At 42.8% G+C, this 110383-nt stretch overlaps 28 non-coding genes across 28 annotated transcripts; 7 read left to right on the forward strand and 21 right to left on the reverse strand.

Annotated features, from left to right (window-relative positions):
- Nucleotides 1–19645: 19645 nt before the first annotated feature.
- Nucleotides 19646–19727, reverse strand: trnas-uga (transfer RNA serine (anticodon UGA)). Its single transcript has one exon. It is a non-coding gene; the product is annotated as a tRNA-Ser (tRNA).
- Nucleotides 19728–20031: 304 nt separating this feature from the next.
- Nucleotides 20032–20113, reverse strand: trnas-aga (transfer RNA serine (anticodon AGA)). Its single transcript has one exon. It is a non-coding gene; the product is annotated as a tRNA-Ser (tRNA).
- A 1060-nt stretch (nt 20114–21173) lies between these two features.
- Nucleotides 21174–21255, reverse strand: trnas-aga (transfer RNA serine (anticodon AGA)). The gene has a single exon. It is a non-coding gene; the product is annotated as a tRNA-Ser (tRNA).
- A 678-nt stretch (nt 21256–21933) lies between these two features.
- Nucleotides 21934–22015, reverse strand: trnas-aga (transfer RNA serine (anticodon AGA)). The gene has a single exon. It is a non-coding gene; the product is annotated as a tRNA-Ser (tRNA).
- Nucleotides 22016–22312: 297 nt separating this feature from the next.
- trnas-aga (transfer RNA serine (anticodon AGA)) lies at nt 22313–22394 on the reverse strand. Its single transcript has one exon. It is a non-coding gene; the product is annotated as a tRNA-Ser (tRNA).
- Nucleotides 22395–22697: 303 nt separating this feature from the next.
- trnas-aga (transfer RNA serine (anticodon AGA)) lies at nt 22698–22779 on the reverse strand. The gene has a single exon. It is a non-coding gene; the product is annotated as a tRNA-Ser (tRNA).
- Nucleotides 22780–23076: 297 nt separating this feature from the next.
- Nucleotides 23077–23158, reverse strand: trnas-aga (transfer RNA serine (anticodon AGA)). The gene has a single exon. It is a non-coding gene; the product is annotated as a tRNA-Ser (tRNA).
- Nucleotides 23159–23461: 303 nt separating this feature from the next.
- Nucleotides 23462–23543, reverse strand: trnas-aga (transfer RNA serine (anticodon AGA)). The gene has a single exon. It is a non-coding gene; the product is annotated as a tRNA-Ser (tRNA).
- Nucleotides 23544–23840: 297 nt separating this feature from the next.
- trnas-gga (transfer RNA serine (anticodon GGA)) lies at nt 23841–23922 on the reverse strand. The gene has a single exon. It is a non-coding gene; the product is annotated as a tRNA-Ser (tRNA).
- A 299-nt stretch (nt 23923–24221) lies between these two features.
- On the reverse strand, nt 24222–24303 carry trnas-aga (transfer RNA serine (anticodon AGA)). The gene has a single exon. It is a non-coding gene; the product is annotated as a tRNA-Ser (tRNA).
- A 685-nt stretch (nt 24304–24988) lies between these two features.
- trnas-aga (transfer RNA serine (anticodon AGA)) lies at nt 24989–25070 on the reverse strand. Its single transcript has one exon. It is a non-coding gene; the product is annotated as a tRNA-Ser (tRNA).
- A 676-nt stretch (nt 25071–25746) lies between these two features.
- Nucleotides 25747–25828, reverse strand: trnas-aga (transfer RNA serine (anticodon AGA)). Its single transcript has one exon. It is a non-coding gene; the product is annotated as a tRNA-Ser (tRNA).
- A 1187-nt stretch (nt 25829–27015) lies between these two features.
- Nucleotides 27016–27097, reverse strand: trnas-aga (transfer RNA serine (anticodon AGA)). Its single transcript has one exon. It is a non-coding gene; the product is annotated as a tRNA-Ser (tRNA).
- Nucleotides 27098–31599: 4502 nt separating this feature from the next.
- On the reverse strand, nt 31600–31672 carry trnak-uuu (transfer RNA lysine (anticodon UUU)). Its single transcript has one exon. It is a non-coding gene; the product is annotated as a tRNA-Lys (tRNA).
- A 14000-nt stretch (nt 31673–45672) lies between these two features.
- trnat-ugu (transfer RNA threonine (anticodon UGU)) lies at nt 45673–45746 on the forward strand. Its single transcript has one exon. It is a non-coding gene; the product is annotated as a tRNA-Thr (tRNA).
- A 304-nt stretch (nt 45747–46050) lies between these two features.
- On the forward strand, nt 46051–46124 carry trnat-ugu (transfer RNA threonine (anticodon UGU)). The gene has a single exon. It is a non-coding gene; the product is annotated as a tRNA-Thr (tRNA).
- A 3799-nt stretch (nt 46125–49923) lies between these two features.
- trnat-agu (transfer RNA threonine (anticodon AGU)) lies at nt 49924–49997 on the forward strand. The gene has a single exon. It is a non-coding gene; the product is annotated as a tRNA-Thr (tRNA).
- A 304-nt stretch (nt 49998–50301) lies between these two features.
- On the forward strand, nt 50302–50375 carry trnat-ugu (transfer RNA threonine (anticodon UGU)). The gene has a single exon. It is a non-coding gene; the product is annotated as a tRNA-Thr (tRNA).
- A 5783-nt stretch (nt 50376–56158) lies between these two features.
- On the reverse strand, nt 56159–56246 carry trnas-gcu (transfer RNA serine (anticodon GCU)). The gene has a single exon. It is a non-coding gene; the product is annotated as a tRNA-Ser (tRNA).
- Nucleotides 56247–62011: 5765 nt separating this feature from the next.
- On the reverse strand, nt 62012–62093 carry trnas-aga (transfer RNA serine (anticodon AGA)). Its single transcript has one exon. It is a non-coding gene; the product is annotated as a tRNA-Ser (tRNA).
- A 194-nt stretch (nt 62094–62287) lies between these two features.
- trnas-acu (transfer RNA serine (anticodon ACU)) lies at nt 62288–62361 on the reverse strand. The gene has a single exon. It is a non-coding gene; the product is annotated as a tRNA-Ser (tRNA).
- A 619-nt stretch (nt 62362–62980) lies between these two features.
- Nucleotides 62981–63054, reverse strand: trnat-agu (transfer RNA threonine (anticodon AGU)). The gene has a single exon. It is a non-coding gene; the product is annotated as a tRNA-Thr (tRNA).
- Nucleotides 63055–63276: 222 nt separating this feature from the next.
- On the reverse strand, nt 63277–63350 carry trnat-agu (transfer RNA threonine (anticodon AGU)). The gene has a single exon. It is a non-coding gene; the product is annotated as a tRNA-Thr (tRNA).
- Nucleotides 63351–63654: 304 nt separating this feature from the next.
- trnat-agu (transfer RNA threonine (anticodon AGU)) lies at nt 63655–63728 on the reverse strand. The gene has a single exon. It is a non-coding gene; the product is annotated as a tRNA-Thr (tRNA).
- Nucleotides 63729–64348: 620 nt separating this feature from the next.
- Nucleotides 64349–64422, reverse strand: trnat-ugu (transfer RNA threonine (anticodon UGU)). The gene has a single exon. It is a non-coding gene; the product is annotated as a tRNA-Thr (tRNA).
- Nucleotides 64423–91592: 27170 nt separating this feature from the next.
- On the forward strand, nt 91593–91666 carry trnat-ugu (transfer RNA threonine (anticodon UGU)). Its single transcript has one exon. It is a non-coding gene; the product is annotated as a tRNA-Thr (tRNA).
- A 619-nt stretch (nt 91667–92285) lies between these two features.
- Nucleotides 92286–92359, forward strand: trnat-agu (transfer RNA threonine (anticodon AGU)). Its single transcript has one exon. It is a non-coding gene; the product is annotated as a tRNA-Thr (tRNA).
- Nucleotides 92360–97157: 4798 nt separating this feature from the next.
- On the forward strand, nt 97158–97239 carry trnas-aga (transfer RNA serine (anticodon AGA)). The gene has a single exon. It is a non-coding gene; the product is annotated as a tRNA-Ser (tRNA).
- Nucleotides 97240–110383: the final 13144 nt, after the last annotated feature.

The following is a 110383-nucleotide window of genomic DNA, read 5'->3' on the forward strand; positions in this document are numbered from 1 at the left end:
CCTCTGCTGTCGTGGAGCGCACTGAGCAGCTGCAGGTGGGTGTGTCTCGATACCTCGTTTATGGCGCAATATTGCCATGAACGAGGGTCTCCACCTGAACCAGCCCAGGCAGACCAGAAGGCGTGATGCCAGAGGACCCCCCTCATGGACCACCCCATCAAAGTGCCATCATGATGAGGCAATAACTGATTGCACGGCTTTAGTTGCAGTCATCGATCGCCTGCCCAGGGCGAGATGCTTTTTTTTAAGCCATTTTCATAAGAAACCTTTTTTTTTATTATTTCGCTGACATGGTATTAACAGCACTCGTAATTGCTTCCCATTTCTTCGTTTTAGCAGTTCCCGTCCACTGCTTCCACTGCTAAAATGACAGATTTTCCTTTTTGGATCTCTGAAAGCAGAACTTCAGTCTCAGAGCCCGTAAAGTTGTTCTTTTTGCGCCTTGATGCCATTCTCATGACTCAACACTCAACACTTCCTGGCACAGAAGCGAGAAAGCACTGCCTTATATGGTATCATTTTGGGCGTGGAGTATGCAAATCTACTATCCTCGTGCACGTGAACTTAAGATACGCACAAGTGTGATTCATCATTTACGCAGGTCGTTTACACACTTTTTCCGAAGTTAAGAGCGCTTGTTGAATCTGACGTGGCGTGTTCGTACGAGACCTTCTTACGGAAAAAGTGAGAGAAATTTAGAATAAAAATACGAAAATGTTCTTGCATAAGGCCCAATTCTTTTGTCGCAATATTTCTATTTGCCTACACTAAGTTCATTTGGGCGATTTAATCTATCATGAAGAATTTTGAGTGTGACTTCAGGCTAATATGAAAGAGCTGTATTTCTTTCAGTTTACACCCACCTTTGCCACATCCAGCTGTTAATCATTTACTCCACAGAGCACAAGAACAAATGAAAGACCACTGGAGAATGCGGGCGTCGATCCCGCTACCTCTCACATGCTAAGCGAGCGCTCTACCATTTGAGCTACTTCCCCTTCGATTGATGTGTTCTTAGCGCTTCCAAATTAACGAACCATTTCTGACCAAACGATCCATTCCTTGATACATCAAAAAGAATAGATCTAACAACTGAAGCTTGTTGTTTTTTCTCAGAGTGTCTTTCAGAGTGATTGAATGTATCAAGTAGAGTCTTGCGTTCGATCAGTGAGACATGGAAAATCCGTAGTGTTTCATGGTGTTGTAGAATCTTTTTTTTTTCCGTTTTTAAACAAATTTGAATTTGCACATTAGTTGGTTTGTCTTCATAAAATGACCATTAAGGCCTCTCACCAGAAGAGCACCTAAAATATTTCTGAGGAGTGTGGACATAAATCGCGCCACATTTCACATGGAAAGAAAGCCCTTTATAATTTGACCTAATTTGCCTTCCACATTTGGGTATATACTGAAGAGATTGTAATAACCCAAACCCTAACTTTGACTTGTCCTAAGTTCAATTGCTTTTGTTTCGCCCAATTTTAAATCAAACATCCCTACATGAAACCACATTTAGATAATATAGATTCTATTTTTGTGAAAGGAGGATGAATTCATACCCTCTGCACGCAAGGCCATTGTACCTAATGAGGCTTCACTTTGAGATCAAAAGTATACCAGCTGTAGTTTAAGACGGAAATTTTTATGGTCAAACCTACAAGAGAGAGGACGAGGTGGCCGAGCTGTTAAGGCGGTGGACTGCTAATCCATTGTGCTTTACACGCATGGCTTCGAATCCCATTCTTGTCGGTTCTGGTGTGTTGTTTGTTAATATTTCTGATTCCACTTACTAAAAGCAGGCTTTTCAAACAATGCTTTTGTCGCAATATTTTTATTTGCTTACACTAGGTTCATTTGGGCGATTGAATCTATCGTGAAGAATTTTGAGTGTGACTTCAGGCTAATGTGAAAGAGCTGTCTTTCTTTCAGTTTGCATCCACCTTTGCCACATCCAGCTGTTAATCATTTCCTCCACAGAGGACAAGAACAAAGGAAAGACAACTGGAGAATGCGGGCGTCGATCCCGCTACCTCTCACATGCGAAGCAAGCGCTCTACCATTTGAGCTAATTCCCCTTCGGTTGATGTATTCTTAGCGCTTCCAAATTAACGAACCATTTCTGACCAAACGATCCATTCCTTGATATATCAAAAGGAATAGATTTCACAACTGAAGCTTGTTGGTTTTTCTCAGTGTTTTTCAGAGTGGTTGAATGTATCAAGTAGAGTCTTGCGTTCGATCAGTGAGACATGGAAAATCCGTAGTGTTTCATGGTTTGGCAGATTCTTTTTTCTTTCCGTTTTTAAACAAATTTGAATTAGCACATTAGTTGGTTTGTCTTTATAAGATGATCATTAAGGCCTCTCACCAGAAGAGCACCTAAATTATTTCTGAGGAGTTTGGACATAAATCGCGCCACATTTCACATGGAAAGAAAGCCCTTTATAATTTGACCTAATTTGCCTTCCACATTTGGGTATATACTGAAGAGATTGTAATAACACAAACCCTAACTTTGACTTGTCCTAAGTTCAATTGCTTTCGTTTCGCCCAATTTTAAATCAAACATCCTTACATGAAACCACATTTAGATAATAATGATTCTATTTTTGTGAAAGGAGGATGAATTCATACCCTCTGCACGCAAGGCCATTGTACCTAATGAGGCCAAACCTACAAAAGAGAGGACAAGGTGGCCGAGCGGTTAAGGCGATGGACTGCTAATCCATTGTGCAGCCTGCACTTCCTCTGCACCTCCACCTGCAGCCTCCACCTCCTCTGCACCTCCACCTGCAGCCTCCACTTCCTCTGCACCTCCACCTGCAGCCTCCATCTCCTCTGCACCTCCACCTGCAGCCTCCACCTCCCCTGCACCTCCACCTGCAGCCTCCACCTCCTCTGGAAGCCAAACTGGCCCATGGAAAACTGCCACTGTGAAAGCGCTGCTGGCACGGAGCAAACATTTGTCTCCCTCACAGCTGGCAAAAAAGCTGACATCACCAGCCAAACCCTGCGAGTAGCAGTTTGAATTTTCCCTCCATCAGTTCTACATGTGTAGCTTTACCATTTTACAGACTTGTAAAACGCAGAGCCTCCACCTTTTTGCAGCTCCAGCACCACAGTGCCCCTTACCACCACCTTCAAAACCCCTGACGGAACACTTGGCCCAACGGCAGCTTTTCCCCTCTGGTAAGTACGCACCATCCTGTGTACATTTGTCTCTGTGCGTTGTTAGCAGCAGGCCTGATGGTTTAAACATTTGTTCTCCAGGCACTTCTGAGGTTGATGATGAGGAACTGGTATCTGCTGCAGAGCAATGTGAAGCACAGCTAAATACAGGTGTGGCATATGACACACATATTGGGAGAATGTTTAGTGACAACACTAAAAAGTATTATTTTGTGGAAAACTTCTGTGTTTTAATATATTTTTCTTCACAATACAGAATTATATCAACCGGGATGCATTCTTTGAGTGCACTTCTTCCAAACCTTAAGGATGTACAAAGGTGTCTGGTTATTGTTTTGTGATTTTGCTTCCCTCAGCTCACTTCCACTTAACTCTGCACACCCATGTGCTCTAATACAATCACCTGAATTTGAATGCCATTTTTTGCAGTTACACTGCATGCTCCTCTCATTCACGCTTCAGCTCCTCTGAGCCCACAGACGGTGGCCATTCCTTGTTCTAACCATTAGAATCGATTAGTAATCGTAGTCTCTTTACTGTGTCTGTGTGCATGTTTCATATCTGTGGGCATCATTAATACTACTGAATTCATTTTGCATCATTTTTCTTGCTCTATTCCATTTAATTGTTACTTTTTTTAACATCATTTCTTGTATTCACAGCTTCATATTTCTTGCATCAGAAAGTGTACACTGGGTTCTTTGCTTCTTAAAACTAATCCTTCAGTTTCTTTCTGTAGTATTTCTGCACTGCGCCTGTTTGTGAGCTGCATTTATGGCATCTTACTATCAAACGCAACAGTCAATCTAATATTGTTTTGCTGCCTGCTTGCCTCGTTTCTCCTTCATCAGCTCTTGCAGCCACTGTGCATCTGGAGGCCGGTGCCGATCCTCCACCAGCAGCGATACCGGGTCTGGTTCTTCATCAGCCACCGGCTGAGCTTCCCAGTCACTGGAAGAGTCAGCTTCCACCTTTCCAGCAGGAGTGGATTCGGCGCACATTGTTCAAGGCCAACCCACGAACCGGCAAGCTGGAGCTGGTGGCTCCGCTGAAGCTTTGGTGGCATCCTCCTCAGCCCCCCCTCATCCACAGCCAGCCTCCCGCCTCACCCGACCAGTTCTTCTGTCGGCCAGTCTTCCTGTGGATGCCCCAGAAGATGTGGCTGTTTCCTCTCGTCTGTGTCCGTCCAGCCTGTGGCAAGCGCAGACTAACAGCAGCAGGGCTGTACCAAACGGTGCGCAAGGTGTTGGACATTGACGGGTGGTCTTTCTTAAGGACATCACTTTCAGATCCTGTTCATCTGCAGTAGATAGTTCTTTAGGCCTGACACTTCTTCTTTTGTCCTCCACTTGTCCAGTTTCCTCAAATGTTTTAAGGACACACTGCACACCATGCTGAGATATGCCAAGTTTTCAGCTAACAGCTCTTTGGGAATCACCTTGTTGCTGCAGAAATCCTATTTTGCTGTTTTTCACAGATGCAACTAAAGAAATGGGAACAAATGATGTGTCTTTGTAAAAACACCAAATTGCTATTTAAAATGGTTCTTTGCTAAGTTGTCTGTTATGTGTAGATGCTGGTTCTTCAAAGGACCGGAGAACTATTGTTCAGGACCACTTTGGCATGTTGTTAGAAATATATATATATATATATTCACACAACACTACCACACAGATGTTCAAAGCCACTCTGAAGCCACTAGCACCTGCTCTGAGGAGGAGTGAGTGGGGTGGGGGCGGGGTGGGCCGTCGGGGGCGAGGCCAGCGCCAGACCAGCGATTTCTTCTCCTGCCTGGGGTTGAACGGAGGTTGATTTTACTCTATATCGCCACCTCCTGGCCAGAAAAACTGCCGGTCCGGCGCTATCAGTTTAGCCTGCTAATTCTGCAGTAAAAGTCAGCTATGCTGCGTATAAACTTTGGTTAGGACATGCCAGTAGGATTATTTCTGCACACTCTTATGGTATGTATAGGTGTTTTTTGTATGCAATACACTTCAAAATGACATAAAAATCGCACATTGTGCCTTTAACAGTCCTGGTAGAGCTCTGAGGTCAACAGATCAGTTTCTGCTGGAAGTGCCCAGTTCAAAATACAAAGCCTGGGGTGACCGAGCCTTTTCCGTCGCTGCCCCCAGGCTCTGGAATAAGCTCCCTGTCCAGCTGCGTCTTCTTTCTGACCTGGGCCTCTTCAGATCTAGGCTAAAAACCTACTTATTTAGGATTGCTTTTAATACCCAGTAGTATGAGGACACTTTTATCTTCTTTCATCTTATTCGATTTTGTTGTATTTTATTGCTTTCATTGTTCTTTTAGTGTTTTTATTTGTTTTCACTTATTCTTCTCTTTATTTATTACCTGCTGTAAAGCACTTTGGTACATCGTAAGGATTGTCTGTACAGGGCTATATAAATAAAGTACATTTACATTTACATGTTCCCACAGCCATAAGGCTTTTTAACAGTGACTGCTGACATGTTCTTCTCAAATTGATTGATTGATTTTTTTATTTGTTTATTTAGTCATTTATTATTATTATTAGTTAGTAGTAGTATTTTTACTAGAATTGGTATTATTATTGTTGTTGTTAATACAATCATTGTAAATATTTTAAAAAAAAATTGAGCTACTTGACTAATTTGAATTTCCCCCATTGGGGGATGAATAAAGTATTTTTCTATTCTATTTTCTGTTCTATTCATCTATATGTGGAGCTATAACTGATGAGTTAGATGTAAAGGTTAAATTTGAATAAACATTTTGAGCCGTGCTTCTGAATCACATTTAAAGTTGTCATTATCGTAACAGGGAGACTGTTCGTTTGGTTATTGATTAATCGACTGGTTATTAACACACAACAGGCTGAGTGAAAAATAAAACTCCTGTCAACGGTCAAGGGATTGTTGTTTTCCTCCGACCCTGAAACGCCGAATTGTGTCTTTTAAAAAGCGGGCATCACGTTGCCATGGAAACGGTTCGCTTCGATGTTTGAAAACTAACGTTAACCAAGAAAGACGGGAGGAAGTGTAAAACTGAAAGACTGTGTGTCGTTAATTTGGTCAAAAATAACAGATAGTCATGTTTTCGAAGCCCGCAACTCCCGTGAGTCCGCCTGCTGGGTAAGTTTTTCTTCACGTTTGTGATTCCCAGCCTGAGCGGCCTCTAACTATCTGCCACCCCCTGTGTGTGTGTTAGCAGCAGGACGGCGAGCCGAACGAAACCTTCGACGTCAGAGTTACGTATATTCCTGGACTGAATTTCAGGTGAAAGAAAGGGAGTTACGCCGGTAATACGTGCAAGCGTGTGACGCGGGCGAGGCGGGGCGTTCCATTATTTTCCGTTGGGAAGCGGTAGCGAGGCGGAAGGTGGTGACGTAGGGAAGCGAGGCAGGCGGGCGGTTTGCGAGCGGGGCGAAAAAGTTGAGCTTGGTTGAAAAAAATGTAATGAGGAGCGAAGTTCGCGAAGCGGTAACCAATGGGATAGGTTTCAAATGACGTTAACGTCATGGCGTCAGGTGCGTCACAAGCACTACGTGAATCCAAATCCATCGCGGGACATTTAAAAATGGAGGAGGTTTTAATAGCGGCGGTATCGAATAGCCCGATATTATTTGATAAGTCCCTATACGTGTATAGGGACGCTTTGAAAAAGAATGCAGCCTGGGTGAAGGTGGCCAGCATTGTTGGTATTCCTGGTGAGTTTTTATCTACTTGTACAATTTGTAATTGAACAGAGATGATTGTATGACCACAACATTAGCTAAGCTATGCTAGTATGACCAGAAAAGAAGTCATGTGTAGATGGTAGCAATGTTAGTATGACAAAAATGATAATATAATTGTCCATTATGTAATTTAACTGTGTAGGCTATATATATATATATTGTATATGTAGGCTATATATGTGCTATATATGTGAATGCATGTTGTGTGTACTAGTTTAAAAAGTGCTATACATTAAAAGTACCTTAATGCATTTCTGTCATGGACTGAGTAGGCCTACATGGGAAGATTGGGTCATTATTGAAATGAACACACACACACACACACATAAGCATCACAGACTGCTTATAATTTACTGTAATACTATTATGTAGGTGTAGTAACAATATTATGCAGGTGTATGTATAATACTTTTCTGTAATGTGTGTCTGTATAATCCATTAGTGTGTGTCTCAACATGTGTCTCAACATTTGTTTGTGTTTGTTTCCTTATGATTTATGAATAATTAGAGGAAGAATGTAGGAGGAAGTGGAAGGCGCTGCGGGACCAATTCCGAAAGGAAAAAAACAGAGAGAAGTCCCTGCAGAGGAGTGGTGCGGCGGCAGTCCACAACGTGAGGTGGAAATATATGGGCTCCATGGAGTTTCTAACTCCATTTATGGAGTTTAGGGAGACTGTCTCCAATTATCCCCCAACCTACCCCCGAACCTCCACTGCTCCTGCCTCCATTTTACACACAGCCTCCTCTGCTATCTCCTCCGCCACCACCTCTACCATCTCCTCTGCCATCGTCTCTGCCATCTCCTCCGCCACCACCTCTACCATCTCCTCTGCCATCGTCTCTGCTATCTCCTCCGCCACCACCTCTACCATCTCCTCTGCCATCGTCTCTGCCATCTCCTCTGCCACCACATTTGCACCCCCCTCCTCGCCACCCACCTCTTCCTCTATCTTGGCCACCACCTCTCCACCCACAGCATCCACCTCCTCTGCAGCCACCGCCTCCTCTCCACCACACTCCTTTGCAGCCACCACCTCTACTGCTGTCACCCCGACCAGCAGGCCTCCAGCTGGCGTGACAGACAGGCCTGTGCCAGGAAGGCGAAGGCCTCGCCAGCAGACCGCCAACGAGCGCCTGTTGGACATTCTTGAGCGGCGCCAGGCCCAACCTGCCCAACCTGCCCCTCTGGAGGAAGATGAGGACATCTTGGTCTTCAAAAGCCTCCTCCCTGCTCTCCAGAGGCTGCCTCAACGCAAAAAAGAGGAGCTCAAGATCCAATTCTACGCAAAGGTCTTGGATGCTGGAAGTTTGATGAATGATAGTGAGTGACTGAGTGTGCATGCTGTGGCTGTGTAGGTCTTCTGTTATGTTTACATGGTATATTGTGTGTTCTGTTTATATACTACATTGTATGTTATATAGGCCTAGCTGTGTTATATAGTTTATGTTATATGTTTATATAAATACACATATATATATATATATATATATATATATATAATCTATATCTATGTATATACATATATATATTATCTATATAATCTATTATCTATATCCATTATCTATTATCTATATCTATGTAGTATCTATATCTATGTATATATCTATATCTATATATAAATGTCATGTGGGGGGAGGGTGGGGGGCAAGTTTTTATAATAAAATGTATGACTTCTTTGAATTGAATTGAATTACTGTTGTATGAGGTTTATTTAAATGTCTTTAAAATTACTTGTAATTAACTTCAGTCTAGAAGTTCAGTCTTCACAATTAATTATTTTTTAATACCATTAATACATCTAATTATTTATGAATGCTATAAAATACTAGCCTGGAAAACCAGCGCCAACTGCAGAACGGCAAAATGTTTCGCCTGCGGTTGGGTCTGGCCTCGATCCACTTGTCATTTTGAAAATACTGCCCTGCATCTGGCAGATGGCAACTAAACCAATCACAACGCAGAGATGTGTTTTGAATCAACGCGGGCGGGCCAGAGGGTTCTGGTGCGGGGTTTTGAGGGAGTGACGACAGAGCAGTGCGACGTTGGGCAGTGGAAGCGAACATAGACAAGCGAAAGCACAACAAGAAAGATGGCGGCGGCAATGGAATAGTGCTCGTTTGATTCAGCCTTGGCACACAGCCATTATAACGAACAGCCTTGCCACTCTGTATTAAGCCCCATTGTACCGGCTTTTTGGCTGCAGTTCCACCAGAATTCCACTGGGAGCGTCGGTGGAGACCAGAATGAATGGGGCCCTATGGAGCTAGATGCTACAAATGGTCAGTTTCACCTAAGTCTCCTCAAGAGCGCTCAGATTTGAATGTAGTTTCTGAGAGCTCAACATGGGTTTCAAGTAAAAAATCTACTGAACGAGTACATATATCGCTTTGATTTCTTACTGGTTGGCTTCTTGTTGTCCACAACGCGCTAGCATTGTGCTAATGACAGCTGGTCGACCCGCTATGTATGACGTCATATACACTTCAAATCCTTTTTTTAAGCAAATGAGTGGCTCTAAAAATCTAAAACTCAGCCATGGGTATTTTCTAAACACCCTTTTTCGAAAACAACATTCGAATTACTAGAGAAAAAATTATATCTTGAGATAAGGGCACGAAAGGGCGTATAGCTCCATAGGACTCCATTCATTCTGGTCTCCAAAATTGGGCGCCCCACGTGGACAGAGGGTGGAACTGCAACCAAAATCGCCTCGTTGGAAACCGGAAATGCACCGTGAGTGGCGTATCTGTCCTATTATAGAATCTGTGCTTGGCATCAGTTTTGGAAGAGTCCCCTCCCACCAAAGCTTTCTGTCGCGCTTACTACGTCACAGTCAGTTGCGCTGATTGGTCAGAGCATTGGCCTATAGGCACAGACGCGGTTTGAAAGACAACGGGTTGTGCTCATCAACAATGTTCCGTTGTATCCATGGATCGGTGCCAGACTAAATTAGACATCCAATCCATTTAGGCTGGTTTATCAGGCTAATAAAATACTTGTTTTACTGTAACAGTTAATACTTGATACTTGGTTGCTTTTCAATGACACATATGGGTGGCTCTGAAAAGAGCCTTTGGGTGGCTCTTATAAGAGCCTTTTAAAAACAGGTGTTTCAAACATTATGCTGCCATGGCACAGCACCCTCGTTGTTGAAGTAGGCCATGTACCTCCCTGTTGTGGATGGCCTCTCGCGTAGCGTTGTTCGAACCTGTTCGAGGTGCGTCGACAAGCCCATCCACCGCGCCGTCGTCGTCCTCCTGGGATGGACCAACCCGGCGATGTCTGCTCCCTCCTTCCATCCTCATGAAGTTGTGAAGGATGCAGGTGGCCCTCACACACCACTCTGCCCTCTCCGGTTCGATGGTCAGCGCCCGGCGATACATGCGCCACTGACTTGCCAAAATACCAAATGCGCATTCCACAGTCAGCCTGGCACGGCTGAGCCGGTAGTTGAAAATGCGCTTCTCTGGTTCCAGGTGCTTACCGAGGAAAGGGCGCAACAGGTTCCTGCGCAGGGGAAAGGCTTCGTCCCCCACTAACGCATAGGGTAGGGTACCGTAGCCCTCTGCTCCCGCGATGGCGCTGTCCTGAGGGAGATCCAGTTTCCCATCTCGCAGTCTCTGCCCAAACTCCGAGTTGGCCAGGGTTCCTCCATCGCTGTTGCAGCCGTAGCTGCCCACGTCGATCATCCTGAACCTGTAGTGCACATCCATAACGGCAAGCAGGACAATGGAGTAAGTCCCGTGGTAGTTGTGAAAGAGGGAGCCGGAATTTGGAGGGGCCAGCACGAGTACATGCTTGCCATCAATGGCACCTAAACAGTTTGGGAAGTTCCACCGTACATGGAAATCCTGAGCGATGCACTTCCAATCCTGTTTGGTTGGCACAGGCATGTAGTCGTTCAACAGACCCTCCCAAATAGCACGGCACACCTCCTCCACGATGATGCCCACCGTACACACACCTACACGGTAGCTGAAGCTGATGGTCGTGAAGGAATCTCCGGTGACAAGGTAAAGCAGGCAGATGGCAAGTCGTCGGCTGGTCCGATGGGCTCCCTGCACACCCACCGGTGAGTGAAAGCCGGTCCAACTTTAGACAGCAGAGTGTCAAACTCATCCCTCGTTAAGCGAAAGTACTGCTGAAAAAGACCGGGATCCAGCCGCAGCTCCTGCACCAGCCGGTGAAATTCGCCCAACTCCGTCCGAGCCTGGCGGATAGGATGGACCCAAAAGCGCCTTTGACTCCCTCTCAATTGCAATAAAAAATACAAAATGACGAGACTCTCAAAATCGAAATCCATGGTAGTAGCAAACGTATGCAATGCACAATGAAAAATATAATTTTGGAACGGTATTTATAGAATACAAAAAAGGTGGGAAGCTACGAGATTGGTGGAAAAGATCATTTTATGCATGTCTTGAACTGAGAAAATGCGGGAGATGGTTTTATTGGCCAAAACGTAGTTGTAGCGTAGCTATTGGCCAAAAAAAAACAGTTATGTCAAGTTCAATATTGTAATGATGGATAAACACTCCAACGCAGTGTAATGTAGATGTATATAACTGTATATAATAACTGTATATAAGATCTGTGCACGAGTATTCATACGGCCCTTTTCGCGAACTATTTCTACACGTCCCTGTGGCCCTTTAACAAAAACAAACCTTGGTTGCGATGGCAACGTTCTTCGACACGCCTAGGCGAGGCGGGCGGGCGGGTTGAGAGCGGGGGGAAATCGCTCACATGTATAAGCAGCGTTAAAGGAGCTAAGAAAGAAATACAAGGAGCGCAAACAGGTGAGTACGGAAGCCGAGAGCGGCCGTGGTACATATAAACTTTTTTTTGATCATTTTCTCGAGATAACGAGTTAATTTACCGATGGTTTTCAAGGCCACTTTTTCTCCCCAGTCCGCCCCTGTTTATATGTGTTTTATGTGTTCGCAATGTGTTTGTCTTGTAGAGATAACTTTCATATCAGCCCGTGTCATTTAAGGTTCGACTGCAGCTCAATAGGCATTTACACCTAAGTGATCCTGTTGATATAGTCGACTTCATCACTGACCAGCTGAGGGGACCAGGCCGTCTCCATGGTTACCGAATGATGCACGAGAGGTGCCGTTATCGTTATCTCCATAGACATATTATACGCAGACGCCTCATGGCGTGCTGGAACGTAACAGCGTCGCCGCCATATTGGCTGGGTCTCCTCACTCTGGGCCAACACCAGAATCAATTGGAGTCGACGGAGAGTGAGCTACTATGTTCATATTTAGTGCAGTTTATGTTTGCAATAACCAGTGCAGTATTGATACCAGATCGCGTGGGATTACCTTTCACAAGTAAGACTGTCCGGTGTGAAAAAGCCAAGTAGAACACACCGCCTGATAACCGGCGTTAAGACTGCCGTCGTCTCGCTGCCGCCACGCCACGCTCTAGTCTGAAATCGGCCTAAGACGGGAGGGTTTTGTTGGGACTGAGCCGTCAAAGCTCTGTAGTGAGCACTTCAAGCCTGGTGATTTTGACAAGACGGGTGAGATTGTCTTAGAGATGATGCTTGTGTCATTTGTGTTGTCTGTATTTCACAAAGTAAGGGGCACTTTACACGGAAACGAAAACGGGTTAAAGACGCAAAACCTTTTTGCGGATGCACTATATCGTTTAGATGGTAACGGCGTTTTGGGGGCATGAAAATGCAAAAAAGTGAAACCGCCCTCCAGAGTGGAATTCTTGAAAACGCTCCACTGTCGCGCCACCGTGTAACAGTGTTGTTTTCGTCAACGATGACGATGACGAAATCATTTCGTTGACGGCACTTTTTTTCATGACGATAACGAGACGATGACGAGATAAACATAGCTCTCTGATGACGAAAACATGACGAGACGTGTGTGAGTTTTCGTTGACGAGACAAGAATGGACGAAAATGTTAGTGGGTGATCTGTCAGACGTTTAAAATGCATGACATTTCTGCTTATTGTGTGTGTCAATTAAAACCTAAAAAGCATCTGCTGCGGCACCTTAAGGCTCGCCATAGGGATATTTTTTCAAAGGTAAGTTACAAATGCTGTTAACATAATCGATAAATTTCATAGTAAGCTAATACATTAGTACGTTTTCCACATACTCCTGGCGCAAATGGGCTGCTAACTTCAGGCTAAAGTTAGCTTTTGTTACGCTAACGTCAATTCATGATGTGTGTGTTACTTTAGCAGCATGTTTAGCCATGTTTACATTCAGTGACGGTGTGGTTATCTCTTTGTGTGTACGTTCTGTCAACACGTAACTTGATATGTTAAACAGGTCGAGTTACTGTTATACGTAGAGTCTGCCAGCTTTAGCCTAAAAGCCACAAGTGACGTTGTACAGCCCTAACCAGGACCTGTGCGTTTAGTGCGCTTACAGTAAAGTTGGGACACACGCACAGTACAGAATGAAAAATCAGAAAGCTTTAGTACAGGGTCAGTTAATAAGCTATGTATTTTCGTTCTGCTTGTTTGATAGTTAAGACCATACTATTTTCTTAACACGGTAAACTATACTTATTTTTTTCTTTTTTTTGACTAAAACTAGACTAAAACCTTTTTGACTTTTCGTCGACTAAAACTAGACTAAAACCCTTTTGAGTTTTCGTTGACTAAAACTGGACTAAACCTATCACATATAGAAGTAACTAAAATGTGACTAAAACTAATAAGCATTTTAGTCCAAAAGACTAAGACTAAGACTAAATCTAAGATGGTTGTCAAAAACAACACTGCCGTGTAAAGGATGAAAACGCAAAACTGCGTTTTTCGTCACATAGAAAGTAGAAAGACTTGGTCTTGGTAGTGTTGCCACCTAGCCATCTGGCGTGTTTACTGTATCGATAAATATGAAACGTCACACACTTTTGCGTTTCCGTATGCACGCAGATTTTCACCCTAAAACGCTCGTCTAAATGCAGATTTAAAAGTGAAAACGAAACGCCACTTTTGCGTTTTGGTTTCAGATCGTTTCCGTGTAAAGGTAGCCTAAGGCTGCACCGCATCGCAAAATTAACTACCCTGAAGTTACAGAGTGCCAGCATACGCGAAAAGCTGTGCAAAACAGTTATTTTTCAAGGGTTTTAGCTCCCCAGCCCCATTTGCAAGCCTAACAGGGTAGTGTAACGGTGGAATGACCTGGAATTATAACGCTTATTTTTCTAGGCCTTGAAAAAAAATGTACTGAGCTGGTACAGTATATATGTGCAATATTATATTAGATAGATAGCTAGATAGATACTTTATTGATCCCAAAGGAAATTCAAGCATCCAGTAGCAGACATAATAAAGCAATAAAAATGTTTATACAATTATAAACAGTGAAATATAAAGTGATCAGTGAAATTCAGAAGCGCCATCTCTGAGAGTTACATATGCTCAGGGGTGCAAACAGAGGTATGGTCAAAAAGGAGTGAGATTATCGAAGCCCACGCCCCCGCAGGAATTATCATATAATTACATTTTGCCACCACCTCTGCCATCCAGGGCTCACCCTATTCACACAAAAATGTTCTTTATATGAAAATACACTGTCCCAGTTCCTTGGAAATTCTTAAAAGTAAAGAATACTGAGACAACGCTGGAAACATTTGGCATGTCCCCTTTTTTTCAATTTTTTTGAAAAAGTCTGACATTTTGAATATGACTCAATACACACAAGTTCCAAAATATCACACCATTAACAACCTCAGTTCACTCTCATAGACTTTTATATCACCACAACTTTCTTTAGCACACCGAGAAACAACAGAAAAATAGCCTCAGAGCAGCTAAAAAGACAAGTTTCTCACCGTTGCTCTCTGTATTTCAAATTACGCCGATATCGGAGCTAGCAACGGCTCTACAGGTGACAGGTGAGTGTTAAGCTGGGCATACACTGTGCGATTTTTTCAATCGCTGTATTCAGCTGCTGCTACTGTACGAGTGAATCGCAAGGGATAAAACGTCACAGCTCACGATTCCTGTTCTCACACTGTACGACCCGATGGTCTGATGCGATCTGGCTGCTCACACTACACGACACGTCGGACTCGGTCGCTGCCATGCTGTTCTGTTGTCTTTTTCTTCTTCTGTTGACATTTTTCTCTTCCGTACCTATGTGCGCGCATGCGTAGTGTGACAGGATGAGGTCAATCGGCTGGTCCAGCTGCTTCAACTGTGCGAGAGCCTCACGAGGGGCGACCAGGATTTCAAACAAGTTTGATTTTCATCCGATCGATCGGGAGGTGGTCGGGAGGGCTTAATCGTTTGTCGTTACCCCATGTATACTAGACGATGCGAGACGCACGATTGAGATCAAAACTCGGCCTGATCTCCAAAATAGTCGCACGAGTGAAAATCTTGTCCACATCGGGCCAAAAATCACACAGTGTATGCCCAGCTTTAGCCTGTTAGGCACAGAACTAGCATTAGCATGGACGACGGTAAGCGTTAACAAGCCTTTATTTTGATAACTGACTCGTCTTACCGACGTACTTGTCTCCGGACTTCCAATCGGTATGTGCTCTGACTTTCTTTCAGTGTAACTCGGGATTTTTCTCCTTTTTCTGTCCTTTTCACAAGTAGCTGCGCTTTACTTCTCTGGTTAAAGCTGCAGTCTGCAACTCTTTTTCAAGCATAATGCCTGGAACTGTCCGGGGATTCTGAAAGTAGTACATTAAATACCCCAATACAAAAAAAAAATTGTTCTCTAGGTCCCCTATATGTCCCGCTAGGTCCCTCCAAAGCCAGCAGGTTTGTTTACAAAATTGCAGACCGGACCGGTAAAAGGTAACCAATCAGGTTTACGAGCTGGGCTCTGCTGCCTGTCAATCACCGATTGTGCACGCGCGATACAAGGTAGGCTCGTCCCCACGCTTATTTATCTGGACTATTGAACTTCATTATGGGCTAGTCTACTTACTGTGTCTTCCATGATCGCAAATGACAGGTGAGTTGATGAATGAGGAGTCGTGTAGGCGCATCTGGCGTGCACGTAGACGTGCACGAGTTCTCATGTGTTTTGAAGGGGCGGGACAGGAAGTTGAATAACTTTTTATTTTTCGGTTAAAAAATAAGCATTTCTTGCATTTTGCGACTACGGAGGTCACCGTTTTCAACTTCAAGCGTTCTGATAGATCATGTAAACTCTTAAAATGCCAAAAAGTAGGACTTTACGTATGACAACAACAAATCTTGCAGACTGCAGCTTTAAGGTCAGAAAATAACGTAAAAATCGTGCGCCTGCAGTTCACCTGGCTGTTGAGGCACTCCCCACGTGGGGTCATACGAACTGTGCGGTGCATTCAAATGCAACAGGAACATTAAACTTTACAGATGCAAACATAAAATAAATACTCTCCCGCTTCTTTTATTGGTCTCTATGTCAGTCCAGAGAGATTCGGGGCTGAACTTTGATGTAATTATAATCAGACATTACAACAACACCCCCCCCAACCCCTTAAAAAAAAAACTCATCGGATCTGCACGATTCACACAAGTCCCCCAGACAGCTGTGAAAAAGGCGGCATCCGCCAAAAGGCGCGCCGTTTGCACCCCTGATATGCTGCTTCAATAAATGAGTAATAAGTCATGTTGATGAATAATGAATAAATTATTTTTCTATTCTATTTTATTCAATGTTTACTTCCATCATATTTATAATTCCATCATTTTTAGAACTGTATATATCTTTTTCTAATATATTTATAACTGTTTTTATTACTCAACACTTTTTTTTATTCACGACACTTCATCTTCCTCATTGTTGTTGTTTTGTCTTTTGTTTTGTTTTGTCTTTTGTTTGCCAACAAAATTTTGCTGTAGGAATACAAATAAAAAAAATCCTTGAATCCTATATGGGAGCTTGTATGTAATATGTGTTACAGAAGGTTCCTGTGTGTGTGTGTGTGAGAGAGAGAAATAAATTCCATCCATCCATCCATTTTCTGTACCGCTGAATCCGACGGTCGGGTCGCGGGGGGGCTGGAGCCTATCCAAGCGGTCAATGGGCAAGAGGCAGGGTACACCCTGGACAGGCCGCCAGTGAGAAATAAATTCAAATGAAAAATCAAACTTGTCTCTTTGATAAAATATAAAATTTATATTTAAATTAATTTATACATTTATCAATATGCCATAGCCTACCATATGTCTTCGTTAAAGAGCATAATACAAAGTTTTTCAGCATGAAAGCATGTATTCGTAATGTGTGACAGCGTCCAGTATCATAACTAAATCTCTGTCGTTTGTAACAAAGCAAACCGTGTGAAAATCCGGTATATATTCGGAGTTATGGTCATTGTAGTTGGGGATATACACTGTGTGTGTGCTTTCATGCAGTATTTGGAGAATTTGAAGCAGTGCAAGGAGGAGTTGAGGCCCCATCCACACGTAGCCGGGTATCTGCTAAAACGAATATATTTTTCTACGTTTGGACCTGTCATCCACATGAAAACGCATAAAAACGCATCGTAAAGGCATGTTTTTAAAAACTCCGGGCAAAGTGAAGATTTTTGAAAACTCCGTATATGCATTTGCGTGTAGACAGAGATAACCGGAGTTTTGCGTTTTCGAACGTCACAATATGCGCCAAAACAACAACAAATCTGCTTTAAAGTCTAAAGTGCGACCTTTGTTTACTGAAGAAGCATGGATGCCTTGAGAACTGTGGTGGTTATCATTGTGCAGGCGCTGTTTGCTGCCTTGATTTTACACGCCCAAGTCGTACTCCCAGAGGAATGGCGTGACAATTTTGCATGTCCCGGTCCTCACTCCTGTCGCTGTCGGAATTATTACGTCCTCATATCATGGGGCAGTCCACTGTAGTGCGATCACCTGTCAGTGTGCTCAAAAAAGTTGCATGCACACTTTATTATTTAGCTGACGAGGGCAGATTGCACAAAACAGCAAATGCATTTTGGTTGTCAAGACAGGTGGTAGAGTGCTCGCTTAGCATGTGAGAGGTAGCGGGATCGATGCCCGTATTCTCCAGTCGTTATTCATTTCTTCTTGTCCTCTTTGGAGGAAATGATTAACAGCTGGATGTGGCAAAGGTGGGTGCAAACTGAAAGAAAGACAGCTCTTTCACATTAGCCTGAAGTCACACTCAAAATTCTTCATGATAGATTCAATCACCCAAATGAACCTAGTGCAAGCAAATAAAAATATTGCGACAAAAGCATTATTTGAAAATCCTGCTTTTAAGAAGTGGAATCAGAAATATTAACATTAAGTAAAGACAGCTCTTTCACATTAGCCTGAAGTCACACTCAAAATTCTTCATCATAGATTCAGTCGCTCAAATGATCTTAGTGTAAGCAAATAAAACTAGAAAGCTGCAAGCAGCTGTATGCGGGACCGAGATGTGCGTACGTTGGGGCATGCGCTGGACGCTGTAGTAGCACAGCTCTGCCCACATGCACGATACCCTCTGCGTACGTACGAGCACATAATAACCCAAATGTGCAGGGGTTTTTGAAAATTTCTAGGGAGCGCCACTGAGCTATTTTGCTCTGCCCAAACACGATACCCTTTACATACGTACGAGGTCGACAGGGTAGACGTGTGTGCCAAGTTTCATAATCTTGCGATGATGATGATAAGGCTTTCAAATCACAAACGCCATCACACAATTTTCACCGCCTGGCCAGGCCCACACCGTTCAGGGTTAGGAAAAGTTTCTCCATCATTCTTTCTCCACATGGCTTAAGAGTAATCTGGCCAAGTTTGGATCAGTTACCATTAAATCTGTAGGAGGAGTTCGATGAAATACGAGGTGTGGAAAAAAAAAAGACGTTTCACACCAGCAGGTGGCGCTATAGGTGGATGTCACTATGATATGTACGCGTTCAGGCTGGGTCCAGCATTCACCGTATGAAGTTTGGGACAGATTGGATAATGAATGTGGGAGTTATAATCGAGGTAATTTTTTGTGGCAAGTGATGGCGAGTCATCAAACTTTGAGGCGTTGCCACGGCCACGCCCTTTGAGTTTTGAAAAAGTTTCCCCATGAATTTTTCCCCCCATGTCTTAAGAGTAAACTGGCCAAGTTTTAAGTCTGTAACATTAAATCTGTCGGGGGAGTTCGATCTGTTGCAAGGTGTGGAATCCGTCAAAAATACGTTCAAGTATTTAAAACATTACAACAATATTGTTGTAATGTTTTAAATACTTGAACGCAGTTTTTCTAGAGGAGATAATTGTTTTGTATATGGGATTATCGTCCATTGACTCTTTTGGGCTTTCACATGAGCGCGCCTACCGACAAGAGGTAAGTGACATGCTGTTTATAAAGTTGTTTTGTAACGTCCCCATGCCAGTAATGTGAGAACCATGCATATGGTTTTGATGGTAAGGCTTGTGACTTTATTGTCGGATGGTTTATAAAGTGGTGTGACGTTTCTGCAGTGTGCAAGTTGTTGTTTTACGTGGAAGGTTTATTATTGCCCATTGGCCACCACGTATTTGGCTAGCATGACAGGCTGCGCAAACAGCGCAATCGCCACACAGGGAGCGCCAATTTGCACCAGTCTGTGTCCTACTGTCAGTATTTGACAACCTCTAGCAATGGTCAGTCTTCAAAATGGGTCAGAGGAAGGAGTTGTGTCTTCAGAGATAATTCATACGATCAACGACACGTCTGACCTTTGTTTTATTTCATCAAATGGTCTAAGGAACGTGTTCTTCTTTCCAGGTTAACTTTTCGCAACCCTGAGTCAATAGTGTTATCGTTGTCGGCAGGACTCCAACCTGCGCGGGGAGACCCCAATGGATTTCAAATCCATCACCTTAACCTCTCGGCCACGACAACCACATACACATGTGCGTTTACCCTTAATATTCAATGGTTACAACTCATCATCTTCATGATGGACTTCAACTCTTAAGACAGACCTAAGTTATGGCGATCAAGAAAAAGCTTATCTTTTGTTTGTTAGAAATGGTCAGTCTTCGAAATGGGTCAGAGGAAGGAGTTGTGTCCTCAGAGATCAATCTGTGCAGAAGTTCATGTGATCAACGACATGTCTGGCCATTGTTTTATTTCATCAAATGGTCCAATGAACTTGTGCTTCTTTCCAGATTAACTTTTTGCAACCCTGAGTCAGTAAAGTTATCGTTGTCAGCAGGACTCGAACCTGCGCTGGGAGACCCCAATGGATTTCTAATCCATCGCCTTAACCTCTCGGCCACGACAACAACATACACTTTTGTTCACCTTTGACATGCAACGGTTACAAATCATCATCTTCATGAAGTACTTCAACTCCTGAGACAGATCTAAGTTATGGCGATCAAGAAAAAGCTTTTTTTTTGTTTGTTAGAAATGGTTAGTCTTCGAAATGGGTCAGAGGAAAGAGTTGTTTCTTCAGAGATCAATCTGTGCAGAAGTTCATGTGATCAACGACACGTCTGGCCTTTGTTTAATCAAACGGTCCAAGGAACTTGTGCTTCTTTCCAGGTTAACTTTTTGCAACCCTGAGTCAGTAAAGTTATCGTTGTCAGCAGAATTTGAACCTACGCGGGGAGACCCCAATGTATTTCTAATCCATCGCCTTAACCTCTCGGCCACGACAACGATATACACGCTTGTTCACCTTTGACATGCAACGGTTACAAATCATCATTTTCATGAAGGACTTCAACTCTTGAAACAGATCTAAGTTATGGCGATCAAGAAAAAGCTTTTTTTTTGTTTGTTAGAAATGGTCACTCTTCGAAATGGGTCAGAGGAAAGAGTTGTGTCTTCAGAGATCAATCTCTGCAGAAGTTCATGTGATCAACAACACATCTGGCCTTTGTTTTATTTCATCAAATGGTCTAAGGAACTTGTGATTCTTTATAGGTTAACTTCTCACAACCCTGGGTCACTAATGTTATCGTTGTCAGCAGAACTCGAACCTGCGCAGGGAGACCCCAATGGATTTCTAATCCATCGCCTTAACCTCTCGGCCACGACAACAACATACATGCTATTCACCTTTGACATGCAACGGTTACAACTCATCATCTTCATGAAGGACTTCAACTCCTGAGACAGATCTAAGTTATGGCGATCAAGAAAAAGCTTTTTTTTTTGTTTGTTAGAAATGGTTAGTCTTCGAAATGGGTCAGAGGAAGGAGTTGTGTCTTCAGAGATCAATCTGTGCAGAAGTTCATGTGATCAACGACACGTCTGGCCTTTGTTTAATCAAACGGTCCAAATAACTTGTGCTTCTTTCCAGATTAACTTTTTGCAACCCTGAGTCAGTAAAGTTATCGTTGTCGGCAGGATTTGAACCTACGCAGGGAGACCCCAATGGATTTCTAATCCATCGCCTTAACCTCTCGGCCACGACAACGACATACACGCTTGTTCACCTTTGACATGCAACGGTTAAAAATCATCATTTTCCTGAAGGACTTGAACTCCTGCGACAGTTCTAAGTTATGGCGATCAAGAAAAAGCTTTTTTTTGTTTGAAATGGTCACTCTTCGAAATGGGTCAGAGGAAAGAGTTGTGTCTTCAGAGATCAATCTGTGCAGAAGTTCATGTGATCAACAACACATCTGGCCTTTGTTTTATTTAATCAAATGGTCTAAGGAACTTGTGCTTCTTTATAGGTTAACTTCTCACAACCCTGGGTCACTAATGTTATCGTTGTCAGCAGGACTCAAACCTGCTCGGGGAGACCCCAATGGATTTCTAATCCATCGCCCTAACCTCTCGGCTACGACAATGCCGTACACGTTTGTTCACCTTTGACATGCAACGGTTAAGACTCATCATCTTCATTAAGGACTTCAACTCCTGAGACAGACCTAAGTTATGGCGATCAAGAAAAAGCTTTTTTGTTTGTTAGAAATGGTCAGTCTTCGAAATGGGTCAGAGGAAGGAGCTGTCTCTTCAGAGATCAATCTGTGCAGAAGTTCATGTGATCAACGACACGTCTGGCCTTTGTTTTATTTAATCAAATGGTCCAAGGAACTTGTGCTTCTTTCCAGGTTAACTTTTTGCAACCCTGGGTCAATAATGTTATCGTTGTCGGCAGGACTCGAACCTGCGCGGGGAGACCCCAATGGATTTCTAACCCATCGCCTTAACCTCTCGGCCACGACAACGACATACACACTTGTTCACCTTTGACATGCAACGGTTACAACTCATCATTTTCATGAAGGACTTCAACTCCTGAGACAGACCTAAGTTATGGCGATCAAGAAAAAGCTTATCTTTTGTTTGTTAGAAATGGTCAGTCTTCGAAATGGGTCAGAGGATAGAGGTGTCTCTTCAGAGCTCAAGCTGTGCAGAAGTTCATGTGATCAACGACACGTCTGGCCTTTTTTTAATCAAACGGTCCAAGGAACTTGTGCTTCTTTCCAGGTTAACTTTTCGCAACCCTGAGTCAGTAAAGTTATCGTTATCGGCAGGATTTGAACCTACGCGGGGAGACCCCAATGGATTTCTAATCCATCGCCTTAACCTCTCGGCCACGACAACGACATACACATTTGTTCACCTTTGACATGCAACGGTTACAACTCATCATCTTCATGAAGGACTTCAACTCCTGAGACAGACCTAAGTTATGGCGATCAAGAAAAAGCTTTTTTTTTTGTTTGTTAGAAATGGTCAGTCTTCGAAATGGGTCAGAAGAAGGAGTTGTGTCTTCAGAGATCAATCTGTGCAGAAGTTCATGTGATCAACGACACGTCTGGCCTTTGTTTTATTTAATTAAATGGTCTAAGGAACTTGCGCTTCTTTCCAGATTAACTTTTTGCAACCCTGGGTCAATAATGTTATGGTTGTCGGCAGGACTCAAACCTGCGCGGGGAGACCCCAATGGATTTCTAATCCATCGCCTTAACCTCTCGGCCACGACAACGACATACACGTTTGTTCATCTTTGACATGCAACGGTTACAACTCATCATCTTCATGAAGGACTTCAACTCCTGAGACAGACCTAAGTTATGGCGATCAAGAAAAAGCTTTTTTTTTGTTTGTTAGAAATGGTTAGTCTTCGAAATGGGTCAGAGGAAGGAGTTGTGTCTTCAGAGATCAATCTGTGCAGAAGTTCATGTGATCAACGACACGTCTGGCCTTTGTTTAATCAAACGGTCCAAGGAACTTGTGCTTCTTTCCAGAATAACTTTTTGCAACCCTGAGTCAGTAAAGTTATCGTTGTCGGCAGGATTTGAACCTACGCGGTGAGACCCCAATGGATTTCTAATCCATCGCCTTAACCTCTCGGCCACGACAACGACATACACGTTTGTTCACCTTTGACATGCAACGGTTACAACTCATCATCTTCATGATGGACTTCAACTCCTGAGACAGACCTAAGTTATGGCGATCAAGAAAAAGCTTTTTTTTTTGTTTGTTAGAAATGGTCACTCTTCAAAATGGGTCAGAGGATAGAGGTGTCTCTTCAGAGCTCAAGCTGTGCAGAAGTTCCTGTGATCAACGACACATCTGGCCTTTGTTTTATTTAATTAAATGGTCCAAGGAACTTGTGCTTCTTTCCAGATTAACTTTTCGCAACCCTGAGTCAGTAAAGTTATCGTTGTCGGCAGGATTTGAACCTACGCGGGGAGACCCCAATGGATTTCTAATCCATCGCCTTAACCTCTCGGCCACGACAACGACATACACGCTTGTTCACCTTTGACATGCAACGGTTACAAATCATCATTTTCCTGAAGGACTTGAACTCCTGCGACAGTTCTAAGTTATGGCGATCAAGAAAAAGCTTTTTTTTGTTTGAAATGGTCACTCTTCGAAATGGGTCAGAGGAAAGAGTTGTGTCTTCAGAGATCAATCTGTGCAGAAGTTCATGTGATCAACAACACATCTGGCCTTTGTTTTATTTAATCAAATGGTCTAAGGAACTTGTGCTTCTTTATAGGTTAACTTCTCACAACCCTGGGTCACTAATGTTATCGTTGTCAGCAGGACTCTAACCTGCGCGGGGAGAGCCCAATGGATTTCCAATCCATCGCCTTAACCTCTCGGCCACGACAACGACATACACGTTTGTTCACCTTTGACATGCAACGGTTACAACTCATCATCTTCATGAAGGACTTCAACTCCTGAGACAGACCTAAGTTATGGCGATCAAGAAAAAGCTTTTTTTTTTGTTTGAAATGGTCAGTCTTCGAAATGGGTCAGAAGAAGGAGTTGTGTCTTCAGAGATCAATCTGTGCAGAAGTTCATGTGATCAACGACATGTCTGGCCATTGTTTTATTTAATTAAATGGTCTAAGGAACTTGTGCTTCTTTCCAGATTAACTTTTTGCAACCCTGGGTCAATAATGTTATCGTTGTCGGCAGGACTCGAACCTGCGTGGGGAGACCCCAATGGATTTCTAATCCATCGCCTTAACCTCTCGGCCACGACAACGACATACACACTTGTTCACCTTTGACATGCAACGGTTACAACTCATCATTTTCATGAAGGACTTCAACACCTGAGACAGACCTAAGTTATGGCGATCAAGAAAAAGCTTGTCTTTTGTTTGTTAGAAATGGTCAGTCTTCGAAATGGGTCAGAGGATAGAGGTGTCTCTTCAGAGCTCAAGCTGTGCAGAAGTTCATGTGATCAACGACACGTCTGGCCTTTGTTTTATTTAATTAAATGGTCCAAGGAACTTGTGCTTCTTTCCAGACTAACTTTTCGCAACCCTGAGTCAGTAAAGTTATCGTTGTCGGCAGGATTTGAACATACGCAGGGAGACCCCAATGGATTTCTAATCCATCGCCTTAACCTCTCGGCCACGACAACGACATACACGCTTGTTCATCTTTGACATGCAACGGTTACAAATCATCATTTTCTTGAAGTACTTCAACTCCTGAGACAGACCTAAGTCATGGCGATCAAGAAAAAGCGTTTTTTTTTTTGTTAGAAATGGTCACTCTTCGAAATGTGTCAGAAGAAGGAGTTGTGTCTTCAGAGATCAATCTGTGCAGAAGTTCATGTGATCAACGACACGCCTGGCATTTGTTTTATTTAATTCAATGGTCTAAGAAACTTGTGCTTCTTTCCAGATTAACTTTTCGCAACCCTGGGTCAATAATGTTATCGTTGTCGGCAGGACTCAAACCTGCGCGGGGAGACCCCAATGGATTTCTAATCCATCGCCTTAACCTCTCGGCCACGACAACGACATACACGCTTGTTCACCTTTGACATGCAATGGTTACAAATCATCATCTTCATGAAGGACTTCAACTCCTGAGACAGATCTAAGTTATGGCGATCAAGAAAAAGCTTTTTTTTTGTTTGTTAGAAATGGTCAATCTTTGAAATGGGTCAGAGGATAGAGGTGTCTCTTCAGAGATCAATCTGTGCAGAAGTTCATGTGATCAACGACATGTCTGGCCTTTGTTTAATCAAACGGTCCAAGGAACTTGTGCTTCTTTCCAGATTAACTTTTCGCAACCCTGGGTCAATAATATTATCGTTGTCAGCAGGACTCCAATCTGCGCGGGGAGACCCCAATGGATTTCTAATCCATCGCCTTAACCTCTCTTTCACGACAACGACATACACACTTGTTCACCTTTGACATGCAACGGTTACAAATCATCATTTTCATGAAGGACTTCAACTCCTGAGACAGACCTAAGTTATGGCGATCAAGAAAAAGCTTTTTTTTTGCTTAAATGGTCACTCTTCGAAATGTGTCAGAAGAAGGAGTTGTGTCTTCAGAGATCAATCTGTGCAGAAGTTCATGTGATCAACAACATGTCTGGCCTTTGTTTTATTTCATCAAATGGTCTAAGGAACTTGTGCTTCTTTACAGGTTAACTTCTCACAACCCTGGGTCACTAATGTTATCGTTGTCAGCAGGACTTGAACCTGCGCAGGGATACCCCAATGGATTTCTAATCCATCGCCTTAACCTCTCGGCCACGACAACGACATACACGCTTGTTCACCTTTGACATGCAACGGTTAGAAATCATCATTTTCATGAAGGACTTCAACTCCTGAGACAGACCTAAGTTATGGCGATCAAGAAAAAGCTTTTTTTTTGCTTAAATGGTCACTCTTCGAAATGTGTCAGAAGAAGGAGTTGTGTCTTCAGAGATCAATCTGTGCAGAAGTTCATGTGATCAACGACACGTCTGGCCTTTGTTTTATTTAATTAAATGGTCTATGGAACTTGTGCTTCTTTCCAGATTAACTTTTCGCAACCCTGGGTCAATAATGTTATCATTGTCGGAAGTTCATGTGATCAACATGTGATCTGGCATTTGTTTTGTTTAATCAAATGGTCCAAGGAACTTGTGCTTCTTTCCAGGTTAACTTTTCACAACCCTGAGTCAATAATGTTATCGTTGTCGCCAGGATTTGAACCTACGCGGGGAGACCCCAATGGATTTCTAATCCAACCCCTTAACCTCTCGGCCACGACAACGACATACACTCGTGTTCACCTTTGACATTCAACGGTTACAAATCATAATTTTCATGAAGGACTTCAACTCCTGAGACAAATCTAAGTTATGGCGATCAAGAAAAAGCTTTTTTGTTTGTTTGTTAGAAAGGGTCAGTCTTCGAAATGGGTCAGAGGAAGGAGCTGTGTCTTCAGAGATCAATCTGTGCAGAAGTTCATGTGACCAACGACACGTCTGCCCTCTGTTTTGTTTCATCAAATGGTCAAAGAACTTGTACTTCTTTCCAGGTTAACTTTTCGCAACCCTGAGTCAATAATGTTGTCGTTGTCGGCAGGACTCAAACCTGCGCGGGGAGACCCCAATGGATTTCTAATCCATCCCCTTAACCTCTTGGCGACGACAACGACATACATGTATGTTCATCTTTGACATTCAACGGTTACAAATCATCATTTTTATGAAGTACTTCAACTCCTAAGACAAACCTAAGTTATGGCAAACAAGAAAAAGCTTCTTTTTTGTTTGTTAGAAAGGGTCAGTCTTCGAAATGGGTCAGAGGAAGGAGCTGTGTCTTCAGAGATCAATCTGTGCAGAAGTTCATGTGATCAAAGACACGTCTGTCCTCTGTTTTGTTTCATCAAATGGTCCAAGGAACTTGTGCTTCTTTCATGGTTAACTTTTCGCAACCCTGAGTCAATAAAGGTATCGTTGTCGGCAGGATTTGAACCTACGCGGGGAGACCCCAATGGATTTCTAATCCATCGCCTTAACCTCTCGGCCACGACAACGACATACACTCGTGTTCACCTTTAACATGCATCAGTTACAAATCATCATTTTCATGAAGGACTTCAACTCCTGAGACAAATCTAAGTTATGGGGATCAAGAAAAAGCTTTTTTGTTTGTTTGTTAGAAATGGTCAATCTTTCAAAATGGGTCAGAGGAAGGAGCTGTGTCTTCAGAAATCAATCTGTGCAGTTCATGTGATCAACATGTGATCTGGCATTTGTTTTGTTTAATCAAATGGTCCAAGGAACTCGTGCTTCTTTCCAGGTTAACTTTTTGCAACCCTGAGTCAATAATGTTATCGTTGTCGGCAGGATTTGAACCTACGCGGGGAGACCCCAATGGATTTCTAATCCATCGCCTTAACCTCTCGGCCAGGACAACGACATGAATGTATTTTCACCTTTGACATTCAACGGTTAAAAATCATCATTTTCATGAAGGACTTCAACTCCTAAGACAGACCTAAGTTATGGCGATCAAGAAAAAGCTTTTTTGTTTGTTTGTTAGAAATGGTCAATCTTTCAAAATATGTCAGAGGAAGGAGCTGTGTCTTCAGAGATCAATCTGTGCAGAAGTTCATGTGATCAACAACACATCTGCCCTCTGTTTTGTTTCATCAAATTGTAAAAATTGGCTTTGTTCTTAGACATTATGAACAAAGCCAAGTACTTTTCCATGATGACCTAAAGTGATCAATGAGTAGAAAGACAAAACAATTGGGAATGCCTGGGAAAGCAAGGACAGATTCAACACACACACATTGTTTTGGGCTGATCCAGAGAATATGACGAAGCATGTTGAACCTTCTCATGTCGAGTGTGAGTCCAACCTATGAGGCTATAAATACAAATTACAACCGGAAATCACGGCTCTGTCTTACGTATTCCTGCGAGAGTTCTGTCATACCGAGAACAGCGCTGAGATACTTCACTTGTTGCCATTGTTGTGGAAATTTTGTCTTAACTCCCTATTAAGATTTTGCTTACCTTCCTATTGCATCTGATGAGAAGTGAAATAGAGACTTTCAGTGTTTCTGCTCGCCGGCCACATGTTTATTTTCTTCTGCAAAAGAGATCAGTCCTCACCAGTCAGCGTTCATGGTGACGAAAGACCCAGCACAAAGGGAATCAAAAGCATTTATACAGGAGGAAGGGGCTTTGTTCTTTCAGGTGTGTATTTCTTCAACTGTCTCCTTGCCACACCCCCTGGGGGAAAGTCTCGCACTTTGGGGAGATGCAGAATCCGGAGACAATGGTCATTTAAATGATTATTGTCTATGTGTTAATCAAGAGACGAATGGTCTGCAGATATTGGATTTACAACAAGGTGTCATCTAAGAGACAAAAGGTTAGCAGACATCGAATTTACCATAACACTTGTCCCTTTTGATTATTAATTAATCACTAATAGGAGACAACCATAAAAAAAATGAAAAAAGAATAAAATGTAATAATGTAAAACAATATTGAAATAGAATTTTAAAAAGATAAAAATTAGAAATCAACCACTTTCTTTCAATTGAGTAGACCGAATCACTAATAGAAAACAAAACAATCTTAAAGAAAAAAAAAAAGAATAAAAAAAAAATGAACATCGAATTTACCATAACACTCCCCTCTTGTGATTAAATTAATCATTTGCACTCGTGTGCTGTTTGCAGACCCTGAACAACACGCCTCCTGCTGTCTTAAGAGACTCAAAGAATCGATGACTTCTTGTTTAACTGAATTACAAAGTTTAAAGTCTGATTTTGGAGTGATGACAACATTTTCACAAACTTTGAAGAACATCATACTTACCGACAGTCCACAGTGACTTGGAGACCTCCTGTAAGGCTGTTTGAGTACAGTGTTTTCTTTGGACAAACAACAAAAGCTTTTTAGAAGTGCTTTTAGTTACCAGCTGGATTTTCCTTTGGGTGTGCACATAGATATCACTTTTTCTCTTTTTTTTTTGTGTCTTGTACCACTGCAGTGTAGGTGAGAAACATAAACCAGATTGATCAGATTTTCTTGCTACTCGGCTGCACGCTTACATGATTTCATAACGGGGCTTAAATCTTCCCAACTATCTGATGTGTGTTCTTCTACTGGGATGTGTGGGCCTGAATGAGACTAGTGCAGCACATTTATGTTGTGTCCAATAAATGTGTTTCAATGCGAGTTTGTCAAACCTCTCCTTTAACCAGCCTTCCTCATATGATTCCTCAGGTGGCACATAAGGAATGCATTCCCGGTCCTCTGGTGTCTTAAAGTCGTTTGCTTTTCTTGGCTGAAATAAAACTCAGAAGCATGTTAAAGTTTGCAATTTCCATTGGTTAGCAAAAGTCATGTTCAGGGTGTGGTAGACGAGGTGTGTGAAGGAGTTGGTGCGTTGAGATTAGAATCCAGCCGCCATTGGTTTCAACTCCTTCGCATGTAAATGGAATCGGTATCTGTGTATATCTCTCACCTCGTGTCTCTGCCCTCCACCTTTGTAAACAATCTCTTTGAATTTTGTTCTGTCTTATTATTTCCCGTTCCCTTTTCTTCAGTTTTTCTTCTAACTTTGATATGTCTTTTAAACTAAGGGACCTCCTATTGGGAACCCAAACATTTAGATATTTTAACCTTTTTCCCCCACATTTCTTTCTCATAACGTCAACAAGTGGCCCTCCCCGGAGGCCGCGCTCCCTCAACGGGGACCCTGCCCCCCATTCCAAATAGGAAGCGTCGTACGACTGACCCGCCTGCTTCGTTTTTCTTAAAGTTTACAAGCAGCAAAAAACTACAAACAAACACATTCACCCTTCTGCTTACAAACACATTCACCCTTCTGCTTCGTTTTTCTTAAGTTCCCAAGCAGTAAAAAACTTTGCCACCTGCTAAGATCATGAGAAATGGAAATGCTAAAACCCAAATTTGAAATAATAATTTAGAAGTCAATATTTCAGTACTCACCAGATGGTTTTTCGCTGAACTATATTCGTGCAATCTCAGCGGCAAGGATTTAGGACACTACACGGTTAGCCCTCCCGTCTTAAAAACTAAACAGACGTTCGGAGGCTGAATTATATAATCCAGGACAGCCAATCGCTTCCCGTGTCTTGCCCCGAACGATTGCGCGTGAGTCCTGCCGTGACGACGCCAAAACTGTCGTGGAAATATTGTCTTAACTCCCTATTAAGATTTTGCTTACCTTCCTATTGCATCTGATGAGAAGTGAAATAGAGACTTTCAATGTTTCTGCTGGCCGGCCACGTGTTTATTTTATTCTGCAAAAGAGATCAGTCCTCACCAGTCAGCATTCATGGTGAAGAAAGACCCAGCACAAAGGGAATCAAAAGCATTTATACAGGAGGAAGGGGCTTTGTTCTTTCAGGTGTGTATTATTCAAACTGTCTCCTTGCCACACCCCCTGGGGGAAAGTCTCGCACTTTGGGGAGATGCAGAATCTGGAGACAATGGTCATTTAAATGATTATTGTCTATGTGTTAATCAAAAGACGAATGGTCTGCAGATATTGGATTTACAACAAGGTGTCATCTAAGAGACAAAAGGTTAGCAGACATCGAATTTACCATAACAGGTGTTACTGTAAGTTTATCACACCAGCTGGTGAAATGATATGAGTCCCTCTACAGTTGTTGGAGATATCAGCTGAGATTCAAACTAAAAGACACATTTTGTGTCTGAAACTGTGAGAGACTGTTCAGGTGGGACTGAAGGCAGATTCAGAGGGTTGTGATGTATGTTTTTCCACCCAAATGATCTGATAACTGTCAGAGATGCAGCAGTGCTATGAAATCCACTTTAGAAGCTGCAGTTATTGGACACAATGAAAGCTGAGCATCTCTGTGGCTCAGAGGAAAACTGAGCAACAAATGTTGCCAGTCTAAAGCTGAAATACTAAAGAATACTGCTCCTTATGTGGAACACACCAAACTCCAGAGAAGCTGGAAGCACCACTGCGACTGAACTTGTGACATCATCACAGTTTACGCAACTTCCTCCAACATCTATGTCTCTTGAGGCCTTTACAAAATATATTTCTGACACTGATTTTTCTGATGAAGTGCTTTGTTTTATTGCCACTTAAATGAAGCAAACAATGCCCTTGTTGTTTAAACTGCACCAACGTTGATTTATCTCTGTAATGTCTTGTGTTCTGTTCTGGGTGTTCATTCATTACAGATTGTCCAAATAGTGAAATCTAAGTGAAAAGAAGCCCTGATATAAAGCAGAACTATTCATGATAAATGCTCTTAACCTGTTGTAGTTTCAATGAATGTGATCAACACTCTGCAGCTGGTGTATTTAAGGTGATTTCTATAGTTTATATAGAAATATTCTATAGTTTATATAACTTACAAATGAGGATATAATGATGCAGCTAACAGCAAAGCTAACAATAAGCTACATAGAAGGAAAAGCATCAGCCAGGCTCTGTCAGAGGTGACAGTGTAGAAACAGAGTGCAGGCATAGAGGGAAGTACGGGTTAAGTGGTAGATTACATTTCTACACCTGAACAGGGACTTGAACCCTGGACCCTCAGATTAAAAGTCTGATGCTCTACCAACTGAGCTATCCAGGCCCTATGAGAGTGTGTCTGAGTGACAGCTGACATCTGAAACACTTCCTGAGTCCAAAGCTGTGACCTCATCTGAATACAAACAAAAGAGATGATTGTGGATTTTAGGAGGAGCAGCAGTCAGCTGAACACCGTCTCCATCCTCGGTGAAGAGGTGGTTGAGGATTACAGATACCTGAGGGTTCACCTGGACAGCAGACTGGACTGGAAATGCAACACTGAGGCTGTCTACAAGATGGGACATTCAGTAAACTATTCCTATAACTGTATATATGCTAACTGAGTTGGCATGGGTTGGTGCACTAAACACATGTTACAGAGTTTAATATTTCTGCATCTTTTAGTAAAAACAGGAAAGAATGAGTGTATATTTCCAGCCAAATTCCCAATAAAGCTGCTCTCATCCACATATTTTTCTGTTTCTTTTGTCAGACGGCTAAACTGAAAATCAGCCCATTAAGACTACGTGTCAACTCGTGGTCACTTAAAGCATGTCCAGACTGTCGCTCTGCTTTAATAAAATCCTGATTTTGTAACCGCAGCCTCATGTGAGAAAATCCCCCTTCAGGTGACTTAAAGACAACATGTTGGCAGCGATTTCAGCTGCACTTACATGCAGCGTGATGTCCCACAGAGAAAGTTAGAGGCAGCAGAATGTCATGAAGGTTTCCTACACAGTCTATCCCGTGCATGTACGCTGGGACAACATGGTGGTCCAGTTAAATGGACGAGTACACCTGGAACTGAAGCTGGACTTACCTGTGCATGCAAGCGTTCTGAATGTCCTGATCAAGATAAAAATATGTAACATACAGAACAAAAAGCATCCATCTCCAGCTGAAAACATGAAACCTGCAGACTACAAATAAAATGTTCCACTGGGGACACCGACCCAAGTTGGTTATTAGGAGGAAATTTCATAAATATCCTCAAAACCAGTTTTTCTCAGTGTGCAGACTTCAGGTTTTTGTTTTAAGTTTTGTACAAAGAAAATAGACTCAAATGTAACCTCTCTTCTATGCATATTCAGAACTTATTTAAATCTCTTCCAGAAAAACTCTTGTTTTGATCGTTTTCTTTGAAATAAAGATTTTTAAAAAGCTAATATGTTTTACATATAACATCAGTTATAGAGGTAAACACGCAAAGTTAGCATATTGACAGGTTTCAAATATATTTTTCAGTGGCGGCCGTGCTTTGGCTCACTGGGCCTTCAGTGTGGGTTTACCGTCCATTCAGAGTCGCTATTTAAATCCGTCCTGAGTGCCCACATGGATCTGGATCTCACTAACCGTGCTGTATGCCAATAAACACAGAGAGACAGCTGTTAGAAGACTTTCTTCTGCAGGTTTCCTTCTGATTTATTTATCTTTTAAACACATATTCAGCAGCAGGATGTTTATTTATCAATTAGCCGACTAATAATGAACTATGAGAGAGATTTCACGTGTTGAGAGCAGCTTCCATTGTTATTGTTATTATTATCACGTATATCAGCAGTTCAGAATATTTGATTATTTTTATTTATAATTTAATATTTATATATGTAAATAAAATACATAACACTCACAAGAGTTCCTGATTATTATCTATTTATTGACATAACACTGAGATGCTCCATATGTTAGTCCATTGTTGCCAGTTAACTGCAGCCTTGCACCTTTCAGCAGCAGCTGTTACCGCTGAGCAATCAGTTCCCTCTGCACTGAGGATCATATGAAAGCAGCTCCTGCAGCTTCAGGTTAGTGTCACAGGGCTCTGAACTTTGTGTTAGTGCAGTTTGGCAGGAGCAGGTCCCAGGCAAGCTTTAATTATATAGCACCAGAATGAGGTGAGTAACTTCTAGTCTATCCCAGTGCTTCTAAGTGGTGGCACTGAACCTCTGCTGCCTTAAATGTCTGAGGCAAGCAGAACCTCATTTGGTGGCAGCATTACACTATGAATATGCAGTTAAGCTCAACAGGACTGGGCATGTTAAGGGGAGGTGGTGGTTGGACCCCACTGGTCTCTAAATGTACTCAGAACTTCATATGAGATGTCCCTGTTTCTGCAGGGTTTTGTGGATTTCTTGTGTGCTGATTGGAAGCATCACCTGCATTCCTGCACAAAGCGGTAAGCTGATCCCAATCAAAGCTCAGCAACTAAAAGCAGTTTAAATTGACTCAGGGTGTAAATGGAAGGCTGATCTTAATTCTCCGTTTCTTCACCCATGTATTCAGTTTATGGACAAGCTCTATCTAAGCCAACGTATCAGAAAGCAGCTGGAACCAGTGGTTCTGCAGCACAGCAGCATGGTGCTCAGGGAGGTCAGTCTGGAGCTCCTGGCAGCAATTACCAGTTTGAAGATGGGAGCTGGAGCCTTTCATCTGACACCAGCGGCGAGGACGAGCCAGTCTTCACTCCTGTGACCGACGAGGATCAAGTCTACGCTTACAAATCTCGGTCCCGCTACAACAAGAAGCGTGTGCTGTTCAGCCAGTTCCGCTACAGCCCAACAGAATCTGAGCCAGACCACGGCAAAACATCTCAGCACAAGGTTCAAGTTCAGAGCGGCTTCTGAGGATCTTTCTGGTGAGGCTCATTTTACTCTGCATGTGTGCTCTCTGTAGCTGCTGGTAGGTGACTGACTTTCTTTGTCTTGCAGATCTGCATATTCTAGAGGCATCGCTGCTGCTGCCGCTTGAATAAATGGCTTTAACTTGAATACCTTGTTGCTCCATCAAATGGCTCCTAGCTGTCTCTGGATCATCCAGTTGTGGGTTGGAGGGGATAGTTGAGGGCCTGACAGGTTGAGATGACTTAATCCTATAAATAAGGTGTTGGCATTAACTTAAGGACAGTTTCTGCTCAAAGGTGAGCTTGTGACGGTCTTGACGGCTTCAGCTTGGAATGTATTCTCAACTAAAAATGGCTGAAAAGCCAACTGCAGCTCTCTGACAGCAGTGGGTAAAGGTGTGGCCTTGAGCTCTATCAGAAGATTCCACTGCTGCATATTGTGCTGAGGGGGAAACCTTTCCACTCTGTAGCAATCCTCACCCTACAGCTCTGGGTAAGGGCAGACCCATCAGATGCTGGGGCCATGTGAAACCTGGACAGTAGTTTCTGCAAGTCCATGACCGAGGATGGCTTCATAACTATCTTCTGTGGCTGCAAAGGTTTGTTACTTTGAATACTTGTAATGAAGTTTGTGCTACACAAATCAAAAGATGTGGCAGCTTCTTTAAGTGAAGTGGCTTGGGAACAAAATTTATTGGCTCAATGTTGTCACTTACTCACTACCTGGAAGTAAGTTGGATCAGGTGGTTGGGGGCAAACATCTAGTGGAGGACCCTGTTCATGACATCTGAAACCCAAAGCAGAGTATTTTTGTTAAATCTATACATTACCAATGAGGTTGGGTCACGGAAACTGAAAGGAGCCTCACTAGCAGAGGTGTGGCCAGAAGGTCCTCATTGCCTATCAGGACAGTAGCATAGGACCTGCTTGTGAATATTAGCATGTAGGGAAACATTCAAGCTGAAGAAAAAGGCCTTTTGTGTTGGGTTGTTCAGGAGGTTGACCTGAAGCAGGTACCAGGTGGCCAAAAGGGCTGCATCATCAGTAGCTGCTCAAGCTAAAATTCAGGGATGGGAAGAATTTGTCATCTGTTCCCATTTCTTTGGTTGCATCTATAAAATAACAGTTTGACATGCATGAAATGGCATTTTTGCAGAAAACAGGTGATTCCCTGAGATGCATCTGGACCTTAAGCTGTTCAATGAAGCCTTCTTCAGAAATGGTCTCCATGGAAGGGTGGCTGTCAAGAGGCCGTTCATAAGGAGGGGAAACGGGGAGAAAAGGCTGAGCTGTGCTAAATGACACAAGAAGTGGACTGAAAATCAGTGGCAACAGGTCTGATGGAGGGATGAATCCTCCCCAGAGCCCGGGGAGGGTTGGAATAAATGTATTAAATAAATCCAACAACTCTCATGGATTCTGTTCATTACATCAGATTTTACAGATCAAACATCAATTTTGTTCTACATTTGGATGCAGGAAGGCGAGCCAGGTGTTGGAATATATTCAGTTAAGTCGTGAGCTGTACAACCACACAGTGGACTGTGCACAAAAGCATTCACTATCCTGTCTGGAACATGAACAAACATGTGTGATTAATACTGGGCATAATGCAACATCAAATGTTCCATCTATATGTGAGAATCAGATGTCTTACCTGGTCGTCCCTACAGCAAGGACACTGCCTGTGGGGACTACTTGCACATAGTCGACATATAATTAAAAGAAAAACTTCTGTGGACTTGTTTCTACACTTTAAGTCACTCACATTGTTAACCTGCAGGTTGCAGTTTAAATATGAACATGATAAAGTCTGGCCTTTGTTGGATTTTATGAAAGTAATTATGAGAACAGATGATGTGAACTACTGTAACAAATGTTAGTTTTCAGAATTAAAACAACCTGGGGATATAAATATTCTCTCATTTTCATAAATAAATATGAAGTTCAGGTGTGACAGTCAACATTTTACAGTAAAAGACTTTCTCAGAAACTTAGACCCATATTAAAAAAGAGCATTATTCAAATAGACACATTTTCCCTTTTAAATGAGTTAAAAATGTAACTTTAACTTCAGTGTATTTTCAGTACAGTTCCACCTCACTGATGGCTGGTAAAGCCTCCACAGTACAAAGAACAGAAAACAGTCGCCTACAGACTATAAAGTGCTCAAATGTCACATTTCCCATGTTGGAAGTTTGCTGTGTCACAGGGAGTCTGTGGGAGTCTTTGGTTGTTCTCACAAGGCAACAAGTTTTCAGCAGGAATGATGGAAATCCACAGAAATCGTCAAGACAAATTTAAGAAACAGTTACAGATATGAACAAAATGATGGCACAAGGTGCTTTAAACATTTAACCTCCGTTATGTCGTGTTTAATCAAGTTCATCTGAAATAAATCTAAGATCTCCTCCATATCACTTAATGAAAGAGCAGCTCTGCATCATGTTGTCTCACGTTTCTACATCTCAGCTCAGATATTAATCTGAGCTTTAAACATCTCAGAGTGCGCAGAAGGCAGTTAGCGTGACTTTAGGAAGAATACACCCTCTGCTATGTTCCAAACACATCCATGCTTCTAGATCCTCTGGATGAGAGAGCTGCAGAGCTCCTTATTCCTGCCAAGGAGTCAACATTATGTTAGAGTTATTTCCAGAACTCAGCAGGTTAACTTACTAAGACTCCAGTCTTATGTCACGCTGAGCTCACTTTTTTCCCCTTGAAACCCAACTAGCAGCTCCCACTAGTGAAGTGGACAAGTGATGTGTTGGACCCCAATTTCATGGCTGTGGCGACTTTGTGACGTATTAGAACCGAGGTTATAACCTGGAGTCCTTCAGACCAAATCTCTGTCACTCCCCTCACACTCCCCAGCCAGAGATTAGGGGCCAACAGTGATCTGCAGGACTTTGGTCCAGATGTTTAACAGCGTATCTGACCAAGCGTAATTCACCTTCTTTAAAACATCCCATGTTCATTCCTCACATGTTGCAACAAACCTTTTTAAATGTCAGAAGTGTTCATTTTCAGAGCTGAATTGAATGCAGCACGATCTGACTGGGTCCCAGGTGAGGTTTATGAGTGTAATTAGAGCAGGTAGAGCACCGATATAAAGTCAGCTGCAGCCTCAGATGAGTTACAGCACAAATCTTCTCTCAACAGCAGTCACCAGATTGCTGTTTTTGACCAGTTTTATCTGAACTGTGTTGCTTCTGTTTTGTCTTGTTCAACATGATGTTTAAGGTTTTCTTCAGGTGAGTCTTCATGTTTAATGGTTTAGGTTTTTGTTCTCCTATATACTAAAGTTTCTTTCTTTTCTTTTGAAATCCAAACAGGATTTCCTGGCTTTGTGTCCTGCTCTTCAGCATTGGAACATGTTATCCCCCCCAGAAAAGCAAGTATATCAACATTTAGGTGCAGTTTATATAAAGGCAGCCAACATGGGGAGTTGTTTAGTCTGGACATGCTCAACCCATGATGTTGGCAGGAATGAGAGGGAAGAGAGTCTGCAACTATATTAATCATGCAGCACCAAATCTTACAATATATTAGACTTCAGGTTTAATGACCCACTTGAAATTCAAATACTCCTTTAGCTTTGTTTATTGTTACTAAACATATTGGCAGTGATACAGAGGCTACTGACAGCATGACTAACCATGCTGTCATACTTTGCTTCAACTAATTTCTGGGCTCAGGTCAAAATAGTGGGTCCTCTGGCTCTGGTAGTAGCACGTCTGGCTCTGGCAGCGGCTCCTCTGGCAGCGGCTCCTCTGGCTACGGCAGCGGCTCCCCTGGGTCTGGCTACGGCAGCGGCTCCTCTGGGTCTAATGCTGGCTTTACTGCGCAGGACGCAGACTTTGCTCGTTTCCTTGCTGCCCTAATGAACTTGAAGATCGACAGTTCTTTCCCACAGTCTGTCTGGACCTCCGACCAGGTCCCTAAGGAGACATCTGAGATGCGCACTGTATACCCTTCATCCCACGTCGTCCAGTCCAGCAATGGCTACCAACGAGCCCGCGACTCCAGTTCGTACGCCAAATACTCCCAGGATGCTTTTGACCACGCTGATGCCAAGACTGGGTCTAAAGGGCAGAAGTTGTACTAAGGTAAAGCTGGACTAGTGTCTGAAGTATTGAGACTCCTGTATCAATACTGACCCCTTCTGTTTTCTGCAGGTGACTCTCATGGACACTTCCATGGAGATTCCAACATGTGGCTGAACTCTGGCAAAATAAACTCGACCAATAAAATGAGGTCTGTGTATTGAATACTTGATCTCAAGATTTGTTTTCACTTCATAGCTTTGAGTCTTCATCACACCCACTGAGGCTGACTCTGCTTTTGAAGGGCAAACTGAATACTGCTGCTTTAAATTCCACCACTACATGTTTCCTTCTCCTCATGGTTGAATTGCATTACACAAACCCAGACTAAAATAACTTGACGCTCAGTACAGTGGCCTTGCTTGACCTTGCACCATGAAGGTGTTTCAGTTAAATCTGCACTCGCTGGCCTTTTCCAAGCTTTAGTTGCATGTGACTCTTTAGCCTATGCTACGTAGCCTTGCCCCTCCTCTGCTTGGCACCACTTGGTGTCTTCTGTGTGCCTCATCAGAGCCATACATCCGTCTTAACCAACTGTCTCGACTTGCCCCCTGTGTGTGCGGCCTTTGTTCATCTCACCTGGGACACCAGCTGGAGGGCCAACACTGTGCTTCATACAGACTCGGTCCTTAACATGGCATCACATCTTCCCATGTTGGTTTTCATCCTACACAAGACTTAAATATCTCCTGCTTTTGTTTTCCTGATTCTACCACATGTGGAAGATGCCTTTTCAAATTCCCTCCAGTGCAAAGCTACATGATCAATTTGCAAAATATTTTTTAACTCCTTCGATTCAGATCACTTGCTATTAAACTAGCAATAGTTGGCACAATCAAACTTTCAAAGTACTCTCCCACAGTAGGCTCTCTGATACGGCCCTCTAGAAAAGGTCTCCAAACAGTTCTAGCAGAGTCTCAGTGAATGGAAGTGTGGAAATTATGAGACCTTTTGCAGAGTGGACTGGAGAGCTGTCCAGGGTGCACCCTGACTCTTTCAATTGGCAGCAGGGATAGGCTAAAGCAGAGATACTCATTATGCAGCTCCTCAAGCTTTAATTGGTGGCTGACACTCGCATAGTAGCTCATAACAATGTGGTAACAATAACAAATTTTGTCAAATAACATACAGCGAATACTGCCTAGTATGAAGTATTTTTATTAAGGCTTAATGGTGTTTCCTAAAGGGTGCTCTGTTAAACCTGGCAACGCAGCCCGCTTAAACCACCGTCACACTTGACCGCAGTGCACGCTGGCTCCATTAGCGAGATGCAGGCACAATGGGTCGGTTTTTAGTTAAAAAAGGACTAAACCATGCTCATCTTGAATGTCTCACTATGATTGCAACAAACTACAAATACAACATGAAGAAAGTCAAGGACATGCATGCCAGCTTCCAGTATTGAGTATTAAGTATTCCAGTATTCAGGTAAATGCGGTCTTAATTGAAAATGTATTGGCTGTGTTGTTTCTTTTTTTGTGGGATGTTTTATATGTAGAAATGCATATTTGCAAAAGGGGACTTAGTATGTTGTCATAAAAGTGGCTCTTCCCTTGATTTTGCTCTGCCAATGTGGCTCTTGTGGAAAAAAATAGTATCACTGGGCTAAAGGCTTCCACTACCCTAAACTGGATACATTGAGTAAAGTAAATGGATGGTAAGATAGTTCCAGTGAGGAACCTTGGAGTTATTTTTGACCAGAATGTATCATTCAATGCACATAAAACAGGTTTCTAGGACTGCCTTCTTTCACCTTTGTAATATTGTTAAAATCAGGAACATCCTGTCTTAGTGATGCAGTAAAACTGCTCCATGCATTTGTTACTTCAGGATTTGACTACTGTTATTCTTTATTGCATTCAGAGGATGCAACATCAATAGAAATGTCCTGGCACAACCTGCCATTACAGAGTGGAAAGGCAACAAGTTGCCTGTTAAAGCACAATAGTAGGTACAGGATAGGGTTGTCAAAGAATATTCTAAATTCAAATAGGTTTTAAAAACAGACAAAGGTGAAAATGAATATCGAATATGGAAAAACATCTGCGCAGCCGCCATCTGCCTTGAGTCGGCACACTGGATGACGGGGTCAGGGACAGGTCACAGGAGTCACACTGTCTGGTAAAGCATCACTGCTGAAAGTTGACTTATGTGAAGATAGCAGAAAGTTCATAACCCAACTCAACCGCAGGCACAAAGAAAGTGTTTTTAACCTCCAAAAATATATAAAGCACCACCTGGAAACTTCAGATTTTGGTCAGTTGATGGAAAAAATTTGGAGCCTTGAGACAAATTTGTATACGAGCTACAATTAGCTTATCATTCCACCAGCAACATGAGGTTAATTCTTGAAAATATTCACCAAAATTGACTTGGCATAACATGAAACAAATTGTTAAATGTTTCAACTTTAATAAACCACCTATACAAGTAGTTAAGTCGGTTTGTCCCGTTATTGATGTAAAGCTGCCGTTGCCTGGCAGTTTGGCTGATTGAAAGCCCCCAGATGCGCATGTGTCATTGATGTGTTAAAACAGATGTCTGAATACATTGTTTAGAGGGAATGTGCAATCATTTTTTACAGCCCTAGTAAAGGGATACCCAGAGAAGAAATCATGTTCATTATCCATTGGATTCCCATTATTTTAGCATTCCATCTGCAGGGTTCGGGAAAAAAGAAAAACCTAGACACGGTCATCATGACAAGACAGCACTGGCTGTGGCTTAATTGCAGAAGAATATTTAAAGAGTATCCAGCCCATTTCAAGCACAACGTTGGGTTGGCAAGCCTTCAGGTTGGCTACCGTGCACTCAGCAACCTATAGAAGGGGTTGTGTCTGGCTGCCATGTACAGGTGTAGAGGAATGGCTGTAAAGGATGCTGTAGCTGATCGCTATAGTCAGTTGAGCAACTATTTAACACTTCCATAGCAATTCCTCTCAAGATGCAGAGCTTTGAGAAGCCATGTTTGAAACCGAAAGCAGAATGTCCGAGTCAAATATGACAGGTGATGCCTGCCATTTGCCTTGAACCCAGATGGTGTACACAGGCCATTGTGTCCCTTAGTCAATCATTCTGAAGCAAGATCATTTGACAAGATTTTATTCAAAGACTAAACAGAATCTTGTGCCGTTGGAGTCAGCTTTCCAATCTTAAACTGAACCAGATTAGTTAGAGCATTGAGATAAAGACATTTGCAGGTACCACTCCCAACATACCCTCTGCACATTATGTTCAGCTCTAGCGGGCACTTGGGAAGAACTTTTTCTGCTGCCCAGAACCATGGCTGTCAGTAATATGCTCCTTCAAGTAGTGGACATCCTGAAAGTAGTCTTTGCCCTTCTCATGCTGCTGGCTGAAGGTGCTGTAGGTTCCAGAGGGGTACAAGCCATACAAAAGCCTGTAGTCAAAGTTAGGAGATCCACCCACACCAAAGCGTGGCACCAGTACGGTTGCGGATCCCGGTCCAGACCCTTGGCGGTCATCAGGGTAGCCAAATTCCTCCGTCTGCTGCTGGAAATTCCCGAGTTCAGCTTCCTTGGTGACACTGGAGGTCTCCCCTGACTGGAGGACAGGGCCAGGTGGTGACAGAGGGGCTGCAGGGAGAACGTCAGTGAGGCTGAGGGCTTGGGCTGACGCATCCTCAAAGACTGAGGGAGCAATAGCCCACTGGGTTTCTGTGTGGAGACATTTCACAATTAGTCCTTTTCACAGCAGAAGTTCTGAAACCACAGAGTCTTAACATATTCTTAAAGGGGAACTCCGGGGCATTTGAAGCGCATTTCCATTGCTAAAGGTTGTCAAATACTGATAGGAGGACACAGACAGGTGCAAATCTGCGCTCTGTGTGGAGATCGCGCTGTTCAAGTATTTAAAACATTACAACAATACATGCCCAGTAATATTGTTGTAATGTTTTAAATACTTGAACGCAGTTTTTCTAGAGAAGATAATTGTTTTGTATATGGGATTATCCTCCATCGACTCTTCTGGGCTTTCACATGCGCGAGCCTACAACCAGCCGGTGAGTGACATGCTGTTTATAAAGTTGTTTTGTAACGTCCCCATGCCAGTAATGTGAGAACCATGCATATGGTTTTGATGGTAAGGCTTGTGACTTTATTGTCGGATGGTTTATAAAGTGGTGTGACGTTTCTGCAGTGTGCAAGTTGTTGTTTTACGTGGAAGGGTTAGCGCTTGCCCCTAGCCACCACGTATTAGCCTCGCATGACAGGCTGCGCGAACTCCACACAGGGAGCGCAGATTTGCACCTGTCTGTGTCCTATCAGTATTTGACAACCTCTAGCAATGGAAATGCGCTTCAAATGCCCCGGAGTTCCCCTTTAACTAAGCAAGATTTGCTAGTGACTACATGAAAACGCACAGACACCTTTAGGCTTCCAAACATATTTTGGGCCATCTACACTCCAAGCAGAAGATTTACCTTGTGGTCCAGATTGGGCAGCTCCAGGTTGCAGAGCGCCAGCGTCAGATCCTACATCAACAGGTACATAAGTGACAGTAGAGTATCCTGTTGCAGGCAGGCCAGAGCTCAAGCTGCTCAATGCTGGACCCGTCTGAACAGCCTGTGGGACACCAGAAGCTTGCACAGCCATTTGCACGGGCACAACGGAGCCAGAGCTGCTGAATCTTGGGTCTGCCTGAAGAGCACCTTGGACAAAGCCAGGAGCTTGGACAAAACCGGGAGCTTGGACAACCAGTTGCGTTGGCACAAATGAGCCATAGCCGCCGAGTCTTGGGTCTGCCTGAAGTACAGGTTGACTTAGACCAGAGGCTTGCACAGGTGTCGCCATATAAACGTCACTGGAAGCAGTGTAGGGCACGGTCACCGGGCGGCCAGCGGCTGCTCCCTGGTAAGAGCCAAAATTACCTGCAGCTCTTGTGCCGCTGCTGCTCTGGCCTGCTGATTTTGAACCTGGGTGCATGAGAACAAGTTTAGCAGAAGCTGATTCAAGCAAGCATGTAATGTTTTACCACAACAGATGATAGCACACCTTTAGTGGGAAAACCCCATGTAGCAGCAGTCAACAAGGCAAAGAGGGAAACCCTGAAATCATGTACAACAAAGAGTAAGAATGCAATATTAACTAATGTTTCCAATCAATCAAACAAACACTGTAAAAGGCAGCTTGTGCTTATACCTCAGGAAGAACCCAGCAGCTGTCATGGTGAAAACAAGCTATGAGAGGAAACAGCAAGGGTGAAGGTTTATAAATAATGCCACAGACCAGCCCAGACCAATCAAAGCTTAACGTGCTAACAACAGACAGCTGCTTGTGAGGGACTATCAGGACAGGTGGACGCTGGAGGCTCATCTGGTTGCTCTGGTATCAGCCTCATTGTCTCCTCTCGCCTCCACCCTCCTGTCTGTGCTAAAGGCACTTAGTCACTGCCAAATATTTTACTGTCGTAAAATAGCTCTACCTACATTGTCGTAATTCTCAGATTTTCTATTTCAGTTAAACGTAGAAGCTTGAAATAACATCCTAGATGTTGAGTTTTCACACCGACCCACTCACACATTTAACAAGTTAACTGAGGCCTGCAGAGTCTGAGATGTAGCTCTTATTGGTCCTTTAAAGGAGACATGTTTTGCCCTTTTTGGTCCAATTTCCCGAGGTCTTACTGAAATGTATGAGACAGGTCAGGAGCTCCTGGTCTTATTGGCCAAGTTTTTCCCCCAAAAGTGTATTTTATTTCCTAAACATGATGCTTTTCTAACTTTAACCCAGTACTTTTAATGTTTTACACCTTTCGACCAAGTAGTTTTGGAAAAAAAGGTGAAAAACGAATGAAGGAAACAACGGTCTCACAGCAGTTCAAAGACTGGTGTCAAACACAAGTCCCGTGTTTAGGAGATGGTTGACTATCCTCTGCATCCTTTTTAATCTCCTGACTTGGTCAGTGTCACTTGTTGATAATCCAGCGGTGCAGGATGATGTTTCCTGTTAGTTTTGGCAGAACTGGTGCTCAGCTGCTGGCACAGAGGAATAACTGGCCCAGCAAAGAGCCTCCAACAAATAACCAACCGGATGATCCAGAACTTCCTGCAGCTAAACAAAGAGAAAACAGAGGTCATTGTCAGCTGTTAAAAATCTGAGCTCAGCTTCAGGCTGTGATGTTAAAAAGCACAAACCAAGCAGGAATCTGGGTGTTATTATGGACTCAGAGCTGAACTTCAGCAGCCAGATCAGCTCAGTTAGGAAGTCAGCCGACTATCACCTGGAGAATATTTCCAGGATTAAAGGACTTCCTTCCCTGGTTACCTGTCAGATTTTATTACTCATTTTAAAAGCTTTGAATAGTTGGACGGTTGCCTCTGTCTATGATCTGTGAACTCCTTACTCCCCTGATTGCTGCTCACACGGCCCACTGTTTAATATAACTGACCTGTTCATTAGATGGAAATGAATCCCTGCATACTCCTAAAAATCACTTTATTTTGAGGCTTTTTCTTCTAATTAAAACCCCACTTTCATAATTACTCGGGACTCTTTGTAAAATGCAAATAAAACCAGAAAGATATGATCTTAGAACTATTAAAAAGTTCTATCTAATTAGAAATAGTGCAAGTTCGGTGCCATCTGTTGGTTTCCTTAGCTAGGAAATAGTTTTTGAATTAATCGGATTCATTCTGATTATAATTACAATGAATGAAACTCCAATATGCCTGAATTGGACTTTATTACTGAAGTGCCCTGAGATGACATTTGTTGTAATTGTAATAGTTTATTTTGGCAACATTTTAAACAAACTGACATTATTCTGTCTTGGAAAACACTGCTGGTGGAAAACATGATGCTGGCTGCTGAAAAACTGGCAGAAGTGGACCTTCCAACGTGACAGTGACAGGAAGTAATCAGCTGAAGTCGTCCAGAGATTAACAGAGAACACAAATCAACATTCTGGAATCCGGACTTCACTTCCATCCAGAATCTGTGGTTGGAACCACAGACCAGAAGAGACAGAACAGAAGCCTTCACAAAGCTGTGATGTCATCACTGTAGTGACATCACAATCGATGTCATCTCTGATCTTGTTTGACATCACAAAGTTTCTACAGGCCAGACATTTTCACTGCTTTTTCACAGCTGGTCAGGAGTTTATCTGAAGAAACACGTCCAGTTTTTGAAGCATATTTGAAAGTCACAGCAAACGGTTTTCACATCGCCTAAAAAACACTTAATTACTATCTTAAATAATCATTTTAACAAGCACTTAGAAACAACGCTAACTTACTATCTTAGAAAGTAATTTTTATTTTAAGTACTTAAAAGCAACATGTTTGCTTTATTCCTTCATCAGTTTTATGAACCATGTGGTGCTGTGGCTTAGTTGGTCAAAGTGCCTGTCTTGTAAACAGGAGATCCTGGGTTCAAATCCCAGCAGTGCCTCAAGGTGTTATTATGTACATCAACATGGTGCCATAACTGTTTACAGCAGTGCTTCAGGAGTGCTGGACTTCCAAAGCAGTCTGTACTTGGAGGCACTTCATCTCAAGGCTTTAACTATTCTTGAGTTACAGAAGATTAAACTGGGACTATATCCAATGTTTTCATTTATGGAGATAAATTGAATAACATCAAGCCCTGATTTATGCAGAGATCAGATGAATATTGGAAATAAATCACAAAAACCACTTCCTGAGGTGGATCCAGTTCCTGCTCTTTATTCTTTCATCAGTTTTATGAACCATATGGTGCTGTGGCTTAGTTGGTCAAAGTGCCTGTCTTGTAAACAGGAGATCCTGGGTTCAAATCCCAGCAGTGCCTGTGTTCCTTCAGAGCTGACTATGACTTTGGATGTGAAACAGCTTATTATCAGCTTTTTACTAAATTCTTTTCACTGGTCCACTTAATGAAAGTGTGTATAAATAGCACACAGTTTTTAAAGTCTCATTTATGCCTATTTTATACTTTCAGAGTGTAATTTTCCTCCGTTCACATAACACGTCAAATGGTTAGGGTACAGTACGGTGGAGCTTCTCCTCCTGTCACACTACATAACATCAAAATGAACGTACAAACTGTGAAATAGTCAGAGTTAGAGTAAAAGCTGAGGGCAGGACGTCATTTTATTGAAATATGTAGCGTAAAATAATACGCAAAAGCATAAAAAAGCCTTGTAAAAACACAGTAAATGACTTGGCGTGTAATAAGTACACCGCTTCATGAGATCTGGCTGTAACTGGTGAAAGTGACTTCCTCATGAACACCAGGGTCTGAGTTGAAAACCCAACAATATCTGCAAAATATGATGAAGTTTTGAACCAATTGGAGGCACTTCTACTCATGGCTTTAGCTATCCTGCTTCCTGCTTCTGAAGAGTGCAGACGTGTCTCTTCTTCCTCCTGCTGCTTAACGCTTTATTTGCTTTTAAATCATTTTACTTCTTTCCACAAGTCTGGGATATAATTGTATTATTTTTCTTTTAAGTGAACCCAGACTTTTTCAATCAATTTTATTCTTTTTACAATTTATCTGATGATTCAGAGACTACAATCCTTTCCACATGCCCTCTGAAAGCTGTCGGATATATCAACAAGAAATTTGTGCGCTACAAGAAAGGATTTTTACCTTAGAAACTGAAATTGGACTTCATGAAACGCTCCCAATGGAATCCAGTATTAAGAAGTAGTGATGGGAAGTTCGGCTCTTTTGATTCAGCTCCCAAAGAAGAGCCGGCTCTTTCGACTCCCTGACGGCTCTTTATTTAGGATCTTTTGTAGCCTATATTTTATCTAAGGCTGCGGCTACACGAAAACGTTTTTCACTGTAAACGATACTTTTTCTTATCGTTTCGCTGTCGCGGCCACACGGAGCCGGCGTTCCCACTACCCCAAAACGATAGTTTTTGAGAACGGGTTCCAGAGTGGGAAAGTTTGAAAACGGCCTCGTTTCGTTTCCATTGTTACAGCTAAAACGTTTTTGCGTCAGTCAAACGTTGACGCTGTGAGCCAATTTTAACACTTCTCTATTGTCTCACAGCGTGGCGTGACACAGTGGCGTGTGTACTGCATCGTTTCCATCCGTTTTCGTCTGGACCTGAGTCTTTACAGCAGCGCTGACACTACACCCAATACATAATGATAATGCATACACAGAGGAACAATAATGATCAATGGACTCTACACCAAAACATTTCATAAACGCATGAAATTTGCGATTTTGAATTTGCCGCTAGGAAACCTTCCTGGTAGTGATGCGCGGGCCGGCCCGAGCCCGGCGGGACCCTCGGGCTAGCCCGCGGGCCGGGTGGGGTCGGGCCATTATTTTCTTAGAATCCACGGGTTGCGGTCGGGTCGGGTCAGATCACAGACAGTTATTATAATTACACCGTTAAAATCACACCTACGCACATCCGAGACAGCAGAATGCCAATTGACAGCGTCTGCACTTGTGTGCTTGCTCTCTCTCCCCCTGCGCACGGCACCAATGCTGAAGACCGCAGAATGCAAGCAAACAGGCAGCCTACTCACGTGAAGCTCTCTCTCTCTAAATTCATATGACATGCACAGAGCTTGGGTGTCTGATGTGGCAACGAAAAGTGGAATTACAACCATAATCGTCAGATGGATGTGCTGCGATCAAGACTTTAGAGTAGCAACTGTAGGCTATTGATGCAAGGGAAATTAAGGGTGAATGCGCACAGCTTTTGGCAGCCTATGACATTACGCACCCCCTTGCACGGCCGCACACAGTTAATTTGTGTTTAATAGGCCTACATAAATAAATACTTATTCATTTAATTTTTTTTTAAGCGGGTCGGGCGGGGTCGGGTTAAAAATCATTTTGTAATCTTTCGGGTCGGGCGGGCTGGGTTGGCAGCGTGATGGGTCGGGTTGGGGCGGGCCGTAAAAATCATCGCCCGCGCAACACTACTTCCTGGAATTCCAGACTGGGGGCGGGGCTTCCGTGTGACGTCACAAGTGCCATGGTTTTTCCTGGCTGCCTCAGTGTTGCCAATTTAGCTAGATTTAGCAACTTTTGGCCATCTCTGGCGACAAAAAAAAAATAATCTAGTGACTTTCGGGCTCAATCTGGCTGAATCTAGCGACAATTCAACTTGTTTTGTGAGTGACAAATCAGTTGCCCCACGACACCATACAAGCCGAGACAGAAGCACTGCAGGACGGTGGCAACCCGGCATACCGTCATTTCCTGTCAAAACGGCAGTTTCAAGCTAGCTACAACGAGGGTAGGTTCACTTCCTGTTTTCAAAACAAAAGCACGTAATGGCTTTCCCTATGATAAAAGGCAACGGGTATTTTATTTTTGTTAAAATAACCGGAAGTGCGTTGCTCACTGCGGCTAGCTTTAGCAGCGCCGAATTCGTCGGAACAAAATGGTGAACAGCCGGTATTTTGTCAGGTTTTCAACACGTTGGGGATTTAAACGACTACTTTCTCGCCTGAAAATGTTTCAAATGTTGCGGAGACAGAGGAAATAGAGAGACCTGCGGTCGGAACTTGTGTCTGTGCCTCCCTGTCCGCCTGCCTCCTCTCTGGTGAAATCAGGCGGAGCCATCCCGCCGTGTTCAGCTCCCTGCGGTGCGGACACTCAGGGGGAATCCACCTGGCGGAGAGCGGACACACCGCGGGATGGTTGCCCTGAAATCAGCCGGCAGAGCGATCATCAAGAGCCCCGACGTGGACATGATCGCTCTGCCGGCTGATTTCCACTCTCCACCTGGCAGAGTGTGTTCGCTCTCCGCCAGGTGGATTCCTGTCCGACCGCAGGTCTCTCTGCTTCCTCTGTCCCCGGTGGTGTGAGCTGCTAATGCTGAGGACAACACACGCACTTCGTACATCTACTCGCAATAAAAACTGCACTGAACCCAACGTTTTATATTTCCAAGCGACGTCCCGCGGCACACATCAAAATTTGCCGTGAAGAAGCTGTCCAGGTCTGGCAAACTGCTGGCTTCGCTACTAGAACCACTGGAGGTTGTTCCAGCAGCTGGCACTCGCAACGTCACACACCTGTTGTTCCAGTTTGCCAAATTCGAGTAAAATGTGGTGATAGTTTATTGGGCCTAATCAGGACTATCCAGGGGCCGAAAATTATTTTAAAATCATAAAAAAAATTCCATGGTACATAAGGAATCGATCTGCTATTTCAGTTTTGTGCAAAAAATCACCTTTCTGTAGGCCTTTAAACTTTTTCATAGCACAAACAAACAATAAACATCAAACAAATCCAAACAACAGACCCAAACTCAAGATAACATTAATAATCTCCTCAATTAAACTTTTCTATTGGACAAATGAACAAAAAAAAAGTCTGCCCCGCCCCCCTTTCTGCCCCGCCCAGACATTTTCACTGCTTTTTCACAGCTGGTCAGGAGTTTATCTGAAGAAACACGTCCAGTTTTTGAAGCATATTTGAAAGTCACAGCAAACGGTTTTCACATCGCCTAAAAAACACTTAATTACTCTCTTAAATAATAATTTTAACAAGCACTTAGAAACAACGCTTACTTGCTATCTTAAAAAGTAATTTTGATTTTAAGTACTTACAAACAACAAGCAAAATGTTTGCTTTATTCGTTCATCAGTTTTATGAATCATGTGGCGCTGTGGCTTAGTTGGTCAAAGTGCCTGTCTAGTAAACAGGAGATCCTGGGTTCAAATCCCAGCAGTGCCTTAAGGTGTTATTATGTACGTCAACATGGTGCCATAACTGTTTACAGCAGAGCTTCAGGAGTGCTCGACTTCCAAAACAGTCTGTACTTGGAGGCACTTCTACTCATGGCTTTAACTATTCTTGAGTTACAGAAGATTAAACTTGGACTTAATCCAATGTTTTCACATATCAAGATAATTTGAATAACATCAAGCCCTGATTTATGCAGAGATCAGATGAATTTTGGAAATAGATCACAAAAACCACTTCCTGAGGTGGATCCAGTTCCTGTTCTTTATTCTTTCATCAGTTTTATAAACCATGTGGCGCTGTGGCTTAGTTGGTCAAAGTGCCTGTCTTGTAAACAGGAGATCCTGGGTTTAAATCCCAACAGTACCTGTGGTCCTTCAGAGTTAACTATGACTTAGGATATAAAACAGCTTATTATCAGCTTTCTACTAAATCCTTTTTACTGGTCCAGTTAATGAAAGTGCGTATAAATAGCACACAGCTTTTAAAGTCTCATTTATGCCTATTTTTTACTTTCAGTGGGATAAACCAGGACTCGGTTGATGCGTTTACCTCCTCATCTTCAATCTTGACAACGTAGCCGGCCTGTTTGAGTTTCGAGATCTCCGCCCCATAGGCTGCTGCTTTCTCTGGGTCTTTAAGCAGACGTCTTTCAGTGCTCCGCAGATTGGCCAGGACAGCTTCTTTGGGAGTTCAGACGCGGGGCATGTCCTTTACACGTAGCAGTGGAGTGGCGTAGCACAAGACTCCATCAACTTCCACCCTTACTGTCTTTGTGTCAAGCGTGTGTACTGCCTCCTGGTCCTGCTTTGAACGCGTCACCACCCTTTCACTCTTGCATGGCACCACGTCGTTCTGCCATAGCTTCTCCACATGGTGTTGGAGCTGCTCTGAGGGTGAAAGTACGCCAATATTCAGACACAGTTCGGGCTGGAGCTGTTGCCGAACGACACTGGTGGGCCCTTGGACGACCCAGCCCAGTCGGGTCTTCACAGCCGCTGGTCCTCCTTGGAGGTGTCTGTACCTGCGCTGGAGCATCTTAACAGGCTGGGAGTGCTCTGCCAATCCCAGTTGTTCAGCTGTAAAGGCTCTCTGGATCTGGAACGATTTCTGCGGTTGACCAGCAGGTGAGATGGCGAATGAGACAGAGATGCCCTACAGCACTTTCAGGTCTTGGTGCACTGTTCTAAGAACAATCTGCTCTGGCTCACCTTTCAGATGTAAGGCCTTAGCAGCAGCTTGAAGGAGCATCGTTCGCTCTGAGTCATCATCTAGTATTGCATAAGTTTCCATAGCTTTCTCCCCATGGTGTAGCACCACCTTCAACATCTTTAAGAGCAAGGCAAGGCAAGGCAATTTTATTTATAGAGCACAATTCATACACAGGGCATTTCAAAGTGCTTTACAGCTACATAAAATCACAATAAGGCAATACAACCATTAAAAAGGAATAAAAAAAAATAAATAAAAGAAAGAAATTAAAAAAGAAAGAAATTTAAAACCCATTAAAATAATCATTAAGTAATTAAAAAGGGAAGAGTGCAGATAAAATACTTTCAGGTGTCATATGCACAGCTAAATAGAACTGTTTTCAGCCTGGATTTAAACATTGTCAGAGTTGAGGCCTGTCTCACATCTTCTGGAAGGCTGTTCCAGATGTTAGGAGCATAAAACTGAAACGCAGCCTCACCTTGTTTAGTCCTGACTCTGGGCACCAGCAGGAGACCCCTCCCTGAGGTTATCAGAGTCCCAGTTGGTTCAAATGGCTTTAACATGTCAGAGATGTACTTTGGCGCTTGACCGTGAAAAGACTTGTACACAAGCAGAGCTGTTTTAAAGTCTATTCTCTGAGCGACAGGAAGCCAGTGCAGAGACCTGAGCACTGGACTAATATGGCCGTATTTCCTGGTTCTAGTCAGGACTCGAGCAGCAGCGTTCTGGATGTACTGCAGCTGTCTTATAGCCCGTTTAGAGAGCCCAGTGAGCAGGCCGTTACAGTAGTCTAACCTGCTGGAGACAAACGCATGGATCAGTCTCTCTAAGTCTGGTTTAGACACTATTCCTTTGATTCTGGTAATGTTTTTTAGATGGTAAAAAGCTGCTGATGTTCCAGATTTAATGTGGCTGTTAAAGTTCAGGTCTGAGTCCAATATTACCCCGAGATTTCTAACTTGATAGTTAGGTTTTAGAGAGAGAGTCTCAAGGTGACTGATAACACTTTCTCTTTGTTTCTGTGGGCCACAGACAATGATTTCAGTTTTGTCTGAGTTTAGCTGGAGGAAATTGTTTTGCATCCACACACTGATCTGTTCGATGCAGCGACACAATGTATCTACAGGCCCGTGTTCTCCTGCCGTCAGTGACACGTAGATCTGAGTGTCATCTGCATAATTGTGGTAGGACACATTAAAGTTGCGTATTAGCTGGCCTATTGGAAGCATGTACAGATTGAACAATACGGGTCCTAGGATTGACCCCTGGGGAACCCCACAGGTCATAGCCATTTGGTCTGAGACACGGTTACCAATTTCAACAAAATATTTCCTGTGCTCCAGATAGGACTTGAACCAGTTTAAAGCACGACCAGAGATTCCCACCCAGTCTTCTAACCTCTGTAATAAGGTCGCATGGTCAACTGTGTCAAAGGCAGACCTCAGGTCCAGCAGAACTAAGACTGTGACTCTACTTGCATCTGTGTTCAGGCGGATGTCATTTGTCACCTTGATCAGAGCTGTCTCAGTGCTGTGGTGGGGCCTAAAGCCTGATTGGAAAGTATCAAAAGCATTGTTAGACAGAAGAAAGTCACTAAGCTGTTGGTATACAACTTTTTCTAGGACTTTGCCTTAAGAATGGCAGGTTTGATATGGGCCGGAAGTTGTTCAGTACTGTGGCATCAAGATTGCTCTTCTTTAGAAGAGGCTTAATGACAGCAGTTTTTAAGGCCTTTGGAAATGTTCCAGTCTGGAGTGAGATGTTGACTAGATGAGCAAGCTGTGGTAACAAACTGCTCAGCACAGACTTTAGGAATCTAGTGGGCAACTCATCAAGGCAGCACGTTGATGAACTCAGACTGCAGATGGTCTCTTCAACTGTTTTGTCAGTAACAGGTGTGAAATGTGTCAGCTCCAGGTGTCTAGCTGGGTGCAGAGTAGTTATTTGTGTTGTGGAAATTATTGCATTTTTAATGCCTTGAACTTTGTCATTAAAGAATATTGCAAACTCATTACACTTGGATGTAGAAATGAGTTCTAAAGGCAGTGAAACTGGAGGGTTTGTTAATCTGTTTACTGTAGCAAACAGGACACGAGAGTTGTTACTGCAGTTTTTGATGATTTCAGAAAAATAACTCTCCCTTGTTCTACGCAAAGTCTGGTTGAACACACATAGCTTTTCTTTGTAAGTCTCATAATGAACCTGGAGCTTTGACTTGCGCCATTTCCGTTCGGCTCTCCGGCACTCCCTTTTCTGTGCCCTGACCGACTCTTCTTTCCTCCATGGCGCCCTTTGCCTACTTTTAATCATTCTAACCTTAACAGGAGCAATGGTATCCAAAACATTTAAGAGACTTGATGTGTAAGAGTTCAACAGATCATCAACATCCGAACACAGGGTGTTCTCAAACCTAATCATTTCCATAAACTGTGTCCCTGTTCTGTCATTTATGAGTCTTCCCCGAACAACTGCAGACCCAGCTGGTGTTTTGGGTAAAGTAGATAGGTCGAAGAAAACACAGAAATGATCAGATAAAGCAACATCAACGACATTCACGTTTGAAATAACAACACCCCTTGAAATGAGCACATCTAGCGTGTGCCCTCTGTTGTGGGTAGGCTCAGTCACATGCTGAGTTAGACCAAACTTTTCAAGGACAGCAGTGAGCTCTTTAGCTTCCTTGTTATGCGCTACGTCCACATGCACATTCAAGTCCCCTGTCATGACTAAACAGTCAAAAGCAGTGCACACAATTGAAAGTAGTTCAGTAAAATCATCAATAAAACAATTCTGTGGTGGTTTATAAATGGTGATATAAAGTATGGAAGATTGTTTTATCTCCATTTTGAATGACACATACTCAAATGACGAAAAAAACCCAAATGACAACTTGTGGGTGGGTATATTGTCCCTGAACATGGCACAAACACCCCCACCCCTCTGGTTTTCTCGTGTTTCAGACACAAAATTGAAGTGAGGTGGACTAGACTCAATCAGGACTGCATTTGCTGTGTTTTTGTCGAGCCACGTCTCAGTTAAAAACATAAAATCAAGATTGTGAGAGGAAATAAAACTATTAATTAAGAATGATTTGTTACTTAAAGATCTGACATTGAGTACTGCGTGTTTGAGATTAGTTATAGTTGAACTGGATGCTGTGTTCTTGCAAGGGATATGGATAAGGTTTCTCTAATTGGACAGTCTGATTGTCCCTCTCTTCACTCCATCCTTGGACCTCTGGCTGAGATGGTGTTTACCAACACAAAGGCCCTTAGTGTCCTAGACAACAGCATTGACGCTGTTGGAAATGACAGCTGTGGGCACCGGTGGTGGGGGCCGAGCAGGGGGGCTTTGGTCGATGGAGTAGGCTGGGGAGGGAGAGGGGCTCAATGATTCTTTGAAGATAGAATTCTTGATCTTGCCATGTTTGGCGTGAGAGGAAGCATTTTAATCCCCGATTTCACCAAGCTTTCAAGGTGATCAGGAAATCTCCTGGGTGACGGTGGAGAAGAGAACGATGGTGAAACATCTCTGGAGGGTGTAGATGCAGCAGGTGGACAGTAGACAAGCGCCTATCCGCTGAATGACAGCCCTCCATCTTCTGGTTCCAGGTCTCTTCCCAGTGGAAAACTTGAACTTTCCCTGAGCATACAGCTGCATAACACCAGCCCAATACGCAACGGGCTTCCCTGTCTTCATCATCCCAAAAAACTAAAATTTTAGCCGAATGATAGTAAAAAAAACGGCAGGAAGGAGCGTTAAAATAAGACAATAACTCTTGAAAGGATATTTTAAATCAACAGAACGACGCACAGATACGGACAGAGTCAGGTTAAACTATATTAAACGGGAGTCAAAAGTTGGGAGACGGTGGCGGCAAACTTGTTTTTGTTTTTCCCATCGACCACCACTGCACTTGACTTACGTGATGACGAAACACGTCAAATGTTAGGACTTGTTAGGATTTGTTAGGAATTTAGTAGGATTGTTAGGAATTTGTTAGGACTGTTAGGAATGTGTTAGGACTTTGTTAAGAACTTGTTTGCCGGCGAGTTGGCAAAGGGTACGGCCACCTCGTCCTCTCTCTAGCAAGTTTGACCATAAAAAATTCTGTCTTAAACTACAGCTGGTATAATTTTGATCTCAAAATTGGAGCCTCATTAGATACAATGGCCTTGCGTACAGAGGATATGAATTTATCCTCCTTTCACAAAAATAGAATCATTATTATCTAAATGTGGTACCATGTAGGGATGTTTGAGGTTGTTTGATTTAAAACTGGGCGAAACAAAAGCAATTGCACTTAGGATAAGTCCAATTTAAGGTTGGGGTTATTACAATCTCTTCAGAATATACCCAAATATGGAAGACAAACTATGTCAAATTATAAAGGGCTTGCTTTCCAGGCAAAATGTGGTGGGATTGATGTCCGCACTCCTCAGAAATCTTTTAGGTGCTCTTCTGGTGAGAGGCTTTAATGATCATCTTATAAAGACAAGCCAACTCATGTGCAAATTCAAATTTGAGCGATCTATTCCTTTTTATGTATCGAGGAATGGATCGTTTGGTCAGAAATGGTTCGTTAATTTGGAAGCTCTAAGAATACATCAACCGAAGGGGAATTAGCTCAAATGGTAGAGCGCTCGCTTAGCATGTGAGAGGTAGCGGGATCGACGCCCGCATTCTCCAGTTGTCTTTCCTTTGTCCTCTGTGGAGGAAATGATTAACAGCTGGATGTGGCAAAGGTGGATGCAAACTGAAAGAAAGACAGCTCTTTCACATTAGCCTGAAGTCAAACTCAAAGTTCTTCATGATAGATTCAATCGCCCAAATGAACTTCGTGTAGGCAAATAAAAATGTTGCGACAGAAGCAATGTTTGAAAAGCCTGCTTGTAAGAATTGAAATGAGAAATTTTAACAGAACAGAACTTGACATGCAAAGCCGACGAGAATGGGATTCGAACCCATGCGTGCAAAGCACAATGGATTAGCAGTCCATCGCCTTAACCGCTCGGCCAAAAATGGGGCAAAAGGGACTGCCCGGCGAGGGGAAAGAAAAAAAAAAGGGGGGAAAAAGGGGGAAAGAGAGAGAAAGAAAAGGAGGAAAAAAGGAGGAGAACGTACACTATATATATTTTTTACCCACTCTTCTATCTTCTCAACATTGTTTACACACAGTTCTGCACTTATTGCAAGGTTTATCATCACTTTAATCGTCATGTCTCTTGCGGGACACGAACCGGTGCTGTGGCAATATCACTTTCATCTTAGCTTGCTCTCTCGTCTCGCAATGTATTTTGGGTAACGTAGTCATTTTTAACACAGGAACTCTTTTTCCATACAAATCACCAAAGTAATAACCCTGTTATTATGTAATTACGCACATGAATGCATTAAATATGATGAAATGAATATGATACAATATTCAAATAATTAACTCAAATTGCCATGTGCTACATTTAAAGTTAAAACAGTATTAACAGTCTATAACTGTAAATGTAAATAAGTCCCCATCATGTTTCCCCTCCTTTATAGTAATCTCAATTATTTGAGAGACTACATCTGTGCAGCACAAATGAATAAAACAAATTCCAAATTGAGCAGCAAAGAGTGTTGTGTTTTGTGAATAAATGTAAATGATTCTGGCTTTGGTTTTCACAATCACATTCAGTGGATGACACTCACTGTCCTGTTATTCAAGAGGAAATTAAATAAAAACATGAAGGCTGTTCTTGGCAAAAATTATTAACTTTAATTTAACAAACACTATATACATATCGTTCAGGAGCTCAGGAAACAGAACAGAACAGAACAGAACAGAACAGAACAGAACCGAACCTTTGGCACACACACACACGCAGCAGCTCACACTCACACGCAGCAGCTCCCACACACACACACACTCACTCACATACGCAGCAGCAGCTCCCACACACACACACACTCACTCACACACGCAGCAGCAGCTCCCACACACACACACACTCACTCACACACGCAGCAGCAGCTCCCACACACACACACACTCACTCACACACGCAGCAGCAGCTCCCACACACACACACACACTCACTCACACATGCAGCAGCAGCTCCCACACACACACACACTCACTCACACACGCAGAAGCAGCTCCCACACACACACTCACTCACTCACACACACACGCAGCAGCAGCTCCCACACACACACACACACACACTCACTCACTCACTCACACACGCAGCAGCAGCTCCCACACACACACACACTCACACACACACACACGCAGCAGCAGCTCCCACACACACACTCACTCACTCACTCACACACACACGCAGCAGCAGCTCCCACACACACACACACTCACTCACACACACACGCAGCAGCAGCTTCCACACACACACACACTCACTCACTCACTCACACACACACGCAGCAGCAGCTCCCACACACACACACACACACTCACTCACTCACACACGCAGCAGCGGCTCCCACACACACACTCACTCACTCACACACGCAGCAGCGGCTCCCACACACACACTCACTCACTCACTCACACACGCAGCAACCTCACAACCCAGAGACAGACAGACAAACAACAGAGAGAGCGAAGTAATGGTGACTATAGCCCTCCACTCTTCCTCCAGCCATCCAGGGTCTGTCCTGACTCTGGACTGTACCACCGCCCCTTTAGCTGGGTGTGTCCAGTCTGTTTGTTTTTGTCCTGGCCACACACTTTGCAGGTGTAGTGGTATGTCTCCTTTTTCAGCCTCTTCCGGGGCTGTTCCCCCCTTGCCATTCGCTCCTCATCCTCCTGGGCAGCTTTGTTCAGCATCCAGGCAGGTTGCCTTGGCTGGGCACCTGGAAGGCACTCTGGAGGAGCTTGTGGTTGAGGAGCCTGAGAAAAAGCAGGAGCATCTGTAGATGGAATGTGGGGAAATGAAGGAGCATACGGAAAAGGAGGAGCATGGGGAAATGGAAAGTGGGGAAATGGGGGAGCATATAAAAAGGGAGCTTGCTGGAATGGAGCTGGCCCAAATTGTGGAGGGAACTGAGGAGGTGGAGGTGGCGGAGAGATGACTGCAGGCTTGTTTGCCGCAAGAATGCGCTGGCGGGGGAAAGCTTCGCCCTCGCGGTTTTCTGGCTCCTCAAAGGTCATCTGTTCGTGTGCATGTTGCACAGGGGCAGCCGGGAGAGTGCTGATTGGAGGGAGAGGCTCCTTGGCCAGGTGCAGCTGTTGAGGGAGAACTGTACCTTGCAACAGCATGTTCCTGTCCTTCTTCTTGTCCCTCCTAAGCAGCCTACAAGACAAACATTCATTATTTTATATGTGTAAGCCTATCATCCCTCCCTAAGGTTATTACAGCGTATTACATATTTTCTAACAAGCATGCAGGTGGAGGGTTTTCTTGGTTTTTCTTAAGTTAAATATTTTTATATATACAGTATATATATATATATATATATATATATAAGTCTTAGCTGTATGGGGAAGGTAAATGAAATAACACATACCATGCAGAGACCGTGGTGTTGTTCACCGGCACCAGAGCCAGCGTCGTCTGGACCAGGACAACCCTGCTGTCCTCCAGCAGCTGTCTAATGTGGCTGTACATACTCACAATCGACTGAGGGATGGGCAGGGTTTTCCCGTTCATGTCCTTGGGCCTGTTGCGTGACTGCTCGAACTCCTTGGCCAGTCTGAGGCAGACACACTCACTGACCCTGTGGGCTGCTTGGCCGTGAGTCATGTATAGTCTGTGGGAGAGAAGTGTGATATGATCTGGGCTGTGAACAAGGTTGTAAAGCCACGAAGAACCAAGTGACAATGTCAGTAGGGATTGAAATAAAGTAATTTACACTTAATAACATGTGCTGTCTCTTAATCAATGATTTGCATTGAACCAAAATGATAGAAAGCCCCTCTCTGCCGCCTGCTGTCCAGGAGCAGAGCCACTCGGCTTCCTCTGTGCTCTCCACGGTCCTCCTGATGCCCGTGCTTTCTTCCCTTCTGGGTGTAGCTAAATGGTGAAAGAGACATCCATATTCTTCATTCAGCCCATGGAATGTATGTTTAATTCTGGTGTACAAAATAATTACTATTTTGTACCTTGAAGGCTTCTTGTCCATGGCATGGAGAGCTGTGCAGCGGTGGACTATTTCCTCCTCCTCCTTGGCTGACAAGGCTGTGATGGTGCGATTCAAGCCAAGTAGGTAGGATGCTAGGGCATCAACTGCCTCCCATCCTGCAACACCTCGAGTCACATTGACTGGTCTGAAAAGTGATAAGTGAGAAAAAGAATAACCAAGCAAATAAATGTACACTCTTGTTTCTAATATGTGAGCCATGCTGATTTTACATTCATTTATCTTATTAAAATGTAACCACATTTACTTCAGTTAAATATTGTATTTTAGAGTAAAGTGTTACAGAAAGTGTTATTGACCTCTGCGACAAGGGGTCCGGGTTCAGCGTCACCCATCACAGCACTCGGAGGATCACCAGCCCCTATCGCAGCTGACTGGCTCACAATGTCAGGCATGCTGAAGGTGTCATCCGGCTCCTCCTCCTCCTCCTCAGGCACCTGCGAGGGGACTTCAGGGACCTGCGATGGAGCCAGGAGGTCACCTCTGTTGGTCTGGGCCAATAAATATTCCACTCCAATGCGCTCGCCTGTAACCAGTATAAACACAAAGATGAAGAAAGGACATGCATACACATCCATCTCCTCCATGAGTAGCACAATCATCACACAGCAGAAATGCATGTCCTCTGAGTAGGGGGCAGCCTAAGGAAGAGAGGAGGAGGGGATGGAATACTCTGGTCAATCAGTGTTGCTTAGTTTGTTTTGGATCTCTTACTAGTAGGTTTCCCTGGTGGAGTGAACTCTGGCACCAGAGCACAACCATGGACGCGCTGGCTGAGGTTGTTCAGGTGGGACATCAAGCGAACGTCGAAGCTTCTGAGGGTTGAAGCCCCCTCCACGTCTACTGCTTCCTTGGCCCGGCCCATGTTCCACCCCGATGCCCCCTCCAGCATATACATCTGCATATGCACAGCATTGCACCGCCAGCCTAAGAAACAAAATACTAAGTGAATACATATGAATACCCGACAGTGTTAATTGTGTTATTTTGAATAATTGAACAACATATTCTCTGTCATATTTAAAAAAGACATACAAAACAGTAAGTATGCCTAGATGTGATTGTACCTGGGACGAATGCACACTGGTGCCGGTGGAAACTCTCCAGGGAGGAGGACCCCCTACCACACCTCAGGATGTCCAACTCCTTGCCGCCCTTCTTGAGTGTCCCCACCTTTGTGTACAGTAATACACCTGCAGGGTGCTGCTTCTCCCAGACGTGGGGCATGCTGTCATGGTTCACCAGACGCAGCCCTGTGGTGTCGGTCAGGTCCCACACTGATTCCAGGAGCCCGGAAATCATGCGCTGCATCTCCTCCACTCCACGTGTCCTCCTCCTGCAGTGCCTCTTCAGTTCCCCTGGGCTGATGGATGCAAGGAGCTGTTCTTCAGTTGGGGGGTGTCCGCTGTGACTGTTCCTCCACTCCCCTCTCTTGGCCTGCTTCAGGCGTTGCACATCCTCTTGGTCCCATTCAAAGACACAGGAGGAAATCTTGGCACAAAAGGTGCCATAGAGAGGGTGGTGCTCTGTAGTGAGGCCGCAGCTAAAGCGCCTCATGAAGTGGAAGCTGTCCAGCCGCACTGCAGACTTCCACGGGTGAAACAGCTTTGTCACAGAAGACACACCTGTGAAAAACAACCATTCATAATAACATAGACCACAACATCTGTGTGTGGTTACACCAAGTAAACTCCCAATTGCCTGTACCACTTCTCCCCAAAGTGACATTTGTATTATATAAATACATTTACTATAAATGGTTGTAACAGTGAGTGTGTGTGTGTGTGTGTGTGTGTGAGAGAGAGAGAGAGAAAGAGAGAGAGAGAGAGAGAGAGAGATAGAGAGAACAAGCAATTTTCACCCACCTGACTGGTTGCAACAGTCCCGGTCGACGTAAATAACTTCAGACTCAGCTTGGCCAGCGTTCTGGAGTGACGATGCCCTGGCACAGATCCTCCAACCCTGCACCTTCAACCGTTGTCAACAGAGAGTTTAACACCTGGCCAAACTCATTTCCAATGTTGGTCATCCAAGCAGCACTGTCCCTGATCTTGCCAGCCAGCTTCTTGGTGATCTGTAAAACACAATACAAGCACTAAGAAGTAAACCAATTTCCTGTAATTATACATGTTCTATTTTATATATCTTTTTACTGTTGAAACCCATACCTTCTTGGTCAAATCCATTTTGAGAATTCTCCCATAGGTGGATGTGATGACCCCCTTCATCTCATCCACATGGTTGAGGATGTCGTTGGAGTGGACAGTCTCAAACCACTGGGCGAGTGGAAGGGGCCTGAAGAGGAGACCCAAATGGATTTCAAATCCATCGCCTTAACCTCTCGGCCACGACAACCACATACACGTGTGTTCACCCTTAACATTCAATGGTTACAACTCATCATCTTCATGAAGGACTTCAACTCCTGAGACAGACCTAAGTTATGGCGATCAAGAAAAAGCTTTCTTTTTGTTTGTTAGAAATGGTCAGTATTGGAAATGGGTCAGAGGAAGGAGTTGTATCTTCAGAGATCAGTCTGTGCAGAAGTTCATGTGATCAACGACACGTCTGGCCTTTGTTTTGTTTAATCAAATGGTCCAAGGAACTTGTGCTTCTTTCCAGGTTAACTTTTAGCAACCCTGGGTCAATAATGTTATTGTTGTCAGCAGGATTTGAACCTATGCGGGGAGACCCCAATGGATTTCTAATCCATCGCCTTAACCGCTCGGCCACGACAACGAGAGCTTGATGTTATTCAAATTATCTCTATATGTGAAAACATTGGATGAAGTCTCAGTTCAATCTTCTGTACCTCAAGAATAACTAAAGCCACGATATGAAGTGCCACCAAGTACAGACTGCTTTGGAAGTCCAGCACGAAGCACTGCTGTACACAGTTATGGCACCATGTTGATGTACATAATAACACCTTAAGGCACTGCTGGGCTTTGAACCCAGGATCTCCTGTTTAGTAGACAGGCACTTTCACCAACTAAGCCACAGAACCACATGATTCATAAAACTGATGAAAGAATAAAGAGTAGGAACTCAATCCACCTCAGAAAATGTTTTTTGTGATTCTGTACCTCAAGAATAGTTAAAGCCATGAGTAGAAGTGCCTCCAATTGGTTCAAAACTTCATCATATTTTGCAGATATTGTTGGGTTTTCTACTCAGACGTTGGTGTTCATGAGGAAGTCACTTTCACCAGTTACAGCCAGATCTCATGAAGCGGTGTACTTATTACACGCCAAGTCATTTACTGTGTTTTTACAAGGCTTTTTTATGCTTTTGCGTATTATTTTCCGCTACGTATTTCAAGGAAATGACGTCCTGCCCTCAGCTTTTACTCTAACTCTGACTATTTCACGGTTTGTACGTTCATTTTGATGTTATGTAGTGTGACAGGAGGAGAACCTCCACCGTACTGTACCCTAACCATTTGACGTGTTATGTGAACGGAGGAAAATTACACTCTGAAAGCATAAAAAAGGCATAAATGAGACTTTAAAAGCTGTGTACTATTTATACGCACTTTCAATAAGTGGACCAGTGAAAATAATTTTGTTGAAAGCTGATAATAAGCTGTTTTATATGCTAAGTCATAGCTTGCTCTGAAGGCCTAAAGGCACTGCTGGGATTTGAACCCAGGATTTCCTGTTTACTAGACAGACACTTTGACCAACTAAGCCACAGCACCACATGGTTTGTGTAACTGATGAAAGAATAAAGAGCAGTAACTGGATAAATTTCAGGAAATGAGCTCCAGAGACTCTCCCAAAACTAACTGTGACTTCTAAAAAACATTTTTATCATTCTGACCAAAGAACTCATAATAACCATGATGCTCATTTAAAGGTCCATCATTTGATGAAGACCAAAAATGCAAAGCATTCAGTAGAACACTGATAACAACAGATTCAGGCACTGCCGGGATTTGAACCCAGGATCCCCTGTTCACTGGACAGGCACTTTGACCAACTAAGCCACAGCGCCACATGGTTCATAAAACTGATGAAAGAATAAAGAGTAGGAACTGGATCCACCTCAGGAAGTGTTCTTTGTGATTTATTTCCAATATTCATGTGATCTCTGCATAAATCAGAGCTTGATGTTATTCAAATTATCTCTATATGTGAAAACATTGGATTAAGTCCCAGTTCAATCTTCTGTACCTCAAGAATAGTTAAAGCCATGAGATGAAGTGCCTCCAAGTACAGACTGTTTTGGAAGTCCAGCACTCCTGAAGCACTGCTGTAAACAATTATGGCACCATGTTGACGTACATAATAACACCTTAAGGCACTGCTGGGATTTGAACCCAGGATCTCCTGTTTACTAGACAGGCACTTTAACCATCTAAGCCACAGAACCACATGGTTTATAAAACTGATGAAAGAATAAAGAGCAGGAACTGGATCCACCTCAGGAAGTAGGTTTTTGTGATTCTGTACCTCAAGAATAGTTAAAGCCATGAGTAGAAGTGCCTCCAATTGGTTCAAAACTTCATCATATTTAGCAGATATTGTTGGGTTTTCTACTCAGACCCTGCTGTTCATGAGGAAGTCACTTTCACCAGTTACAGCCAGATCTCATGAAGCAGTGTACTTATTACACGCCAAGTCATTTACTGTGTTTTTACAAGGCTTTTTTATGCTTTTGCATATTATTTTCTGCTATATATTTCAAGGAAATGACGTCCTGCCCTCAGCTTTTACTCTAACTCTGACTATTTCACGGTTTGTACGTTCATTTTGATGTTATGTAGTGTGACAGGAGGAGAACCTCCACCGTACTGTACCCTAACCATTTGACGTGTTATGTGAACGGAGGAAAATTACACTCTGAAAGTATAAAAAAGGCATAAATGAGACTTTAGAAGCTGTGTGTTATTTATACGCACTTTCATTAAGTGGACCAGTGAAGAGGATTTATTAGAAAGCTGATAATAAGCTGTGCTATATGCTAAGTCATAGCTTGCTCTGAAGGCCCACAGGCACTGCTGGGATTTGAACCCAGGATCTCCTGTTTACAAGACAGGCACTTTGACCAACTAAGCCACAGCACCACATGGTTCATAAAACTGATGAAAGAATAAAGAGCAGTAACTGGATTCACCTCAGGAAGTGGTTTATGTGGTTTTATTCCAAAATTCATGTGATCTCTGCATCCTCACTGGCACAGAGGTTTGCACAAGGTGCAAGAATTTTACTTACCTGAAGGAGTGTACTTTTGAAGTAAGCTGTATGTAGCATAGTCATACTTTTGGTAATCTAATGGAGGCACGTCACCAGACACTTTTTACCGGGGCACGTGCCTCTGTAAACATGCGTTGTGCCCCTGTAAAAATTCCCAAATACGTCCTTCAGACTACGCCATGACTGATATGTGCCAAGGAAGAATAACATAGGCACGATTTTCCCTATTTCAACCACGTAACCTACTTTAGCCAATGCTGCATAGGTCTACCAAAGAGTGAAGTGATGAGGCTGTATTCGCAGGCATTGGATGCGTCGCCTGTTCAGCGAATGGACCGTGTGTAATGTGTAGCGCGCAATTTGGAAGTTAAGATAATATAACTTCTCAGACCATATAAGGAACTCTTAATTTAAGATTTTGACTTTTTATTTAGCAATATTCCCTCTTGTAGAAGTATTTATTGACTGTGCCACAGTGAGATTAAAACATGTTCAGTTCCTGGACTGAAATATTGTTCATTATTTTGTATCTGTTGATCTGTTGAAAGTTGCAACACTGTGCATATTGTGTTTTTTAGAAATGTTGCCTCTTGTAAAAGGCTGACTTGATTATGTTTGATGAGCTACAGAAGGAGGAATTGAAAAGCTAAATGGCTGAACTCAGGTGTTTTTATTTGCTTAGATAGCCTGTAGCTCTGTTACTGTGGTCACCCCACAGAAGGGCAGGAGAGGATATTCTGCTTTGACTCGTTTTGCTTGTTGTTTTTTAGCGTTTGTCTAAATGACTTTTTAAGTACGTGTTGTTTTTCAGGCGCTTTGTCTTTCAGGCTTTTAGAAACTACAGTGATGTCATGTCCTCTGATGTCATGTTTCCACTGTGATGTCATGCAAAACTGTGAAGTCATAATCAGTGATGACATCACTTCTTGTGATGTCAGAAGCAGTGGTGCTCTGTTCTCAGTCAGCAGTCATCATGTGTGCTGTTTTGCTCTCTTTTTCAGCTTTCTGATCTGAACTGTAAATAATATGCAACACATGTTCATAGAGCCCAGGCAATGGTGGCACACATGGGCTGTATGAATGCTGTATGAGATGTAAATGAAAACAGAAGCAGGGATCCTTTATATATATGTGATTAAAAATGGGACAACAGGAACTGAACCTGAATGCATCACTGTCCAGGTCAGTAATAATGTATTTATTGTATGTTACGGTGCTCACAGCTGCTTTCTTCACGCCTCACCTGGAAGTGTCTTTGAAGCTGTTTTGTATGTTGTCTACACTGACTGTGAAGCAAAAGTAACACAACAGCCACATCTGCAGCTTGTTCTCAGTGTTTACAGCACAATCATTCAGCTGCTTTCATGCATCAACATAATACAGTAATAACAGTGCAGTCATGCTGGTTTCTGTTAAGAGCTGCTTACAAGCAGAATGGGATTATTTCTACGTGTCAGCATACAGTGTATAACATGGGTTCCAGTAAGAATCTGACTTTGAAAGACAGAATCAACGTGTAAATGATAAAGTGTCTTCCTGTGGATGTTCTCAGATATGAACAGTATGAACACTGTGATCCTTTCCCACATGTCCCAGTATGTCTGATTGTGTTCCAAGTGAGGGTCAGACTGGAGAAAGTGTCATGAAGCTGCCACCCTTAAAAACCCTTAAACAGGCAACGTGCACCAGGAGATACACACTCTTTAACATCCTGTAAGGGGTGTGCTGGGAGGTTTTCGCTAATCAAGTTGGCATTTATCAAAAGTCTTGTCTGGTATTAGCATCTAGATCACATGATTTGGTTCAGGCTATCTTTCATCGTTTCGTCAGCCTGATCAGAAAACAAAATTGCCGCCAGTGGTGGAGAACCTTCTTCCTTGGGGGTAAGTAATCATATATTAGTCTACTTATTTTCAATCAAACAACAATTTAAATTCCTAATAATAATTAGGACATTTTGTCTAAACATTCTGATGAATAAAAAATGTTTCCACTGTGTTTGTGGTGTTACTTAGCAGCTTTTGAAATGTATGTATCCCCTGAGATACGTTGCCAGATTAGGGGTAGAAATTTGGTCAATGTGCTCCTTTTAAGGGGAAAGAAAGAGAAGCACAGGAATGAGAGTGATAGAGGAGATCCCTGCAAGTTCTTCTGACTCTGAGTCAAGTGATGTCAGGAGTTGACCATGCTGACATGATGGTGGCCTTGTACCGCACCCCTGCAAAGTCCCACCGGTGGTACCTGTGCCTCTTTTGGCAAATGGCTGATATAGCCCTCAACAATGGATGGCTGCTGTATCGCAGAGATGCCAAAAGCATTGGTGTGCAAAAGCACCAAAAGCTGAAGGAATTCAGGCCGGAGGTTGCAGATGCCCTTATCCACAGTGGAAAGAAGAAGGGAAGGCCTTCTAAGGGAGGGGAGGAGAATGTGCACAGCCCCACCAGATGCATACAAAGGCCAACAACCCCAAGAGCCATGGTTGATGTCCGCCATGATCAAGTGGATCACTTCCCAGCTTTCACAGACAGGGGAAGGTGCAGGCTTTGCCCAGAAGGACAGACAACAATCTACTGCACAAAGTGTGGTGTTCGTCTGTGCATCGTCACTGGGAAACACCCACGCAACTGCTTCCAAGCGCTCCATAAAAAATTAAATATAGGCAGGAAATGAGGGGCATTGTTCATAGAGTTGCCACCATTATGGAAAACCTGGACCCATAAAACGTTCTCCAGTGTTCAGTTGTGTATGCATCATTTGAGAAAATGATTTTGTTTTTATGTAATCTTCAGTGCACAAAAAGTTCAATATGTTAATCTTGAGATGTTCCGTTTCCGAGATTACTAAACTGGATAAGTAATCTCATAACAAATAATAAAATCAACTTTAAATGTACTCTGTGTAATGTAAATGACCAAGAAATATAACAATGTATCATTTATCTTCATCAAATATAACATTAATGTGTTCATCATTTTGGCTCCATTTATACCTTAATAGGGCAAAGTAACCTGGGAGATACAACTCATAAAATCCCAAATATTGAATATATATTTATTTTGAATGTGAAAATATTTTTCTTAGGGCCTTAAGAGATGAGTGATAACATTAAATTATGTTTTGCAACTTATTTTCCACACCTGCCTGTTTAGAATCAATAAAAGCTCTGAATACCAAAGCATCTCAGTGTCATTCCAGTGTCATCTCTCTAAGTAATGATGGAAGAAGCAGAAGCTTCAGCTGCTCCTCCTCAGCTCTACTCTGATATTCACTTTCTGCTGCTGCTGCTTTCAGAGTTTCACACAATCCTGCAGTGACTCGGTTGCCCTGCTTGAGCTCCTGCTCACACTTTTGACGGAGATGCCGCTCACACGTCAAACAGTTTTCCACCTTCTTTAGTTTTTCCTCAGTCATGGAGCAGCCGCTCTCTGCTGCCACTCTTCTGTCTTTTTCTCCTGTCAGAAAGAAATGTTTCTTCAGCAGCTTTGTCCTCAGAATATCCATCCCATGCTATAAATAGCTGATCTTGTCATTCTTCTGTTGGGAAGAGTTCTGTCATTTCTCTGATCCATAATCTCGGTCGGCAGCAGAGGCGTTAGAGGGAATCCCCTCGGTTTGTGAAACTGGAAACTTCCACTTGACTGGAGGAAGTACGGAGGCCTGGAGATGATCCTGCAGGAGCTGGACATCCTCTGAGTGAGGAGTCCCAGCTGCAGCAGAGACCTGGGATTGTTCTTTTTCCAACAGTTGCTGGGTTCCTCATAACTTTCCTTACTGCCAAAAGTAATGGGACACGTGTAGAAACCCTCGGGCAAATCGTCGTCTGCCATGTCACACCACTGAAGAGGAGGAGATGGTTTCTTGGTTTGACTCATTTTGCTTGTTGTTTATGAGTACTTCAAATCAAATTTTTTTAAGATAGCAAGTAAGCGTTGTTTCTAAGTGCTTGTTAAAATGACTATTTAAGATAGTAATTAAGTGTTTTTTAGGTGATGTGAAAACCGTTTGCTGTGACTTTCAAATATGCTTCAAAAACTGGACGTGTTTCTTCAGATAAACTCCTGACCAGCTGTGAAAAAGCAGTGAAAATGTCTGGCCTGTATAAACTTTGTGATGTCAAACAACATCAGAGATGACATGGATTGTGATGTCACTACAGTGATGACATCACAGCTTTGTGAAGGCTTCTGTTCTGTCTCTTCTGGTCTGTGGTTCCAACCACAGATTCTGGATGGAAGTGAAGTCCGGATTCCAGAATGTTGATTTGTGTTCTCTGTTAATCTCTGGACGACTTCAGCTGATTACTTCCTGTCACTGTCACGTTGGAAGGTCCACTTCTGCCAGTTTTTCAGCAGCCAGTATCATGTTTTCCACCAGCAGTGTTTTCCGAGACAGAATAATGTCAGTTTGTTTAAAATGTTGCCAAAATAAACTATTACAATTACAACAAATGTCATCTCAGGGCACTTCAGTAATAAAGTCCAATTCAGGCCAATTGGAGTTCAATTCATTGTAATTATAATACTGTTCAGAATGAATTCAGAATGAATCCAATTCATTCATACAGAGCAATTCAAAAACTATTTCCTCGCTAAGGAAACCAACAGATGGCACCGAACTTGCACTATTTCTAATTAGATAGAACTTTTTAATAGTTCTAAGATCATATCTTTTTTCCACAAGAGCCACATTGGCAGAGCAAAATCAAGGGAAGAGCAACTTTTATGACAACATACTAAGTCCCCTTTTGCAAATATGCATTTCTACATATAAAACATCCCACAAAAAAAGAAACAACACAGCCAATACATTTTCAATTAAGACCGCATTTACCTGAATACTGGAATCCTTAATACTCAATACTGGAAGCTGGCATGCATGTCCTTGACTTTCATGTTGTATTTGTAGTTTGTTGTAATCATAGTGAGACATTCAAGATGAGCATGGTTTAGTCCTTTTTTAATTAAAAACCGACCCATTGTGCCTGCATCTCGCTAATGGAGCTAGCGTGCACTGCGGTCAAGTGTGACGGTGGTTCAAGCGGGCTGCGTTGCCAGGTTTAACAGAGCCCCCTTTAGGAAAAACCATTAAGGCTTAATAAAAATACTTCATACTGTGCAGTATTCGCTGTATGTTATTTGACAAAAATTTGTCATTGTTACCATATTGTTATAAGCTACTATGCGAGTGCAAGCCACCAATTAAAGCTTGAGGAGCCACATGAGTATCTCTGCTTTAGTCTATCCCTGCTGCCAATTGAAAGAGTCAGGGTACACCCTGGACAGCTCTCCAGTCCACTCAGCAAAAGGTCTAATAATTTCCACACTTCCATTCACTGAGACTCTGCTAGAACTGTTTGGAGACCTTTTCTAGAGGGCCGTATCAGAGAGCCTACTGTGGGAGAGTACTTTGAAAGTTTGATTGTGCCAACTATTGCTAGTTTAATAGCAAGTGATCTGAATCGAAGGAGTTAAAAAATATTTTGCAAATTGATCATGTAGCTTTGCACTCGAGGGAATTTGAAGAGGCATCTTCCACATGTGGTAGAATAAGGAAAACAAAAGCAGAGGATATATTTAAGTCTTGTGTAGGATGAAAACCAACATGGGAAGATGTGATACCATGTTAAGGACCAAGTCTGTGTGAAGCACAGTGTCATAGCCCTCCAGCTGGTGTCCCAGGTGAGATGAACAAAGGCCGCACACACAGGGGGCAAGTCGAGACAGTTGGTTAAGAGGGATGTATGGCTCTGATGAGGCACACAGAAGGCACCAAGTGGTGCCAAGCAGAGGGGCAAGGCTACGTAGCATAGGCTAATGAGTCACATGCAATTAAAGCTTGATAAAGGCCAGCGAGTGCAGATTTAACTGAAACACCTTCATGGTGCAAGGTCAAGCAGGGCCACTGTACTGAGCTTCAAGTTATTTTGGTCTGGGTTTGTGTAATGCAATCATGAGGAGAAGGAAACATGTAGGGGTGGAATTTAAAGCAGCAGTATTCAGTTTGCCCTTCAAAAGCAGAGTCAGCCTCAGTGGGTGTGGTGAAGACTCAATCCTCTCTGAAGTGAAAACAAACCTTGAGATCAAGTATTCAATACACATACCACATTTTATTGGTCAAGTTTATTTTGCCAGAGTTCAGCCACATGTTGGAATCTCCATGGAAGTATCCATGAGTCACCTGCAGAAAACAGAAGGGGTCAGTATTGATACAGGAATCTCAATACTTCAGACACTAGTCCAGCTTTACCTTAGTACAACTTCTGCCCTTTAGACCCAGTCTTGGCAGCAACGTGGTCAAAAGCATCCTGGGAGTATTTGGCGTACGAACTGGAGTCGCGGGCTCGTTGGTAGCCATTGCTGGACTGGACGATGTGGGATGAAGGGTATACAGTGCGCATCTCAGATGTGTCCTTAGGGACCTGGTCGGAGGTCCAGGCAGACTGTGGGAAAGAACTGTCGATCTTCAAGTTCATTAGGGCAGCAAGGAAACGAGCAAAGTCTGCGTCCTGCGCAGTAAAGCCAGCATTAGACCCAGAGGAGCCGCTGCCGTAGCCAGAGCCAGAGGAGACGCTGCCGTAGCCAGAGCCAGAGGAGCCGCTGCCAGACCCAGACGAGCCGCTGCCGTAACCAGAGCCAGAGGAGCCGCTGCCGTAGCCAGACCCAGAGGAGCCGCTGCCGTAGCCAGACCCAGAGGAGCCGCTGCCGTAGCCAGACCCAGAGGAGCCGCTGCCGTAGCCAGACCCAGAGGAGCCGCTGCCGTAGCCAGACCCAGAGGAGCCGCTGCCGTAGCCAGACCCAGACGAGCCGCTGCCGTAGCCAGACGAGCCGCTGCCGTAGCCAGACCCAGACGAGCCGCTGCCGTAGCCAGACGAGCCGCTGCCGTAGCCAGACCCAGACGAGCCGCTGCCGTAGCCAGACCCAGACGAGCCGCTGCCGTAGCCAGACGTGCTACTACCAGAGCCAGAGGACCCACTATTTTGACCTGAGCCCAGAAATTAGTTGAAGCAAATTATGACAGCATGGTTAGTCATGCTGTCAGTAGCCTCTGTATCACTGCCAATATGTTTAGTAACAATAAACAAAGCTAAAGGACTATTTGAATTTCAAGTGGGTCATTAAACCTGAAGTCTAATATATTGTAAGCTTTGGTGCTGCATGATTAATATAGTTGCAGACCCTCTTTCCTCTCATTCCTACCAACATCATGGGTTGAGCATGTCCAGACTAAACAACTTCCCATGTTGGCTGCCTTTATATAAACTGCACCTAAATGTTGATATACTTGCTTTTCTGGGGGGGATAACATGTTCCAGTGCTGAAGAGCAGGACACAAAGCCAGGAAATCCTGTTTGGATTTCAAAAGAAAAGAAAGAAACTTTAGTATATAGGAGAACAAAAACATAAACCATTAAACATGAAGACTCACCTGAAGAAAACCTTAAACAACATGTTGAACAAGACAAAACAGAAGCAACACAACTCAGATAAAACTGGTCAAAAACAGCAATCTAGTGACTGCTGTTGAGAGAAGATTTGTGCTGTAACTCATCTGAGGCTGCAGCTGACTTTATATTGGTGCTCTACCTGCTCTAATTACACTCATAAACCTCACCTGGGACCCAGTCAGATCATGCTGCATTCAATTCAGCTCTGAAAAGGAACACTTCTGACATTTAAAAAGGTTTGTTGCAACATGTGAGGAATGGACATGGGATATTTTACAGAAGGTGAATTACGCTTGGTCAGATACGGTGTTAAACATCTGGACCAAAGTCCTGCAGATCACTGTGGGCCCCTAATCTCTGGCTGGGGAGTGTGAGGGGAGTGACAGAGATTTGGTCTGAAGGACTCCAGGTTATAACCTCGGTTCTAATACGTCACAAAGTCGTCACAGTCATGAAATTGGGGTCCAACACATCACTTGTCCACTTCACTAGTGGGAGCTGCTAGTTGGGTTTCAAGGGGAAAAAAGTGAGCTCAGCGTGACATAAGACTGGAGTCTTAGTAAGTTAACCTGCTGAGTTCTGGAAATAACTCTAACATAATGACTCCTTGGCAGGAATAAGGAGCTCTGCAGCTCTCTCATCCAGAGGATCTAGAAGCATGGATGTGTTTGGAACATAGCAGAGGGTGGATTCTTACTAAAGTCACGCTAACTGCCTTCTGCGCACTCTGAGATGTTTAAAGCTCAGATTAATATCTGAGCTGAGATGTAGAAACGTGAGACAACATGATGCAGAGCTGCTCTTTTATTAAGTGATATGGAGGAGATCTTAGATTTATTTCAGATGAACTTGATTAAACAGGACATAACGGAGGTTAAATGTTTAAAGCACCTTGTGCCATCATTTTGTTCATATCTGGAAGTGTTTCTCAAATTTGTCTTGATGATTTCTGTGGATTTCCATCATTCCTCCTGAAAACTTGTTGCCTTGTGAGAACAACCAAAGACTCCCACAGACTCCCTGTGACACAGCAAACTTCCAACATGGGAAATGTGACATTTGAGCACTTTATAGTCTGTAGGCGACTGTTTTCTGTTCTTTGTACTGTGGAGGCTTTACCAGCCATCAGTGAGGTGGAACTGTACTGAAAATACACTGAAGTTAAAGTTACATTTTTAACTCATTTAAAAGGGAAAATGTGTCTGTTTGAATAATGATCTTTTTTAATATGGGTCTAAGTTTCTGAGAAAGTTTTTTTTTACTGTAAAATGTTGACTGTCACACCTGAACTTCATATTTATTTATGAAAATGAGAATATTTATATCCCCAGGTTGTTTTAATTCTGAAAACTAACATTTGTTACAGTAGTTCACATCATCTGTCCTCATAATTACTTTCATAAAATCCAACAAAGAAAAGACTTTATCATGTTCATATTTAAACTGCAACCTGCAGGTTAACAATGTGAGTGACTTAAAGTGTGGAAACAAGTCCACAGACGTTTTTCTTTTAATTATGTCAGTATATGTCGACTATGTGCAAGTAGTCCCCACAGGCAGTGTCCTTGCTGTAGGGACGACCAGGTAAGACATCTGATTCTCACATATAGATGGAACATTTGATGTTGCATTATGCCCAGTATTAATCAGACATGTTTGTTCATGTTCCAGACAGGATAGTGAATGCTTTTGTGCACAGTCCACTGTGTGGTTGTACAGCTCACGACTTAACTGAATATATTCCAACACCTGGCTCGCCTTCTTGCATCCAAATGTATTACAAAATAGATGTTTGATCTGTAAAATCTGATGTAATGAACAGAATCCATGAGAGTTGGTTGATTTATTCATTAATTTAATACATTTATTCTAACCCTCCCTGGGCTCTGGGGAGGATTCATCCCTCCATCAGACCTGTTGCCACTGATTTTCAGTCCACTTCTCATGTCATTTGGCATAGCTCAGCCTTTTCTTCTCGTTCCCCCTCCTTAAGAACGGCTTCTTGACAGCCACCCTTCCATGGAGACCATTTCTGATGAGGCTTCACTGAACAGCTGAAGGTCCAGATGCATCTCTCTGGGAATCACCTGTTTTCTGCAAAAATGCCATTTCATGCATGTCAAACTGTTATTTTAGATGCAACCAAAGAAATGGGAACAGATGACAAATTCTTCCCATCCCTGAATTTTAGCATGAGCAGCTACTGATGATGCAGCCCTTTTGGCCACCTGGTACCTGCTTCAGGTCAACCTCCTGAACAACCCAACACAAAAGGCCTTTTTCTTCAGCTTTCATTTTTCCCTACATGCTAATATTCACAAGCAGGTCCTATGCTGCTGTCCTGATAGGTAATGATGACCTTCTGGCCACACCTCTGCTAATGAGGCCGAGAGGCTCCTTTCAGTTTCCATGACCCAACCTCAACGGTAATGTATAGATTTAATACAAAAATACTCAGCTTCGTGTTTCAGATGTCATGAACAGGGTCCTTCACTAGATGTTTGCCCCAACTTACTTCCAGGGAGTGAGTAAGTGACAACATTGAGCTTATAAATTTTGTTCCCAAGCCACTTAAAGTAGCTGCCACATCTTTTGATTTGTGTAGCACAAGCTTCATTACAAGTATTCAGAGTACAAGACCTTTGCAGCCACACAAGATAGTTATGAAGCCATCCTCGGTCATGGACTTGCAGAAACTACTGTCCAGGTTTCACATGGCCCCAGCATCTGATGGGTCTGCCCTTACCCAGAGCTGTAGGGTGAGGATTGCTACAGAGTGTAAAGGTTTCCCCCTCAGCACAATATGCAGCAGTGGAATCTTCTGATAGATTCCAAGGCCACACCTTTACCCACTGCTGCCAGAGAGCTGCAGTTGGCTTTTCAGCCATTTGTAGTTGGGAATGCATTCCAAGTTTTAGCCGTTAAAACCGTCACAAGATCACCTTTGAGCAGAAACTGTCCTTAAAGGCTCTAGCATGGTTGCCGCGTCTGCTCGCGCGAGGTGTTGATGACGTCACGAGTTCGTGCCCGCCATAGGACCCTATATAGTGGCGCAAGTCGTTGCGCGCCAGTAGTTGCAATTTTCTCCGTCACAGAGGTGGCGCTGCTACGTGAAGGTTACCTCTACTCTACAACCACGAAAGTGGAGAAGAAAACAATGCCGCTGTCAAGAGCAAGAATACTGTAATTAATGGTATTGCTGCAGTTTTCGGATCATTTTAATTCAGTTAATAGAGGTGAAGGTTTGAAGCCCCCGGCATCAACAGAGTCTCTGCCCTCTTCTTTGCCTTCACGTATCTGTCCCGTAGCTTCTTCCACACAGTCTTACAGAACTCTCCCTCTTTCCCCAAAGTTCTGCCCATCCCTGCCCACCAGTTTTGGGAGTTTACGTGCTCCCTGTGCTGTTTCACTGCAGTTTCGTACAGCTGCCTGTACAAACGCACCTCCTCACTGAGCCTGGTCTCACATCGGTCCATCCGGTTCGTTGTGCTCGGCGCCGCCAAGTTACAAAAATCAACTGGTGCACGACAACGCGCTGCGCCGTCTTTTCAAGGGAAGCGCCAGGCCTGAAACGTCATTTTGATGTCACGGTCCACCACCGCGACAGACGCGGCAACCATGCTACCGCCTTAAGTTAATGCCAACACCTTATTTATAGGATTAAGTCATGTCAATCTGTCAGGCCCTCAACTATCCCCTCCAACCCACAACTGGATGACCCAGAGACAGCTAGGAGCCATTTGATGGAGCAACAAGGTATTCAAGTTAAAAGCCATTTATTCAAGCCGTACCAGCAGCGATGCCTCTAGAATATGCAGATCTGCAAGACAAAGAAAGTCAGTCACCTACCAGCAGCTACAGAGAGCACACATGCAGAGGAAAATGAGCCTCACCAGAAAGATCCTCAGAAGCCGCTCTGAACTGGAACCTTGTGCTGAGATGTTTTGCCGTGGTCTGGCTCAGATTCTGTTGGGCTGTAGCGGAACTGGCTGAACAGCACACGCTTCTGGTTGTAGCGGGACCGAGATTTGTAAGCGTAGACTTGATCCTCGTCGGTCACAGGAGTGAAGACTGGCTCGTCCTCGCCGCTGGTGTCAGATGAAAGGCTCCAGCTCCCATCTTCAAACTGGTAATTGCTGCCAGGAGCTCCAGACTGACCTCCCTGAGCGCCATGCTGCTGTGCTGCAGAACCACTGGTTCCAGCTGCTTTCTGATACGTTGGCTTAGATAGATCTTGCCCATAAACTGAATACATGGGTGAGGAAAGGGAGAATTAACACCAGCCTTCCATTTACACCCCGAGTCATTTTAAACTGCTTTTAGTTGCTGAGCTTTGATTGGGATCAGCTTACCGCTTTGTGCAGGAATGCAGGTGATGCTTCCAATCAGCACACAAGAAATCCACAAAACCCTGCAGAAACAGGGACATCTCATATGAAGTTCTGAGTACATTTAGAGACCAGTGGGGTCCAACCACCACCTCCCCTTAACATGCCCAGTCCTGTTGAACTTAACTGCATATTCATAGTGTAATGCTGCGACCAAATGAGGTTCTGCTTGCCTCAGACATTTAAGGCAGCAGAGGTTCAGTGCCACCACTTAGAAGCACTGGGATAGACTAGAAGTTACTCACCTCATTCTGCTGCAATATAATTACAGCTTGCCTGGGACCTGCTCCTGCCAAACTGCACTAACACAAAGTTCAGAGCCCTGTGACACTAACCTGAAGCTGCAGGAGCTGCTTTCATATGATCCTCAGTGCAGAGGGAACTGATTGCTCAGCGGTAACAGCTGCTGCTGAAAGGTGCAAGGCTGCAGTTAAAGGGGAACTCCGGGGCATTTGAAGCGCGTTTCCATTGCTAGAGGTTGTCAAATACTGATAGTAGGACACAGAGAGGTGCAAATCTGCGCTCTCTGTGTGGAGATCGGTCTTTTTCGCTCAGCCTGTCATGCGAGTCTAATACGTGGTGGCTAGGGGCAAGCGCTAACCATTCCACGTAAAACAACAACTTGCACACTGCAGAAACATCACACCACTTTATCAACCATCCGACAATAAAGTCACAAGCCTTACCATCAAAACCATATGCATGGTTCTCACATTACTGGCATGGGGACGTTACAAAACAACTTTATAAACAGCATGTAACTTACCGGTTAGTTGTACGCTCGAGCATGTGAAAGCCCAGAAGAGTCGATGGACGATAATCACATATACAAAACAATTATCTTCTCTAGAAAAACTGCGTTCAAGTATTTAAAACATTACAACAATACATGCCCAGTAATATTGTTGTGGAGCCGGGCCTGACAGTGGAGGTCTGCAGCCAGGTGCCTCTCGTTCGTTTCGCCATAATAAGGGGCGTCTCTTAACTCCTAACTCCACCGCACTGTTGTTAGCTAGCTAACCTGCACGGCATGTATGGGTAGGGCACATATGCAAGCACTATCAATGCTCTGATTGACTGCAATGCGTAAGTAAACCGTGTCGTATCATTGGCTGAACACCTGGCACTCACTGCGTTATATTGAAAAATGGTACAGAAAAACACATTATTTGTCTAATTAATTAGATTAGATTAGGTCTAGTATTAGATATTAATTAATACGTTTATGGTGAATTTTATTTTATGCGCTGCATAGATTTTCTTGTGCGCTGAGAATGTGCGAGCAGCTCAGAGGGAACATTGCTCAGGACTCTTCGTAAAATGTAAATAAAGCCAGAAAGATATGATCTTAGAACTATTAAAAAGTTCTATCTAATTAGAAATAGTGCAAGTTCGGTGCCATCTGTTGGCTTCCTTAGCTAGGAAATACTTTTTGAATTGCTCTGTATGAATGAATTGGATTAATTCTGAATTGAATTAATTGGATTATAATTACAATGAATTGAACTCCAAGTGTCCTGAGATGACATTTGTTGTAATTTGGTGTTATATAAATAAAACTAAATTGAATTGATATTGCAAGTGAAACATATCAAATGTGGAAAAAGAAACGTTTATTTTGGCAACATTTTAAAAAAACTGACATTATTCTGTAATAGAATAGAATTATATCTGCACGATATCTTTTAACTTATCTAAACTGTTGCTTGTTTTTAAATTAATTTAAATTATTTTATTTTTTTCTCTTTATATTCCTTTATGTATTTTAATGCTTCTTCCACTCCCTGCTGCAATGCTTTTATTTTATGTAAAGCACTTGAACTGTTATGTACATGAAATGTGCTATATATATAAATTTGATTTGATTTGATTTGAAAACACTGCTGGTGGAAAACATGATACTGGCTGCTGAAAAACTGGCAGAAGTGGACCTTCCAACGTGACAGTGACAGGAAGTAATCAGCTGAAGTCGTCCAGAGATTAACAGAGAACACAAATCAACATTCTGGAATCCGGACTTCACTTCCATCCAGAATCTGTGGTTGGAACCACAGACCAGAAGAGACAGAACAGAAGCCTTCACAAAGCTGTGATGTCATCACTGTAGTGACATCACAATCGATGTCATCTCTGATCTTGTTTGACATCACAAAGGTTATACAGGCCAGACATTTTCACTGCTTTTTCACAGTTGGTCAGGAGTTTATCTGAAGAAACACGTCCAGTTTTTGAAGCATATTTGAAAGTCACAGCAAACGGTTTTCACATCACCTAAAAAACACTTAATTACTTAATCTTACATATTCATTTTATCAAGCACTTAGAAACAATGCTTACTTACTATCTTAAAAAGTCATTTTGATTTTAAGTACTTACAAATGTAGCAGTCACAGTGCCGTGTGGATTAAGAGTTTTCAAACTTTGACAAAACCAACATTCCTGTGGGGGATGTTTACGTATGTGGATAAAAACCAGATCTTCATTTTCTTTCCACAAAGGAAAAAGAGACAGAAACTGCCTAATTTACGTTAACCTTCTACCCTCTTAAGAGCTTTTGGGGAGTCGAACTCGCAACAGACGCTTGCCATAAAAATTGGAAAACTCGAATGAACAAAGAACCTTTCTGTTGGAGATGTTGGAGGCCTCACTATCTTATCTTCACCATGAATCGAATTGACATGTTAACACCCTCTCCCCCAGAGAAAGAGACCAGATGGCTCCATACGAACTGAGAAGACTTCACTAAAGACTCACTTTTAGTCGAATCTTAAAACTATATTAAATGTGTTTGATAACCATATACAATTTCTTTCAGGTTTCCAGCTTGATCACAAGACGCATATAGAGACAATTTGTACGATTCTGGCTTAAATATTGACAAAGAACTGATTTTGGTTGAAAATGCCCAACCTGCCTGATGGAACCACATTGCCCCCTAGTGGTCTGCAGTGTTGATTAGTTGAACATTTAAATCCCAGAGGACTCAGTAAAATGGACAAGATATATGCAACTATTAACTTCTAACGATGTCCCTTCGGTATCTATTTGGTATTTGTTTGGTATCCCCATTGTTAACACAGAAAATTAACATTGTGTGGTTCACTATTCATATGTCACGATTTCATAGATATTCATCTGAATTTTGAAAGTCATAATCATCAATTACATTGTGTGTTATTTTGATGTCTTTATATTGCAAGTCTATGTTATATCTTTAATCTGCATATCTTAACAAGATGTGGTGTTTTCAGAATCACCGAGACAAATGTTCTATGAGATGGGAGTAATGGAGAAATAAGAGTTTCTTTGTCTCATCCAGAAATCCCCACGCAAAACAGATCATCTTACACAGACACCCAGGCAGACATTCACCACAGTTCAGGCATATCATTGGCTGAAAGAGTAGTGTAAGCTTACGTCACGCCCCGCCTCCGAGAGTCAAAACCCGGAGCCCGCGAAAAACACATGCTTCTTGCTTCTGGCTTCTTGTCTCTTGTTCCAGAAGAGTTTCAACCCAGAGTTTCAGAACAGAACAGAGATCACAGTTGCTCAGAGAGATTTGGAGATGGTTTGAGAAGGAGAGAAGAGCTCACCAGAGTTTGGGAGTTTTCCCATAATCTCAGGAGAGAGCGGAAGGACGTGAGGATGAGCGATGCAGAGGACGACCGGAGGAAGCCCTCCAGAACCCAGTGAGACCCCGGAGACGAGAAAGAAAGACCCGAACAAAGATAAGAACAGAATGAAGTTTTCCTACCCAGAAAGCCAACTCCAAGCAACCTTTTATTAATCTTCTGTGAACTTAAGTTCACTTCATCAGAGAAGCAACGGACCCACTGACACTCGGAAGATTCGATCATCTAACCACAGCCCTCGGCACCATCGTTCCCGTTTCCCGGTGAAAGAACGAACTGAGAAGCTAAAAAGTCAGCCACCACAGCCAGGAAGGCCCAGAGAGCGGAAGAGAAATCCCCTCGGACCCCGCGTGGCCGCTGCCGTGTTCCGAACCGACTGAACAGAACTTCAGCACAGTAAGACCGACCCGTTTTCACCTTAAAGTGGGTTTGATGGATGTCTCGAGGCTTTCACAGAATGATAAATTAATCCGAAATGTCAGTATTTAGCGTCAAATAGTCAGCCAACCCAAACTATTTGAATAAATCCAGTATCTCCCCATTCCCCATATTTTATTTTCCATTCACTAAGTGTTTCACATAATCACCCATATTCAATGCATCTCCTGTTTGTTTTAAAGGTTCATGTTTTGGTCATATCATTTTAATAAATAGTTCATATATCTATATATATGTTATAATCACAGATTGTGTTGTATGCTTTCTTTACGTAATGTCTGTCCAACCAAACGAGAACTTTCATGAAAGTAGCGAGATATGAGACTGATTATTAATTGATTATTAACTGATTATTAATTGATTATTAATTTAACATACCAGGATCGTAAGATTTTAACAGTTTTCCTCCCTGACTGTAACTTAAAGTTAAAATAACGGTAGGTGGTGCCCTTAATTCGAGGTTTAAGATAAATCCTTATATTTGATGCATATATAATTGTCCAATAACGCTACACAGACAATGATTTCAGTTTTGTCTGAGTTTAGCTGGAGAAAATTGTTTTGCATCCACACACTGATCTGTTCGATGCAGCGACACAATGTATCTACAGGCCCGTGTTCTCCTGCTGTCCATGACACGTAGATCTGAGTGTCATCTGCACAGTTGTGGTAGGACACATTATAGCTGCATATTAGCTGGCCTAGTGGAAGCATGTTCAGATTGAACAATACGGGTCCCAGGATTGACCCCTGGGGAACCCCACAGGTCATAGCCATTTGGTCTGGGACACAGTTACCAATTTCAACAAAATATTTCCTGTCCTTCAGATAGGACTTGAACCAGTTTAAAGCACAACCAGAGATTCCCCAGAGTCAGAAAAGTGCTGATATATTGAAATCCCATTAAAGGATAAGACCGGTTTTTTGACATTGGGCCCTTGATTTCACATTATAACATGATGTTCTACTCACCCCTGCTTGTTGTTGGTCATTTGGAGCTGTTCCGAAGATATTCGCGAGGCGTCTGGCTCAGGGTTTCCGTTAGAAAAAAAACCTGCCGGTCAAAGTGACCGTCCGAGGTTTCACCTTCCGGACATTTTGATAACACCACGGTCAAATATTCCATCGTTCCTAATTAGGCTAGTGTAGAAAAATTTGAAGTGACTAATAGCTTAAAAAATGACAATTTGACACAAAAAAATAATTCAACACATTTATTGGCCTTATGACCCCTGTTGCGCAAACGACCCCGTGCAGTTAATATTAAGAGACGTATCTGATGAACCAATCATTCTTCCATATATCCATCCATCCATCCATTATCTATACCGCTGAATCCGTCGATCGGGTCGCGGGTGGGCTGGAGCCTATCCCAGCAGTCAATGGGCGAGAGGCGGGGTACACCCTGGACAGGCCGCCAGTCCATCGCAGGGCCACATAGAGACAAACAACCATGCACGCTCACACTCACTCCTAAGGACAATTTAGAGATGCCAATCAACCTAACATGCATGATTTTTTGGACAGTGGGAGGAAGCCGGAGTACCCGGAGAGAACCCACGCATACACGGGGAGAACATGCAAACTCCACACAGAAAGGCCCCAGCTGGGTGTTGAACCTGGAACCTTCTTGCTGTGAGGCGACGGTGCTAACCTTCTTCCATATATCAAAAAAATAAAAAATAAACTTTTTTTGTGGTTTAATGAACTAACCCCCCTTACCCACATACAATTAAGACTTATAACAGTTATAGTAACGGTCTTGACGTGCACCTGATATGGTGCGGTTTAAGGTAGCCTAAATTTAAAATGAATAGGCATGAGGCCATCAAATTATTCATTGGTTTACATCACTACCTTTTACGTTTTTTGGCCATGTTGAAATTATCAGCTGCCGACAAGAAATTGAAAGTTTGTAATGTCTCTCCGCAGCTGGCGATGCGCATAAGGCGCGTAACTTTGTGCTCTGCGAGGCGACTTCGCTGCTTGGTCTTGATTCGGTTCTGCAGCGAAAACCCCCTCTCTGCGGGAACACTGGAAACTGGGATCACACAAGCTATTTTGGCGAGCTTGGCCCACTCTGGATAGATTTCGATGAAGTCCCGAATGAGGACTTCACAGGCTGTGGCGAATTGCAATCCCCCATAGCCACGGAGCGCTGTCATCACAGCGAGGGCATCTCGTCGCAGGGCAATGGTATTAATAAGAGGAGTGGTGTCTGCAGACTCAACAGTTGTAAAATGGGAAACAACCGTTCTGATCGCTGGTTCTGCATATTCTTGAAGAGCTAAAAAAAAGAAAGAAAAAAGAAAGAATAAGAAGCAAATAGGAGACAATGATGAGTTATTAGAACTTTTGTTGTTACGGTAAGTGAGGAATGTTAAGATGAGACATTATTTCTTTCATTGTGCTATTCATTCATTACAGGAATTGTTAGCTTAAGTATTTTGAATGAATACATTTTTAATAAAATTATCATTTGTTATGAGAGTTATTGTTGTTAACTTTTACTGAAAAGTATTTTTAATAAACCAACTGTAAATATCTTGTTATTGTAGGACTGGGTAGGCCTATGTTAAGTGAGGGTATGCCACAGACATAAATAATGATAATATAATAATAATAATAATATGTAATAAAATATAATATAAAATAATATAATAATAATATATAATATAATATAATAAACATAATATAATATAATATAATATAATATAATATAGAATAGCTCCTTCTTACCACTCTGTGATGGAGGATATCTACGAGGATTGAGGAGGGTGTCGAAGCAGTGAAGTAGATCCAAGCAATCTTCGGGGAATCTGTCTTGTAAGGCATCTATCAGATGTTGAACAAACCGTTCTCTGACTTTTCTGAAAGCTTGGATTGAGCGCTCGCTTGCGTTGGTCACTTTTATATCCATGTACTTGCCGTCTTCATAGCCTGCCAGGAAATTTTCCTCTTCTGGACCCGGGGCATCTCGGAACTGTGTGAATGCCGCGACAGATGCTTGCACTACTGGTCGGATACTGGAGAGATTGACGTCGTCTTTCTGAAACACTAAATTCAGCTTGGTCATCACAGGTAGCATATCGGCCAATGCGTGAGTCAGGGCTATGAAGCTGTAGCTCTGGATTTGACCTAGCAGTCCTTGCGCTTTTGCATTTCCTCTCAAGGCCTCTTCAGTTAGCTCCATGACCACAGCTGGCCAGTTGTGTTTCATGGCCTTCACCGCCCTGTGTAGGGATAGCCAGCGCACTGCGCAATGCTGCTTGAGGCTGACCATGTCCTCGTCGTGGAGTTCAGCTGTAAGTTGGCGCAGCCGGTTTGTTCTTGTTGCTGAGTGCTTGTAGAAGGAGTACACTGATGAGATTGTGTTTTTGTAAGATGTGATGTTGTTGACGGACTTTTCTGCGTCCAGGGCAGCAAGAGCCGCTCTGTGGGCCACGCAGTGCACTTGTATGGAGAAGGGATTCGCCTGCTTAAGCAAAGCACCAACCCCACCATGCCTCCCCATCATTACGCTTGCACCATCTGAACCCAGGCCAATGACACGAGACAGTTCAACATCCATTTCCTGAAGCACAGCGACTAGGCGATCATAAATGCATCTTGCGGTCCCGCAGTCCACATCGTAATTTCCAAGAAAGCACGTCTCCACCTTTCCTTCCATTTCCAGCTTTAGATAAACGATCAACTTTTTGTTAACTGTGATGTTTACTGTTTCGTCGATGATCAGTCCAACAAAGTCACTCCTTTTTATTTTTTCCTGTATCTGATTCATCACCACATCTTCTAATGCCTTCTCCATGTCATCAACAGAGTCACTGTGGTGATAAATACCATCGGTAGTGACGAAGTCTGGAGCCTCGAGAGCTCGCAGAAGCTCTGTCTGCGCAACAAACTGGTTTGAAGGAATGACATGTTTGGCCATATGGAAGACAATTTTGAGCTGCGATGACAACTTTTTCTTTGAACTTTCCATGGCCTTCTCGCAGTGGCTTTTCATGACAACCTGCTGTGGCTTTAAATGGAGCGCGGAGACATGGTCATTGCTTTGGCTGTGTTCAATTAGAGCGGACATTCTCAAATTAGTCGATCCTTTTGTAAAACCATTGCGTTGTCCGGCCATTTCGCAATGCGAACAGAACATTATTTCTTTACTGCTAACAACCTCACACCTCAGCCATGTGAACTTTTCACCCCAATCGGAACGAAACACCCGAGACTTTTGCCTTTTCTCTGGAGGCGGAGGCGGCACATCTGGCACAGGTACAGACCGGTCATCAGCAGCAGCAGCAGCAGCAGCAGGACCTCTCTTGTGAGTCGCATCTGGAGTCGTCACATCTTTCAGAAAAAAACTTTTAAGGCTACTCTGCCTGGGACCGGCCATATTTTAACAATAGCCGACGTAACCTATTTGTTTGTTAGCAGAAGACGAAGCCGCATTCAATAAACAAAGGGGTCTTTTTACACTTTTCGCGGTAGAATCTTTGCTGCACGCGCAAACGCTCGGCCAATCACACGCCATACACCTTTCGATGTGTTTGTATTAGGGTAAATTATTTTATTCTAATAGGCTACTGTGTTACTACATTAGACTTAGCCTAAATGGTAGTATTATTCTGAAAATCAAATTGAGTTAGAGGGATTATTAGTAGGACATTATTAAAAATTTGCGGGTTTTGTGCCGCGCTGGTGTGTGTGTCTCTAAGCAACTGTGAGTGACAGCACCGCGCGCAGGGAGCCAGGCAGACTCACAGAGGAGCGCAGCCGGGGAGGCGGGGCTTTGTGTGGATGTGTGTGGGACAGACAAGTGTGAAAATACGGAACAAATTGTTAGCAGAATCATCTTTCGGCACAGCGTTCAACGTGACACAATGAGAGTCGGTTTGGCTTTCGTGTTGTTCCTCATTGTCTGAAGGACACACCCTTTATTGTACACGAGTGTGTTCAATTAGATAGGTCACGTGATGTGACACACAATAATCCAATAACAAAAAAAACAAAAAAACAACAAATGAGAGCACAAAAACATTCACAATGTCAACACCCCCACTTGCTCACATTTGGGTAACTTCCTCCAACTCTTAATATTTTATCCAAAATACATTCATTATACACCAAACATAAACATTTCATACTTCCTCAACTTGATCTTTGTTGCTGGTTTAGTTAGTACATCTGCAACCATTTCGTTAGTTGGACAGTACTCTAGAAAAACTTTTCCTTCATTTATGACTGATCTGACAAAATGATATTTAATATCAATATGCTTACATCTTTGTCTATCCACAGGATTTTTGGCTAAGGATATGGTACCCTGATTATCCTCATAAATCTTAGCTAAATAATCCTTATTATCCATGTTAAATAACAGTTGTTTCAAGTATAAGCATTCCTGTACAGTAGCAGCTAGTGCCATGTACTCTGCCTCACATGTAGATAGTGCTACTGTAGGCTGTCTTTTGGTCTTCCATGAGACTGGCGGACCATCTTTATTTAGGCTTATACAGTAACCTGTTGTACTTTTTCGATCCGATGCGTCACCTGCCCAATCTGCATCACTATATGCATGTATAAGGTTATCACAAGCCCCCCTTTTAAAACATAGTTCCTTATTTTGTGTGCCTTTTAGATACCTAAAAACATGCTTTACCGTATTCCACTGCTGTGGTTGGGTTTGCAAAGTACTGTGCCAGTTTACTTACTACATAGCTTAAATCTGGTCTTGTACATGTTGATAAATATATTAAGCTTCCTACTGCCTCTCTATATTTTCTGACATCATTCATTACTTCAGCTTTATCAGAATAGTTAAGTTTCTGCTCACAAGGGGTAGTTTGTGGTTTGCAGTTCTGCATGTCGAACCTTTCCAGTATTTTTCTCACATACTTCGACTGTGACATTTTAATACTGTCAGCATCTTGCTCAAAGTCAATGCCAAGAAAATATGTCAACTTTCCTAAGTCCTTCATCCTAAATTTGGATGCAAGTTTTTCTTTTATATCTCTAAGGATATTCATATCACTGGCAGCAATAATCAGATCATCAACCCATACAATGATGAACACAGCTTCAGTATCAGTCATCTTTGTGTAAACACAATGATCAGCAGGGTTTTGAACAAACTTGATTTCACATAGGTAGTCATGCAACATTCTGTTCCAGTTTCTGCCCGACTGTTTAAGTCCGTACAGAGATTTTTGCAGTTTATACACCAGTCTTTCATTTTCTTGAGATTTCTTCTTGTAGCCCTCTGGTTGTTCAATATAAAGTTCACATTTGATTGGGGCGTGTAAATATGCTGTCTTTACATCCATCTGGTGAACAAACATGTTCTCCTGTGCTACCTTTTGCATCAACACTCTGATGCTTGTCATACTAGCTGTTGGTGAAAAGGTTTCATCATAGTTCACACCTTTCTTTTGACTGAATCCTTTAGCAACATATCTGGCCTTATATTTGTCTGTTCCATCGCTATTCTTTTTGATTGCATACACCCATTTTCCCCCCACTACAGCTTTACCCTCAGGTAAGTTGGTCAGGGAAAAAGTAACATTGTCCTTTAATGACTGCATTTCATCATCCATTGCTGTAACCCACTCTTTTGCATTCACAGATGTTACAGCTTCATTGTAGGTTTGAGGTGCTCCACTTAACAGTCTGTAACAATAATCAATGTTAGCTATCTGCTCTTCATCATCAATGCTACATACATAGTCATCTAAATAACCTGGCTTCTTTCTCTCTCTGGCAGGGTATCGCCTCTCAGGTTCCTCATGTTTTGTTGTGTGGCTAGTACTCGCCATCGGTTTGTCTTCTGTGCTCAGTTTCTGGTTAGAAACATTTACTGGGTCAGCATCTGGAGTTTTGGTTGCTCTGGGATTCATTTCAATCATATCATCATCCAAAGTTACATCCATCTTATTTTTCTCTTTGGATATGAATTCCACAAGCCTGTGTTTCTGTATTTTTCTGCTATTTGGATAGTAAACCATATAGGCTGGGCTATTCTTGTCATACCCTACAAAAATGCCTTTTTCACACCTTGAGTCCAGCTTCCCTTTCTCTTGTTTGTAAGTGTAACAAACACATCCAAACCTGTGCATCCTAGAAATGTTAGGCTGTCTGCCTGTCAGCATGAAGTAAGGCGTTTGCTTTGTGCGATTGTTAAAACATCTGTTTCGCACTACAGCAGCTGTCTGTACTGCATATGGCCATAACATTTTTGGTAACTCACCATCGATTAACATACATCTAGCCATGTCAAATAAAGTTCTCCAGTTTCGTTCTGCCGTACCATTTTGATGTGGAGAATATGGTGCTGAGGTCTCGTGTCTGATACAATTTTTTCTCAGTAATGTCTGGTAATCTTTTCCTGTGAATTCTGTACCATTGTCTGACCTCATACATTTAATCTTTCCATGTGGGGCCATGTCAGCAATAAACTTTTCAGTAGCTTGTACTGTGTCACTCTTATTCTTCAAAAAGTATACAAAGACTGCACTAGAATAATCATCTGTGAAGGATAATGCGTATCTGTGACCACCTTTTGACATTGGGTCTATAGGTCCTGCTAAATCTGTGTGGACCATTGCTAGTGGTATTTTAGCCCTTACATCTGGCTCCCTGTTCCTAGTTTGAACAAATTTTCCTTTTGTGCAGACTTCACAATATGGCATTGGTTCACTTCTCCCTTTAATTTTCATGCCTTGAACAACATTTTCTAGCTTCAGTACATCTCTATAATTGCAATGTCCAAGAATCTCATGCCAACTTTGTAAGTCATAACATTTTCTACACTGATCACCACATTCGTTGTCCATCGTGTGCAAGTAATACAGTTTGTTACATACGTGAATGGGGAACTTGGTACCGTCTCTGAGAAGAACGTTCTTTCCTTCTTTGAAGATCACCGTTGCTCCGCTGGATGTTGCTGCTTTCACAGAGAACATGTCTTGCGGATATGAAGGGATGTACAGTGCGTTCCTCAGCACTGTTTTAAGACGTCGACCTCTGCTGTCGATCAAACACACTTCCGCGTCTCCTCGTTGCTTAGCAACCCCAAGACACCTGGATCCATCAGCCAATTCCACGCAGTGCGTCTCGGCCCGGAAACTTTCATCAAACTTCCGAAACTTCCTGATGTCGGTGATTATGTGCGACGTCGCACCGGCGTCCACCATCAGACCTCTTCTATTGATGTCGTCCACTCCCGTGTCAGCGTCGCTCACCCGGAAAGCAAACTCTTTGTCGCCGCCCGTCTCTTCAGCGGCTACTCTGTATGCGTTATCCCGTTGTTTTCTCCGTCTGCAGGTTGCGTTGCTGTGGCTGCTATTCTTACAGTGACTGCACCACTGCTTCCGCTGGCAGGTTCTGCTTATATGCCCTCTCATCCCACATTTAAAGCACATGTTGTCAGAACTTCCTGCTCTAGGATCATTTACAGCTCTTGGTGCGCATCTTGTGCCAGGATGTGCTTTAGCTTTCATTACATTGTCCTCAGATACTGTGGAACGCATATTTTCAATGTCTTCAAAACTTCTGAGTTTAGTCTTAAACTCTGCAAAAGTCAACTGATCACCAACTTCGCTTTGAGTGATATAAATAGCAAATGGCTTAAATGTCTCTGGAAGTCCTTTCAGGACCATGGCTATCAGAAGTCCGTCGCTCAGCTCCTCACCTACACTTCTCAAAGCGGTGATCGCGGTCTCAGCTCTGATGACATACTCTGTAACCGACTCACCGGGCGATTTCTGCAGTGAAGTCAGCTCAGTATACAGGTTGATCACTCTGGGCTTTCCTTTGCCGGCGTAATGAGCCCGCAGGATTCCAAGCGCCGCACATCCGTCGTCTGCCGCATCATGCATAATGAGTGATAGACTTTTGTCATCCAAGAACTGAATGAGCTCTGCATAAGCTTCAGCGTTTTTCTTTGCGTCTCCGTCTTCATCGTCATCCTCGGTGGTGCTTGACAGAATTGTCTGTTTCAGCCCTTGCAATTGAAGATGTCCTAAAAATTTTGTTTCCCATAGTTCATAATTTTTCTCGTCTCCATCAAAGAGAAGTCTTGACCAGCGGCTGTATGCCATTTCTTTTTCTCTTCTGTTCATTTTCCTGGTTTACTTACACAGCAGGTGCTCACTGTCTGTCTAGACGTTCACCCGTTTCTTCATTTACTGGGCCCATAACCTGTTAGCAGAATCATCTTTCGGCACAGCGTTCAACGTGACACAATGAGAGTCGGTTTGGCTTTCGTGTTGTTCCTCATTGTCTGAAGGACACACCCTTTATTGTACACGAGTGTGTTCAATTAGATAGGTCACGTGATGTGACACACAATAATCCAATAACAAAAAAAACAAAAAAACAACAAATGAGAGCACAAAAACATTCACAATGTCAACACAAATGCAACATTTTGTTGTCAAATAAGGGACGATTCCGTATTTCAAGGGACGGGTGGCAACCCTATTTAGTCAATTTCAAACGGACACTTTGACCGGTGAGATTTCATTTTCTCGGACATTTATTTTTTTCTCCGGCCAATGTCCGGTAATTACCGGACAACGGAATGTCAGGGCAGCACTCAGAGGGAGTTTACAGATTCAGGAAGCCGTCCCGCTCCCTCTGCGGGCAGCACTCAGAGGGAGTTTACAGATTCAGGAAGCCGTCCCGCTCCCTCTGTGGGCAGCGCTCAGAGGGAGGTTACAGATTCAGGAAGCCGTCCCGCTCCCTCTGCGGGCAGCGCTCAGAGGGAGGTTACAGATTCAGGAAGCCGTCCCGCTCCCTCTGCGGGCAGCGCTCAGAGGGAGTTTACAGATTCAGGAAGCCGTCCCGCTCCCTCTGCGGGCAGCGCTCAGAGGGAGTTTACAGATTCAGGAAGCCGTCCCGCTCCCTCTGCGGGCAGCGCTCAGAGGGAGTTTACAGATTCAGGAAGCCGTCCCGCTCCCTCTGCGGGCAGCGCTCAGAGGGAGTTTACAGATTCAGGAAGCCGTCCCGCTCCCTCTGCGGGCAGCGCTCAGAGGGAGTTTTGTTGTCGGCTCAGAGAGCGGGACTGGACAGAAACAGTCTAAATACAGATCAGGTTTCTACACGTACTTCTGCAGCTGTCACTGAGCACTGATGTTGAAGATGATCGTCCTGTGGTGACCAGTTGTGGGTCAGACTAAATACAGAGCACCTTGAACTAATACACATCATCCCTTTCTTCAGTAAAGCATAAAGTATGTGCTTTTATAAAGTCCTCTAAAAGTGGTCTAAAGTCTTAAAACACACCTCATTCCTTTATGTTTTGCCAGGAAAATGGGAAAAAAGATGGAGCAATTTATTGTAACACATGCAAGCATGAATGGAAATACAGCCGAGAAGACAATATATTTGTATAATTCCAACAAGGTTTAACAGAGCTACAGGCTATCTAAGCAAATAAAAACACCTGAGTTCAGCCATTTAGCTTCAATTCCTCCTTCTGTAGCTCATCAAACATAATTAAGCCTTTTACAAGAGGCAACATTTCTAAAAAACACAATATGCACAGTGTTGCAACTTTCAACAGATCAACAGATACAAAATAATGAACAATATTTCAGTCCAGGAACTGAACATGTTTTAATCTCACTGTGGCACAGTCAATAAATACTTCTACAAGAGGGAATATTGCAAAATAAAAAGTCAAAATCTTAAATTAAGAGTTCCTTATATGGTCTGATAAGTTATTCCCCTGATTGAGTAGCCTTTAAACTAGCCCACCCACATTTTACCCATTATTAATGCCTAAGGTAGTTTAGTAAATAGGCTATAATAGGCAGAATAGGATATTGTCTCGCGTTTTTCATGTGCCATGGAACCAGACACTGTTTATTTGGTGTAAGAAATTAGAGTGGCCTATAGGTAGGGGTGGGCGTCGACACAACAGAAAACAAATCTCTCACCTCCCTCCACTTCATGCTCAGTTCTCCTTGCTGCTTCTGATTCTGTAAGAATCCAATGTTTTCATATATAGAGATAATTAGAATAACATCAAGCCCTGATTTATGCAGAGATCACATGAATATTGGAAATAAATCACAAAAACCACTTACTGAGGTGGATCCAGTTCCTGCTCTTTATTCTTTCATCAGTTTTATGAACCATGTGGCGCTGTGGCTTAGTTGGTCAAAGTGCCTGTCTTGTAAACAGGAGATCCTGGGTTCAAATCCTAGCAGTGCCTGTGGGCCTTCAGAGCAAGCTATGACTTAGCATTTAAAACAGCTTATTATCAGCTTTTTACTAAATTCTTTTCACTGGTCCACTTAATGAAAGTGCGTATAAATAGCACACAGCTTTTAAAGTCTCATTTATGCCTATTTTATGCTTTCAGAGTGTAATTTTCCTCCGTTCACATAACACATCAAATGGTTAGGGTACAGTACGGTGGAGGTTCTCCTCCTGTCACACTACATAACATCAAAATGAACGTACAAACCGTGAAATAGTCAGAGTTAGAGTAAAAGCTGAGGGCAGGACGTCATTTCCTTGAAATATGTAGCGGAAAATAATACGCAAAAGCATAAAAAAGCCTTGTAAAAACACAGTAAATAACTTGGCGTGTAATAAGTACACCGCTTCATGAGATCTGGCTGTAACTGGTGAAAGTGACTTCCTCATGAACAGGAGAATCTGAGTTGAAAACCCAACAATATCTGCAAAATATGATGAAGTTTTGAACCAATTAGAGGCACTTCTACTCATGACTTTAACTATTCTTGAGGTACAGAATCACAAAAACCATTTTCTGAGGTGGATCCAGCTCCTGCTCTTTATTCTTTCATCAGTTTTATGAGCCATGCGGCGCTGTGGCTTAGTTGGTCAAGGTGCCTGTCTAGTAAACAGGAGATCCTGGGTTCAAATCATAGCAGTGCCGTAAGGTGTTATTATGTACATCAACATGGTGCCATAACTGTTTATAGCAGTGCTTCAGGAGTGCTGGACTTCCAAAACAGTCTGTACTTGGAGGCACTTCATCTCATGGTTTTAATCAGTGCTTCACAAATTGTGGGGCCTCACTGTTCAGCTAGTCCTTCAATGGCATCATGAGTGTAATTAATAAAACGCTGTTGGTTATAAAAAAGATAATTGATCCAGTCCACATTTTTGTTACTCTAATAATAATAGTAGGCCATAAGAAAATGGACTCAAAACCAGCAGCTATCTGATTTCTGGCTTTGTATTCGTCAGGGACCCTCTGGGGACTCCAATTGCATCTACATAAACACGATCATCAAAACTGCCAGGAATAGAGCGTTTGTGTACTGAGCGGGTTGCTTGAGGAGCAAAAGGGTCAACAGCAATACGGACATTATACACCAACATCACATGGACACACCTACCAGTCCAATTGGCAGGCAAACTGGAATGTAGCTTACTGTGATGGCGACACAGCCAAAACATGTCAGGGACAGGGCGAGTGGAATGCAAAGTGTCAATAAAAATCCAATGAGACATGGAGGGAGAATGAAATAGGCAATAAGTAAAAATACAATGAAAAGCTACTGAATTCTGAATACTACTCCTTCCCCATTTGACAGGGACGGTGACATTACACATGTCAGGGGGGACACTGCCCAGGGCATGTCTGTTGAATTCATTTGCAGGTTCAGGTTAGGATTCATAGCAAACTATATAAGTATTTATATAGTTTGCTATAGTATTAAAATGTGGCGGTGGTGGAATAATGCGACTGGTAAGTGGCGGACATTCAGTACTCCAAGGATAATGGTCTCCCTTACTATGATATTTGCCATCCACGCCCTTAAAATAACTTCCTCTCATCAGCCAACAATGTGTGAAACACAGGTGATAAGTACAATTCATACCACGGAATGGAGACGTTGTCATCTCAGGGGCAACTTCAGGCAGGTACAGCGTCACATTACGACTGCCATTAGAGCAGATGGCATAGGCAGTACAAGTTAAAGGATCAACTTCCCCAGGCACTCCTGTAAAAGCAACAGGCTGTGCGTCTTTCATACAAACCACACAACAAGCATCGGTGACAGATTTAACAGAATAATTCGCCAATTGATACCAAATGTTGCGTGTCACCCATTGTTCTTGTAAAACATTTCTGGACTTGCCACCAGGAGAGGCATCTTTAAGCAGGCTGATTTCAACGTGACTGCCGGGGGACTGAGGAGGTTGAAGAAGGGATCCGTACCGGTTTACTTTTCTTGGAATGGGTACGAACTACCTGCGCCCAGACCAAGTGTCTGGGAACGGCGTCCGCGGGCTGAGAGTCCTGCCCCAGAGTCAGACTCGGACTCGGAGATGGAGACCGAAATGGCTCCAGATCACGATTACTGTGTAGTCCCTCAAACCGGAGCGAGGGCGAGTAATTTAGCCGACGAGAACGAAGCTCTACGTCGTCAGGTTAGGGAGTTACAGCAGCAATTAAAAGTCCTCAAACATCTTCAGCATTTTGGCATCGAGCGTCTGTCTGCATCAGATGATGACGTGCGGTTTTATACCAGGTTTGCGTCCTACAGGAGTTTCGAGGCATTCTGGATATTAATCGAACCTGCCGTGACCCACAAGATGGTGCGCATAACTAGCGCCAAGACAGCCTCTGCCAGCACCAGCACAGTCCATCACCCAGCAACGGTAGGTGATGACGTAACGTGACGTGATATTAAAAGGTGTAGGCCTTTTTTGTTAATATATTTTTTATTGCTTTCACATAAAACAAACATAATTACACACCAAACAGCAATGCATAATGTAAAACGTTACTGAAAACAAACAAACAAACAAACAAAAGAAAAACACACAAAAACAAAACAAAACAAAAGTTTTCTGATGAATGCTTTGTAATAATAATGTCAATGTCAAGGTAACTAAACAGAGGCCTTTTGTTTTTATATCTCAACAGAAACTGAGACCCATTGACGAGTTTCTTCTTTTCCTGATGTACCTGTCAGTGGGTTTTCCTCCCAGGGATCTTGCAGAGAGGTTCAGCATTCACCGCACTGCTGCAAGTGGAATCATCTCCACATGGACTCATTTCCTGTACTGCCTGTTAGGAAGCCAGCGCCTTTGGATTCCTCCAGCGACAGTGAGAGCTCACCTGCCAGTTGAGTTTGCAGCTTTTTCTGACACACAGGTGGTCCTTTATTGTACGGAGATATTTTGTCAGACGCCATCCTCTCTGCTCCTTCAGAGTGAGGTTTTTTCCACATACAAATCTCACACTACATTCAAGGCTTGGTTGGCATGGCACCCCACAGTGTTGTCACCTTTGTGTCCGGACTGTATGCAGGCTCTATGAGTGATCCCAGATCTTTAAGCAGTCCGGGATTGTAAAGCTGCTGAAGCCAGGTATGGCCATCATGGTGGACAAAGGGTTTGTTGTGGACAACCTTGCTCCTTGTAAGGTGTACCAGCCTGCCTTTCTCAGCAACAAACAACAAATGAGTCGAGAGGATGTCAGACAGACGCAGTCAATTGCATGGCTGAGAGTGCACGTGGAGAGGTGCATAAGGAGAGTGAAAGAGAACAAACTCTTCCACAAGGAGATACCACTGTCTATATGTGGGAACATTGACGAATTGTTCAGTGTGGCCTGCTTCCTGGTCAATTATCAGAATGGGCCGTTAGTGAAGGCATGGGCAACTCAGCAATGAATTGGGAGCACTTTCAATCAGTTCAATCAGCAGTTCTTTAAATCAGTTCAAATGATCAGTTCTTTCAATCAGTTCAAATGATCAGTTCTTTCAATCAGTTCAAATGATCAGTTCTTTCAGTCAGTTCAAACCATCAGTTCTTCCAATCAGTTATTGTTCATTTTTAGAAATCTATACAAAACCTGAACTGATCTTTATTGTTTGTTTGTGCAAATCTCTACCAGTGTAGAGGTTGTATTGTTCATTGTTGTAATGAGATGTGTGCATCTTTTGAATATGGAATAATAAATTATTAAAGCTGCAGTCGGCAGGTTTTCAAAATTTCGAGTCTAAAGTCGGAAAATTCAAACTGATACAACTTTCAGGTCCCTCCCCCAACCTCTAACAAGTTCCGAATCGCCCCCCAAACCCCTCCCCCTCTGTGGACGAGGTTGTGCACGTGAGTTCACACCAGTGTGAGCGCACACAAGCTGGGGCAGACTCACGCTCAGCAGCGTGTGCACAAGCTGTGATTGACAGGTAGGATTCCTCCACCCTAACTTGATTGGTTAAAAACAGCCGGAAGCGCTCGGTTTTTGCAAGCATGATTACAGGCTTCAGAGGGAGCTACAGATTTCATTATTTTTTCTAAACAGCCTATTTAATATTCTACTTCCAGAATCCCATGACAGTTCAAGCTAATATGACTAAAAAAAAGTTGCCGACCGCAGCTTTAATTCAAAAACAGTCTTGGTGTCATTGTCATTGTTACATTAGCTTTGGGTTTTTCTTGACTTGAAATTAAAATGAAAACGCACAGAGATGACATTACAACATGTAGAATTTACTAAGTAAATATTGAACAACACTTATTCAATAATCCAATATCAACAATTCACATAGATTTTTACACTCGGGCACTCATTTCAATGAGTACAAAAGGTATGGTCTCAGGTCAGTTGTAAGCCTTCATTAGTGACCATTATCACTTCAAGTTTTGTATAGATTTGTAAAGATGAACACCACCACAACCAAACAAGACTGTGCTTGTATAGCTGTGTAAACCTGATTGAATCGTTACCTCTAGTTCTGAAAAGTTTGTACTTTTCAGGGTGCTGAAAATCTACAAATCTAAAGTATCTACAGGACAACTGTCCTAAATGTTATCTACACACAGTACATACTTACTACTATAAATATCAGAGAGAGAGAGAGACAGAGAGAGAGAGAGAGAGAGAGAGAGAGAGAGAGATCTATCTATCTAGCTATTACTTCTGGCTACTGCTAGCTAGTTAGCGATAGCACCGGAAGGAGTGGATCACACACTCGAGAGAGCGGAAGTAGAACGGGAGTAGAGTCTTGCACAGAGCGAATTATTCACAGAGCGAATTGGCTAACAGACGAGCCTGGGACGCAGTGCACGTGAGCAACATGTTTAATGACAGCAAGTGGACAGTGACAACGGTGAGTTCATACACTAAGAGTGACTTTAGTTTTCTCTTCTGACCATCATGCAGCTATTCATTTAGTCATAGAGTGAAATTAGTTGCATAGTTGAGCATCTAGTGCTAACTAATAGGCTACTAGACGAGCCTGGTGCTCGCGCCGGCTGCGTGGGCCGGAGGACAGAGGACAGCCGCGGTTGTCCTCCTCTGTTCTCTTGTTCTCCGGCTCACAGAGACTCTGCGGAGCACCAGGCTCGGCCCCGTGGGTCACGCTCCTCGACGGCTCCGTCACGAGACGTCGATGGGCTACCGACGGAGAGGCTCCATTATTGATTCAGGGTTGCTCAAAGTTAACCTGGAAAGAAGCACAAGTTCCTTAGACCATTTGATTAAACAAAACAAAGGCCAGACGTGTCGTTGATCACATGAACTTCTGCACAGATTGATCTCTGAAGAGAGAGCTCCTTCCTCTGACCCATTTCGAAGACTGACCATTTCTAACAAACAAAAAAGCTTTTTCATGATCACCATAACTTAGGTCTGTCTCAGGAGTTGAAGTCCTTCATGAAAATGATGTTTTGTAACCGTTGAATGTCAAAGGTGAACACACCTGTAAGTGGTTGTTGTGGCCGAGAGGTTAAGGCGATGGATTAGAAATCCATTGGGGTCTCCCCGCGCAGGTTTGAGTCCTGCCGACAACGATAAAATTATTGACCCAGGGTTGCTAAAAGTTAACTTAGAAAGAAGCATGCATGGGTTCGAATCCCATTCTCGGATTGTTTGTTAGTTCTTATTCCACTTCTTACAAGCAGGCTTTTCAAACAATGACTTTGTTGCAATATTTTTATTTGCCTACACAAAGTTCATTTGGGCGATTGAATCTATCATGAAGAATTTTGAGTGTGACTTCAGGCTAATGTGAAAGAGCTGTCTTTCTTTCAGTTTGCACCCACCTTTGCTACGTGCAGCTGTTAATCATTTCCTCCACAGAGGACAAGAACAAAGGAAAGACGACTGGGGAATGCAGGCGTCGATCCCGCTACCTCTCACATGCGAAGCGAGCGCTCTACCATTTGAGCTAATTCCCCTTCGATTGATGTATTCTTAGAGCTTCCAAATTAATGAACCATTTCTGACCAAACGATCATTTCCTTGATACATCAAAAGGAATAGATCTCACAACTGAAGCTTGTTGGTTTTTCTCAGTGTTTTTAAGAGTGGTTGAATGTATCAAGTAGAGTCTTGCATTCGATCAGTGAGACATGGAAAATCCGTAGTGTTTCATGGTTTGGCAGATTCTTTTTTCTTTCCGTTTTAAAACATTAGTTGGTTTGTCTTTATAAGATGATCATTAAGACCTCTCACCAGAAGAGCACCTAAAAAATTTCTGAGGAGTGTGGACATAAATCCCACCACATTTTGCCTGGAAAGCAAGCCCTTTATAATTTGACCTAATTTGCCTTCAACATTTGGGTATATACTGAAGAGATTGTAATAACCCCAACCTTAAATTTGACTTATCCTAAGTGCAATTGCTTTTGTTTCGCCCAATTTTAAATCAAATAACCTCAAACATTCCTACATGAAACCACATTTAGATAATAATGATTCTATTTTTGTGACAGGAGGATGAATTCATACCCTCTGCATGCAAGGCCATTGTATCTAATGAGGCTCCAATTTTGAGATCAAAATTATACCAGCTGTAGTTTAAGATGGAAATTTTTATGGTCAAACTTATAAGAGAGAGGACGAGGTGGCCGAGGTGGCCGAGAGGTTAAGGCGATGGACTGCATAATTTATATATATATAAATTATGATAGGCTACAAAAAAGTGATCACAGCCAAATATGACAAAAGATTAGGCTAGCCTTTCATTTCTGACAGCTGAACATTGCACATCTACTAACCTTAAAACAAACTAAACGAGAGCAACAACCGTCTTTTTTTTTCTTCTTAAAAGATGTTTTATATTATTTTCATATAATTTGCTGATGGCAATTATAGAATGTGAGTGCTTATGTTATATTGAAAGCGAGGCTGGGTGTGTCTATGAATACAGACAACAGTGAGGGGTTTTTTTTTTAGGTGCTGTACAAGCAAATCATAGCGTCTCTGTACAATGACAGAGGACTTTAGGTAACACTTCACAATACTGACTGTGTATTAGAATGTACATTCCGTTCACTTATTTCCTACTTTGCCCGGACTTCCAGTGTAGCCTAACTCCTGGCCAATTCCCACCTTCTCCAGTCTTACAGCATAACTCGCCGCGACACTTACCATGTAATACGCGAAACTACCCCAACTTTTTGCTCATGGCGGTTGTGTATGTATACATGTCAGCGGACAAGCTTCACCCTTATTCCAGGCATTTATTATGTTTGTCTTACAGCCTTGTATGATTGGGAATAAGAATATGTTGAGAAATGGACAAAACAAAGTGTCCCTGACATAAAATAACAGAGTTCCACTGATTTTTCTTATTCATGTTGTTCCTTCATTTAGCTAATACTACTACTGCTTTGATTACCCACTGAAGCCTCTTCCTGTCTGCCTCAGTGCAGGTCCCAGCGGGCTCTCCATACAAGGTCTTCAGCAGTTTGGTGTCTAGATTGTTCAATCTGGACAATGTGGTGGTCCTCCTCACTGTTGGGCCCATGGCAGGATTGCTGGAGATTACAGTAAAATACACCCTGACATAGCCTACAGTTAAGAGTGAACATGTCAGACCCTGTAATGTGACCTTGCATTTTGCTCCTTTGAGGCCAAAATGTTGCAGGTGTGTGGACAAAGTGGAGTACCATTTTAATGGTTTGAATGTGTTAAAACAAAACAACTCATGTCTGTGTGGCATGTGTTTAACTAATAGAACTAGCACTAGAACCCAAACACACAACTCAGGAACCAAAGGAGTACCCTGTAAACAAAATAGTACAAACAACAAAAAACACTTTATTCAAAACACATTCTCAACAGAACTATATAACACGCACACACACTGGTAGCAATTCAAACATTCCCTTTCATAACTATAACTAACTTAACTAACTAACTAACTAACAGAATAACCACAAAAAGAAACCATTAACAATTATGAACCAAAAAAGAAAATATTTTCAGTTAACTAATCACGTCATCATGTGATTGGCTGTTGCAGAATCAAAGGTCTTCAGGCTGCTCTGATTGGCTGTCGCAGGATCAAACATCTTCAGGCTGCTCTGATTGGCTGTCGCAGGATCAAAGGTCTTCAGGCTGCTCTGATTGGCTGTCGCAGGATCAAACATCTTCAGGCTGATCTGATTGTTTGTCGCAAGATCAAAGGTCTTCAGGCTACTCTGATTGGCTGTCGCAGGATCTAACGTCTTCAGGCTGCTCTGATTGGCTGTCACAGGATCAAAGGTCTTCAGGCTGATCTGATTGGCTGTCTCAGGATCAAAGGACTTCAGGCTACTCTGATTGGCTGTCTTAGGTTCAAAGGTCTTCAGGCTACTCTGATTGGCTGTCGGGTTCGGGTACCAAAGTATAATCCGTTTTTCTGTCAAAATGAAACAATGAAAAAACGGAAATAGCTGTCCTTTTTCCATTTTTTCGTTTTAAACCAAAAACGGATTTTTCTGTCTTCCTAAAAAAAACGAAAAACCAAAATCAAATAATGGACAAAATTTGTTTTTTGGAAATGACTTTTTTCATTTTTCGTTTCTTACATTCGAACATGACGGCGGGCAGACCGGAAGTGGAAGTAACGCCAAAATAAAAGTAGCGTGCTAATTTAATATCAAACATATTTTCCGCTTTTTATACACCCATTGTAGGTAGTAGACTGCATTTATTTTAGTTAAGTGAAACTACAACAGCTGGTTGTTTGGGAGAACGTCATAGGCTATATAAATTATGATAGGCTACAAAAAAGTGATCACAGCCAAATATGACAAAAGATTAGGCTAGCCTTTCATTTCTGACAGCTGAACATTGCACATCTACTAACCTTAAAACAAACTAAACGAGAGCAACAACCGTTTTTTTTTTTCTTCTTAAACGATGTTTTATATTATTTTCATATAATTTGCTGATGGCAATTATAGAATGTGAGTGCTTGTGTTATATTGAAAGCGAGGCTGGGTGTGTATATGAATAAAGACAACAGTGAGGGGTTTTTTTTAGGTGATTTACAAAGCAAATCATAGCGTCTCTGTACAATGACAGAGGACTTTAGGTAACACTTCACAATACTGACTGTGTATTAGAGTGTACATTCCGTTCACTTATTTCCTACTTTGCCCGGACTTCCAGAGTAGCCTAACTCCTGGCCAATTCCCACCTTCTCCAGTCTTACAGCATAACTCGCCGCGACACTTACCATGTAATACGCAAAACTACCCCAACTTTTGCTCTTTGCTCATGGCGGTTGTGTATGTATACATGTCAGCGGACAAGCTTCACCCTTATTCCAGGGATTTATTATGTTTGTCTTACAGCCTTGTATGATTGGGAATAAGAATATGTTGAGAAATGGACAAAACAAAGTGTCCCTGACATAAAATAACAGAGTTCCACTGATTTTTCTTATTCATGTTGTTCCTTCATTTAGCTAATACTACTACTGCTTTGATTACCCACTGAAGCCTCTTCCTGTCTGCCTCAGTGCAGGTCCCAGCGGGCTCTCCATACAAGGTCTTCAGCAGTTTGGTGTCTAGATTGTTCAATCTGGACAATGTGGTGGTCCTCCTCACTGTTGGGCCCATGTCAGGATTGCTGGAGATTACAGTAAAATACACCCTGACATAGCCTACAGTTAAGAGTGAACATGTCAGACCCTGTAATGTGACCTTGCATTTTGCTCCTTTGAGGCCAAAATGTTGCAGGTGTGAGGACAAAGTGGAGTACCATTTTAATGGTTTGAATGTGTTAAAACAAAACAACTCATGTCTGTGTGGCATGTGTTTAACTAATAGAACTAGCACTTGAACCCAAACCCACAACTCAGGAACCAAAGGAGTACCCAGTAAACAAAATAGTACAAACAACTACAAACACTTTATTCAAAACACATTCTCAACAGAACTATATAACACGCACACACACTGGTAGCAATTCAAACATTCCCTTTCATAACTATAATTAAGTTAACTAACTAACTAACACAATAACCACAAAAAGAAACCATTAACAATTATGAACCAAAAAAGAAAATACTTTCAGTTAACTAATCACGTCATCATGTGATTGGCTGTTGCAGAATCAAACGTCTTCAGGCTGCTCTGATTGGCTGTCGCAGGATCAAAGGTCGTCAGGCTGCTCTGATTGGCTGTCGCAGGATATAACATCTTCAGGCTGCTCTGATTGGCTGTTGCAGGATCAAAGGTCTTCAGGCTGCTCTGATTGGCTGTCGCAGGATCAAACATCTTCAGGCTGCTCTGATTGGCTGTCGCAGGATTAAAGGTCTTCAGGCTGCTCTGATTGGCTGTCGCAGGATCAAAGGTCTTCAGGCTGCTCTGATTGGCTGTCGCAGGATCTAACTTCTTCAGGCTGCTCTGATTGGCTGTCGCAGGATCAAAGGTCTTCAGGCTACTCTGATTGGCTGTCGCAGGATCAAAGGTCTTCAGGCTACTCTGATTGGTTGTCGGGTTCGGGTACCAAAGTATAATCCGTTTTTCTGTCAAAACGAAAAATTGAAAAAATGGAAATAGCTGTCCTTTTTCCATTTTTCGTTTTAAACCAAAAACGGATTTTTTTGTCTTCTTAAAAAAACGAAACACCAAAATATAATAATGTACAAAATTTGTTTTTTGGAAATGACTTTTATCATTTTTCGTTTCTTACATTCGAACATGACGGCGGGCAGACCGGAAGTGGAAGTAACGCCAAAATAAAAGTAGCGTGCTAATTTAATATCAAACATATTTTCCGCTTTTTATACACCCATTGTAGGTAGTAGACTGCATTTATTTTAGTTAAGTGAAACTACAACAGCTGGTTGTTTGGGAGAACGTCATAGGCTATATAAATTATGATAGGCTACAAAAAAGTGATCACAGCCAAATATGACAAAAGATTAGGCTAGCCTTTCATTTCTGACAGCTGAACATTGCACATCTACTAACCTTAAAACAAACTAAACGAGAGCAACAACCGTCTTTTTTTGTTCTTCTTAAAAGATATTTTATATTATTTTCATATAATTTGCTGATGGCAATTATAGAATGTGAGTGCTTGTATTATATTGAAAGCGAGGCTGGGTGTGTCTATGAATATAGACAACAGTGAGGAGTTTTTTTTAGGCGCTGTACAAGCAAATCATAGCGTCTCTGTACAATGACAGAGGACTTTAGGTAACACTTCACAATACTGACTGTGTATTAGAGTGTACATTCCGTTCACTTATTTCCTACTTTGCCCGGACTTCCAGTGTAGCCTAACTCCTGGCCAATTCCCACCTTCTCCAGTCTTACAGCATAACTCGCCGCGACACTTACCATGTAATACGCAAAACTACCCCAACTTTTTGCTCATGGCGGTTGTGTATGTATACATGTCAGCGGACAAGCTTCACCCTTATTCCAGGGATTTATTATGTTTGTCTTACAGCCTTGTATGATTGGGAATAAGAATATGTTGAGAAATGGACAAAACAAAGTGTCCCTGACATAAAATAACAGAGTTCCACTGATTTTTCTTATTCATGTTGTTCCTTCATTTAGCTAATACTACTACTGCTTTGATTACCCACTGAAGCCTCTTCCTGTCTGCCTCAGTGCAGGTCCCAGCGGGCTCTCAATACAAGGTCTTCAGCAGTTTGGTGTCTAGATTGTTCAATCTGGACAATGTGGTGGTCCTCCTCACTGTTGGGCCCATGTCAGGATTGCTGGAGATTACAGTAAAATACACCCTGACATAGCCTACAGTTAAGAGTGAACATGTCAGACCCTGTAATGTGACCTTGCATTTTGCTCCTTTGAAGCCAAAATGTTGCAGGTGTGCGAACAGAGTGGAGTACCATTTTAATGGTTTGAATGTGTTAAAACAAAACAACTCATGTCTGTGGGGCATGTGTTTAACTAATAGAACTAGCACTTGAACCCAAACGCACAACTCAGGAACCAAAGGAGTACCCAGTAAAAAAAAATAGTACAAACAACAAAAAACACTTTTTTCAAAACACGTTCTCAACAGAACTATATAACATGCACACACATTGGTAGCAATTCAAACATTCCCTTTCATAACTATAACTAACTTAACTAACTAACTAACAGAATAACCACAAAAAGAAACCATTAACAATTATGAACCAAAAAAGAAAATATTTTCAGTTAACTAATCACGTCATCATGTGATTGGCTGTTGCAGAATCTAACGTCTTCAGGATGCTCTGATTGGCTGTCGCAGGATCGAACGTCTTCAGGCTTCTCTGATTGGCTGTCGCAGGATCAAAGGTCTTCAGGCTGCTCTGATTGGCTGTAGCAGGATCAAACGTCTTCAGGCTGCTCTGATTGGCTGTCGCAGGATCAAAGGTCTTCAGGCTGCTCTGATTGGCTGTCGCAGGATCTAACGTCTTCAGGCTGCTCTGATTGGCTGTCGCAGGATCAAAGGTCTTCAGGCTGCTCTGATTTGCTGTCGCAGGATCAAAGGTCTTCAGGCTGCTCTGATTGGCTGTCGCAGAATCTAATGTCTTCAGGCTGCTCTGATTGGCTGTCGCAGGATCAAAGGTCTTCAGGCTGATCTGAATTGCTGTCGCAGGATCAAAGGTCTTCAGGCTGATCTGATTGGCTGTCGCAGGATCAAAGGTCTTCAGGCTACTCTGATTGGCTGTCGCAAGATCAAAGGTCTTCAGGCTGCCCTTATTGGCTGTCGCAGGATCAAAGGTCTTCAGGCTACTCTGATTGGCTGTCGGGTCCGGGTACCAAAGTATAATCCGTTTTTCTGTCAAAACGACAAAATGAAAAAACGGAAATAGGTGTCCATTTTCCATTTTTCGTTTTAAACCAAAAACGGATTTTTCTGTCTTCCTAAAAAAACGAAAAACCAAAATCAAATAACGGACAAAATTTTGTTTTTGGAAATTACTTTTTTCATTTTTCGTTTCTTACATTCGAACATGACGGCGGGCAGACCGGAAGCGGAAGTAACGCCAAAATAAAAGTAGCGTGCTAATTTAATATCAAACATATTTTCCGCTTTTTATACACCCATTGTAGGTAGTAGACTGCATTTATTTTAGTTAAGTGAAACTACAACAGCTGGTTGTTTGGGAGATCGTCCTAGGCTATATAAATTATGATAGGCTACAAAAAAGTGATCACAGCCAAATATGACAAAAGATTAGGCTAGCCTTTCATTTCTGACAGCTGAACATTGCACATCTACTAACCTTATAACAAAATAAACGAGAGCAACAACCGTCTTTTTTTTTCTTCTTAAAAGATGTTTTATATTATTTTCATATAATTTGCTGATGGCAATTACAGAATGTGAGTGCTTGTGTTATATTGAAAGCGAGGCTGGGTGTGTCTATGAATATAGACAACAGTGAGGTTTTTTTTAGGTGCTGTACAAGCAAATCATGGCATCTCTGTACAATGACAGAGGCCTTTAGGTAACACTTCACAATACTGACTGTGTATTAGAGTGTACATTCCGTTCACTTATTTCCTACTTTGCTCGGACTTCCAGTGAAGCCTAACTCCTGGCCAATTCCCACCTTCTCCAGTCTTACATTATAACTCGCCGCGACACTTACCATGTAATACGCGAAACTACCCCAACTTTTTGCTCATGGCGGTTGTGTATGTATACATGTCAGCGGACAAGCTTCACCCTTATTCCAGGGATATATTATGTTTGTCTTACAGCCTTGTATGATTCGGAATAAGAATATGTTGAGAAATGGACAAAACAAAGTATCCCTGACATAAAATAACAGAGTTCCACTGATTTTTCTTATTCATGTTGTTCCTTCATTTAGCTAATACTACTACTGCTTTGATTACCCACTGAAGCCTCTTCCTGTCTGCCTCAGTGCAGGTCCCAGCGGGCTCTCAATACAAGGTCTTCAGCAGTTTGGTGTCTAGATTGTTCAATCTGGACAATGTGGTGGTCCTCCTCACTGTTGGGCCCATGTCAGGATTGCTGGAGATTACAGTAAAATACACCCTGACATAGCCTACAGTTAAGAGTGAACATGTCAGACCCTGTAATGTGACCTTGCATTTTGCTCCTTTGAAACCAAAATGTTGCAGGTGTGCAGACAAAGTGGAGTACCATTTTAATGGTTTGAATGTGTTAAAACAAAACAACTCATGTCTGTGTGGCATGTGTTTAACTAATAGAACTAGCACTTGAACCCAAACGCACAACTCAGGAACCAAAGGAGTACCCAGTAAACAAAATAGTACAAACTACAAAAAACACTTTATACAAAACACATTCTCAACAGAACTATATAACACGCACACACACTGGTAGCAATTCAAACATTCCCTTTCATAACTATAACTAACTTAACTAACTAACTAACAGAATAACCACAAAAAGAAACCATTAACAATTATGAACCAAAAAAGAAAATATTTTCATTTAACTAATCACGTCATCATGTGATTGGCTGTTGCAGAATCAAACGTCTTCAGGCTGCTCTGATTGGCTGTCGCAGGATCGAACGTCTTCAGGCTACTCTGATTGGCGGTTGCAGAATCAAACGTCTTCAGGCTGCTCTGATTGGCTGTCGCAGGATCAAAGGTCTTCAGGCTGCTCTGATTGGCTGTCGCAGGATCAAAGGTCTTCAGGCGGCTCTGATTGGCTGTCGCAGGATCAAACATATTAAGGCTGCTCTGATTGGCTGTTGCAGGATCAAAGGTCTTCAGGCTGCTCTGATTGGCTGTTGCAGGATCAAACATCTTCAGGCTGCTCTGATTGGCTGTCGCAGGATTAAAGGTCTTCAGGCTGCTCTGATTGGTTGTCGCAGGATCAAAGGTCTTCAGGCTGCTCTTATTTGCTGTCGCAGGATCTAACGTCTTCAGGCTGCTCTGATTAGCTGTCGCAGGATCAAATGTCTTCAGGCTGCTCTGATTGGCTGTCGCAGGATCAAAGGTCTTCAGGCTGCCCTTATTGGCTGTCGCAGGATCAAAGGTCTTCAGGCTACTCTGATTGGCTGTCGGGTCCGGGTACCAAAGTATAATCCGTTTTTCTGTCAAAACGAAAAAATGAAAAAACGGAAATAGCTGTCCTTTTTCCACTTTTTTGTTTTAAACCAAAAACAGATTTTTCTGTCTTCCTAAAAAAACCAAAAATCAAAATAATGGACAAAATTTGTTTTTGGAAATTACTTTTTTCATTTTTCGTGTCTTACATTCGAACATGACGGCGGGCAGACCGGAAGCGGAAGTAACGCCAAAATAAAAGTAGCGTGCTAATTTAATGTCAAACATATTTTCCGCTTTTTATACACCCATTGTAGGTAGTAGACTGCATTTATTTTAGTTAAGTGAAACTACAACAGCTGGTTGTTTGGGAGAACGTCATAGCCTATATAAATTATGATAGGCTACAAAAAAGTGATCACAGCCAAATATGACAAAAGATTAGGCTAGCCTTTCATTTCTGACAGCTGAACATTGCACATCTACTAACCTTAAAACAAAATAAACGAGAGCAACAACCGTCTTGTTTTTTCTTCTTAAAAGATGTTTTATATTATTTTCATATAATTTGCTGATGGCAATTATAGAATGTGAGTGCTTGTGTTATATTGAAAACGAGGCTGGGTGTGTCTATGAATATAGACAACAGTGAGGTTTTTTTTTTAGGTGCTGTACAAGCAAATCATAGCGTCTCTGTACAATGACAGAGGCCTTTAGGTAACACTTCACAATACTGACTGTGTATTAGAGTGTACATTCCGTTCACTTATTTCCTACTTTGCTCGGACTTCCAGTGTAGCCTAACTCCTGGCCAATTCCCACCTTCACCAGTCTTACAGCATAACTCGCCGCGACACTTACCATGTAATACGCGAAACTACCCCAACTTTTGCTCTTTGCTCATGGCGGTTGTGTATGTATACATGTCAGCGGACAAGCTTCACCCCTATTCCAGGGATATATTATGTTTGTCTTACAGCCTTGTATGATTGGGAATAAGAATATGAAAAAACAAAGTGTCCCTGACATAAAATAACAGAGTTCCACAGATTTTTCTTATTCATGTTGTTCCTTCGTTTAGCTAATACTACTACTGCTTTGATTACCCACTGAAGCCTCTTCCTGTCTGCCTCAGTGCAGGTCCCAGCGGGCTCTCAATACAAGGTGCTCAGCAGTTTGGTGTGTAGATTGTTCAATCTGGACAATGTGGTGGTCCTCCTCACTGTTGGGCCCATGTCAGGATTGCTGGAGATTACAGTAAAATACACCCTGACATAGCCTACAGTTAAGAGTGAACATGTCAGACCCTGTAATGTGACCTTGCATTTTGCTCCTTTGGAGCCAAAATGTTGCAGGTGTGCGGACAAAGTGGAGTACCATTTTAATGGTTTGAATGTGTTAAAACAAAACAACTCATGTCTGTGTGGCATGTGTTTAACTAATAGAACTAGCACTTGAACCCAAACGCACAACTCAGGAACCAAAGGAGTACCCAGTAAACAAAATAGTACAAACAACAAAAAACACTTTATACAAAACACATTCTCAACAGAACTATATAACACGCACACACACTGGTAGCAATTCAAACATTCCCTTTCATAACTATAACTAACTTAACTAACTAACTAACAGAATAACCACAAAAAGAAACCATTAACAATTATGAACCAAAAAAGAAAATATTTTCAGTTAACTAATCACGTCATCATGTGATTGGCTGTTGCAGAATCAAACGTCTTCAGGCTGCTCTGATTGGCTGTCGCAGGATCGAACGTCTTCAGGCTGCTCTGATTGGCTGTCGCAGGATCAAAGGTCTTCAGGCTGCTCTGATTGGCTGTCGCAGGATCGAACGTCTTCAGGCTACTCTGATTGGCTGTTGCAGAATCAAACGTCTTCAGGCTGCTCTGATTGGCTGTCGCAGGATCAAAGGTCTTCAGGCTGCTCTGATTGGCTGTCGCAGGATCAAAGGTCTTCAGGCTGCTCTGATTGGCTGTCGCAGGATCAAAGGTCTTCAGGCTGCTCTGATTGGCTGTCGCAGGATCAAACATATTCAGGCTGCTCTGATTGGCTGTTGCAGGATCAAAGGTCTTCAGGCTGCTCTGATTGGCTTTTGCAGGATCAAACATCTTCAGGCTGCTCTGATTGGCTGTCGCAGGATTAAAGGTCTTCAGGCTGCTCTGATTGGTTGTCGCAGGATCAAAGGTCTTCAGGCTGCCCTTATTGGCTGTCGCAGGATCAAAGGTCTTCAGGCTGCTCTGATTGGCTGTCGGGTCCGGGTACCAAAGTATAATCCGTTTTTCTGTCAAAACGAAAAAATGAAAAAACGGAAATAGCTGTCCTTTTTCCACTTTTTTGTTTTAAACCAAAAACGGATTTTTCTGTCTTCCTAAAAAAACCAAAAACCAAAATCAAAATAATGGACAAAATTTGTTTTTGGAAATTACTTTTTTCATTTTTCGTGTCTTACATTCGAACATGACGGCGGGCAGACCGGAAACGGAAGTAACGCCAAAATAAAAGTAGCGTGCTAATTTAATATCAAACATATTTTCCGCTTTTTATACACCCATTGTAGGTAGTAGACTGCATTTATTTTAGTTAAGTGAAACTACAACAGCTGGTTGTTTGGGAGAACGTCATAGCCTATATAAATTATGATAGGCTACAAAAAAGTGATCACAGCCAAATATGACAAAAGATTAGGCTAGCCTTTCATTTCTGACAGCTGAACATTGCACATCTACTAACCTTAAAACTAAATAAACGAGAGCAACAACCGTCTTGTTTTTTCTTCTTAAAAGATGTTTTATATTATTTTCATATAATTTGCTGATGGCAATTATAGAATGTGAGTGCTTGTGTTATATTGAAAACGAGGCTGGGTGTGTCTATGAATATAGACAACAGTGAGGTTTTTTTTTTAGGTGCTGTACAAGCAAATCATAGCGTCTCTGTACAATGACAGAGGACTTTAGGTAACACTTCACAATACTGACTGTGTATTAGAGTGTACATTCCGTTCACTTATTTCCTACTTTGCTCGGACTTCCAGTGTAGCCTAACTCCTGGCCAATTCCCACCTTCACCAGTCTTACAGCATAACTCGCCGCGACACTTACCATGTAATACGCGAAACTACCCCAACTTTTGCTCTTTGCTCATGGCAGTTGTGTATGTATACATGTCAGCGGACAAGCTTCACCCCTATTCCAGGGATATATTATGTTTGTCTTACAGCCTTGTATGATTGGGAATAAGAATATGAAAAAACAAAGTGTCCCTGACATAAAATAACAGAGTTCCACAGATTTTTCTTATTCATGTTGTTCCTTCGTTTAGCTAATACTACTACTGCTTTGATTACCACTGAAGCCTCTTCCTGTCTGCCTCAGTGCAGGTCCCAGCGGGCTCTCAATACAAGGTGCTCAGCAGTTTGGTGTCTAGATTGTTCAATCTGGACAATGTGGTGGTCCTCCTCACTGTTGGGCCCATGTCAGGATTGCTGGAGATTACAGTAAAATACACCCTGACATAGCCTACAGTTAAGAGTGAACATGTCAGACCCTGTAATGTGACCTTGCATTTTGCTCCTTTGGAGCCAAAATGTTGCAGGTGTGCGGACAAAGTGGAGTACCATTTTAATGGTTTGAATGTGTTAAAACAAAACAACTCATGTCTGTGTGGCATGTGTTTATCTAATAGA

Source organism: Odontesthes bonariensis, chromosome 11 (assembly GCF_027942865.1).
Source record: "Odontesthes bonariensis isolate fOdoBon6 chromosome 11, fOdoBon6.hap1, whole genome shotgun sequence".
NCBI classification, from domain to species: Eukaryota; Metazoa; Chordata; class Actinopteri; order Atheriniformes; family Atherinopsidae; genus Odontesthes; species Odontesthes bonariensis.